Raw genomic sequence first — 144,179 nt, forward strand, 5'->3', positions numbered from 1 at the left:
TCTAGAATTTTCTTTGCCAGATCTAAGGTTTCCTGTCTTAGTTTTCCCTCTCTTTGGTGCCTTTTTTTACACCTCCTATTTCTAGTGCACAATTCAAGATAGATTTTGTAAAGATTTCATTAGCATCATCGACTGAGTTAGTAAGTAAAGCAAAAAGTGGAGAACAAGCTGAAATTAGCAAATCAGGATGATAATCTTCACAATGTTTTTGATATATCATATAATAGACGGATTTGGAGATTGGTAACTGGTACAGATGACATATATGAGTTATTCAGTAAGCAGGTCATCAGGGTGTTTCATACTCAGTGTGAAATGAAATGAAGACAATGAAACGAGAGAATATTTCATAGTGACTGAGAAAGAGTTATATGAGGATGTAAGTAAACTACATGTCAATAAGGCAATAAGGATTGATTACATATCACCACGGTTCTTAAGGGAATGTTCCAAGGAGTTAGCATTAGTCTTGGTTATCTGTTTAATGAAATTCTTGCAACAGCACAAGTCCGAAAACACTGGAAGGAAGTAAAATTCTATTACTTCACAAAGACAGTGTTAAGCTACGGTTGCAAATTATAGACCAATCTGTATATACCTGAGGTTGTAGTTAAGGTAATGGTGAGGTTGGTAAGAGATAGGATATAAAAGTGGGCTGAATACTGTCATATTCTTTGTTCTTGCCAGCATGGCTAGTTCAAGAGAGGTTGTGTTTTATACTGGCTTATGTACTATAACAAGCCAGTTCAAGATAATGAACTGGCTTGTTATAGTACATCACCTTGTCCAATACATTCAAGGTGATGAATGTATTGGACAATGGATATGTACACTGATTGAAAAGAAGTAAACAGACCCCCCCCCAGGCAAGGTGCATCATGCCATATAATGAGCCACTTGTTTATAGCTAGTATAAATTGAAGCAATATGATGCTCCTAGGTCAGTGCAACTATGTCCGGATGAAATGGCTGCGAGAAAAAAAATTACAGAGTTTGAAAGAGGCATTGTGATAGGATGCCATGTTGCAGGCCTAGTAATTCAGCAAACTTTTGACAAATTGGATCATCCCAGGTTAACAATCAGTAATACCATACTGAGATGGAAGCAAAGGGCAAGTGCTATCTGCAGTGGATAACCCACCACACTCACTGAACATGGCTGTAAGGTGCCTCGAAGGATGATATGTAAAAATCAGCATATATCGGCTGATACATTGATTGCAGAGCTCTGGACATTGACTGGAACATGAATCTGCATAAAAACATTCAGATCGAGGCTCACAACATGGGTTTCCATGGTAGAACAACAATATGTAAGCCACACCACAAGTTGGTAACTAAACTAAAGCAGATAGGTTGGGTGATATTACCTGAAGCAACGTGTAGTGGAGACTTCAGTGGTGCAAAGAGCATGTACAATGAGAAATGGAAGCTTGGAAAGCTGTGTTATGGAGTGACAAATTAAGCTACACTCTACCAAGCTGACGTATGGGTGTGGAGAATGCTATGTGAACATCTCTTACCAAAGTGCATAATCTGGACTATGAAATTCAGAGGAGAAGGCAGTGTGATGATGGTATGGTTCTATTTTTCTTGGCTTGGCCTCAGGTCTCTGTTTGTGGTGTGCTGAAAATTGAACTCTGCGAGGTATCTGAACATTCTGGACAATGCAATGCTTCTTATTTTGTGGTGTTTCTACACAAATGACCATTGTCTCTTTCAGCAAGATGATGCACTGTATCATAAGGATACTGCTGTAACTGCATGGTTTGTGGACATGAACCTCACCACATTTGACAGGCCTCCACAGAGCCTTGATCTCAATCCTACTGAACATCTGTGGAATGAACTGGAGCATCAAATGAGATCAAGGGACATCTGCCCCACAACAGCACAGGACCGCATTACATGCCTACAGGAAGAATGGTCCAAAATTCCCATTGATTGCTATCATACACTTGTGGAAATTATGCCCCAAAGGATTGCTGCAGTTATTGCAGCAAAAGGAGATCCTACATCGTATTAAGGTGGGTGCAATGGCTGTTTGTTCCTCACACTATTGTGCTGATTGACTTCTTTCCAGGCAGTATATATACAGGGTATACTTATATCTTGCAAAGCTTTTCAAAGATTGCTGCACTACAAGTTGGTAACTAAACTGAAGCAGATAGAATTGGGTGATAGATTAGTGAGTTGGATAGGCAACTGGTTCTCAAACAGGTATCAGCAAGTTGTGTATGGCAGTGTAGTATTCCAAAAGAAGAAAGCCAATAATGCTGGGACAGATGGGGAATCTGTTTTGGGACCATTGTTATTTTAATTACATCTCAATGATATCTGGATGAGTTTAACAGGTGATATATATAACTGTTTGCAGATGATGAAAAAGTAGAGAGAGTGATGAGAAACCAAGCAGATGTTGTGGTCTTACAGGTGGACGTGAACAGATTGCATGAGTTGGCAACAGTATATGACTGTTAGATCAATGTTGCAAAAAGTAAGGTTCTGAAATTCTACAAGCAACAATGGGATGATAAGTACAGACTTGTTGAAGAGATTTTGGAAGAACTTGAGGAGACAAGAGACCAAGTAGTAATGGTAGACAAGGATCTGAAGTTCAGAGGTCACATTGAGTAAGTTGTGAAGTCATCACATGAGTTAATTACAATGATGCAGAGAATCTTAAAGTGTTGAAATAAAGAGATACTCTTTCCATTGTATAATGCCTTGATCAGGCATTGTATGGATTATTGTGAACAGATTTGGACCCATGGTTTTAAAGGTGATGGTTAATACATATTGGAAAACATCCAGAGAAGACTGACTAAGATGGTAACTGGTCTTTGGTTGTGGAATATGAAGACAGATTGAGGGAATGCAGTTTGCAAAGCTTTAGGAATAGAAGGAAGAGAGGGGATATGATTGAGATATTTAAGGTGGTAAAGGGCTGTTACTAGATTAATGAAGAAGATCTTTTTCATAGAATAATGGGACTACAACATCACTAAAACCTGGCTGATTGAGAATGATAGAGCCATAGAGACAGGATGCAACAGGTAAATTTTCAGTAATGACAGCAGAAGAATTAATCATAAAGAAGAATTAAGAGTTCAGAGGAGGAGAGTGATGCAGAAGACAGTACATATGAGGCTATCTGGTTGTGAAATAGAAGTCTACTGGGTGAAAATAGTCGATGGCTGCTAGAAGCTAGACAGCACAAGAGTGAATGTGGATGGCATGTATCAGCAAATAGCACAATGAATGAGGATAAATTATTATGGGAACATGAACTATGAGACCACTGACTGAAACAAAGAACAAGACAAAGGAAGAGGGGGAAAGGAAAGGTGCTGAATCTAATGATGGCATCAGAATCATCTTCTCTTCTCTTCTTCTTCTTCAACCTTTTGGTTCTGTCCACTGCTGGATGAAGGTCTCCCCATGATTTTCCAGACCACTCAGTTTTCTGCCTCTCCTATCCATCTCACTCCTGCAATTTGTTCCAGTTCATCCCTCCACCTTCTTCTTGGTCTTCCTCTTCGTCTTGCTCCATCCATCGGTCTCCACTCTGTTGTTTTTCTAGTCCATCTCCCGTCACTGCATCTGGCAATATGGCCATCCCATCTCCACTTAGCCTGTTTAACGTATTTTACAATATCCATGACATCTGTTTGAGAACTTATCCAGGTATTGGTCTTCCTATCTCTTAATGTTATTGTTAGCATACTTCTCTCCGTGCGATGTTGTGTTGTTTTTAGCTTTTTGTTTAGGGCTTCTGTTAAAGTCCATGTTTCTCCTCCGTATGTTAGGACAGGAAGTATGCACTGGTCGAAAGCTTTCCTTTTTCCTTTTCCCATAAGCCATCCATCCAAGGTGAATTCTTCATTCAATCTCTTTTCTTTGGCAATCCTCAAAGGATAACAATTGGTCCAAATATACATATGAAGTAACTTGTTCTATTTCATGTTTCAACTTTGACAGTTCTATGGTTTATGTATTTATTCATCATTATTTTTGTTTTTTCTCTATTTATTTTTAATCCAATTACTTTGGAGGCTTCATCTAGCTGATTTAGCCTTTCTTCCAGATCTTCAAGATTATCTGCTATTAGGACAATATCATCTGCAAATTTCAGATGATGTAGCCTTTCTCCATTTATGTTTATTCTTTTTGTTTCCCAATCAAGGCTTCTAAAGACTGTAAATCATTTGGGAGATATGGTGTCACCTTGCTGGATGCCTTTTTGAATTGGGAACTTTTCACTGTTTTTATATAATTTAATTGCAGAAGTTGCATTATTGTAAATATGTTTTAGTGTTTCAATATATGATTTCTCATTTTTTCCCTGGGTTTCAAGAGCTTTTAGTGTTGCAGATGTTTTAACTGAATCAAATGCTTTTTCATAGAATTTTTAATTGAATAAAAGAAGGGTTAATTTTATTCAATTGATTTTTCAATGAGCTGTCTTAATGTGTGAGTATGGTCCAAAGTATTGTAGTTCTTTCTAAATCCAGCTTGTTCACAGGATTGTATTCCCTCTAGTTTAGATTTTATTCTATTATGTATAATTTTTGTGAAGACTTTATATAGTGGGGAGTAGACTTATAGGTATGTAGTTTTTAATTTCTTCCTTATTGCCCTTTTTAAAAATTAATATTAGAAGTGAATTGTTCCAATTTTTTCTCTGTTTTAGATATTTATTAATGAGTTTAGTCAGCTGTATGATGACAGGGCTTCCTCCCAGTTTTAAGACCTCTACCATAATTCCATCTTCTCCTGGGGCCTTTCCATTCTTCATTTCCCGCAGTTCCGTTTCCACTTCACTTTGTAAGATCTCAGGGGCATTGTGTTCTTCCTCACTCGAGTTATTCATAGATGATTTTTGGATGTCTCAGTCTTTGTCTTCATAGAGTTCAGTATAAAATTCCTGAATTCTTTTGATTATTGCATCTCCATTTTTTATAAGTTCACAATTTTTTCCGGTTACAGCAGCTATTTCCTTTGTTCCAACTGATAATGTTCGTCTTAGAACCTTCATATGATTATTGTTTCTTTAATGTTCCTAGTGTTATACGATCTAATTTCATGTTTCATCCTTTTACTATAGTTTTACAAATTTCCACATATTCTATTTTATTGGTGTCATTCAAATCTCTTTTCATATCTCTTCTTTTCTTCGTCAGATCTAAGATTTCCTGTCTTAGTTTTTCCTCTCTTTGGTGTCTTTTTATACCTCCTATTTCTAGTGACAATTCAAGATAGATTTTGTTAAGATTTCATTAGCATCATCGATGGTCATAGCTGTGTTTAACTTTTTTAGTTCATTTTTGAGTGATTCCCTATAACAGTTTTTATTGTGGTAGAGGGTTTTGTAGATTCACTAAATTGGACTTTTTTTCTTATGAGCTTATTCCATTCCCATTATTTGTTGATCCATACTTTTATATCATCAGAATGCATGTCAGCAAAAACTGGGATAACCATATTGCTTCCAACTGAGGAGAATGATCATAACCTGGGAGATTGCCAGACATGGATTGTCATTCAAGAAGGGATATATATATATATATATAAATTACAGAGCAGGTGATAACAGTAAGCTGAGAAGACAGCTTAGAGCTGTGCCATGACATAAGAATGTGGAAGTGGTAACTAGTCAATAAGCTGAGAAGCTTGGAGACAGTTTGGAATTGTACCATGACATAAGAATGTGGAAGAGAAAAATATTAATAATAGTGCATGTGAGATGTCACATGAAGTTTGGAGAAAGGAGTATCAGACTGCATACCAGAATCAGGAGGATAAATCATGTGAGAGTTAGATCAATGAGTAGCATCATTAAGAAATGGTTGTGGCAGATATATAAAGAGAAAGGTGGTCAGTAAGCTTGTGCCAGCATAAAGAATAAGTAAGAAGAGTGATCTGGGTAAGGAATCAAAAAGCAGATTATGAGTTGAAGCTACCTGAGAAGGCCAATGGAAATCCAAAGATTCTTCTGCTGTGTGGCAAGTAAATGGAAGAATGACTTTAACGAGTGATGACAGTAGGATGGTAACAGAAACAAATTTGAGTTAAGCCATTTTGCAAGAGTGTACTGTATAGGTGGAAATATTGCAGTGCCAGATTACCTTGATTGATGTAAGAATAGAGGTACAGATACTTTTTTTTTTTGTTACTGCAGAATACTAAGGCAAAAATACAGCCATGAAAATAGATGGGACGTCAAACTATGTAATATATTACAAGAGCATGCAAAGGAATTGTCAGCTATTCTAACTAAGCTGTTTAATTTAAGTCTTGTTTTTGGGGGATCCCAAGGGTGTGTAAAGGTCCCACAAAACTGTTACATAAACTGGAGCAAACTGGGATGGATAACTTTCAATATAGGATGGATATGATCTGGTGATAATAATAAGAGGATGGCTGATGGATAAACATCAGAGTAGTATATGTGAGTGTTGAATATAGAAGAAGACAGATAACAAGTAACGTACTACAGAGCTCTATATTTCAGACACTGCTATTTAATTGGTACATCTATGATACAGGAAATGATAAGTAAAAATACCTAGATAATTGAGAGATCCTGGATTGACTCAGCTGTTGAGTGGATAAGCAACCATCAGTGAGGCAGTTGAGCGTAAGTTGTGTATAAAATTCCTAACTTAGTACCACTGGTAACAAACCAGAATGCGATAGTTAGTATAAAGCATCAGGATAGCAATGGGCCTAAGGACTTTTGCACTTTATGTACATTAATGCTAGGAGCATTCAGAACAATGGGAGAAATTTTTGGCATTGGTTAGTTTATTCTGGCCAAAGGCTATTGGCATTAGCGAGACATGGCTGACAAAAGATGGTATAGTTAGTGGGATAGAATGTGAAGGGTATAGTGTGTTCAGGGAGGATAGAGAGAAAATAATGGGGGGGGGGGGTATTATTGATGATAGCTGATGATCTGCAACCAAAGAGAGTAGAAAGTTCAAATGCAAATGCAGACCAGTGAAAATAGTACATTTGAGGCTATCTGGTGTGAGATAGAGACCAGCAGAACAAAATATACAGTTGGATGCTACTATAGACCAAGAGATGAAAAAGATGATGAGGATAGTATGTGCATTGGCAAATAGGCTCAATGAGTGGAGGGTGGGTAATAATTATGGGGTATTTCAACAATGGGAACATAGACTAGAAGGAGTAGAGGACACATGGGAGGAAGCAAATGGAGTTTATGCAGTTACTAAGGGATAATTACCTGAGACAGCATGTAATGGAATATACTAGGGGTTTGAGAGTGCTTGATCTAGTAATTACATCTGAGAATTTGTCTATAACCAATATGACCACATAGCCACCAAATGGTGAGAGTAATCACATGGTCCTGACCTGGAGGTCACTAAATGTGTGGAATTTTCAGTTAAGCAGAGGCATATGTAGCATTACAGGACTGGTAAGTATGATAAGCTTAAGAGATTGCTTGGATCAATGGCACTGGTGATGAAGAGGATCCAGAAGCAAGTGACCAAGATGGTAGCAGGTCTATGAAATGAACCTTACAAGAACATGTTGAAGATATGTGGGTTACAAAAGCTAGTTGACAGGCAGAAAAGGGATGATATGATTGAGACATACAAATTACTGAAGGGTTTTTACAAGTTTTACAAGATTAATTCAGAGGATATTTTTTAGAACAAGTCTGGTGATGGGAGAACTAGGGGCCATCACTGGAAACTGAGTAAGAGTGTAATTAGCAAGGGTGTTAGAACTAGGTTTTTTGCTTGGAGAGTAGTGAATGAGTGGAATAGGTTGCCAGAGTCTGTTGTGGATACCATAACTGTGAATGAGTTCAAAGCAAAGTATGATAGATACTGCACAAATGTTGGATAGTTCTTGATATGATATTTAGCACCTCCCTTGATGAGTCTAAGGACCCCATAGAGCACACCGTAATAATAATAATAATAATATTTCAGCAAAGTCAAATTTCCATCATCAGGTTGATGTTATAACAATAACATATATCAACACACACACACACACGTGTGCGTGTGTGTGTGTGTGGGTTAGCGTATCCACTCTCCAGCCAAGAGGCTGCAGGTTTGAATCCCGCATAGGCATGGATGTTTGTGATTGTCTTCCACCTTCATGCATTCATTCACCCAAGTATGGATATACTCTCCCAATATGGACCGGGTAACCATGGGAGTAGTAGACCCAAACTTCCCTCAATGGGAGAGGCCTAAGTTGAATTGGATTGGATGAGGCAGGAGATGAAATGGATGAAATTAAGAAAAATCGGGTAAAAACAATTAAAACAAATCTTGATGGCATGAAAGAGTTAACGAAAGATGAGCGAGTGGCGTTGTATGGCGACTTCATTATTAAAGGTGTTCTGGATGATAGGATGTATAAGGTATGTTTTCCAGGTGATAAAATGAGTAGAGTGATTGAGGCATTGGATATGAAGAGGAAGCAAGCAAAGGAGTTGATGGTTTTATTAGGAACAAATGATTTGACATAGGAAAACAGCATGTCAGAATGGATATCAGGTGGCTGCTTAGAAGGATAAAAGAGAATAGTGTGACAGAAAGGGTAGCGAGCGTGTTTGCTAGGTATGACTGTGGTGAGATGAGGTGGAGAGCAAGGATTATGAATGATATACTGGCTGAAATGTGTGAGGAGATGGGAGTACAGTAGTTTGTTAATGGGTGGAATGAGTTTGAAGGACAAAGTGAACTGTATGGGAGCGATGGACTGCATTTGAGTGGTTATGGTGTGAGTCACTTGGAGAGACTGCTGCTTGAAGGTAGAAAAGTGAGTAGAGAGAATGAATCAGATCAAGCGGGAAGTGATGTAGAAGAGCAGGAGATTCTTTCTTCAGGAAAGTAAGACAGGAGAGATTGAAGAGAAAGGGTGTGCAAGAGGAGCAGGGAAACGGGGAGACTAAGGGTGGATGCTCCAAGAGGAGGTGAGAGCATGTGTAGAGAGGAAAGGAATGGGATGATCTGGGATCAAGAGGAAACAGTTGGAATTGGGGAGGGTTCTAGAATGAATGGGCAGAAAAGGAAATGCCTCCAGTCGAGCATGGAGAGATCACATCAAGTCAGTAGTATCGGTGGAACTAGTTGTAGATCCAGAAATGAGCTGTTGTGTTTGTATACAAATGCTAGAAGTATAAGAAACAAGGCAGATGAAATGGTTGCACTAACTGCATGTGTTCACCCAAAGATTGTTGGAATAAGTTAGACATGGTTGGAAGAGGATAACATCCTGACAGGAATAGAGATGGAAGGGTATGATGGGTATCATATCAAGGGTTTGATGTGATGTGTTTCGTGAGGATAGAAGGGGTAAAAAGGGAGGGAGAATGCTATTGATCATAGAGAAAGAATTATGTCCCTACAAAGTAGAGATGCAAGAGGCAAATAGTGCCAGTGGTTTCGAGGCAGTATAGTGTGAGATAGAGGTGAATGGAATCAAATACTCAGCCAAGTATTTGACTAAGGGGATATTAAATCCCACATTGTTTTAAAACCGAATAAGAAACTCAGAGATCGGAATCAAAGAGTCTCATGCCGAATATAGCAACTATAAAAGTATCGGCGACTACTAGCGTAAGCTAAAGCACGTAGTTCAAGTACGTAGTACAAACTAGGGCAACTCATAGCAAAGGTGGGTAAAGCTCTGAATGCTATTCCTATTATTTCCCATAATGTAAAACACATTTCCTAGGAGATATATGATGTTATACATTATGGTGGGAGGTTACCACCCAGACTGGTTTCGATCTTTATTGAGATCTCATCAGCGAGTAGCTAGACCAAGTATAATACCAAGGGTATAGCGAAAAGAACTTATATACTCTGCTATACGAGTTGTCAAAAAGGTGCACCCATAAATTATTTAAAATAAAGAGCCAATAGGCTTCATTTCGGCGATGTAAACATTATTTAGATTACGGGGATATTAAATCCCACATTGTTTTAAAACCGAATAAGAAACTCAGAGATCGGAATCAAAGAGTTTCATGCCGAATATAGCAACTATAAAAGTATCGCCGACTACTAGCATAAGCTAAAGCATGTAGTTCAAGTACGTAGTACAAACTAGGGAAACTCATAGCAAAGGTGGGTAAAGCTCTGATTGCTATTCCTATTATTTCCCATAATGTAAAACACATCTCCTAGGAGATATATGATGTTATACATTATGTGGGAGTTCACCACCCAGACCAGTTACGATCTTTATTGAATGCAAAAGTGAAACAGGCTCTAAAAATAAGACTATCCCGAAAGATCGCTGAACTCTGCATTGTTCCATTCAATGACAGGCTCACCCTGTCACAGAGAAGAACTTCTCAGTATTGGCTCTACCCACTAACAGGCTCACCCCACCACCAAGCAGCGCCATAATCTCAGCGGTGGTCCCACTCAGAGACAGGCAAAAACCTATCCCGAAGCAGAGCTTCACGGAGCCCCCCCACCGGTTTCGATCTTTGTTGAGACCTCATCAGTGAGAGTAGCTAGACCAAAGTATAATACCAAGGGTATAACGAAAAGAACTTATATACTCTGCTATACGAGTTGTCAAAAAGGTGCACACATAAATAATTTAAAATAAAGAGCCAATAGGCTTCATTTTGGTGATGTAAACATTATTTAGATTAATTGGATATTAAATCCCACATTGTTTTAAAACCGAATAAGAAACTCAGGGATCGGAATCAAAGAGTTTCATGCCGAATATAGCAACTATAAAAGTATCGGCGACTACCAGCGTAAGATAAAGCACTTAGTTCAAGTACGTAGTACAAACTAGGGCAACTCGTAGCAAAGGTGGGTAAAATACTAGGAATAACGATGAGAGCTTTACCCACCTTTGCTACGAGTTGCCCTAGTTTGTACTACGTACTTGAACTACGTGCTTTAGCTTACGCTAGTAGTCGCCGATACTTTTATAATTGCTATATTCGGCATGAAACTCTTTGATTCCAATCTCTGAGTTTCTTATTCGGTTTTAAAACAATGTGGGATTTAATATCCCCTTAATCTAAATAATGTTTATATCGCCGAAATTAAGCTATTGGCTCTTTATTTTAAATAATTTATGGGTGCACCTTTTTGACAACTCGTATAGCAGAGTATATAAGTTCTTTTCGCTATACCCTTGGTATTATACTTGGTCTAGCTACTCACTGATGAGATCTCAATAAAGATCGAAACCGGTCTGGGTGGTGACCTCCCACCATAATGTATAACATCATATATCTCCTAGGAGATGTGTTTTACATTATGGGAAATACTAGAAATAGTGATCAGAGCTTTAATCACCTTTGCTACAAGTTGCCCTGATTGTACTACGTACTTGAACTACGTGCTTTAGCGTAAGCTAAAGTCGCCGATACTTTTATAGTTGCTATATTCGGCATGAGACTCTTTGATTCCGATCTCTGAGTTTCTTATTCGATTTTAAAACAATGTGGGATTTAATATCCCTTAATCTAAATAAAGAAAATGAGTTTCTTGAGTGTATGAGGGATAACCAGCACTTACAATATGTAACAGACGGCACACGATGATTCAGGGTCTTGGATTTGGTCATCTCATCAGAGGATGTAATTATAAATGAGGTGTCAAATCGTCCACCGATTGATGAGAGTGACTATGAGGTGATTACATGGATGGTTGCCAGCAGTGTGAGGACACCCTGTGAGAGAAGGGTATATGTGGAACTAAAAAGGGGGTGATTATGAAGAGCTCAGAAGACAGCTTGCAGGTGTAGCATTGAAAGAGGAGTTAGCTGGAAAAGAGATCAATGCAGCTTGAGGGATTTTCAAAACTATCTAGTAGATGCAATGTCTAAATGTATTCCAAGGGTGAGAAGATTAAATAAGGTAGGTGTGAGATGGATGAATAAAAGATTAAGCATGTGATACAGAGAAAAAGGGCATTGTGGAAGCAGCATAAGAGAAGTGGAAATAACCAATTTCATGAAGTCTACAAAGAAGAGGCAAGGAGAATGACTTGGTTGATGAGGGTAGCTAAAGAGAGGTATGAACAGCAGTTAGCAAATTATGCCAAAAAGAATCCTAAGGAGTTCTTTCGATACGTAGCCAGCAAAAGAAAGAATGATTATGGAAGGATGACATTGATTCTAGAAAATGGTATAAAGAGAGCTGGCGTCTTTATACCATTTTCTAGAATTGAAAGACCTTTATGAGCAGTTAATAAAAGTCTTTCAATCTTGTGAATGTGACTTCATGGAGAGATTGAGAGCAGTTGATGATGGGTAGGATAGATTGACTGTAAGTGAGCAAGAGGTGTATGGGGAGTTGAGTGAACTAGATGTTAATAAGGCTGTAGGACTCACCATGTATTTGGAAGGAATGTGCCAGGGAGTTGACACGTGTCTTGACATATTTTTTTAATACGAGTCTTGCACTCGGTCAAGTTCCTAAGGAGTGGCAGGAAGGCAAGATTGTGCCACTTAATAAAGGAGGTGATCGTACTCAAGCATCAAACTATAGACCTATCTGTGTGTCAGGTGTTGTCGTTAAGTTGTTGGAGAAGCTTGTGAGAACTAGGATCCAGAATTGGGTTGACAACAATGGTATTATCTTTGATGGACAGCATGGATATGTTAAAGGGAGGTCATGTTTTAGTAATCTGCTTACTTATTAAAATAAAGTGACTGCTTCCTTGGACAGAGGAGAAGGATACAGAGTAATATACTTGGATTTCGCAAAGGCTTTTGATAGAGTACCTCATGATAAGTAGACAGTCAAACTAGAGCAGATGGTGTTGGATATTAGACTAGTGCATTGGATTGGAGACTGGCTATCTGACAGGTATAAACAAGTTGTGTATGGGGGAGCGATATCCAGGAAAAGGAAAGTCACTAGTGGAGTGCTTCTGGGGTCTGTTTTAGGGCCATTACTGTTTAACTTGTATATTAATGTTATTGGTGAAGTTTGGATGGAGATATTCAGTTCTTTGTAGATAATGCAAAGTTAGGACGAACCATAAAGAGCAGTGAAGATGTTATGACCTTACAAGAAGGCTTGAATAAATTGAGTAATTGGGCACGGAAATGTGACTTCAATGTTGCAAAATGTAAGGTTTTAAAATTTGGAAAACAAAGATGGAATGCAGAATTTATGCTTGGTGAGGATATATTGTTGGAGGTATAGTAAATAAGAGATCTTAGAGTGATAGTGGATAAGAATCTAAAATTTAGAGGACACATAGCTAAAATTGTGAAGCCAACACAAAGGCTTCTGGGAATGATGCGGAGGACACTGACGTGTAGAAGTAGGGAGATTCTTGTTCCGTTGTATAAGGCTTTGATTAGGCCACACATGGGCTATTGTGACCAGATTTGGTCACCTGGTTTTCAGAAGGATGAAGAGATGTTGGAAAGGGTCCAAAGGCGACTGAATAAGGTAGTTTCTGATCTCTGGAATGTCGAGTATGAGGAAAGATTTAGATGATGTAATTTGCAGTCTGGTGGACAGGAGGAAGAGGAGAGATATGATAGAGACCTACAAGTTGGTAAGGGGTTGTTGTAGGATTAATGCTGGAGAAGTTCTACATAAAATAGTGGGAGATAGTGGGAGAACCATAGGTCATCCCTGGAAACTGTATAAAGAGGGGAGTGAGAGGCAGGTTTTTTCGTGCAGAGTTGTGAATGATTGGAATGCCTTGCCTGAGAGTGTGGTGTCTCTGTAGGGAGTTTGAATGTGTTTAAGACACAGTATGATGAGCTGTGTGTGTGATAAAAGGAACTTCCAGATGAGTCTTTGACTCCATGAGATCTTGGGGTGATAATAATAATAATAATAATAATAATTTTATGTAAATAATGTATCATTAAATTTTGAGTTATTTAATATGCTATTTACATATATACAGAGGTTACAACTCACAAGAAAAACACTGGAAGTATTTACTTATTATTTTTAACAGATTTTGCTAAATTAATTAACTCTTCAGAAATAGGAAAGTCTGTAGCTGATGAATGTTTCAATTTTTCCTTTGTCAAAAGGAGTCCATTCATCAAGGGAATTTGTAGTTGATTTCTTATTTTATTTTTATTTATTGTCACTTCTGAAAATATTCTTTAAGTTGCTGCTGATGAATGAGGGAGGTACATGTACTGCTTCAACTAATGTTACTAAATTAGGAAACATTTTTTCTCCTACCACATTTTTCATTAGTTAAAGCTGTACTGTGTCTCCCTCATTCATCAGCAGCAACTGAAAGAATTTTGAAATTTTTACAGTGATTCTACAGTCTTCAATAGTTGCTATTCTCTATCGAGATCTTCATAACTATTTTCTTCAATAACATTAGGAAAATTTACAGCAAGTGGCATTATACTGTAAAAACAGTCTGATTTGCACATTTCAGGATTCAGCATCACTAAACGTTTTAATACAGAATCTTTGAAATTTATTCGTTTGAAAACTTGGCTACAGAACTCAACATAGAAGGCCAAACATTTCACCTTGAAGTGTCTTATGTCTCTTTCTGGAACTTCACTCTTATCTAAACTCATTGGAAGAGCTTCCACTCTCACCCCTAGTTATACATTTTCCATGTCTAAAAACTGACCATTGTCAGCTGGATTTATCTTTTCAATTGGTGTATTTGTAACATATTGAGATTTCATGATCATTTTCATTTTATCTCCTACTGATGAAATTAGAAGATGAAGATGATATTTAGTGCCTTGGTAATCTAAATTTAGATTTACTACTGTTGGTAGGATGAATGCTAAGAAGAAAAAATATGCCTTAATTAAGGGATTTTGTGGTGCAGTTAAAACTGATTTGGCTTGCTCAATTCCATCTTCTACTTGATCTTTTTTAGAAGAACCTTGTAAACCTGAATCATAACTAGCATTACTTTCTCTTTTATCTGAATTACCTGTGCCAGAAGTGGTTTCTTGTGAGTGGGAAGGGCCGGCATTGAGATCTTCACTTTCAATAGCTCGTTTATGTACTTTCCTAACTGATGCACTGCACATTTTTCCCTGAGATTTAGAATCAAATTTAAATTTAGAAAGTTTTTCTCCACTTGTCCATGTTTAAGGGAAAAATCATAATAATAATACTATTTTTGATGAAGATAAAGTATGAAACCAAAGCATTCCATCGTTCTACTATTCTTTGCACAGCATCATGCATTGAGAGCCAATGAATTTTATCCAACCTCAGCAAATTATGTGGTTTTAAAGTTTGATAGTTCCTGAATTTGTTTAAATTCTGTTAATCTTTTCGGTTTCTTTTGTATGAAATTGTAAATATCTGCACATAGTTCTAATTGAATTTGGTAGTTTCTTACACATGCTTCAGCTGCACATAAATTAAAGCTGTGACATATGCATCTGGTGACATATAAATGTTCATTTAATGATTTAAGGTGAGCCTGAATGTTGTCCCATCATAACTGAAGCATTATCAGCATCAAGGTCTAATAAGTTTGTAAGAGGCATCTTCAGCTTGTTTAATAATTCTATTAGAGCTTCAAACAAAGCTGAACTTGTTTCATCACTAACATCAATGATATTTAAAAATGAATCCTCTGCTGATTTTGTGGAATCATCATAGTAACGAACCACAACTGCTAGAGATTTATTTGCTGTAAAGTCAGTTGACTCATCAATAATTAAAGAAAACTAAGTATTTTGAAGTTTTTTTGAGATTTCATTGAATGAATCTACAGCCAAAACATTTGTTATAAGACAGTTACATTTAGTGCATCCACAGTATTTTCTTAGCAATTTCACTATCAGGGGAAATTGTTTTCAATAGAGTTGGAAGAGTATCCATAAGCCTAAAAGGCAGATTGTGTTCTGCATCATACGCACATAATCTTAATTCTGCCTCTTTAATTTGTATTTCGGACTGGTATTTGAAACTGGATTCAAACAATAACATTATACCTGGTGTGCTTCTTATAGATTCTACATTCTGCTTGTGTTTTGAAGTGTTTACATAATGAATCATTAGACTTTTGCTACCATTAATACTTTTATCACAAAATTTACAATAAGCAGTTTGTCCTTTACTTTTACCTGAACTGATCCATTATTTAAGAATGGGATCCTCCAACCAGTCTTCTTTGAATTTTTGCTTATATGATTTTTGATCTTTTTAGAAGAACCTTGTAAACCTAAATCTGAATCATAACTAGCATCACTTTCTCTTTTATCTGAATTCCTGTGTCAGAAGTGGTTTCTTGTGAGTGGGAAGGGCAGCATTGAGATCTCACTTTCGATGGCTCGTTGATGTACTTTCCTAACTGATGCACTGCACTTTTTTCCCTGAGATTTAGAATCAAATTTAAATTTAGAAACCTTTCTTTTCAGCTTACACGGTGATCCGAATGCATTTTTGAAAATTATGGAGACAACTACCGTGTTTGAATAAAAACTGTAGTTTAATATAATAAAGGAAGCCTGCGAAATCCTGATAAACCACCCAAATATCAACAACAAAGATGGCATGAAAATTCCAAGGAACTAGATGGCACACATTCAGCCTACCTAATATATAAGATCCAGCATAAGTCAGGACTCTAGCCAATCTTCAACTAGTATTAGAAACCATTCCATACCAACTGGCTGGAATGTACATGATGTTAATATATGTATATAGATAGATACTTGTTGTTATGCCCAATGTATTTCTACAACCAACAAATAACACCAATAATAGGACTCTAGCGCTGATGTATAATTTTTATTTATTTATTTTTATTTTATTTTTTTTCACCAGAGGTCAGGCCAACAATTGTTGTAGCAGTTGGTCAGTGTCTTTAACAAACCAGTTTGATTGTAGTGTAGCTTGTTTTCTGTGTATAGTTGTATGCTCCAGAAGATGACCTTGACATAAAGGACGAAACTTCAAATGTAGATTTTAGTTATATTAAACTAAAGTTTTTATTCAAACACGGTAGTTGTCTCCATAATTTTCAAAAATGCATTAAATTTAGAAAGTTTTTCTTGCCGCTTGTCCATGTTTAAAGGGAAAATCTAACTACTAATAATATTTTTGATGAAGAAATTAACAAGTTTTTTTTTAATAAAATTAATAAAAACACTGGATGTCAAAACCCACTGTATACTGAATAGACACCTACGAGTACTTCAAATCAAACTGCGATCGCAAGCAATGAATTGAAATTCATACAACATTGATTGTATCTCATTGGTGAAGTTTGAAATTTTTTAAACATCTGACAGTTTAAATATCCCGACAATTCCATTGTTGTGTGCTATATAATGAAAAAGCAGAAGCTTTCACTGATGCCCTGGAGTTACAATGCAGCTCTAACCACAAGCATGCGGACTTACTATTCATTGAAAAAAATTCACCAGCACGTTTGTAGCACACTTAGCCACTCCAGCAGCTGTGAAAATATATGTCATACTTCCCCTAAGGAAGTATATTCTATTATCAGGAAACTTGATAACAAAAAGGCTCAGGACCTGATGAGATTTCCAAAAAAGTAATAAAAGCACTCCCTCATAAAGCTGTCATGCATGCAGCAGCCATTGTTAATGCAATGCTAAGGTTCAGTTACTTCCCCACTGGTTGGAAACCTGCAGACATAATCCTTGTTCACAAACCTGGGAAAGCACCTCAGCTCCCTCAGAACGAACAGTGAGAGGGGGAGGAAACAAAAGAGAAATCAGGCTTGTGTCACTGAATGTGACATATGGGGAGGTAAAACTGATATTTCTAACTCTCATATTGTTGTTATTATTATTCGGAAGGAAGAATGTACTAGATCTGTTGGTGAACGTACTAGAACACTAAAAATTTATAAAAAGTACTAGATCTAGTACAAAAGTACTAGATGTGGTCACCCTGTACCAAGGTTCTTAAAGTTCTTAAAAGAACTGGGCGATGGACTGAGTCCTTGACTCTTTATCCCGTCATCTGAATGAAGATAATCTGTGTGGATTGAGTGTTGTTGAGCTAAAAAGCTCTAGTCATGGCTGGGTAACGGCAATAGCCGAGCCTCAGTTAAAACTTCATTGGCTATAGCATTGCCATTTGTTACCCTGGAAGTCCTAAAAAGGACTTTTTCTCGTCAATCATGTACCAAGGTTGAAGTAATGCAGAGGGTATATAGATCTCATATATAAGTAGATAAAAGGGGCTTGACCTTCTTAATAAAAATCTCTGGATGAAAGAAAGATGTAGAAAGTTTTTTACCTTGGGTGTAATATACGTTAAAGATACCAAGAAATTTTATATACTTGGTTTTAATCCTTTTTCTTTCTAAAAGATTATGCATTATGCATTGCATTATACACACCTGAAAGGGGATGTGCTTTGCATTATGGGATACATACTAAGGCAAGTGATATGAAGTCATTAGCCTCTATATACAAGTAGCTCAGACATGAATATATTTCACACGCAAAACTTTGTTTTGCTTACTTGGAAAAAAGGATTAAAACCAAGTATATAAAATTTCTTGGTATTTTTAACGTATATTACATCCAAGGTAAAAAAACTTTCTACATGTATATATATATATATTCATTTTTTTAAATTAACTGACTTAAACCCGAGAATTATAACACAATGACATTTATTTGAAAAAAACGCAACATGTTTCGTCAAAAATGACTTCTTCAGGCGATAAGAACATAGAAAGATAATAAAAGACACTTAAATTAACATTGACACACTCTAAAGCTATACAATTATAAAGCCATAACATTCGACTGTAAATTACAGTTATTATGAGCTTGAACTACAGTCCGAGTTAAAGTTCTATTGTTGTACACCTGTGCGTGTGTGGAATCACGCGATCTCCAGTATCTAATAGTAGAGTTGAAAGAGTCTGCCAAATTATAGCTAAGATTATTATTCAAATGAAATTATCTTTCTATGTTCTTATCGCCTGAAGAAGTCATTTTTGACGAAACATGTTGCGTTTTTTTCAAATAAATGTCATTGTGTTATAATTCTCGGGTTTAAGTCAGTTAATTTAAAAAAATGAACATATCCCAACCCCGAGTTAATAGTACGTTTCATATAAAATGATAAGCCTTTTTATGTCACGTTTGTATGTCACGTTTTTTGAAACATCTTCAAACTCAGGGGATACCCTGAGCATCGAGTCATCAGAATTCAAGGAGAACCGGCCTACTAGTCTGGAACTTGGGAGGGGGGTGGGGTCGGGCGGCATAGGTGCTAGAACCCCACTTTCGAGTCTTCAAAATTCAAGGAGAACACAGGGGGGGGGCGTAGGCACCAGGAGGCATAGCCCCCCAGTATATATATATAAACAATGTTAATATTATGTATTATGTCATGATAAATCAATAAAAATGAGAATTATTAATTTCTATATCACAATTAGTCTTTATAGGTTGATTACACTTTGTTAATGAAAGCTAATTGAACCAAATTTATAAATAGTGATTTAAACAATTACAGACAATACAAATAAAAGAACATAACTGAAATCTGTAGTCTGTAGAGCTATAATAATATAAATTTGCATACCGGTTCTCCAGGAAGCCCAACTCTCCCATCAAATCCTGGCAATCCAGTTGGACCAGGTGGTCCTGGAGGACCAGGAGGGCCTTGTTCACCTGGTTCACCCTAAAATATATTATTATTAAGAAACCTCAATATCGGTTTATTAATACTACTATAATTAATAAACATTACTACAAAAATTCTAGTATATTAAAGATAACATGATTTTCAATGGTTATGCTAAGAAAAGTCTTTTTCTAGTATTATTAAACAATTAAAGAATCAGATAAAAAAGAAACTACTTTTATTGATTTCTTGACCAGATTTTCAGATGTTTTTTGCTACACTGTAGAGGATAGTTAATCATTTCACCTGATTTTCTGAATTCTAGCAGCAAGGCTTATATGTTGGTCATACATAACTGGTAATTAGCTTACAGAATTAACAATGCATATAAAGGATATTAATTAAAGGCAACTTTAATGAATAACTTCAATATTTCAGCAACGTCACATTGTCATCTTCAGGAACATAAAAATATGGTATGTGTACGCAGGCACTAACAAAAGCAAATGAAGAAGAAGGCAAATTTGGCAGGCTAATTTGGTTGTCTTGGCCGTTGGGTGAAAGTTCTCATAATGTAAGTCACCCAAATTTGGGGTAGTTTCATGCACCCAAATTTGTTGAGGTTTGGAACGTTTTTTAGAGCTGCTGATGATTCCTTGAATAATCTTTCGTACTTAAACTTGCTGCGGTATATTATTTTAGTTTTCTTCCAACAAATTCTATGGTGGGTATCTTAAGGCATGGTCTGCCAGCCCAGAGTGGCTGTACTGGTGAAACCATATGTAGTCTTTGTGTTCTGAAATCCTGATATTTGCTGTCCTGCCTGTTTGGCCAAAGTAGGACAATTTGCAGCTGCAAGGGACCTGGTATACACCAGGTAGGTCTAGGGGAAGTGGTTGGTCTTTGGTAGAGCGGATAAGGGATGCCAACTTTTTATATGGTCTATAACAAGAAGCCAGGTCATATTTTTTGGGGATATTGGTTATTTTCTCAGAGGTGCCCTGGATGTAGAGGATGGTGATAGAATTGGTGTAATCTTTATTGTGGAGGGGGATGTGGTTTTTGGGGGTTCGGGGGTACTGGTTTTAGTATTTTTGGGGGGTTATGGCCATTGGGTAAGAAAGTGTTGAGGATGTGGTTTAGTTCAGTTGTTCGGGCATCGTCATCTGAGCAGATTAATTTTGCCCTGTCATATAGTGTTTATATAACCCCCTATTGTTGTGAGGAGGGTGGTGGGATTGCTGGTGAATGGCCTGCATGGGTGGGTTTTCTGTAAACAAAGAAAACCAAAGATCCATCAAGCTGGTGAATGATTAAAGTGTCTAGGAAGGGGAGGGTGTTGTTTTCCTCTTTTTCTAAGATGAACTGGACTCTGGGGTGTTGGTCGTTTAAGTGTGTCAGGAAGGAGTGGAGAGTGGAGTGTATCTGAGCCATGTGGTCAAATAGCAAACACATCATCAATGTATCGAAGCCAAATAGTGGGTTTTTTGTGGGGCAGAGTTTAAGGCTTTCTCTTCAAAGGTCCGCATAAAGAAATTGGCCAAGGGTGGGGAAAGTGGTGAACCCATGGATGTCCCCTCTATCTGGAATTTTCCTTGCCAAACGAAATAGCCTGAGTTCATTGTGAACTGAAATAGGGCTGAGATATTGGGAGGAAACTTGGCTTGGATGAGCTTTCAGAACACAAGCTTTGAGTGGGACATTAGTGAATAGGGAGGAGATGTCAAAAGTGACCATTATGTCAGTGTGTTGGAGTGAGAGGTTTTCTATACAGGCTTCAAAGTGGAATGAGTTTTTTATGTGTGATGGTGTGTTGCCAGTATAGTGTGTGAGCGTACTTAAACTTGTTGCGGTGTATTATTTTAGTTTTCTTCCAACGAATTCTATGATGGGTATCTAAGGCATGGTCTGCCAGCCCAGAGCGGCTGTACTGGTGAAACCGGATGTAGTCTTTGTGTTCTGAAATCCTGATATTTGCTGTCCTACCTGTTTGGCCACAGTTGGACAATTTGCAGCTGCAAGCGACCTGGTATACACCAGCTGCAAATTGTACTACTTTGGCCAAACAGGTAGGACAGCAAATATCAGGATTTCAGAACACAAAGACTACATCCGGTTTCACCAGTACAGCCGCTCTGGGCTGGCAGACCATGCCTTAGATACCCATCATAGAATTCGTTGGAAGAAAACTAAAATAATACACCGCAGCAAATTTAAGTATGAAAGATTATTCAAGGAATCATCAGCAGCTCTAAAAAACATTCCAAACCTCAACAAATTTGGGCATGAAACTACCCCAAATTTGGGAGACTTACATTATGAGAACTTCAGCCCAAAGGCCAAGGCAACCAAATTAGTCCACCAGAGGGCACAATTAGGACTTTAGGAACAATATTAGTTTCTTGCCTTCTTCTTCATTTGCTTTTGTTAGTGCCTGCGTTCACATACCATATTTTTATGTTCCTGAAAATGGCAACGTGACGTTGCCAAAATACTGAAGTTATTCATTAAAGTTCCTTTAATTAATATCCTTTATATGTGTTGTTAATTCCGTAAGCTAATTACCAGTAATGTATGACCAACGTATAAGCCTTGCTACTAGAATTACGATCATCCACGGAGATTCCATCGCACGAAAGGCCCGTCAATATGGCAAAATGAGGTTGAAGATATCGAGACAACTGAATCGTCTGACCTTCCTAAAACGCTGCCGGGATAACAAGGTAATCCCTAACTGTGTTAAATTTAAGCACTGTTTTACTTCACATAAAGCTCTGTGTATTTATAATCGCACTAGCTTCGCCCTATTAAGAGAACAAATTATTGCGACGCGTGTTCTCCTTGCCGACGAAAATAAAACCTTATGGGCACTAGAGGAAGAGCTTTCAGATACGCTCAGCCATGATCTTTGGAAGATTCTTTATGACGTCTCATGCACTTCGGCAAGAAAAGAATTCGAAAAAATACGAAAACCTGATAAAGAATTCTACTTCCTTACCACAGCCACCACTCAACACTGTAGTCAACCTCTCGTCCATAGTTTTAAAGCCTAAAGCACTCACCGCACTTTCACATGGCCACAATTTCACCCTAGCTCCTAAAACAATACCTGCTGAGGAAATCATTATCCAAATAGAACGTGGGATTCACAACCTTCCTAACCATATCACCAACAACGTCAGACTGGATGTAGCCGATGTTCTCAACAAAGCAAAACCTCCAAAAACCAATTTATCCAAAGACGAATCCACCCTTTCTATTGTTCCTCCTGGCAAACACTCCTCACGCATCCTATCTTGAACACCATAAAATTAACAACTTCGACGAGGATGGGATTCGAACCCACGCGGGGATAACCCAATGGATAAGCAGTCCATCGCCTTAACCACTCGGCCACCTCGTCTTACATTCCTCTCTTACGTTCCTCTCAATATCTCAGCCCTATTTCAGTTCACAATGAACTCAGGCTATTTCGTTTGGCAAGGAAAATTCTACAAACAGATAGAGGGGACATCCATGGGTTCTCCACTTTCCCCACCCTTGGCCAATTTCTTTATGGGGACCTTTGAAGAGAAAGTCTTAAACTCTGCCCTACGAAAAACCCACTATTTGGCTTCGATACGTGGATGATGTATTTGCTATTTGGCCACATGGCTCAGATACACTCCACTCCTTCCTGACACACTTAAACGACCAACACCCGAGAGTCCAGTTCACCTTAGAAAAAGAGGAAAACAACACCCTCCCCTTCCTAGACACTTTAATCACTCACCAGCTTGATGGATCTTTGGTTTTCTCTGTTTACAGAAAACCCACCCATGCAGACAGATACATTGACCAGCAATCCCACCACCCCCTCACAACAATAGGTGGTTATATAAACACTATATGACAGGGCAAAATTAATCTGCTCAGATGACGATGCCCGAACAACTGAACTAAACCACATCCTCAACACTTTCTTAGCCAATGGCTATAACCCCCAAAAAATACTAAAACCAGTACCCCCCAAACCCCCAAAACCACAACCCCCCCACAATAAAGATTACACCAATTCTATCACCATCCTCTACATCCAGGGCACCTCTGAGAAAATAACCAATATCCTCAAAAAATATGACCTGACTTCTTGTTATAGACCATATAAAAAGTTGGCATCCCTTATCTGCTTTACCAAAGACCAACCACTTCCCCTAGACCTACCTGGTGTATACCAATTCCCTTGCAGCTGCAAATTGTCCTACTTTGGCCAAACAGGCAGGACAGCAAATATCAGGATTTCAGAACACAAAGACTACATCTGGTTTCACCAGTACAGCCACTCTGGGCTGGCAGACCATGCCTTAAGATACCCACCATAGAATTTGTTGGAAGAAAACTAAAATAATATACCATAGCAAGTTTAAGTACGAAAGATTATTCAAGGAATCATCAGCAGCTCTAAAAAACATTCCAAACCTCAACAAATTTGGGTGCACGAAACTACGCCAAATTTGGGTGACTTACATTACGAGAACTTCAGCCCAACGGCCAAGACAACCAAATTAGCCCGCCAGAGGGCACCATTAAGACAATTTAATAACAATATTAGTTTCTTTGCCTTCTTCCTCATTTGCTTTTGTCAGTGCCTGCGTGCACATACCATATTTTTATGTTCCTGAATATGGCAATGTGACGTTGCTGAAATATTGAAGTTATTCATTAAAGTTGCCTTTATTACATATCCTTTATATGCATTGTTAATTCCGTAAGCTAATTACCAGTTATGATTTTCTGAATGCTCTTGAGAAAAATTTGTAATCTAGGGAGATGATTTTGTTTCCTGCCATAGTACTTGATGTATTTTTTCAATTATATGTTCTGCCAGTCCTGATTTGTGTTTCATTTGTTCTCAATGTCCTTGAAGTTATTTGATTGGCCTCCCTCTCCTGTCTGATTTATGTAGTCTAAACTATAACTACAACTGATCTTGTAGATACTTGATTTTTTAAGTGGCAGATGGGGAGGTTTAGGAGGTTTCAGATGAAACCTTTATATTTTGTTTCTAAAAAAGATTTCAATACAATCTATAAGCCGTTGAACATGATTTTTTCTGTGCATGCATCCTTCTAAATAAAACAAATCATCTCCTAGAATACCACAGAGTTTAGAATCTGAACATATGGCTTATTTATAGCAAGTCTGCATGAAGCATGGAGTTTCTATGAGTCACAGAAAACTTTGCAACAAAACAAAAGATCTTCAAGTCAATCCTTACAAATTTGAGACTTTCAAGGATTGCTATAAAGCCTTTCATAATCAACCATGTTTGACTCATAGTAATGGATGAAATATTTCAAAACTCAGGGAATTGGTGGTTCTCAATTGTTAATAATAATCTATTTTTTTTTAATAATCCACTGCACCTCATTATTTATTAGCTATAATTAAACTGCTCCTCACTTTACTAATATTATTTTATTCATGGACTAATAAAAAGAATGCAATTTATTATGTTTGTTTTGATCCTTGTATCTAACTGTTCTATGTTCACTCTGAAGATGCGACTCATCAATGAATAGAAGTGTTTTCATATTAAATATTTTATATTTTCCTGAATAATTTATGTTATACTATACTTAATAAACTTCAGTAGAATCAAGAAACTCACCATGGAAGGACTCACAGGACAACTAATATATCTATCATATTTAACATGAAACTCGTTTACAGTCCAAAAATTCGCAACAAATTTTAGCAATGTATTGAAGTCACTCACCACTCCAGCTAAAAAATCTCCTTCTTACTCCCCTTCATCACACATTTACCAATGTCTAGTGACTGCCTCTCATTTCCCACATTATCTCTGTCTCCTTTATGTATAATCCAGTAAAGTCTACTCTACCAACTTATATTTATGTTATGCTATGAAAGGACCCACAGGACAAGCAACACATCTAACATAGAACTAGAGGCCATCCATTGAAGATATATAAGAAGAGTATGAGCAGGGAAGTGAGAAGCAGGTTCTTTGTATGGAGAGTGACTGGTGAGTAGAATACATTGCCTGAAAGTGTGGCGAGTGTAGACACTGTGAATGGGTTCAGGGCACGGTTTGAGAATTTTTTGGCATGAAAGACTACAGACCTCCTATGATAAGTCCTCTGACTCCATGGAGGTCAGATGATAAGACACAGGCCAGAAGAGTGACTAGTGTGGTAAGGAAAGCGAAACTGGAATATGAGAGGAGATTGGCCCTAAGATCCAAAGAAAATCCTAGGGACGTTTTTAGCTATGTGGCCAGTAGGAGGAGAAATGACTGTGGAAGAATGATATTGTGGGATAAAAATGGGAATAGAGTGACTGATGCAGAGGACATAGTGGAATTGTTCAATGAACACTTTATTGGAGTATTTCATCCTAGAGGAGTCAGTTTTAATGCTAGAGGGATAGGACTGGTTCGAGGTCTGGAGGTACAGGAGGAGAGTGTGTTTCAGATACTGAGTACTCTGGATGTCAGTAAAGCTGTGGGACTGGATGGTATTTCACCACGAGTTTTGAGAGAATGTGCTAGGGAATTGACAGTGCCTTTAACGTGGCTTTTCAATGAAAGTCTGGCTTTGGCAAAGGTGCCCAGGGAATGGAAGGAAGGTAAGATAGTGCCATTGTATAAGGGTGGTAACAGACTGGAAGTGTCTAATTATAGGCCAGTCTGTGTGTCATCAGTAGTTGTTAAGATCTTGGAGAAAGTAGTGAGGGACCATATACAGCATTAGGCAGATGAGGGTAATGTTATCTGTGAGAATCAACATGGATTTGTGAAAGGATGCTCTTGTTTTAGCAATATACTAGCCTTTTATAATAAAGTTACAAGAACATTAGATGAGGGAAAGGCATATACTGCAATTTTCTTAGACTTGGCGAAGGCATTTGACAGGGTGCCACATGATAAGCTGATATTTAAGTTGCAGCACATGGGTCTGTATGTCAGATTGGTCAACTGGATTCAGGATTGGCTGTCTGATAGGTATCAGAGAGTTGTGTATGGTGGAGCAGTTTCCAGGAGGCAGAGGGTTACAAGTGGGGTCCCACAGGGCTCAGTACTAGGACCTATATTGTTTAACCTTTATATCAATGACATAGCCAGTGGATTGCAGGGGGATATTCAGTTGTTTGCGGATGATGCGAAGCCGGGAAGGATTATTAGTAATAGTGCAGATGTGGTAGCCCTGCAAGAGGATTTAAATAAGCTAGATAGATGGGCAAATGAATGGGGGTCAGTTTAATGCAGCAAAATGTAAGGTCTTGAGGTTTGGGAAACATCGATGGGATGCTGCATACTCTATGGGAGGAGTTATACTGGAGAAAGTAGGGGAGACAAGAGATCTGGGGTTGATGATTGATAGAAACCTGAAGTTTAGGGGACATATTGCAAAGGTGGTGAAGGTAACAGAGGATTGCTGCTATTATGAGAAGGACACTGACCTGCAGAGATAAGAGGGTTATCATTCCGTTGTATAAGTCTCTGATCAGACCACACTTGGACTATTGTTCTCAGATTTGGTCCCCAGGATTTGAAGGGGATAAATTAACTGTGGAAAGGATACAAAGACAGATGACAAAGATGGCTTCAGGACTGTACAAGGATAGTTATGAGGAGCGGCTGAGAGAATGTGGACTGCAGAGTTTGGTGGATAGAAGAAGGAGAGGTGATATGATTGAGACTTTTAAACTGTTGAGAGGTGGTTACAGGGTTGACACTGGGGAGTTCTTTCACTTGGTTGAACAGCGGGAAGGAGTGATGACAAGAGGCCATCCCTGGAAGTTACGAAAGGAAACTGTGAGCAAGAGGGTAAGGAGTGGTTTCTTTGTGTGGAGGGTGGTTGAGCCATGGAATGCATTGCCTGATGGAGTGGTGGGAGTGAGAACGGTCAGTGAGTTTAAAGAGTGGTATGATAGACTTTGTGTTTCTCAAGGGGGGACCTCCCCTCGATGAGTCTTGACAGACTTTATGTCTTAGGAAGGACCTCCTTCGATGAGTCTTTTGACTCCTTGGAGGCCTGAATAATAATAATAATAATGATGATGATGATGATCACGATGATAATAATAATAATAATGTATCTATTATATCATCTCTTTTTGTGCCTATCCATTAAACTCTGCAATTTAAATTCATTTCCTTGACTTCTCCATCCCAATAACTAACATTCCAGAGTCTTGATATTGCTTTATTCACTCATCTCTGGATTCTCTTTAGAGTTTCAACATCACAATGAAAACTAGTTTAACATTTTTGGGCCAAGTCCAAATTTGTTAAACATTGTCCTGGACAATGCCTTCTATAGTAGCACAACCATTACCTTTTCTCTACTTGTCAATATATTCCAGATCATAGCAACAATGAACAAGATAGCTTCAGCAACATGTGCAATGTATTCTTTGATCTTTAGGATACTCTCAACTAATATCCACAGATATTGAATTTCAGTGCATTACAGCAAGCCTCATCATTTACATTCCAAAGTACAAAACCTTGGAGTTATTAAAACTGCAACCCCTCCCTCTCATTTATACAAGCTAAAGGTCTATTTAAATCTTTCTGAAGGCAGTTGACATCAGTATCATTTGTAACACATTAAAATATCTTTTCCAATAAATATACTGGAAAATTTTTTTGAGAGCTGTGACAATTTGAAAAAACTCACAGACGAACTGTGTAGCTTAGAAATACTGAAAAAAAATTAAGAAAAAGTTAAGTATGAATGCATAAAACATATGTAGATACTAGTCTATTTTATAATATACTACCATAAAATATACACAAATCTGTTATAAAAAGTTAAAATTTATCAAAACGTATGCACACAAACACTTACAGACTATAAATGGCACCATTCACAGTCAAGAAAAATGTAAACAAACATAAAAATGCAGAATTAATTCATAACTGCATAAAATTAACTGTTAATAATTAGTGAAATTTAATTAATTAGCATAAAATAAAAAAAATTATAACAATTCATTCATTAGTATCTAGGATAGGCTACCATAAAACAATCATATTGCTGCTTCTTCATTATTAATGAATGAATCATTATACCTATAAATAAATATTAATTTATTTTTCACATTATCTTTTCATTTTGATGTCTAGTGTTAGTAATACATATAACATGTGGAGTGTTTTGTATCATATAAGACAATATTGATGTAAGTGCTGATAGACAAACAATTCATCTTGTATACAGATGAAATAAACTTATGGTATTGTTAAATACAGTACAGTACTGTAAATGTATTTTCTCTTCCTTACGATTCTCTTAACATTTTCTTTTCTCTAGCATACTTTATTATAAGAATGCAGTATATAATACATATAACATGCAAAATATGTGTTAATCGACTGTTTATGTTATCGGTAAGGCTTCTGGTCAAGAGTAGGCTATTAGTAGTTAAGTGTTTGAGGAGTGAAAAGTTATACACAGATTTCCAACTGCACAAGGGTTGGTGCTCCTAAACCCAGCATTGTTTAAGTGTCAACTGTAATATTTGTTTCCATCCTCTGCAGCTTGTACACTAACTTATTTGATAATCTATTGAACGCTTTTGCATAGTCAAGAATATCAATATATATAATTCTCCCTTATCTAACACACTTGTTACCATATCATAAAATGCAAGTAAATTGCAAAAACAAAACCTACTGTTTACAAATACATGCTGACCATGACAAAGAATACTATGCCTATCAACTCAATCTTGTATTCTATTTCTAACCAATCTCTTGAACACCTTGACTAAAACTGCAGTTATACATACTGGTCTATAACCTGAAACTTCTGTCCTACAACTGTGCTTGAGGAGTGGTATATTTTTGCCTTCTTTCCACTCCTTAGGAACCTTACCCACTGCAAGACTTTCATTAAATAACCAGGTCAAGGGACTAACTGTAGTGTGCGTTCCTCAAAAACATGTGGTGATATGTCATTTATTCCCACAGCCTTATTAACATCTAACCCAATCAACACACTCTATATACCTCTGATTCTTTTTTTCAAATCCTACTAATATTTGTTTCCCTTCTGCATGTTGCACAACATTATTTATATTAGTATGATATATACTGATAAAGTGGTCATTCAATAATTCCACTGCATCCTCTGCAATGGCTACTCTGCTGCCATAGTCCAAACAGCATGACACCTGTTCATGGTGGAGTAAACCTCCCAGTGATGGTACTGGCCCTTTTCATTCCTTCTCTTTTTCTTTGTTTTTCTTCAATACAGTACACAGCCTTATATTTCTGCATTCCAATATATACCTTGAATATTTAATATTGAAACTAGAACCCCACTTCTTTGTCCAAGTCCAAAGTCTATTTAAACCTTCCTGAAGTGAATTAACGTCAGCAGTGCTACTTATAATTCTCCCAAACTTTGTATCATCAGCAAACAACTGAAGAACTCCAGTCATTCCACATGATATTACAAACAAGTTAAAACAGCAGGGGCCCAAGAACAGAACCCTGGGGAAGGCATACTACTGGTTAACCTCCTTTTTTTAAACTCTGCTCCATGATATATAACTTGCTGGTATCATTCAGTGAGCCAGTCTCCAATCCATCTAACCAATATACTATCTCTTACCAACCTCTGGCTGTACACCAACTTATTCTGTGGTAATCTATCAAACACTTTTGCAAAGTCCAAGAATATACACTTGTTACCTTATCATAAAATGCAAGTAAATTGCTAAAACAAGACCTACACTTTACAAATCCCTGCTGACCATCAACCCAGTCCTGTATTCTATTCCTAACCAATCTCTCCAACACCTTGACTAAAAGTGTAGTTAACTAAAGACTGGCATATTATTGGAGACTTCTGTCCTAGAACCATATTTATGGACTGATACTATTTTGCATTCTTTCCACTCCTAAAGGCATAGATATCTACTGTGCAGATTCCTTAAGAATAAGTGGTGATATGCCATCCTTTCCCAAGCCTTATTAACATCTAACCCAATCAACACCTGATACACCTCTGATTCATTCACGTCTAATGTTCCTAATACTTGCTTCCCTTCTACTGTATATATTGCACAGCATGATTTACATCAGTATGATATATGCTGATAAATTGCTCGTTCAATAATTCCACTATATCCTTTGCAACAGTCACTCTGCTGTCATGACTATCCACCAGTATCCAAGTGTTGTTAAGGCTTAAGAGCTGGGAGGACATCATTTAGAAGATTTAATGGAGTACTGACAACACCAAGAAAGAATTAAGAACTAATTTTAATACTTCCTGTATTTTGTGTCAGTCACTAAGACATCTTCATGTAACACACACAATGCTAAATGAAAATTGTGGATGATGCTAATTCCTATTCAGGTGGTGCGATCTCTATGGTCGTTCTCTATATACATGCGATCTCTATAACTTTAAACCATTCCAACTTTCCTTCAAATTCACTACACAGATTTACAAAGTGAATCCCCTTTGCCTCACACAACTTAGCCATCTTACTATTCATTAATTCTGCTCTCTTTCTCAAGTTGTCATATCTGGGCAACACTATTATCCTTTACCTGGAGCAACACCTTCCTCGAGTGTCTATCAATATTCTTTTTTCAGCAACTAATTCATTTGTGAATTAGTTGCTGAAACAACTACCACTAATTTTGATACCTGCTCTTTACTTGTCAGCAAATCATCAGTTATTTGCAGCAGGAAAGCATGCTCTGTGCACTTTATTAATTATCACTCCTCTAATGACTGAGTCCCCATACAGTGATATATGATTATCTTTTGACTCTTTCTTTGTAATACTAACTTCCTTCTTCTCATTCAAAGAAGCCATTCTCTTCTTTAGATGTTCACTATCATCTTCTAGATGTTGCATTTAACTTTTCATTTTCACTAACTCTTGCCTAAGCAGTTCTAGTAAAGTCATGAGTCTTGCTCCCATTTCTCAGTCTAACCTATCAACATACTTTTCACATACATCAAATGCTTTCCTTCTTTTCATTTACACTGACGGCCCACAAATCTTTCAGATTTTTCATTGAATAAATGAACTATTAAAGAGCAAGTAACTGGGAGTAAGATAATGGTATTGTATGGAGATTCCATGATAAGATATATAATGAGAATGAGAAGAAATCATGTTCTCATATGTGAAGATCAACCATGGATGATTTGAAAGGTGAGAAATATGCTATGAGAGAAGATATAAAACAGTTGCTGAAAGAATTGAAAATAAAGAGTAAGAACTAAGTAAGAGTAAGAGGAAAAAACTATAGACTGTAGGTCATCTGCTTCAGTATGACAGAACAAAACTGAGATAAAAGGCCATTATTTTTAAAGAGGAGTCAGTGAGAAGATTCTGTAGGAGGAATGTTGTGCAGTTTATAAATGTATGGAATGAATTTAATTTGAGAAAAGGACTTGTACGTGTGTGGAGAACTGCACTTGAATTGTTTTGGAGTTAGATGTTTGAAGTAAGCGTTAATCAGTGAGAAGTTTGAAGTGCAAAATCAGGGAAACTACAGGTAATGAAAAGGGGAAGGACAGTCAATGTTGCCTTTTAAATCTGAATGGGTTGGTAATTGCATTACACAAGGGTAACAGTTGGCCCAAGGAGATGTGGAAATGCATATATCTGAATGTTAGAAGCATCAAAAAAACAGGCAAGGAATTTTTGACATTAATAAGCTTGACAAATAGCAGAAGAAAGAAGAAAATGAAACTCAGAGAAGCTATGAAAGGGATAGACAACTGAGTGCAAATGTTCAGAGGTAGGCTTGGAAAGATAAGGAAAAAACATCTAAACAAAAGGTGCAGGGAATTGAAGAAAATAACATTTCTACTTATAATGTTATTTTCTTCAATTCCCTGCACCTTTTGTTTAGAAAGATATATGAAGTTATATGGAAGTTTATTCCTAGATAGTTGTTGCTGTTATGCCATCCAGCTGTTTTCAACTCTTGGTGATCTTGTGAGCAAAAGCTCTTCATCCCACTCAGCCTTTTGTCCTTTCTTTCAGCAATTGTAAGTACAATTAAGTTATTTTATGTTGTCCATCTAACTCTTTTGTGGTCTTTCTCTTATTTTCATTCTCAATCTTCCCCATCATAACTGTCTTTCATCTTAATAATATAGTTTTCACATCCATACATCACTACTAGATTTTTTTTTTTTTTTTATGTTGTGCCCATATATGAGAAGTTGGCTGATCAACCTATAGTATTTTAATACCATATATGGGTAGTAGGTTTGGAAAGGAGAAACTTGTTGACATTCGATTTAAAAGCCTATATATTGTATTCCATGGGAAATACATCAAGGGAAAGACTGTTCCACAGTATAGCAGTAGCAGGGATGAAGGAGGAGGAAAAGAAACTTGTTCTGTGGGTTTCAAGGTGTACCATGAAAGGATGTTGGGTGGTAGTTTATGTGTTCCAATGGGCTTAGTACAGAGTGGGAGAATTATTAATGATGTTTCGGATGAACATTTTCCATGGAAATATTTATAGAATATACAAATTGCAGAGACCAAATGTCTACATTAAAGTGAGGGGAGTGAGTTGGTAAGAGATGGGTCATTTATCAGTCTAATTGATCTCCTCTGTATTAAGTCAAGCATTTTGAGGGAGCTTTTAGGAGCCCCATTCCAAATGTGAGAATAGTATTTGATAGTTTGTGGTTTGTATAAGGTTAACAGCTGTTTAGAAGTGAAGTAACATCTTGAGCGAAAGAGAAATCCCGGTTTATTTGGAAGCTGAGGATGCAATGGTTGCGATGTGTTTATGCCAGGAGAGGCCAGATGTCAAGGTAATTCCAAAGAGAGAAATCTCATCTTGTCTGGGAATTTGAGTGTTATCAAAAATAATACTGGGGAAAAATTGTTCTTTTTTTGTGGGAAATAACACAGAACTGGATTTTAGTAGCGTTGAAGTTGATGAGATCTGAGCCCCCCATTGGAGGATGGCTTGGAGGTACTATTCCTTTGACAATTCTACCTTTTGGGCCTTATTCACACCTGTAAGGTATACAATCTGCCACTGCTGACATCGATTTTTTCTTGAGTATTCTCCCCATGCACTACTGACCTCTCTTCCTTCAAATTCTTTCAACCACTGTACTGCTCCAAGCTGATATCAATGTCTCTGATAGTTGCCTGTTTATAATTCCACATAAATTCCTTTTGCATTGATACTTCTACATGCCCATTCATCCTCCAAGTCAGGACTATGAGGTCACTCGCACCAACTCGGGAGTATGATATCTCAGTGAAAATTAGCTCCTCTGATGCTGAGACCAAGTCCAAAATTCTTCATTCTTATATTCTCTCCATCACATTCTGCCTAAGATAGTCATCCTTCAAGGAAGTCCAAAAATTTATTTCCCTTAATACTGTATGTTGTTTCCTCTATCCAGTTTATACTGTTATATTTGAAGACCCATAAAAATCACTTGCTATGCACTTGAACAACTAATTTTCCTAAACATTTCCTGCTCATCATCACCTATATTCACTGGTCTATAGCAACATCCCACTAAATATCTTGTCCTGTAAACTTCTATCTCACACCATGTACTCTCAAGTCAATTAGCATAATTTATACTATGATGCTCTACTCTGAGTGTGCACAATTCATGTTATCATGAGTAATAGACCACCACCACCACCACCACCACACTTACCTTCCCTATCCCACCAAAATATGATATACCTTTTTTATTTCTATTCCTGTCAGAACATCCCCCTCAGTTAACACATTTCACTGATACCAACAATCTTTCGCAAGATGGAGCCAATCAATGCCCCAGGCTCACTTCCTTTATTCCTATTGCTCCTAGCATTTAAACCAATGCATAACCAATTAAACCATATAGCATAATCATAAAACAAATTTATACCAGTATTCATATAGTTATTAATTCTCCCAGCATATTCCACCAAGCTTTGAAAAACTGTATATAATCTCATTTCTAAAGCCACTATTCCCATTCCCACATGTGGCCATCCCTGCTTCCATTCACCCATGCAACACTAGTTTCCATGCCTTAGCACACTCATTTTCCCAGAAAACAACAGTCTCTCCCAATGTCTACATTGTTCTGTATTCAAATGGTATCCATCTTTTTCACACAGTTCCTTCTATCCTCAAATATACTTCATACATCCACATATTACAGACTTCTCTTCTTACATATTCTTACTATCATTTCATTCATTATCATTGCTCTTCTCTTCCACTCCGCATTATCACACTGAGGCAACACACTTGCTATCCTTCCTCAGACACATTTTCACTGTGTCATCTCCTAGAATCACAAAGTTCTTGCTACACGATTCCCAATACCTCTCACATCATTCATGCCAACCATCATTATCATCTACTCTACATTTTTACCTTGTTTCAGAATTCCCTGTAAAATCCCAGGGCAGAAAGTTTCAAAAACTCCCATGTTACACAAGATGATATAACCTGTAATTTATCAAAAACATCTCTTCATCATTAAAAAAAACTTCAAAAGTTTGCAAAATCAATATACATTGGCACCACTATTTCCTCTCTTAAGAAGTTGCTGCAAGATACTGCTCATTATTCTTGATTAGCAGGATGAATGGCTAACTTGCAGAGAGAGAGATAGATGAGCTGAAAGAGGAGGTGGAATGTCCCAGAAATGAGATGAGATCAGGTGAATCAGAGGAGCAGTGAAAGACTGTTATGAAAAAAGTTTATAATTTTTTTACAATAAAAAAAAAGGAATCCAGTGCATCTTTATACAAAAATATGTTGATGGGATGGAAAGTTTAGTATGAGTATACTGTCTCCCCATCCATTTATCAATAAAGAATTTTTTATGTACACACATTGTTTTTGTTGCAGGCCTAGTTCACTTAAATGTAATTGTTACCATGTTATGAAACTGTATAGATTAAGTGGGTGTCCTGATATAAGCATACAGATATTGCAGGCTTATTGTATATATTGTAATCACATCTTAAAAACAACTTCAGAATTTATCTAACTTCAAATAATACCATTCATCTGAATGGTAATATTATAAAATATAATGTTCTCTTACAGTATTTCAGATATAAAAAACAAAGATAACTCAATAAATATTTTTGTTTCATCATAATAACTTTATGATAGTTACATTACATTATCTGAGATTATCTGATACATTTGTACTACAAAAAGTGCAAATAAATAAATAAATAAAAATAATAAATAAATTAACAAGTTAGCAAACAACAATGCGATATCTAAACCAGAGTAGAATATAACAAAGTTTATGTATGTAAGAGATCACAAGTAGAGCAAGTGAATTTTGAAGACAATCAAATTACTTTATCATTTATTTAATGTACACTTACTTTCAAGAGAACTAAGTCACCAGGAGAAAGAGTTACACCTAAACTTGCAAGACCCTAAACAAGGAATACATTGCTACACAAACATATTAAAACAAAACAAAACATACAAAACACACATGCAAAAAATAATTATAATGAATTAAAATAAAAATAAAAAAAATACTGCAAACAAAGAATGATGAAAGTTTGAATAAAACAAAAACAGGCATAGTTTGTTGATAAAGCATTATAATAAATATTTTGAATCATATTTTTTATTTAATTAAAGTTTATAATTATGTAGATAATATTTATTAAATAATGCAAAATCATTACAGCTGCTATACAAAACTAATTAGCAAAAAAATATTTAGTGGGAAATCAGTAAAATTTTGATAAGGTAAGTACATTCAAACTACCTTAAAATAAGCTATTGATTAATTATAAATCATGTAGTATTTAAAATAAGCTACTGATTAATTATAAATCATGTAGTAGTATTATTATTTATATTAATAATATAAATAATATTTATATTATTAATATAATATATTTATATTATATTATATTATATTATATTAAATCCAAGTCCAAGGACTCATCAAGGGAGGGTACGTACTCTACCACTCATTCCACCAACTACGACTAACCGAACTACGACTATGAAAAAAAGGATTAAATTAAACTTATTATAGTCTAACCAAGTGAAAAATAAACTCTCAACATCTTTCTCTGAATCCGGAGTAATTTAATAATAAGGTTGCACACCCTTTGGCAACTCCTATAGGCTAGGATGACCTCTCATTGCTTCTGCCTTTGTATCTCCACTATTGGGCCTGGCTCCCACTGACGAGACCTCAATTAAGGTCGAAACTGGTATGGGTAGTGGCCCTTGCCTTAATGCATAGCATTACACATATCCGCAAGGAGATGTGCTTTGCATTATGGGAGATACCGAGATAGGAGTAATGAGAGCTTTCTTAACCTTTGCAACGAGTTGCCTGGTGTTGCACTACCTTACCCCAGTCCTGAAGATACTTTCAGGCGCAAACTTTGTTTGCTCACACTTGGATAAAGGATTAAACTAAACTTATTATACGACTAACCACAACAACACTAACGCCATCAATGTCCACGGTGGGATTCGAACCAACAGCCTTTTGGCTGGAGAGCAGATATGCTAGCCACTCGGCCAGCCAATTTAGTAGTTAAGGTAGTATTTAAAATAATTTACTGATTAATTATAAATCATGTAGTATTTAAAACTGTTAAGTACAAAATTTCATAATTACAACTGACATGGTATATTAATAATAAATTTGTTAATACTGTAACATCTAAACTGCAACTAGCCATTAATACCTTATACATATATATATATATATACATATATATATATATATATATATATATATATATATATATATACACGGTTTTTTTTTTTTCTTTTTTTAACAGCCTATTTTTCTACCCACAGCACGGTGAAGGCCTCTCCCATTGCAGGAGGTTTTGGATCTACTACTCCCATAGTGATCCAGTCCATATTAGGAGAGGACAATCATAAACATCCATGCCTACGTGGGATTCGAACCTGCAGCCTCTTTGATTTAGAGAGGATATACTAACCACTCAGCCAATCAGGCTGGCCTTATTTATATAAAGTTCTTATTTAATTTATACAATGTCAAATGGATACAGCAATAATATTTAAGAAAATCTGTAATTTACCCATATTTGATATAAGAAGACACATTTAAATTTGTGTACTATGAAAAATTTAGTACTAGTATTACTTCCCAAGCCTCCAAGGAGTAACAAGACTCGTCATGGGAGGTTGAACACTCACAGACCACAATACCTTGAATTAAATACATTCAGTGTTACAGCAGTCATCGTCCTCTCTGGCAATGCAATCAACTCATTAACAACCCACCAAGCAAAATATTTCCTTTTCACTTCCTTAGTCGCATTTAATCTTAACCTTACTCATTTAATGTGTATGTTGTTGTAATACGAGAATAATAATTTCAAGATATTTGCAAATAAGAGAATAAAATTCATGTTCGTTAAAAATATTTTGAAACTTCTGAAAAAAAAAAAAAAAAGGTGAAAAAGAAAAATCAACTGTTAAAATTCAAGAATGCTTTCACAGTTTCCAGCCATTATTTCTATTTACATTTCATTTTTTTAATTAGATTTTCACTTCATTCCTATTCTTTCAGCTCTATCAACTATAGAGCCATATAAAAATTTAGATTACAATTAATAGCAAATTACTAAAAAAATATTCACCATATTTCTATCATTATTTTGTGCATAATATTCATAAGATGGGTCTTATGAGTCATAAGAGATTGTTGGAGGCCAATCATAAACAACACAAACTCTATCATACATTGCAGGTAAGTTCAGATCACATGCAATTTATTCAAGTCCTCCTGAGAGGCATAACATACACTGGACTCTGCATTGCACTCCCCAATTTTGCATAATCTGCAAAAGAGTGGCATATTAGTTAAGCCCATCCCAATATCATTAACATACAAAATGAACAACAATGGTCCCAAAACTGGCTGTGCACTACATTACTAGTGGCCTTCCTCTTTCGAGATAGTGCAACCCCCCCCCACACACACAACTTTCTCATACCTATATGAGAGTCAGTCACTGATCTAACTCAGAAGTCTGTTATCCAATCCCATGTTTCAATTTATGAGGGTGGTCTGAAAAGTTCTCGGCCTCCAACACTATTGGCATTTTTTTTTCTAAGTTAGTCATCATCATACGTATCAAGGATTTAGGCCTAGTATGGCCTGTCCCGGCCTTAGAAGTCATCGTTGAATCGTTTAAGAGGACGTCCTGGTTTTCTTTTTCCTAATGGCTTGTACTTTAAGGCTTGTTTTGGTAATCTTTTTGTTTTCATTCTTTGAACGTGTTCCATCCATCTATGTTTATATTTTTTAATTTTTTCAATTACTGGTTCTTGGTTTAATTCTTTCATAATATCTTCGTTTCTTTTGTGATCAAATAGGGTATACTTTGCAGTTTTTCTCATAAACTTCATTTCTGCTGTTGTTAATCTTTGTTTGTCTTTTTGTTCTATTGTCCAGATTTCGCTTCCATACATTAAGACCGGTAGGGCTAATGTATTGTATACTTTTAGCCTGGTTTGTTTTTGAACTAGGTTTGGTTTAAATATAGAGTTAATTACTCCTGTTATTTTTAAATATTTTGCAATTTTTATGTTTATATCTTTTTCATTTTCATAAGTGATCATACATTCTAGGTAGTTAAATGAATTCACCTGTTCTAAGATCTTGTTATCTAATACTATTTTAGTTCTTGCTGGATCTTGTCCTTTAAAGGCCATAGTTTTTGATTTTTCCATTGATATTATCATACCATAATCTTTGGATATCTCATTTAGATTTAAAATAGCTTCCTGTAAGTTATCTTCAGCATTTGTAATTATTATTTGGTCATCAGCAAAGAGGAGAGTGTTTAAGTTAACTGTAGGTGAAAGTTTAATTCCTTGATGTAAATTTTTACTCCATTTTATTATTATTTCATTTAAGTAGATATTAAAGAGTTGCTGAGAGGGGACATCCCTGTCGGACCCCTTGGTTTATCTCTCTTGTATATGATAGCTCATGATTTAATCTTATTTGTATTTGATTATTTTCATATATACTTGTGACAGCTTTTAGGATATTATTTGGTATTTTTTTTTCTTTTAATATGTTAAATAATATGTTTCTTTTAACTTTGTCAAATGCTTTTTCAAAGTCAATAAATGCAATATGTGTTTCAAAATTATATTCTCTTCTTTTCTCTATTATTAATTTTAGGCAGAAGGCTGGGTCTATACATGATCGTCCTTTTCTAAATCCATTTTGTACTTCTAGAATAAAGTTTTCGGAATATTTCATTAGTTTGTTATTTAAGATTCTGCTATATATTTTGTAGCATGAATTTAGTATACTGATACCTCTATAGTTTTTAGGGTCATCTCTATTACCTTTCTTAAAGATAGGAATCACAATTGCTTTTTTCCATTCTATTGGGGGGATACCAGTTGAGTAAATTTTATTTAAAAATAATAGGAGTCTTCCTTTGAATCTTGTTCCTGCGAATTTATATAGTTCTGAACCTAGCTTATCTTCTCCAGGTGATTTTCCGTTTCTTGTTTCTTTCAGGCTGATTTCTAATTCTTCTTCAGTTATTTCCTTTTCATTTTCGTTAATTGTTTGCCAGTTGTCTTTTTTAAAATATATGTCTGTCCACATTTCTGTGTAGTAATTTAGAAATTCTTCTAATTTCAATTCAGTGTTTAATTTTATGTTTTCTTTGGTATCTGCATTTAGGTGTTTCAAAATCTTATATACATTGGGTCTTATTTTATATAAATCATGTTCTAAATTAGAAACAAATTTATTCCATTATTCTCTATGTCTTTTTCTGACTTCTCTTTTAGCTATGGCTCTTATTCTTTTATATTCTATTTCATCTTCTAATCTTTTACTTCTTAACCATTTGTGATAGGCTTCTTTTTTCTTTTTGATTATTTCTTTGATTGTATCATCCCAGATCTTCAGTTTTTTTCTTTTATTGAATTTTTTGGTCTTTCCTAAGCTTTCATTTGCTCTTGCATTTGGTATCGTTTTTATATTAAGCCATTCTATTTCTATTTCTTCATTTTGTTTTATTTTATCTAGATACTGGTTAATTCTTTGTTCATATAGCCATTGTACATTTGTGTCATTCAATAGTCTAGTTTTATAAACAAATGTTTCAATTTTTCTTTCTGTTCTTGTTACTTGTAGCCATTTAGGTGGTAATCTTAATTTTATTTTCACAAGGAAGTGGTCACTGCTTATTTCATATCCTCTGTGAACTCTAACATCTAGTGAAAATTTTGATGTCTTTTCATTTAATATGAAGTAATCTAATATTGATTTCCATCCTCTTGCTGCCCAAGTATATTTATGTATGTCTTTATGTTTGTAGAAGGAATTCATTATTTTTAGGTTATTATAAACTACAAAGTCAATCAATTTTTTACCATTTCTGTTTAGAGTATGTTCTCCATGTATTCCTATATTATTATTAATTTTCGTGTTTCCAATTCTTGCATTTAAGTCTCCTGCTAAAATTATGTAATCATTTTTATTTATTTTATTATATATGTTTTGTAGCTGATTATAAAAATCAATATTATCTTGTTCTCTTCCTTCTTCTGGGACATATAAACCAATTATTGTTAAATAGCCTCTATCTATTTTTATTCTAGCTTCTATTATTCTTTCATTCCATAATTTATAATGTTTTAACTGTTTTGAAAGGGAGTTATGAATCCAAATCATGACTCCTACTTGTGCTCTTTGGTCTCTGTCGACTCCACTGTATATCACATTAAAATTTTCAGTTCTCATAGTTCCTTTTAATTTCTTTTTTGTTTCAGTGATTACTGCTATTTTAAAATTTCTTTCATTTAATAACTGGTCTAATTCTATTTCTTTATATGCTATTCCTCTTACATTCCAGTTTGCTATGTGTATTATATTTTGTCGTTTCCATTTTCGTTTTCCCTTTTCCATTCCAGGGTCGTTTCCCATAGATTCAATCCGATTATCTTTTTCTGTCAGCTTACAAGTATGGTTATGTTCTCCATGTCAGGGGACCAGCCTGACGATGGAATAGTTCAGTGGTAGGGCTGCTACCTTAAGGCTTCTGAACTCGCCTTCTTACGAATTTAAACCCATAGGAGGAATAGGGTATATTGAAGGGGAAAGGGTAGTTTATAGAAGAAATATAGTAAGGTTTATAGAAAGAACATAGTTGTAAGGCCAGAAATGAAAAGATCCCATGGCCCTCGAGTACTCTAATAGCACAAGGGTCATAAAGTAAGAAGAGTTGGCTGATAGGGCCTTATAGGAAAGATTAAAGTAAGTGGGTCTTCCTCAAAGTAGAAGGAGAGGATAGATCCAGCTAGGGGTCCATGGGAGTGCCGCTTCCCTTACAATCAAGATGATTGCCCCTTATGGCCCTGTTGGTCCACGAGTCCTTATTCAGTATATTCGGACCACCCCACCATATATATATATACACACACACGCACATGGTGGGCTCCCCTATCCGCCACCCAGGGGACGCGCTCTCTAGGGGTTACAGGGTCCCCTGAGAGTCTAGAGTCTAAGTTAGTACATCTGTCATAATTGTCCATGTGAAATTGCAAGTCATTCTATCAAGTAGTTTGTTTTATACAGCTGTCTGAAGCAAAAGTGTTGTCTGTATCCCTTGAAATGGATAAAATTGAGTATCGTGCGGCTATAAAATTCTTTGTAAAAGAAGGTTTAACACCAAAAGAAATTCATTCGAAGTACATAAAAGTTTATGGGCACTCTTCTCCTTCATTTTCAACAATTAAGAAATGGGCTGCTGAGTTTAAACATGGCCGTACCAGCCTTGAAGATGAACCGCATGAAGGACATCCAAAAAAGTGAAACGAAACCAAAAATCATTGAACAAGTGCACGATATGGTACTGGTTGACCGGTGAGTCAAACTGCATGAAATTGCCGAGACTATAGGCATTTCAAAAGAATGTGTAGGATATATTTTGCATGAAGAATTGCAAATGAAAAAGCTTTGTGCAAGATGGGTGCTGTGCTTGCTCACAGCAGATCAAAAACGCATTAGCATGAAAATCTCTGAACAGTGTTTGGAAAGTTTTAACAAGAATAAAACTGATTTTGTGCATCAATTTATTACTATGGATGAGACTTGGATTCACCATTACACACTAGAATCCAAACAGCAGTGAAAATAGTGGAACAGAAGCATCAAAGAAGACAAAGTTGGTTCCATCAACATTAAAGGTCATGACATCGGTGTATTAGGATGCTAAAGGCATTTTGTTTATTAATTATCTTGAAAAGGGTAAAACAATAACTGGGGAATATTATTCTGATCTTTTAACCATACTAGACAAAAAAATTCATGAGAAAAGACCCGGTTTGCAGAATTAAAAAATCATCTTTCATCAGGACAATGTACCTTCTCCCAAAGGTGTTTTGGCAATGGGAAAATTAAGGGATATGCACTATGAATTGTTGGAACATCCACCCTATTCCCCAGATTTGGCTCCCTCTGACTTCTATCTCTTCCCAAAATCAAAACTCTTCCTTGCTGGTCAGTGTTTTTCTTCGAATGAAGAGGTGATTGCAGCTGTAGAGGGGTATTTTGCAGATCTTACTGAGAACCACTACAGGGACGGGATAATGGTGCTGGAGCATCGCTGGAATAAATGTATTAGTCTTAAGGGAGATTATGTTGAAAATTAAAAATAATTTTTATATTATAAATTATTTTTTTCATTGTTAGGCCAAGAACCTTTCAGACCACTCTCATATATAACAGTTAGTCATGTGGCAGTCTATCAAAAGCTTTTGCAAAATCCAAGTACACCACAATATATGCATCTACCTTGTCTAGGGTATTTGTCACCATGTTATAGTACGTAAGTAAGTTAATGAAACATGATATCTCTTTAACAAATCCATGCTGATAACCACAGAAAATACTGCTGTTACCAAACTCATTTCTGTATCCTACTTATCACCAATCTCTCCAGTACCTTCACCACAACTCCAGTTATACAGATTGGCCTATAATTTATAGCTATAGCCTTATCACTACCTTCATGCAGTGGAACAATTTTATCTTCTTTCCACCACTCCCTTGGAACCTGTGCTCTTGCAAGACTTATTAAACAGGCATGTCAATGCTATTGCCAATTCACCGGAACATTCCGTTAAGATGTGTGGTGATATGTCATCACATTCAATCTTCTTATTGACATCAAGGTTATTTATTCCCTTCAATACCTGTCACAAGCCATTCTCTATTATGTTCTCTACATAAGTTCTTAATGGCTCCATCCTGATCATGAAGAAGAATCCTTATCAATTGTTGGAAGTTTTTTCACTTGATTATACTATAAATTAAAGATACCAAGAAATTATATATACTTGGTTTAATCCTTTATCCAAGTGTAAGCAAACAAAGTTTGCACCTGAAGTATTTTCAGGATGTGGCAACTCGTATATAGAAGCTAATGACTTCACATCACTTGCTTTAGAATCCCATAATGCAAAGCACACATCCTTATGGGTATGTATAATGTTATGCATTATGGGAGGGGTCACTAACCAGACTGGTTTCGACCTTTATTCAGGTATCTTCAGTGGGAGCCAGACCCAGAGGTGATACTAAGGTTGAAGTAATGCAGAAGTCATACTGAAAATACTTCAGGTGAAGTATTTTCAGTATACTGCCTACTATCTGAGATCACTTTACCATAACGACGAACTGCATCTTTCAGGATGACTCTTCCCCTTGTCATTGTGCAAAAAAGTGTAAATAATGCTATTATAACCCTAAAATACTATATTAATTGAGTTTAGTGCTTAAAACAGCTATAGTTTTTGTTGCAGGTTAATAAATGGCTCAATGAATGCTCGATTCAGTGACTACCATGGCCAGGAAACAGCTCTCAACCCCACTGAGAATTTGTGGTACTTAATGGAGACCAAAATACACAAGAAGAAGCCAAAGTAATTGGGAGCTCCAAGAAGCCATTATAAGAGTATAGAACCATGAATTAAAAGTTGCATCCATCAGGAAATTGGTTTTGTCAATGCTCTGCCAATGCAAGCTGTATTAAAGGCAAGAGGATTATCCACTATGTACTAAACAGAAAAAAAAAAGTAAATTTTTAGCTTTGAATGTTAGTAAAACTGTATAGTTGAACTAAAGTTTGATTCTGGTATTTGTTTTTCCAGTGAAAATATCACTGCCCACTCCATTTTTGAAATATTTGTAAATTTTTCAATTTTGTTGTCATTTCCTAATTATGTCACATCTTGTATTAAAAAGAACCAAATGTTAATAAAAAATAAAAATGTTATATTGCCTTTATTATTTGCGACAATTATTGTGTTATTATTCTTTTTCAAATAGGCATTCAAACTTAATTACCAAAACAAAACATGGTTACAGCAGATGATGCAGTTTCTATGAACATGAGTGTATTATATCCTATTAGCTTCTATCTCACAGAATATAGCCTCAAATGAACTGTTCTCCCTCAAACGTATAAACTCTCCTTAACTTCTATTTTTTTGTAGTTCTTCAACTATCATTAGTAATAAACCTTTTCCCATCTTATTCCCTTTACCATAACATTCTAGCCCTGAAACTACATCATTTCTGTAGTTTCAGGGTCTCACTGATACTGATAATTTTTGCACAAGTCGAACCGATCAATAAAAAAAATTCTTCTCTGTATTTTTGATATTTCTTGTCATTTGTATACATGCATTTGAACATCCCATTGGTCCATATTTACCACTGCATAACATCACTACCAACCTATTCAGATTTGAGACCTGGGAAATTGTATCCAAGAAGGATAGAATGGGTAAAAAGGGAGGGGGAGTGCTATTGATGATAGAGAAAGAGTTATGTCCATACAAAGTAGAGATGCAAGACGGAAATAGTGCCAGTGGTTTTGAGGCAGTATGGTATGAGATAGAGGTGAATGGAATCAAATACTTGGTTGGATATTGTTATAGACGAGGAAATGTGGATGATAGTGACTATGAAATGGATAATCAAATTAGCCAAGCAAATAAGAAAAGAGTGATCATTACGATGATTTTAATTATGGAAATATAGACTGGAATAATGAGATAGCAACTGGAAGTAAAGAAAATGAGTTTCATGAGTTTTTAAGGGATAACTACCTCAGACAGTATGTAACAGAGGGCACACAAGGACTGATGGTCTTGGATTTGGTCATCTCATCAGAGGATGTAATTATAAATGAAGTGTCAAATCACCCACCAATTGGTGAGAGTGACCATGAGGTGATTACCTTGGTGGTTGCCAGCAGTGTGAGGAACTCTGTAAGAAAAGGGTATATGTGGAACTACAAGGGGGGGGGGGGGAATTATGAAGAGCTCAGGAGACAGCTTGCAGGTGTCCTTTTGTCCTAATTTTTGGAAGATTGAAGGGCAACTGATCTCTACTCCTATCTATTATGGATAAATGAGTCAAAGGATATCAATAATTTCATAGGTATCAAGAGAGAGAGAGAGAGAGAGAGAACAGCAAGAAACTACAACTATCTTGTGGCCCTAAATACTAATAAGTATGTATTATTAACTGTAATAATGTGAACTCTATGGCTGTTGGTCAATTTTTCTGAGTTATGAGGTTATAAATATGAATTAATTATTATTACTATTATTACATATGAGGCCATATATCACCCACACCAGCTGTCACACCTATGCATAAACTCATTCATGCTAGATGCACTGATGACTTCAACAGGAAAACTGTTACTCACTCACTGCTCTGTGAGAGAAAAATCTAGTTCTTATCCCTTTTTTGACTTCAAACAAAATAAACTTCATAGATGCCCCATGCTCTCTCCACACCTTCATATAATGAAAAATTTTATCAGCTGAAATACTTTGTCTTCTGTTTACAAGAATCTGCAGTCCACATACCCTCAATCTGTCCTCATAATCTACATTTCGTAATCCTGATTATAAACTTTGTAACTATTCTCTGCACCTGTTCCAGTTTCTTTATCTCCCTCTGAATCCACGAGACCGAATATGCATACAGTAGTCCAGGTGCAGTCTTATTAAGGCCTTGTAAAGAAGCAAAATGACTTCCTTATCCTTGCATGTTAATGTTCGTTTCAACATTGCATTTAACCACTGAATTGTATTTGCAGGTTTTACTATGTGCACTTTGAATTTCAAATTCCTATCCACCATAACTCCAACATTCCTAACCTCATCAGTTTCTTGTGGTATAACCCTGCCAACATATACTGCCACTGGAAATCTCATCACACCCAGTAGATACTAAGTGTCAAGTGTATAACTTTGCACTTATTAACGTTAAACAGATAGTCATTATAATTTTCCACACTTCCAGCCTATTCGAATCACCCTGTAAATGATGAATATAGTACCATCGCTGATTGCCCTGCCTATCTTTGAATCATCAGCAAACAACTGAACATCTCCTCCAGTGAGATTCTTTGCAATATCATTCATGTATGGATTGAACAACAATGGTCCAAGGACTGATCCTTGGGGTACACGACTGGTCACCTTAAATCTATATTCAAACTCATTGTATACCACTTTCTGATACCTGGCAATCAGTTGCTCACTCTATATTACAATCCTATATTCTCCAGTTTATGCATCAGCTTTTTGTATGGTAGTCTATCAAATGTCTTAGCAAAGTCCAACAGTATCATAACCTAAAATATGACTTCTCTTTAGTAAATCCATGCTATACCTTGCAGTGTACAGCTTGTCTGTCAGCTCATCTATATTCAAGTTCTTACCAACTTCTCTAAAATCTTCACCACCCATACTGACAGGTTGATTGTTAGACGCACTGTTTTTTGCATCATCCTTGTACAATGGAACTATCATTCATTCTTTCCATTCCTGTGATATTTTTCCTGAGGCTGAGACTTGAGTTATACAAACATGTAAGTGCCTAGCCAATGTGGTTAACACATCTGGTGTGTACACTGACTTTCTATCTATCCCTATTGCTGAATTCTTATCCATGTTAATCAACACCTATTCAACCTCATTTTCATTCACCTCTATCTCTTCAACCAATGTGATAGTACCACTGTGCACCATGTTACATACATGTGGTTGATATATCTTAGAAAAGTGAGCACTCATTAACTGAACAATCTCATCTGCTTCTCACGCAAGAGTACTGTCTGCATTCAGTAAAGTTCTTTTGAATTGTCTTTAGCCTGCACACAGTTTCCAATTTCTTCTTGTACCCTTATTTAGCATTCTACACAATACTTGTAATTTTCCTTCGTTTAATATTATTATTATTATTATTATTATTATTAAACAAGACCTCATGGAGTTAAAGACTCATCTAGGAGGTCCTTTTATCTCACACACATCTCATCATACCGGGTCTTAAACACATTCAAACTCCTTGCAGACACCACGCTCTCAGGCAAGGCATTCCAATCATTCACAACTCTGCACGAAAAAAACCTGCCTCTCACTCCCCTACTCACACCCTCTTTATACAGTTTCCAGGGATGACCTCTGGTTCTCCCCTGATCTCCCACTATTCGCTGTAGAACTTCTCCACCATTGATCCTATAGCAACCCCTTACCAACTTGTAGGTCTCTATCATATCTCCCCTCTTCCTTCTCTCCACTAGTCTCTGCAAATTACATCTTTTCAATCTTTCCTCATACTCGACATTCCAGAGGTCAGAAACTACCTGACCTGAAATACCTGAAATAAAATATATTTAATAGCTTCTCTTACTATTATTCACATGCTATTCCTTCCACATAATCTTCTTCTTATGGATCTGTTGTTTAACTGTTCATGTTCTTCAAACCTGGAACACATTCAGATATGCTTATTTAAATCTCTTTTCAAAGATTTACATGCTCTTCTGATATTTTTACCATTCTGTAATTGATACCATGGAACCAAAGATAGTATTCTTCTGAGTTGGTCATAATTTATAGCTTTGTAGTTCAGCACATAGCCAGTCCTAACTGGAACATTCATATAATTAACTTCTTCACAGCTATTTAAATAATTATAATACTGAAATTAACTCACGTAAAATATTATTTATTAGTATAATTTTCGCCTGAATATCACAGGCATCTTTAGTACAAAGCTGATAAAACAATAACTGACAATTCCAAAAGGCACCACCTAAGCAGCTAATGTAAGATAACTAAAAAAAAATGTCATTAAATTTCCTAACTTATTAAAAAATAATACAATAAAATAAATAAAAAAGTAAAAAACAAAGCAAATCTTTGAACAACGTATTTTTGAACAACGTTATTTCTCCCAGAAATAACATTTCTGGGAGAAATAACATTTCTCCCAGACCTACTCATTGGTTCAGATATGTAGATGACATTTTTGCTATCTGGAATGGCTCTTCTTATGAATTACAACAGTTTCTCTCTAAATTAAATGAACTTCATCCAAGGATCAAATTCACTCTAGAGGAAGAAGTAAATAAACAGTTAGCCTTTTTTGATCTTTTAATTCTTCACCAATCAGATAGTAACCTACATTTCTCTGTTTTTAGGAAGAAGACTGATACAAGCCATTATATCCATGCTGAATCTCATCACCATTCCAGTCAAAAGGCTGGAACTATTAAAACGCTGGTTCATTGGGCCCACTCTTTATGTTCTTCAGATGAGTTATTACAGAAAGAATTGCAACATATTTTTTCAACTTTTTTATCTAATGGTTTATTATTATTATTATTATTATTCAGGCCTCCATGGAGTCAAAAGCCTCATTGTGGGAGGTCCTTCCTAAGAACATAAAGTCTGTCAAGACTCATCGAGGGGAGGTGCCCCCTAAGAAACACAAAGTCTATCATACCACTCTTTAAACTCATTGACCGTTATAAGAATTCGTTCATCAAAAGAACTTTTGGTATCTCTACCTCTTCAAATACAGAAGAAATAACTCATATTCTAGGTATTAGTACTACTCATATTCTAGGTAACTCATTACTAGGTATTAGTAAATGCATTGCAAAAGTTTTAAAACCACTAAATATTTTTGTTGCCTTTCATCCAATCAGAAAAATCTCCACCTTTCTCACTTCTCCAAAGGACAAGCTTCTTTCACATCTCGATCATCCAGTTGGCTACCAGATTCCTTGCTCTTGAGGGTTATCTTATTTTGGACAAACAGGAAAATCTGCTTTTATTTGGCTACAATAACACAAGTCTTATATTGAATATCTTGAACCTGAATAGTCTGGACTTGTAGAGCATGCCATCAACACTAGACATAAAGTTCATTGGAACAAGACAAAAGTCTTTCACAAAAATCGGTTCCTCATGGGCTTTATAAAGAAACATGTGAAACTTTACTTCACTCTCCTAACTTAAACAGATCCAATGGTCTACATCCATCCCCTTTGTGACAAAGTACTTTTTAAGTCAGCTAATCTTTCCTAACTTTTTTATTTATTTATTTTTTAAAATTTTTTATTTATTTTTATTTTATTATTTTTTTAAATGTGTGTGTGTGTGTGTGTGTGTGTATTATTTTATTTAATTATTTATTTTTATTTTATTTTATTATTTTTTAATAAGTTAGGAAATTTAATGAGCTTTTTGTTTAATTATCTTACATTACCTGCTTAGGTGGTGCCTTTTGGAATTGTCAGTTATTGTTCTATCAGCTTTGTACTGAAGATGCCTGTGATACTCAGGCAAAAATTATACTAATAAAAAATATTTTACATGAGTTAATTCTGGTGTTATAATTATTTAAATATACCTACTCATGGTAATTCTTTATTGAAACACATCCCAGCTATGTAAATTGTCTATTTGAGAAATGCTGATCAAGTATCTGAGAAAAAACTATTTTAATACTAACTAGTTTCACCAACTTTAGCTGTTAGCATCTTCAGGATGATGCCAACAGCTAAAGTTGGTGAAACTAGTTGGTATTAAAATGGTTTTTTTTCTCAGATACTTGATCAACATTTTCCAAATAGTCAATTTACATAGCTTCTGTGGTCAAGAAAAAATATCGTTTAATATGAATACATTCCCAGCTATTTATTTGCGGAAAAAAATCCTAGTTGCATTTACCAAAGATGGTCCAAAAAAAGTTAACAATAGCTTGAAACTAAAATTTAACTTATAATGGCATATCAAAATAGCAGGTTTTTTGCATGCAGAGTTGTGAATGAACATGCACAAATTGTCTTCAGACAATTTGAGCATGTTTAAAGCACAGTATGATGAGCTGTGGGTATGAAAAAAGGATCTCCTAGATGAGGACTTGGGGTAATAATAATAATAATAATCTTCAGGTGGTCTACTACTATGGAGGCATTGTTTCAGGCACATAAATGCCATTCACTCTAAAAAAGAAAAAAAATCACTTACATATTAAAGATAAATTACTCATATCATTCTGATATCAAAACAAGTGCTTTTAATTGGGTACATATCATAAATATGTTACTTATTACAATGAAAACTAAAAATATATTATAAAGAAATATGCTAGGCAAATTTTAGAATATAATTTAGGAGTATATCTTTGGGATATAACATAAATACATCTATTTATTTTTGCAACAACAGATGCTATGAAACTAGAAGGAATTGTACTTAAAAATTAAATGCTATTTAAAGAAATTAACTTACTTTCTATTTTTCCCTAAAAAATCTATACATAATAATACACTTGTTAAGCCGGGCCTGGTTGGTCAAGTGGTCAGCATAACTGCTCTCCAACCAGCAGGTTGTGGGTTTGAATCCTGCTATGGGCATGGATGTTTGCGATTGTCTCTAAATAGGAAATGAATTATGTTGTCGAGTGTGAGACCATCGCCCTGCTTTTTGGAGGTTTGAAGTGGCTTGAAAAAGTTCTGTTTGGTCTCTAGAGCAGGGTTTCCGGAATACATAAAAAGTAAATAAAAATTATATAAAATTAATAAAAACAGAATAAAAATTCTTAATCATCCACCTACAGTATGAATGTACTATATGTTTGTAGCAAAATCTGTCATGGGTGGAAGCAATGGTCTGACATGATTAAAGTTTGCAGCCTCCAAATTAATCTGTTATTTGTCAAGATTCCAATATTGTCAAGGTTTTACTTTTCAATGCACTTCTGACTGCATTAATCTAAATCATGTATTTACTTCTGAAAATGCAGATACTGTTTTCTATGTAACTGCCTATTTTGATAATTGTTACTTTTTTTTGTTGCTGATTTTCCTACAAAATAAAGCAGTTATGCATTGAGTTAAGGAGTCCTGAAGACTTCCATTGGATTTATTTAGTGATATAACATCATATTCAAAGGTTTAATGCCACTTTCTTACAAAATGTGATCCATATAGATAATGAATAACTGTGCATAATAGCGTTAAAGATACCAAGCAATTTTAAACTTGGTTTTACTCCATTTTTTCCAAGTGAACAAACAGACAAAATGTCAAGTTTGCGCCTGCAATTGATGCAGGACTAGCTGATCCCACAGGTAGTGCAAGACCAAGGCAACTCGTGGTAAAGGTGGAGCAAGCTCTGATCACTAATCTTAATATTTACCCTTAATGCCAAAACACATCTCCAAGAAGGGGATGTATGATGTTTTGTATTAAAGGGGCTACTACCCAGACCGGTTTCAACCTTTATTAAGGTCTCATCAGTGGGAGCCAGGCTAGAAATACCAAGATTTAGTAATGCAGAGCTTGTAAGTATTTTACCAAAACAAGTTACCATAAGGTGTTTTAACCTTATTGCTCCACATTTACCACGAGTTGCCTTGGTCTTGCACTACCTGTGGGATCAGCTAGTCTTGCATCAATTGCAGGCGCAAACTTGACATTTTGTCTGTTTGCTCACTTGGGAAAAATGGAGTAAAACCAAGTTTAAAATTGCTTGGTATCTTTAACATAATTATACCCAAGTTAAAAATACTTTCTACATTTAGATCTCCTCCTGAGATTTTTATTTAATAAGGTTAAAACACCTTATGGTAACTTGTTTTGGTAAAATACTTACAAGCTCTGCATTACTAAATCTTGGTATTTCTAGCCTGGCTCCCACTGATGAGACCTCAATAAAGGTCGAAACCGGTCTGGGTAGTGGCCCCTTGCCTTTAATACAAAACATCATACATCCCCTTCTTGGAGATGTGTTTTGGCATTAAGGGTAAATAAGGGTAAATATTAAGATTAGTGATCAGAGCTTGCTCCACCTTTACCATGAGTTGCCTTGGTCTTTCACTACCTGTGGGATCAGCTAGTCTTGCATCAATTGCAGGCGCAAACTTGACATTTTGTCTGTTTGCTCACTTGGGAAAAATGGAGTAAAACGAAGTTTAAAATTGCTTGGTATCTTTAACATAATTATACCCAAGTTAAAAATACTTTCTACTGTGCATAACAGCATCTGTCCATCCTGCCTTATACCTAAATTTACATCAAACCAGCATATCTTTCTGTACCTCCTTTAATTTTAACTACTGATTTACAACTTGCAAGTTTTGTGCTGAAAGATTCGTACTGGATTTGCTTAGTAAAATAAACTACATTTAAATTCATAAAGTAAACTAGTAATCTTATAAAGCAAACTAAGATTGTTATAAAGTAAACTAAGAATGTTATAAAATAAAATAAAATAACTAATAGAGTTCATTACCTCTAAAGAAATAAGTTTTCATCCCATTTTTGCATTATTCACATTCAGTTTGAAAGATAAGTTGTCATGCGAAGTTTTACATTAAAGAAAAAAAAAATTCAACCTGTACATCTCAGTTACTTACAAAATGCATTCATGCACTTGGAAAAATTATAAAGAGTTTCATTATTTTTTTTTTTTATTTGTTCCAGGCAGCACAGACACTAATAAAATGTCACAAACAAAACAATGACAAATCACAAAATAGGACATAAAAATAATTCTAACACAATAAAAATAATACAAAACAAGACAACAAACAATTAGGGTCAGTTCTGACAAATCACAGCACAGGTACACAAATGCACCACAGTGATTCTACCATAAAACTGACCTTAATAGCTATGACTTCAGCAAATCCTAGAGTTCCGCCATGAAGCCTAGTGATTGATCTCTTTACTCCCTGAAAATGTTTATTATTATTAAAAATTTGCAATTAATCAAAAAATAGTACTTAACATACAGACATACTTTGTTAGGTAATTTTTATATTAGAAATTTAAATTCCAGTTAATCGATTAAACACTAGAAATTTTAAACTCCTTACACACAAATCCTGATAATCAACTGATTTAACTCACTGCACTGCACATTAAATTATTTCAATATAAGATATCATCCACAGATCATATATCAGTTTTTGAAAATGTTAACCAAGCAGGCTAATTTTTGCATATAATTTACATATAAAATTTGTGTAACCAAGTTTTTTCTCCTGGTGACACAAACTTTTGTTTGTTTGCAGTTGACTGAGGAGAGGATTAAAACAATAACATAATTTTTTGGGTATTATAATTTACTGATTTAGTGTTAGTGGCTAGAAAAAAAAAGTAAATAAAAGAAATAAATAATGGAACATTTCATTATATATTTTGTTGTATCTAAAGCTTATGATGAATAATCAAAATCTTCACATCATTTATTTCCTTAGCCTCTTTAAATCAAGATAAAAATAAAAACAAAATAAAATAAATTATTTAGTCTAATTTTATTTTATTTTTACTCAGAGCATCATCATTAGCTGCACACACATAGAAAATTTAATGAAATCTAACCAGATGGTCAGATGAATACATAACAAGATGCTATGATGAACACAAAAAAAAAAAAAAAAAAAAAAGGGACATAAACACCTAATCTAAGGCTAGAAAAGACCACAGACAAATTTACACTGCTACTTGATACCTACCACTAAACTAACTGTGGTGGCAAGCATAGCATATCTTTGTAAGTGTTACAAATTCATTAATTTTACATTTATTAACAATAAAATATAATTTGAGAGAGAAAAGAAATAACGAGTATATCTAGAATGGGAAGAACAAAATTACAGACTTCATCATAAAGTTCTATCTCTAGACAGTCTGGTGGATTTCTCGTCTGGCATTCTTTATAGGCTGTACTACCTCTGGTTGCTATAAAGAGGGTGTCGAGCTCATCATGAATTTGAACAGGAAAGACATTAATGTTCCTAGATATGTAATTCAACACAGTGCTGTTGTCTTCAAACAGATATTATTATTATTATTATTATGGAAACAAAGACAGGAAGCTGAGTGAGAGGAAGAGTTTGCTTGCAAGATCACCAACAACAAATGGTTGTTGTTATATTATTATCATTATTTTTATTATGTGACACCTCCTGGAAGTCCCAAGATTCATCCAGGGAGAATGTGCCAACAGCATCGAATGACTGATCTCCTTCCAACTACTAACCACGCTCAAACTTGCTTAACTTTTTTTGTGAGTCATGCCATATATAACAACAACATGCTACATAACAACAACCACCACCATGAAGTTTGGAGACTCACTGAGGAAAATTCAAACTATTCACACAATATTTAGCATACTTCGCTCCAATCACAATAACTGACAAAACCATCATAACTATTTCTAGCAATCCTCATACATTACTCTCCAAATAAAACATAAAGTTTTCACATCCTTATTGCATTCTTACTCAATTTCAAGGGATGACCTTGTTCTGTTCCTTGTAGCCCAGTGCTGAAATATTTCTGCTGCATCAATCCTATAAAACCTTTTAGAAACTTTAATGTTTCTATCATATCCCCTCTATTCTACCTAACCCTGAGCATTTCATAGGCCACTTACCATCTTGATTCACTTGACTCTGTATCCTGCACATAATAATCAGATGTGGAAGTATTATCAAGCCTTTATACACAAATAATGATAACTTCCTTCTCTGCTTGTTATAGTATTCTTCAATAACCAAATAATTCTGTGAGCTATCATGGCTACCTTAGTAATATGTCCTCTGATCGTTGAGCTTTATCAATTTCCTGGAGTACAAAATACTGTTCTGTCAATGTGGAATGAACATAGCTTGTGATATACTATGATCTATTATCTTTTGCCAATGCTGTCAGCCGATGTAAATCAAGATGTTGAAAGTTTATTTATCACTGGGTTAGACTATGATAAATTTAATTCAATCCTTTATCCCAGTGAGAGCAAACAAAGTTTGCGCTTGAAAATATCTTCAGGACTGAATATAGTGTTGTACTATCTTACCTGGGTAAGTAGTACAACACCAGGCAACTCGTAGCAAAGGTGTAGCAGGCTACCAACATTCCTACCCCAGTATCTCCCATGATGCAAAACACATCTCCTTGTGGATATGTATACTGTTATGCATTAAGGGATTGGCCACTACCCAGACTAGTTTCGACCTTTATTGAGGTCTCTTCAGTGGGAGCCAGGCCCAGAGTTGGAGATACCAGGCAGAAGCAGTAGCAAGGGTAGCTTGCTCCACCTTTGCTATGAGTTGCCTGGTGTTGTACTACTTACCCAGGTAAGATAGTACAACACTATATTCAGTCCTGAAAATATTTTCAGGTGCAAACTTTGTTTGCTCTCACTGGGATAAAGGATTAAACTAAATTTATCATAGATGTAAATCAACTTGCAAGCTTTCTCCATTGCTTTTGATTAAATATAATGCAATGCAATTTGGATCATAAACAAACATTAATATTTCCCTTCATTTATTATATCATTTTTGTACAAATTAAACAGTAATGATCCTAGGACAGTACCTTGCTGCACACCACTAGGCACCTGCTTTCTGCTGGATTCTGCTCCTTCATATACCACTTTTTGGCATCTGTCCATGAGCCATCCTCATATCTTAGAACTAATGTCATATGCATTCCCATTTGTTCTGATTTTTTTTTTTTATTATTATTATTATCAAGGCCTCCATAAGTTCCATATGTATTCAGAGAAATGCTTTTCCAAAAACTCCAGTAAAATCAATGTGTAGCTATTCCCTTTATCCAACTCAGCTATCACTCTATTATAAAATTATTAAATTTATTAATTGAAAATTCTTAAATTAATTAAATTATTAGAAATATTTAAACCTGCTGTTTAATTATTTCACTTTGTTCTGTAGCTATTCCATTATATTTCAGCCTGAATATTGTAGGCTAACATCAGTGATAATTGGTGCATAGGAATATGATACTTTATAGGGAAAGCATGGTTTTGTAACAAGTAGATCCTGTTTCAGTAATTTATTCACATTTTATAATAAAGTGAAATCAGAATTGGATAAAGGAAATGGCTACACCATGATACTGCTGGACTTTGTAAAGGCATTTGACAGAATACTGCAGGGAAAACTATTACATAAGTTCAGTGGCATAGCTAGAGCTTTTATGGCCGGGCGGTCCCTGAGTTTGCCACCCCTCTTAATACATACTAACAATACTACAAAAAGTCAAAACGACATATAGGGGAAACAAATTAAAATACTATGTTTATTTTTGAAGTAAAACTTTAATTTCAACATTCTAAAATGTTATTTTTCTTGCTTTTCTGTTAGCAAAATCATCGATGACATTGGCGAAGTCTATTTCACAGCAATGTAGGTAATTCTTAATCAATTTTATTTAGAAAAACTCCTCTCACAACTAGCAACACTTACAGCATTTGTGAAGAAAATTTGTAGTAGTATTACAATATTTGGAATTGAGTTCTTGAGACGATATTTTAGAATTAACTGCAAAAGCTTAAAAAGGTTCAAAGTTTTGCCTAGGGTGGACCGCACCCTCTGTCCCCCCAGCTACACCACTGCATAAGTTGGAGCAAATGGGAATGGATATGAGGCTGGTGGCATAGATAGATAGATGGAGGAGGGGAGGAGGGGTTGATAGACAGATATCAGAGGGTAGTGTATGGTAGAGTGAAATCACAGCAAAAGATGGTGACTAGTGGTGTCCCATGATTCTGTACGGACCAATGCCACCGTACGGACCAATCCATGCCACCAACCTCAATGGATATGAGGTTGGTGGCATGGATGGATGGAGGGGGGGGGGGTGATAGATATCAGAGGGCAGTGTATGGAGGAGTGGAATCACGGCAAAAGAGGGTGACTTGTGATGTCCCATGATTCTGTACTAGGACCACTACTCACTAATTTATATACAAATAGTACAGCAGAAGATTTTAAGGAAGACATGTAGTGGTTTGCTGATAATGCAAAATTAGGGAAGGTAAATAGTTGATAAAGTGATGTAGATATTTTACACGATGACTTAAATAAATTGGCATTTTGGGCATAGGATAATGATTATCAATTTAATGTTGCAAAATGTAAAGTTATGCACTCTGGGTTGAAAAGGATGCATACTGTATCATACTGACACTACTTGTTTACAGGAAATTGATGAGGCTAGGGATTTCGGGGTGACAGTGGATAGAGGTTTGAAATTCAGTGGACATATTGCAAAATTGGCAAAACAGCCCCAAGGATTACTTGGATGCTGAAGAAAACACTCACAAGTAAAGACAGGTAGGTTATTATCCCTCTTTATAAGGCTACAATTCAGCCACATGTTGACTACTGTGCACAGATTTGGTTGCCTATGTTTCTTGGTGATCAGGATGTTGTGGAGAGGATTCAGAAATGAGTGACCAAGCTGGTGACAAGTCAGTGGAATGTTCCATATGAGGATAGATTGAGGGGTTGTGGGTTGTAGAGATTAGCTGAAAGGTGGAGGATATGATAGAAATATATAAGTTACTAAAGGGACACTATAAGATTGACACAGCAGAAAATGTTCGATAAATGGGGAGTGGAGCGTGGAAACAAGGGGTCACATACGGAAGCTGTCTAAGAGTGTTATTAGTAAGGATGTGCAGACTATGTTCTTTCTTGGAAAGTGGTGAATGAGTGGAATGGATTGCCAGAGGTGGTTATGAGTGCCCAACAGTGAATAGGTTTCAGGAGATTATTATTATTATTATTATTTTTATTTAGCCCTGCAAGGAGTCAAAAGACTCATTGCAGAAGGTCCTTCCTAGAAAACACAAGTCTATCAAGACTCATCGTGTAAGGTCCCTCCTAGCAAAAACAAAGTCTATCATACCACTCCATAAACTCTTTGACCGTTCTCGCTCTCACCACTCTTTCAGGCAATGCATTCCACGGTTCAACCACCCTACATGCAAAGAAACCACTCCTCACCCAAATGGAGAAGAAATTTCCTTTCATAACTTCCAGGGATGCCCCTTGTCATCACTCCTTCCCACTGTTCAACCAAGTCAACCCTTTAACTACCTCTCAACAGTTTAAAAGTCTCAATCATATTACCAAATCTGCAGTCCACATTCTCTCAGCCGGTCCTCATAACTAACATTGTACAGTCCTGAAACTGTCTTTGTTATCCATCTTTGTACCCTTTCCACAGTTAATTTATCCCCTTCAAATCCTGGAGACCAAATCTGAGAACAATAGTCAAAGTGTGGCCTGATCAGGGTCTTATACAATGGAATGATAACTCTTTTTTCTCTGCAGGTCAGCATCCTTCGCATTATTGCAGCAATCCTCTGTGTTACCTTCACCACCTTTGCAATATGTCCCCTGAATTTCAGGTTTCCATCAATCATCAACCCCAGATCTCTTGTCCCCCTATAGCTCCTCCAATAGAGTATGCAGCATCCCATCGATGTTTCCCAAACCTCAAAACCTTACATTTTGCTGCATTAAACTGACCCCCATTCATTTGCTCATCTATCTAGCTTATTCAAATCCTCTTGCAGGACTACCACATCTGCACTATTACTAATAACCCTTCCAAGCTTCACATCATCCTCAAACAAATGAATATTCCCCTGCAATCCACTGACAATGTCATTGATATAAAGGTTAAACAATATAGGTCCCAGTACTGAATCCTGTGGGACCCAAATTGTAACCCTCTGCCTCCTTGAAACTGCCCCACCATACACAACTGTCTAATATCGGACAGCCAATCATGAATCCAGTTGAAGGACCTGACATCCAAACCCATGTGCTGCAACTTAAATATCAGCTTATCATGTGGTACCCTGTCAAATGCCTTCATTATCTTTGTTATCCCCTTCAAAAAAAAAAAAAAAAAAAAAAACGAGCGCCCCTTCACAAATCCATATTGACTCTCACGGATAACATTACCCTCATCTGCCCAATGCAAATATGGTTCCTCATTAATTTCTCCAAGATCTTTGAAACTACTGATGAAACACAAACTGGCCTATAGTTAGACAGATCCAGTCTGCTACTGCCCTTATGGAATGGCACTATCTTACCTTCTTTCCATTCCCTGGCCACCTTTCTTGTAGCCAGACTTTCATTGAAAAGCCAGGTCAAAGGAGCTGTCAGTTCTTTAGCACATTCTCTCAAAACTCGTGTTGAAATACCATCCAATCCCACAGCTTTACTGACATCCAGAGTACTCTGTATTTGAAACACGCTCTCCTCCTGCACCTCTAAACCTCTAGTATTAAAATTTACTCCTCCAGGATGAAATACACCAGTAAAGTGTTCATTGAACAATTCCACTATGTCCTCTGCATCAGTCACTCTATTCCCATTCTTTATCCCACAATGTAATTCTTCCAAAATCATTTCTCCTCCTACTGGCCACATAGCTAAAAAATTCCCTAGGATTTTCTTTGGATCTTAGGGCCAATCTCTTATCATATTCCAGTTTTGGCTTCCTTACCATACTAGTCACTCTTCTGGCCTGTGTCTTATATTCTTCATGCATTTGCTCTTCACCTGATTCCTTATATCTCTTCCATAGTCTCTTTTTCACATGCAGTTTCTGTTCAATATTGTTTGTCATTAACTTTACACCAAATTGTGTCCTCTTCTTCACTTATGGAATACAGTTTACTATTGCTGCTAACAAATATTCCTTCACAATTTCCCACGCACTAATGATATCCCGGCCTTCCAATTGTGCCCCTCCATTGAACTGCCCCAAGTTGATACCTAAGATCTTATAATCACCTGCCTTATAATTCCACACATATGTTGCCTTTTCTTTGATACTCCTGCATGTCTATTCATCTTCCGAGTCAAAACCACATGGTAACTCTCTCCAACACAAGGGAGAGATGTCATCTCAGTTATCATCAGCTCTTCTGATGCTATGACCAAATCCAAAACTCTTGAACCTTTTGTTCCCTCTATTACATGTTACCTAAGACATCTGTCCCTCAAGAATTCCAGAAATTCCATTCTCTTATTACTATATGGATCTTCTTCCCAACTTATACTGCTGTAGTTAAAATCTCCCATAATAATCATTCTTCTTGCACTTGCCAAGTTTAAATGCCTAAACATCTCCCATGCCTCACCCTGTGCTCCTTGGCTTGTAGCAACACCCCACTACTAAATATCCCATCCTGCCTATCTCTACCTCACAGCATATGCATTTAAATTCATTAGTGTCACTGCCTTCCAAAGACTCCACTCTTAGAGGACATAAGTCGTCACTTATCATGAGCAGTATTCCACCACCATGCTTTCCCTTCCTATCCTGTGTGCTCCTTGGCTTGTAGCAACACCCCACTACTAAATATCCTGTCTTGCCTATCTCTACCTCACACTATATGCATTTAAATTCATTAGTGTCACTGCCTTCCAAAGACTCCACTCTTAGAGGACATAAGTCGTCACTTATTATAAGCAGTATTCCACCACAATGCTTTCCCTTCCTATCCTGCCGAAAAATACTGTACCTGCTACTTCTATTCCTGTTATTATATCCTCTTCTGTCAATGACATCTCAGTAATCTTTGGCCAGGCTAATGCTATCAGCGCCACCAATTCCTCTCCTTTATTCTGGATACTCCTGGCATTAGTATAAAGAATAAAAATCCCACTATTTCTATACCAAGCATTATCCCCTCTAGACTCCACTGGGCTCAGCGTTACCTGATGTCGTCCCCCTCCCAAGTATCCTTTCCCAAAAGAGGCCACCCCTGCTACCATCCACCTTGGACATTCTAGTTTCCCTGCATTGACACACTGACTCATTCAGAACAGCAATCTCTCCAGATGCCTACGTCCTTCCTCATTCAAATGCAGGAAGTCTCTCGCATACAATTCCTCTCTTTCCTCAAACACTCTTCAAGCATCCATATATTCCAATCCTCTCTTCTGACACATCCTGGCTATTATGTTATTCAATATTACTGCTCTTCTGCTAAGATCGTCACAATCATACCTAGGCAACACGCACGCTATCTTTCCTCTCTGCGTCTTCTTTCATACTACCTCAAGCAAGAATCTCATATCTCTCACTGTCCAATTTACATTACCTCTCAAGTCATTTGTTTCTACCATTACAATCATCTCATCCACCCTTTCACCTCTCTTAAATGCCAGAGCCACACTTTCTATCGTTCCTCCAGGCAAATACTCCTCACGCATCCTACCTGTTCCTCGATTGCTCCCATGCATCCCTCACTCTCTCTCCTCTAACACTCACTTCTCTCTGTGTCTACTTACCTGCCTTCCTGACATCTCTGTATCCCTGGTTCCAGTGCTCCCTCGCATTATCCTCATTCTCTCTCTCCTACTGTTTCCATTCTCTCCTCTTCTGTCATTCCCATGATAACTATTGTGTAAACGGATAGAGTGGGTCTCCCATGATGAGTCTTCTGACTTAATGGAGTGCCCTTATAACTAATACCAATAATAAAAAGTGTGTAAATTACCAAGGCACGCTGACCCTTTGCAATGCCATGTTGCCTTTTATACAGTATCATATTGTATGATGCACAGTCTTAAAGCATCTTTCATGTAATGATCTGAAATTGCCTTTCTTACAGTGCTGCAATCCTTTCTTGCCTGTGCTTGTACTACTCATAAACTTGCTGATCACTCTTTCTTATATACACTCAAGAACAACTGTTTAGCCTTAGGAGCTAGTTTACACTCATAACACAATTTAACGGAATAACTACAACACAAAGAGAAATAATTAAAACTGCTGTTTAATTATTTCTCTTTGTGCTGTAGTTATTCCATTATATTTCAGCCTGAATATTACAGGCCATCATCACTGATTTGAAAAAGTAAGAGCTGTAATATGTTATACATAAAACAGTGCAACTGTAGATGATATATGAAGCTTAATAGCTTCTCAGAAAGCACCATTCAACAGCTTTTTAATTTATATAATCCTAGCTCAAATAGCAAGGAAACAGCACATCAAGTTTCGATTCCTTATATTTCTGGCATCTCAGAACCAATTTCCAGAATTCTTAAGAAATACAATTAAGTGGCTATTTTCTTCCTGTCAACAAATTATCAGCATGGTTTCCATCTTCAAAAGATAAAACAGTCTCCTTTAGCTGTCACTGATGTCTACCAAGTTCTTTGTGACTATCATCACTCTTAGTAGGGAAAACTGGATGCTCTACAGAAAAGAGAATACAAGAACACCAATTTTACATTAGTAATCTGAAAAATCTGGCTTGGGGCAGCATAGAATAGATACAGACCACAACATTCTAGGTCTGCAATATGCTTACTTCATTGATATCAGTATACATTTCAATGCCTGCTTAAAAAGTGCTGGGGCCTTACTTCACCAATCAAAATTAAATTAGAACAACTGACTCTCTCTCTATTTAAGATATGGGAAAGTCTTATTTAGTTCACACATCAATAATTTTTTTTCCCAATAGCTAATGAATTATCAATACTGCAATATTCCTCAGTTATACCATTATGCTGTTTTTCATATAATATTATGCAGCTCTTACTCTTTCAAATCAATCCATTGTTTGCTCTACTTTGTAATTACCTACTGTTGCCACTAATGATACCCTGTAATATTCAGGCTGAAATATAGAGCATTAAATAATAGTATTACTTAGCTTCTGTACTGTTGCTGTTGTTACAAGCTGGGGATGCAAGGAATTGGTGCCAACTACATGCAATTAGATGGCAGTTCACTTGCCTTCATTTGGTGTCTTACTGATCTCCAACTGTTTTTAGGTACAGTTTATCTGCTATTATCATCAGTTTCCTCCTCACAAAATATTTTGAGCTCTTTTTTTTTTCTTGAATTATCTTTAATTTTTCCAATGAGATCAGAAGAAAGAGATGAAAGGAAAAATCAGGAGAGTAGAACTGAAGAGAAAGAAGTACTTGGCAGTGGAAATAGTAGTAGTGTGAGAGATGAAGAGAGAACAGGAAAGCAAGAGGAAGGGAAAGGGGGTGGAGAGAGAGATATGGCATAGGGAGAGTGGATATTGAAAGTGGCAGTGAATGTGTGTATGAAAATGGAATATATTGCGATATGAATGGAGAAGTGGAGATTGAGCAGATATATCTCCAGGGAGTCCAAGGACTCATCGAGGGAGGGCACCTGCTCCACGGTTCTGTCTCCGCTACTCAATCCACCAACTGACTGCAACTACATCAATGCCATCTACCTCCGACAACCACAACTAGTATTTTGAAAGACAATCACAAACATCCATGCCCACGGTGGGATTCGAACCCGCAGCGTTTTGGCTGGGCAGGTGTGGTGGGGAAATCACAACTAACACATGGGTTGGAGAGGACTAGCAATAAACCTCAAAATAAACTGTTGTGTTTGTTTACAAATGCCAGAAATATCAGAAATAATGGGGATGAAATGGGTTCAGTGATTGAGTTTATTTGTCCCCAAATCATTGGAATATGTGAAACATGGTTGAATGAAGAAGATATTCTAATGGGAATAGAAATGCAAGGATATAAAGTAATTTTCACTAGAATAGAAAGGACAAGAAAGGTGGGATGGATTGATTCTGGTGATAGTAGGGGAATTATGTCCACATAATGAAAGAGGGAAATAGTAGCAGTGTGGCGCAACGTGGAGGTTGAGAGGAAGGTATATTTAGTTGGATGCTGCTATAGGCCTGGAAATGTTTAGGGTGGTGATGAAGAAATGTATAAAGAACTTGGATTAGTGAACAAAGGAAGGATAATTATTACGGGTGAGTTTAATTATGGTGGTATAGACTAGAATGAAGAGATAACATTTGTGAATCAGGAAAATGAATTTCTCGAGTTCTTGAGAACTAACTATCTCAGGCAGCAAGTACTGTAAAGGAGGACACATGATGATCGAGAGTTGTAGATCTGATCATTTCATCAGAGAATGTAATTGTGAGAGGTTGTTTCACACATTCCTCCAGTTGTGAAAGTGATCATGAAGTAATCACCTGTGTTGTGGCTAGTCTTATAGATTTTTGTGAGGAAAGGATACATGTGAAATTAAAAGGCTGGTTTATGACAAGCTTAGGAGACAGCTTGGAGCTATAACATTGAATGGGGAATTGAGCAGTAAGGAAATAATTGCTACACGGGAAAAAAGCAGCAATGCGTGAATGTATTCCGAAGGTCAAAATGCTGGATAAGGTAGTTGTAAAATGGATGAATACGGAGCTTAAGCATGAAATCCGTAAAAAGAAAGTACTTTGAAGGAAGTACAAGATGAATAATGGTAATAAACAGTCACGTGAATATAAAGAACAAGCCAGGAGGGTGACTCAGTTAGTAAGGAAAATAAAAGTATGAGGGTTGTTTTAAAAGTTTAGTAAAAAAAATAAGTTACACATGCCAATGCTACTACCAGTTTTCCACATGTTTCTGGAAAAAATCACCTTTATTTCTCAACCTAGTCAAGGTCTACACATTTGTTTAGACTACACATTCCAGCGAGTTTCCAATTTCTTCATCCAATCTAAAAAGAAGGATTTGTCAAATTGTGCAAAATAGTTTGACAGCTTTGATGATATCCTCGTTTGAAGAAAATTTTTCCCACTGAGCCAAATTTTTAAATTTGGGAACAAGAATAAGTCACACAGGGCTAAGTCCAGAGAATACAGTGGATGTGGAACCAATTCGAACCTCAATTCGTGCAATTTCGCCATTGTGATGGCCGATGTGTGGGCCAGTGCACTGTCTCGATGAAAGAGCACTTTTTTATGCTAAAATCTTGGCCATATTTTCTTTAGTTCTTCTTTTAAACAGCACAACAATGACACATAATAGATTCCTGTTATTGTCTTATCCTTTACCAAATAGTCTATCATGATAATTTCTTGGGAATACCAAGAAACAGTGGCCATCACTTTCCTAGCTGGCAAAACGGTCTGTGCTTTTTTCAGTGCAGACCGGATTTATTGGATCCAAGTTTTGTCTACAGTCATGATTCGATGCAAAAAATCCTGCAAATTGCAATTAAACATCACCAAACACTGCATTGACATGTTTTTTCACATGCATTTTTGATCAATGGTCAACAATCGCAGCACCCATTGCACAGCTTTTTCATGCAGGATATTATACGCCTGTTCAGTTGAGAAGCCAACAATCTCAGCAATTTCACTCAGTGGTCTCCCATAATGATACCCAGGATTTTGTCAATCATTTCCTTCATAACGACCTCAGTCTGGCATCCAGAGCGTTCTTCATTTTTCATGGACTTATGACCACGTTTGACATCATTTATTCAAAAATAAATAGTCTTTAATGCTGGCGAATAGTTCCCATTAAATGCATCTAACTCGGCTTTGATCTGCATGGCCATCCACTTCTTCAAATAAAAGTGTTTTATACGTAGGCATCTGGAGAGATTGCTGTTCTGAACGAGTCAGTGTGTCCCAGGGAGGATGATAGCAGGGGTGGCCTCTTGTGGGAATGGATACTTGGGAGAAGGGAGACAATGTCAGGTAACACTGAGCCCAGTGGAGTCTAGAAGGGATAATGCTGGGTATAGAAACAATGGCATTTATATGCTTTATACTAATGCCAGGAGTATCGGGAATAAGGGATAGGAATTGGTGGCGCAGATAGCATCAGCCTGGCCAAAAATTATTGCGATCACTGAGACGTGGTTGACAGAAGGGGATATAACAACAGGAATTGAAGTCACTGGGTATAGCATTTTTCGTCAGGATAGGAGGGGAAAGCGTGGTGGTGGGGTGCTGCTTATGATAAGTGATGACCTATGTCCTCTAAGAGTGGAGAATTTGGAAGGAAGTGAGACAAATGATTTTGAGAGCGTATGGTGTGAGCTAGAGGTAGGCAAGACAGGATATTTAGTGGGGTGTTGCTACAGACCCAGGAGCACAGAGGATGGGGACCAGGAGATGTTTAGATAGCTAAGTTTGGCAAGTGCAAGAAGAATGATTGTTATGGGAGATTTTAACTTCAGTAGTATAAATTGGAGAGAGGAAGATGCATGTAGCAATAGGGGAATGGAATTTCTAGAATTCTTGAGGGACAAATGTCTTAGGCAACATGTAACAGAGGGAACAAGAGGCTCAAAAGTTTTGGATTTGGTATAGCATCAGAAGAGTTGATGAGTTGATAATAACTGAGTTGACGTCTCTCCCACCAGTTGGAGAGAGTGACCATATGGTGTTGACTTGGAAAATGAATAGACATGCAGGAGTATCAAAGAGACGGGAACTTATGTGGAATTATAAGGCAGGTGATTATAATAGTCTTAGACGTCAACTTTGGGAAGTTTCATGGAGGGAGGAATTGGAAGGCCGGGATATCACTAATGCGTGGGAAATTGTGAAAGAATATTTGTTATCAGCAATGGTAAGTTGTATACCACGAGTGAAGAAGAGGACGCAATTTGGGGCAAAGTGGATGACAAACAATATTAAACAGGGATTGCATGCGAAAAAGAGGCTATGGAAGAGATATAAGGAGACAGGTGAAGAGATGCATGAGGAATATAAGACACAGGCCAGAAGAGTGACTAGTGTGGTAAGGAAAGCGAAACTGGAATATGAGAGGAGATTGGCCCTAAGATCTAAAGAAAATCCTATGGAATTTTTTAGCTAAGTGGCCAGTAGGAGGAGAAATGACTGTGGAAGAATGATATTGTGGGATAAAAATGGGAAAAGAGTAACTGATGCAGAGGACATAGTGGAATTGTTCAATGAACACTTTATTGGAGTATTTCATCTTAGAGGACTTAGTTTTAATGCTAGAGGGATAGGACTGGTTCGAGGTGTGGAGGTACAGGAGGAGAGTGTGTTTCAGATACTGAGTACTCCGGATGTCAGTAAAGCTGTGGGACTGGATGGTATTTCACCACGAGTTTTGAGAGAATGTGCTAGGGAATTGACAGTGCCTTTAACATGGCTTTTCAATGAAAGTCTGGCTTTGGCAAAGGTGCCCAGGGAATGGAAGGAAGGTAAGATAGTGCCATTGTATAAGGGTGGTAACAGACTGGAAGTGTCTAATTATAGGCCAGTCTGTGTGTCATCAGTAGTTGTTAAGATCTTGGAGAAAGTAGTGAGGGACCATATACAGCATTGGGCAGATGAGGGTAATGTTATCTGTGAGAATCAACATGGATTTGTGATTGTTTTAGCAATATGCTAGCCTTTTATAATAAAGTTACAAGAACATTAGATGAGGGAAAGGCATATACTGCAATTTTCTCAGACTTGCCGAAGGCATTTGACAGGGTGCCACATGATAAGCTGATATTTACGTTGCAGCACATGGGTCTGGATGTCAGATTGGTCAACTGGATTCAGGATTGGCTGTCTGATAGGTATCAGAGAGTTGTGTATGGTGGAGCAGTTTCCAGGAGGCAGAGGGTTACAAGTGGGGTCCCACAGGGCTCAGTACTAGGACCTATATTGTTTAACCTTGATATCAATAACATAGCCAGTGGATTGCAGGGGGATATTCAGTTGTTTGCGGAAGATGCGAAGCTGGGAAGGATTATTAGTAATAGTGCAGATGTGGTAGCCCTGCAAGAGGATTTAAATAAGCTAGATAGATGGGCAAATGAATGGGGGTCAGTGTAATGCAGCAAAATGTAAGGTTTTGAGGTTTGGGAAACATCGATGGGATGCTGCATACTCTATGGGAGGAGTTATACTGGAGGAAGTAGGGGAGACAAGAGATCTGGGGTTGATGATTGATAGAAACCTGAAGTTTAGGGGACATATTGCAAAGGTGGTGAAGGTAACACAGAGGATTGTTGCTATTATGAGAAGGACACTGACCTGCAGAGATAAGAGGGTTATCATTCCGTTGTATAAGTCTCTGATCAGACCACACTTGGACTACTGTTCTCAGATTTGGTCCCCAGGATTTGAAGGGGATAAATTAACTGTGGAAAGGATTCAAAGACGGATGACAAAGATGGTTTCAGGACTGTACAAGGATAGTTATGAGGATCGGCTGAGAGAATGTGGATTGCAGAGTTTGGTGGATAGAAGGAGAGGTGATATGATTGAGACTTTTAAACTGTTGAGAGGTGGTTACAGGGTTGACACTGGGGAGTTCTTTCGCTTGGTTGAACAGCAGGAAGGAGTGATGACAAGAGGCCATCCCTGGAAGTTACGAAAGGAAACTGTGAGCAAGAGGGTAAGGAGTGGTGTCTTTGTGTGGAGGGTGGTTGAGCCATGAATGCATTGCCTGATGGAGTGGTGGGAGCGAGAACAGTCAGTGAGTTTAAAGAGTGGTATGATAGACTTTGTGTTTCTCAAGGGGGGACCTCCCCTCGATGAGTCTTGACAGACTTTATGTCTTAGGAAGGACCTCCCTCGATGAGTCTTTTGACTCCTTGGAGGCCTGAATGATAATAATAATAATAATAATAATAATCACTGCACAAAACTCGTTTTTATCCATTTTTTTGAAAAATGCGAAGACAGTCATTTTAAATGTTTTTCAAACGAGTACTATGCATTGCATGTGTCTAAAATTTTGTCAGGGGTCATGAAAAAGATGATACATGATTACATTCGAATGAATGAATGAATTGTGTTGCCATCTATTGGAAATTTGCTAAACTCTTCAAACAATCCTCAGAAATTGACAAATCAGGGCAAAGAAAAACCCTAGAGAGATTTTTAAAATGTGGTAAGATGATGTGATTGGATGAAAGCAGTAGAATGGTAACTGCTGCAGAAGCCATCGTTGAGATATTCAGTGATCAATATATGAGGGTGTTTCATCCTGAATCATGAGGTGGAATTTTGGGGAACTTAAATGTAGACGACAGAGGATAGGATGGCTTAATTGTGAGTGAGCAGAAGGTATTTAAGAAATAAATAAACTTGATGTCAATAAGGCGATAGGATTTGATGACATATCACCACGCATCCTAAGGGAATATTCCAGAAAACTGGTAGTAGCATTTCGCATGTCTGTTTAATAAGAACCTTGAAACAGCATAAGTTCCAAGGGAGTGGAAGGAGGCTAAAATTGCTCCACTGCATAAAGGTGATCACAAGGCTGTAGCTTAAAATTATAGGTCTATCTGTATATCTGAAGTTGTGGTGAAGGTACTGAAGAGAATGGTGAGAAGTAGAATACAGAAATGGGTTGAAAACAGCAGTATTCTCTGTGGTTATCAGCATGGGTTTGTTAAAGGGAGATCATGTTTCACTAACTTACTTATGTACTATAACAAGGTGACAAATGCCTTGGACAGGGGAGATGTGTATACAGTTATATACTTGGATTTTGCAAAGGCTTTTGATAGACTGCCACATGACAAACTCTTAAATAAACTAAAAGAGATGGGATTGGATAACAGACGTCTGAGTTGGATCAGTGACTGGCTGTCATATAGGTATCAGAAAGTTGTGTATGGGGGTGCGGTATCCTGAAAGAGAAAAGTCACTAGTGGTGGTGTGCTGCAGGGGTCAGTTTTGGGATCATTGTTGTTCAATTTGTATATTAATGATATTAGGATGGGTTTAATTAGTGATATGCAGCTGTTTGTAGATGGTGCAAAACTGGGGAGAGCAATACAGAGTCAAGTGTATGTTAAGGTCTTACAAGAATAAGAAAAGACTGCATGAATTGACAAGTAAGCAGAACTGTCAGTTCAATGTTGCAAAGCGTAAGGTTTTGAGATTTGGTAAGCAATGATGGGATACAAAGTATATACTTGGTGGCAAAACTTTAACGGAGTAGAGGAGATGAGAGACGAGCATTGCAGAAATAGAGAGGTTATGATGCCAATTTATAAGGCCTTGATCAGGCCTCATATGGATTATTGTGCACAGATTTGGTCACCGGATTTTCAAGGTGATGAGGATACATTGGAAAGGACCCAGAGAAGATTCACAAAGGTGGTCAGTGGTCTTTGGAATGTGGAGTACAAGAACAGATTGAGAGAATGTGAGTTGCAGAGCTTGTGAATAGGAGGAAGGGGGGGGGGGAATATGATTGAGACATATAAGCTAGTCAAGGGCTGTTATCGGGTTGACATGGAAGATATTTTTCATAGAATGGGGGGGGGGGGGTAGAACAAGAGGCCATTGCTGGAAACTGTATAAGGAGGGTGTGAGCAGAGCAGTAAGGAGCAGGTTCTTTGTATGGAGAGTAGCTGGTGAGTGGAATGCATTTGCCTGAGTGTGTTGTGGGTAGACACATTGAATCAGTTTAAAGCATAGTTGGATGAACATTGTGTGCAATATTGTTTACCTCCCATGATGAGTCTCCGACTCCATGGAGGTGATCAGATGTTAATAATAATAAAAATAATAATATCTTTGTTGCTGTATCAGAGACTGTTTGTTCCACCACTTTCTTAATTGCAGACACCACTTTGTTGTTTCTCTCCTCCAATTCCTTTTCTGTAATGGATTCAGTTATTCCTCAAGCATTTTCCTATACACTTTCCCTATAGTTTCCTCACTCATTGTCCTTATATTCCTATGATTCTGAAACTGTGCCTTTACCTGTTGCTTGCATTTTAAGTTGATAATGGCAATCACTATGTAAGATCTGATTGCCTGTCTATTCCTGGAAATGTCCTACACTGCTGAACTGATTTGGCCCATCTGTTGTTTATGAGTATCATGGCATGTTCTTAGTTCTTCCATATGGTGACCATCTCATGTCCACTTCCTGCAGTCTTTTTGCTGGAAATGTGTGTTAAAAATTACCATCATGTTTCAAGGCAAATTCAAACATTCTTTCTCCTCATTCATTACTTTCTTCACATACTTGCCCATTATTCTTAGCATTACTGAGCATTATTATTATTATCATTATTATAAATAAAATAAAGCATTCTAGATTTTGGTAAGAAGTTGGTAAGAACTTGCATACAGAAATGAGTAGACAAACAAGCTATACTTTGCAAGGAGCAGCATGGGTTACTAAAGGAAGGTCATGTTTTAGCAATATGCTCATATTTTATATTTTATAACAATGTTACAGAAAAGTTGTATAAAGGGAACGGATACACTATGATAATGTGGGATCTTGCTAAGGCATTTGATAGGATACCACACAAAAGGCTATTGCATAAACTGGAGAATATGGGATTGGAATATAAACTCTTGGCTTCTATCAATGGATAGTTGACAGACAGATATCAAAAAGTGATATATAGTGGGTGTGAATCTGCCAGATTTAAGGTGATCAGTGGTGTACCTCAGGGTTCAGTCCTTGGACCACTGTTGTTCAATCTATACATTAATGAAATTAGGAGGGGTCGAACAGGAAATGTGCAATTGTTTCTCGATGATGTGAAGATAGACAGGGCAATCAGGGATGCTACTGATATCTGTGGAAATTTTATTATTATGTGACACCTTCAGGGAGTCCAAGGACTCATTGTGGGAGGGCACACTACTCTGCTTCACTAAATACATCTCATCCTCTCCACTACTACTCAATTCCCCAAGTACAACACTACCATCAATGCTATCTATCCACCCATCAACACCATCTATCGTTCCATCATCACCAACAACAGTATTTTTTGTCTGTAAATTGTGTGTGTGTGTGTTCTGAAGGCCGATTTGTCTGTATGCGGGGTGAAAAACCCATGTTTCCGGGAGAAAAAAAGCCTGCTACCACCGTATGAGATCAGTTAACTCACCTTCAATTTGTGCAAATGAAAATGGCTATCTGTTTAATGTTAGCAAGCGTACAGTTATGCACTTTGGTGTGATGAGATTTCAGTGGCATATTATATTTGCAGAGTTAAGCGATAAGAAACTGATGAAGTTAGGAATCTTGGTATAATGGTGGATAGGAATTAGTTCAAAAGTCATTCCAACTTTTGAATGGGTATTGTACGATATGGTCTGATGAAACTTTACATTATATGGAAGGTGAAGAGAGAAACAGGGGCATCCACGGAAGTTAAGTTCGTTCAGAGTCGAGAAAGTGGCAAAAGCTAGGTTTTTCTCTCACAGAGTAGTGAGTGAATGGAATAGTTTTTCTTTAATGGTAGTGAGTATATCTAGTGTGAATGAATTTAAGAGAACGTATGACAGCTAGTTTGGGTAATTTATAAACTCCCTGGATGTCTCAGATGATGATAATAATAATAATAATAATAATAATAATAATAATAATAATTCCCTTGATCACCCCCCCCCTCTAGTGACTGCCATATCCACTTCCTGCAGACTTTTTGCTGGAAATGTGCTACAAATTACCATGCCATGTTTCAAGGTAAATTCAAATTCAAATTTGAATTTGAATTTCCAATTTAAATTTCTAATTTGAGGGACTGATTCTTTTGTGGTAATTATTTTATTCATTTGCATCATTGGTGCCTGCACATACACTCACCTGTGCATCCATTTAAATAGCTTTAGTTTTCTAACTTGGAGCTTCCACACTCTAACAGAACAATGCTTTCTTAAATTATATGGAATTTAAGAAAGCATTCAAATTCATTTAAGTGCAATCTGTTTTCTTTATATATGTCTTTCCAGTGCCAAATTCAGTGCAAGATTTGTACTTGTTGAGGATATATATTGTTGGAGGTGGAGGAATTTTTGGAAAATTTGTTTCCCAAATTTTAAAATCTTACTTTTTGCAACATTGAACTCGCATCCCCATTCCCATGCCAATCACTCAATTTATTCAAGTCTTCTTGTAAGGCCACATCTTCTCTACTCTTCATAGTTCATCCCAACTTTGCATCATCTGCAAACAACTGAATATCCCCATCCAATTCTTCGCCAATATCATTAACATACAGATTAAACAGTAATTGCCCTAAAACAGACCCTAAGGCACACCACTAGTGGCTTTCCTCTTTCTGGATATTGCTTCCTAATACACAACTTGCTGATACCTATCAGATAGCCAGTCTCTGATCCAATGCAATAATCTAATATCCAATCCCATCCACTCAAATTTGACTATCAACTTATCATGCAGTAGTCTATCAAAAGCCTTTACAAAATCTAAGTATATTACTTGGAGATTCAGTGGCAAACTCTGAAGGAAACATTGATTGATTCTGCCAGAGAGGCATGTGGTGAGGTTGTGTGCAAAGATAAAAAAATCAGAACTCCCTGGTGGACACAGGAAGTTAAAGAGGCAGTGAAGGACAAGAAGAAAGCATATCAAAAGTTCCTGGCAAATAAGTCAGCTTTTACTCTTACAGAATACAGAGACAAATGTAAGAAAGCTAAACAGTGTGTAAAACTAGCTAAACAAAAGTCATGGGAGGACTTTGGCAAGAATATAGAAAATAAATATCAAGAAGGTGGCAAAATATTCTGGAGGTTGTTGAAGGAGCTTAGGAATGGAGGAAAGAGTGCTGTAAAAGGAATTAGAGATGATAAAGGTGAAATGAAAACAGGAGAAAAAGATATCCTTGAAGTATGGAGTAATTACTTTGAAAAACTGCTAAATGAAACAAGCAGTGATGACAGCACAGTGATAAAAAACACTGACCAGGCATGCAGTCAGGAATACATATCCATACTTGAAGTAGAAAAAGCCATCAAAGGCTTGAAATGTGGAAAGGCAGCAGGAGTAGATGATATTCGACCAGAAATGCTGAAGTATGGTGGTATAAGAGTCTTACAGTGGCTGCACTGCATAGTTCAGAAAGCCTGGACAGAGGGACGAATTCCCGATGATTGGAGTAGAGCTCTCATAGTACCCATATATAAAAAGGGAAATAAAACTGAATGTGAGAATTACAGAGGTATTTCCCTACTGAGTGTTCCTGGCAAGATCTATGCAAGTATACTTGAGAAACGGTTGAGAAGAATTGTGGAAGAAAAGCTTGGTGAAGAACAAGCTGGATTCAGGCCAAATAGAGGCTGTCAGGATCAGATCTTCACTTTACGACAAATAGTCGAGAAAGCATGGGAATATAACAAAGATCTGTATTTAAGTTTTGTCGATTTGGAAAAGGCATATGACAAGGTGCCAAGAGAGAAGCTATTCAATATGCTGCAGTTATATGGTGTCAATGGGGCATTATATCAAGCAATACTTAGTCTTTATTTGAGTTGTGAGTCAGCAGTTAGAATTGAAGGAAGTACAGGAAGATGGTTTAATGTGAAATCTGGTGTGAGACAAGGATGTACATTATCCTCTCTGTTATTCATTATCTATATGGATCACATTATGAAGGAATGTGGTATTAAACCTGATATCAAAATTGGAGATGTTAATGTCAGCTCTTTGCTTTATGCGGATGATGTTATACTTCTAAATAAATCCGCTACAAGTCTGCAAGATTCTCTGACTAAATTGAATAGCTGTTGTAATAGATATGGTATGAAGGTCAGCAATAAAAAGACAAAGACAATGAAAATAGGCAGAATCATTGAAAATGTCAACTGTGTTGTGAATGGAGAACCTGTGGAACAAGTAAAACATTTCAGCTACTTAGGCACAATTTTTACTGAAGATGGTAAACTAAATATAGAAATAGACAACAGAATCAGCAAAGCTGGTATGGTGGGAAGTCAATTGAATAAATTCATATGGAATAAGAAAGAAATTAGTCGGAACACTAAATTAGCTGTATACAAGACTGTGTTCAAACCAATTTTAACTTATGGATCTGAGAGCTGGGTCAGAAGTAAAACACTTGACCAAAGACTAGAGACCGCAGATATGAGAGTCCTGAGAAAGATTAGAGGCGTGAACAGATGGCATCAATGGCAATATCATATTAAAAATGAGGATATTAGGAAAGAACTTGACATTGTCAGCATCCAGGAATGCGTTAGCAGAGCTAATCTCAGATGGTATGGTCACTTAAATAGAATGGGAGAGGAAAGATTAGCAAAACAAGTGTTCTCTGCCAGGTTGGCAGGAAAACGACCCAGAGGAAGACCAAGATATAGGTGGATTGATACGGTACAAAGTGCCTTAGACGATAGAAATATAAGATCTGATAATGTTGGAGTCTTGACAAGTAACAGACTGATTTGGAGGAAAATTGTAGATAGGAAGTTAGTAATGATGTAATTTTTTCATGTAGTACTGTCATATCCTGTACACCCCTTGAGGGTACATGGCAGGAATTTGATGATGATGATGAAGTATATTACTGTGTATCCCTCTCCTCTGTCCAAGGAAGCTGCCTTATTGTAATAAGTAAGTAGATTACTAAAGCATGACCTTCTTTTAGCCAATCCATGCTGTCCATCAAAGATACAATCATTGTCAACCCAATTCTGAATCCTAGTTCTCACCAGCTTCTCCAACAACTTAACCGCAACATCTGAAGCACAGCCTACGCTTATAATTTGATGCTTGAATTCTATCACCTCCCTTATAAAGCAGCACAATCTTGTCTTCCTTCCATTCCTTTGGAACTCAACCCATTGCAAGATTCATATTAAAAAAATGTCAAGGCCAGAATTAACTCCCTGGCACATTCCTTCAGAATACATGGTGATAGATTACCAAGTCCCACAGCCTTATTAATATCAAGTTTGCCCATTTACCCATACACCTCTTGTTCACTTACAGTCAGTCAATTTTCCCCATCATCAACTGCTCTCAATCTCTTCATGATGTCATATTCACTAGACTCTGTAAGAGTCTAGTGCTTCACTATATCTTCCACAGTAGTTGTTCATACACCACACCATTTTCTCCAATCAATGTCATCTTTCCATAATCATTCATTTTTTTTTTTTTTTTGCTGGCTACATATCGAAAGAACTCCCTAGGATTCTTTTTGGCATTATTAGCTAACTGCTGCTCATATTTCACTGACAACGATACCTTGTTTCAAAACTTATTGCTGTTCCGAGGATACCCTATCAGGAGGGATTGTGCTTGGAGAATTGCATATAGTCGCCTTCCAGTCAATACCATCAAATGGAGATACTTTAACATTGGAGAACCAATCTGTAACATCTGTTACTGATTGGAAACAGTAGAACATGCATTCTACAGCTGCGCTCTTGCCCTGCATATTTGGAACAGATTATGTAATGTATTGGGCATTCCATTACTTACAACAGAAACTGCAGAAGATATAGTGGAGATACTTAATGAGCAGTTCATAAATGTCTTTCATTCTTGTGAATGTGACATCATGGAGAAACTGAGAGCAGCTGATGATGGGGGAAGAGAGATTTACTGTAAGTGATCAAGAGGTGTATGGGGAATTGAGCAAACCTGATGTTAATAAGGCTGTGGGACTTGATAATATATCACCACATATTCTGAAGGAATGTGCCAGGCAGTTGACATCTGCTTAGAAGTTGTCAGCAAAGTATATTTCTTTATAACCTTCCATAAATGGTATTTTAATTCATTAATCATAAAAATCAAAATTCTCTTCATTGCTGACATGATGGATGCTGCAAAAAAAAGCTGTCCTGTTGTAAATAATGGAATGTACCCGGAAAGATACACCCAGAAAGCACCTGGGGATTCAAAGAGATATCACACAGATTATATATTTGTCAAGAAAAGATACAGAAACCAAATAAAAAACTGCAAAAGCTATCCAGGTGTCGACATCAGTAGTGACAATAACCTTATCTTAATGAAAACATATATGAAACATACAAAAACATATCAAAAAAGTCAAACCAATAATAGGAAACCTTGAAAAATTAAAGAATGAAGTAAAGAGAAGATACCAAGAGGCAACTGATGACAACATCCCAGAAAACATAAATATTGAAAACCAATGGAATATATGATTAAAGAGTCTATTATAAATGCATCAAATCAAGTATTGAAAAATACAGAAAAATAAAAAATAAAACATTGGATAACAGATGAAATACTTGGCCTTATGGATGAAAGAAGAAAATATAAAAATGCTGTTAAAGAAGATGTGGCCAAATACAAATATCTTAAAAATCAAATTACAAGAAAATATAGACAAGCCAAAAAAAAAATATCTAGAAGAACAATGTAATAACATAGAGGAAGCTCAGTGGATGTGGCGTTTGCACACCACGGCACTTGACCACACGAAGGAAGACTTTGTTTCGAATCTAGTCGTTGACTAGAGGAAATTTTTCTAAGCCTTTTTTTTGACGGATTCCCGAGTTAGTCGATCTATGGCATGGGCAAGCGGGTTTTATCTCCCGAAAACTCAGGTTTTTCGTCCCGTAAACTCAAGAAAATCGACTGTAGAACCCAGATTATTTCAGACATTAAATATATTGGGTTAGGGACCATGAGATGGTGGCACTTGTTGAGCCATCTCTCTTCACTGCATGCCGCTTAATTAGTGATAGCCTTGGGCCAGCTATCTCTGATTGGCTACCAGTGGAGATTGAACTGCCCACTCAGTCTCCAACAGTTAGATAGGGCTAAACGGCCTCACCTACTCCCTATAAGGGAATAAAAAGCCATTAGCTGATTTTTTTTAATTATTTAAAAAAGAAAACATAGAGAGAGAGCCAATAAATAAATTAACAAACTGACTTTCAAATTTAATAAGAATAGCAAAAACAATGTCATCAAAGACAAAAATGGAAAATTACTCATAGAATCTGAGGATATATTAATGGAACGTAAGAATTATCTTGAAAATATCTATAATGGTGATGAATTATATTAGCATAGAAAATCAAAATGAAGTTAATCTAGGAACTCCAATAATGCGAGAAGAATTTGATAAAGCACTATCAGAAATGAGTAAGGGAAAGTCCAGGCATAGACAATATTTCTATTGATCTACTACGAAATCTAGGTGATGAGACAAAAACCTTACTTTATCAATTAATAGCCCAAATCTATGATACAGGAGAAATACCAAAGGAGTTTATGAAATCAACTATAATATCAATACCAAAATAGAATAATGCTAATAAATGCAGCCAATTAGTCCCACATGCCAGCTAAACTCTGCTAAAAATGATTCAAAATAGCATTTATTCAAAAATAGATTGCCTACTGAATGAAGACAAATTTGAATTCAGAAAGAATAAAGGAACAAGAGAGGCAATACTATTTAAGAAGAATAACAGAGAGAAGAACAGACCTAAGAACAGAGAAAAATCACTTATATTTGCTTCCTTAACTTAAAGAAAGCATTTCATAAAGTAAACCATAAAAATACTCCTAAATTGCCTAACTAATAATGGTATAGATTTGAGAAAGAGAAAAATAATTTATCAAATATATAAAAATCAAAATCGGCAGATTAAAATCAATGATAAGGAGAAAATAATAAATATAAGGAGTGGGGTAAGACAAGGAAGTATACTTTCACCTTTTATTTAATTTATATATTGAAAATGTCATTCAGGAAACTAAAGATAAAATAAATAGCAGCATAGAGATAAATGGTGAGCAAGTCATGTGTTTGAAATTTGCCGATGACATAGCCCTTATAGCAGAAAACAGAAGAACATTAAAAGCAATACTAGAATTATTAAATAATAATCTTGAAAAATATAAAATGAAAATCAACACAGATAAGACTAAAATTCTTGTAACAGGAAAAACCCCTATCAATATACAGCATAGAGACATCAATAGAAAAAGAGGAAACAGTTGGAATTGAAAAGGGTTTTAAAATGAATATGCAGAAATGAGCTGTTGTGTTTATATACAAATGCTAGAAGTATAATAAACAAGGCAGATGAAATGGTTGCATTAATTGAGTCTGTTCACCCAAAAATTGTCGGAATAAGTGAGACATGGTTGGAAGAGGATGACATCCTGACAGGAACAGAGATGGAAGGGTATGATATGTTTCATAAGGATAGAACAGGTAAAAAGGGATTGGGAGTGCTATTGATGATAGAGAAAGAGTTATGTCCATACAAAGTAGAGATGCAAGACGGAAATAGTGCCAGTGGTTTTGAGGCAGTATTGTATGAGATAGAGGTGAATGGAATCAAATACTTGGTTGGATGTTGTTAGAGACCAGGTAATGTGGATGGCAGTGATAATGAAATGTATAATCAAATTAGCCCAGCAAATAAGAAAAGGGTGATCATTATGGGTGATTTTAATTATGGCAATATAGACTGGAATGATGAGATAGCAACTGGAAGTAAAGAAAATAAGATTCTTGAGATTTTGAGGGATAACTAACTCATACAGTATGTAACTAAGGGCATGCGAGGATTGAAGGTCTTGGATTTGGTCATCTCATCAGAGGATGTAATTATAAATGAGGTATCAAATCATCCACCAATTGGTAAGAGTGACCATGAAGTGATTACCTGGGTGGTTGCCAGCAGTGTGAGGACTTCTGTGAGAAAAGGTTATATGTGGAACAACAAGGGGGGGGGGGGGGAATGATTATGAAGAGTTCAGGAGACAGCTTGCAGGTGTAGCATGGAATGAAGAATTAACTGGAAAAGAGATCAATGCAGCTCGGGGTTTTTTCAATAACTGAGGATGTGAAATTTAGGGGACACATAGCCAAAATTGTGAAGACAACACAAAGGCTTCTGGGAATGATGTGGAGGACACTGACGTGTAGAAGTAAGGAGATTCTTGTTCCGTTGTATAAGGCTTGGATTAGGCCACACATGGCGTATTGTGCCCAGATTTGGTCACCTGGTTTTCAGAAGGATGAAGAGATGTTGGAAAGGGTCCAAAGGCGATTGACTAAGGAATGTCGAGTATGAGGAAAGATTGAGAAGATGTAATTTTCAGAGTCTGGTGGACAGGAGGAAGAGTGGGAGATATAATAGAGACCTACAAGTTGGTAAGGGGTTGTTATAGGATCATGCTGTGAAGTTCTACAGAAAATAGTGGGAGATTGGGGGAGAACCAGAGGTCATCCCTGTAAACTGTATAAAGAGGGTGTGAGTAGGGGAGTGAGAGGCAGGTTTTTTCGTGCAGAGTTGTAAATGATTGGAATGCCTTGCTTGAGAGTGTGGTGTCTGCAAGGAGTTTGAATGTGTTCAAGGCACGATATGATGAGCTGTGTGTGTGATAAAAGGACCTCCCAGATGAATCTTTGACTCCATGAGGGCTTGGGGTAATAATAATAATAATAGTAATAATAATAATAATAATAATAATAATAATAATAATAAATAATCAAAAAGCATTAAGTTCTTAGGAAGCCTAGTAACAGAAGATGGTAGAGCAAGAGAAGATATAAGGTGAAGAATAAACAATGCAAAATCCCAATTCTTTAAGATGAAAAGCATTTTAACAGGAAACTTCAACCTACAATTGAAAAAAAAAATTAATAAAGACACTGATATGGAGTATTGCACTGTATGGATGTGAAACCTGGATTCTAGGCATTCTAGGCAGAAAAAATGTAAGTAGATTGGAGGATTTTAAAATGTGGTGCTGGAGCTGCACCACATTTCAAAAGCAAAATAAGAAGTCTAATTAGATCAATCAAAATTAGAAGAGATAAGTGGTATGGGCATATACTTTGGCATGATGGACTTGTGAAAAAGAATAACTGAGCGCAAAATAGAGGGGAAAAGAATAAGGGGCAGACCAAGGTAAAGCTTTGTTGATCAAGTCAAAGAAAGCACAGGACTGGTTACCAGGATATTAAGAAGAAAGTCAATGATAGAGTGGAATGCAGGAAATTGCTGCTGAGCTACCAGTCCCAAGACTGATGCAATTGATGATGATATCTTAACTGCTTCTTTTAGTTTGTCCAATCTAAATGGTTCTATATCAGTACTGATTTCATTATTATTTTCTGTTAATAAATTTGGGTCAAAGCATAAATTTTATAATGCTCTATCCATTGTTTCTCTTATATTTTTCCTTGTTTAATTTCCTTAATAATTTGTAGGCTATGTCTTGTCTTCCATTTATATCTTCTTCTATTTAATTAATAAATCCGTCCAAAGAGCTTGCTCCACCTTTGCAACGAGTTTCCCTGGTGTTGTACCACCTTACCCCAGTCCTGAAGATACTTTCAGGCGCAAACTTTGTTTGCTCACACTTGGAAAAAGGATTAAACTAATTTTATTATACTCTAACCAAGTGAAAAATAAACTTTCAACATATTTCTCTACTATAGTTTCAGCTATAATTCTTCTGTATCCTTTGTATGTTTTTGAAGGAATGATTTGAATGCCACTTGTTTTTCTTTTATTGAATTTTCTATATCTGTGTTCCAAATTTTTAATGTTTTTTTTTTTTAATATTTTTTTTTTCTCTTTCCAAGTATTTCAGAGTCTGCTTTGTGAATTATCTTCATTAAAGTTTTCCATTCTTCTTCTAGATCATCATTCATTTTGGCTTCTTTTAGATAATCTGTTAATTATGATTGATATAGTAATCGAATGCTTTCTTCTTGTAAAAGATATACTTTCTATTTCTTGTTCTTTTTTTCTTATTTACTTCTTTTTTTCCATTTTCTTAGTATTTCTACTTTAGAAACTACTAAACAGTAATCTGCCAAAATCGTGTTTCCTCTGTAAACATGTACATCTCTCACACATGGAGTTAATTTCTGATAGTTTTTGACCATTATTATATATGCAAATTTCTCCATACTTCCTTAAAATATTTGGGATTCAAATGTTTCTAACTCTAGCATTAAGATATCCTGCTATTAATATATCGTCACTTTTATTATATTTATTTAACAGTTATTGTAGTTCCTCATAAAATTGTTCAGAATCCTGTTTTATACTATTTATAGTGTTTGATTTTTTATGGGGGCGCGTTGATAGTAGGACTACATTTAAAGAGCTGTGAAAGATAGGCAATTTAATTCTCATAGACAGGCTTATACGTTGGTTATACATTATTAAATCACTTAAGGAATTGAACAATGTAGATATCAATATAAATTAACGAATTTAAATCCAACAAGGAATATAATGCTCTGCAGGAAATGAGGAATAATAAAGAATTAGTTATCACCAAAGCAGATAAGGGAAATGCAACTGTAGTACTTAACCAAAAGGACTACACAGGTAAGTTTAATGCTCTTCTATTAGATTGGGCTACTTACCTCCCTATCAAATACAATCCCACCAACTCACAAATTAGAAAACTTCACAGGCTCCTTAAGAAAGTCACTTTTGGCCTGTAGAAGTTACCAACAGATTAAAGTCGTTTAACTCTATAACCCCCCCCCCCTGTATTTACGGACTCCCAAAAATACATAAAGAAAATGTGCCATTACGTCCCATAGTGGATGACACTGATTCCCCCACATAAAATTAGCTAAACATTTGGCCAAAGAGCTCACACACTATACTGGCAACACACTATCACACATAAAAAACTCAGCCCACTTCAAAGCCAGCATAGAAAACCTTACACTCCAACATACTGACATAATGGTCAGCTTTGACGTCTCCTCCTTATTCACAAATGTCCCACTCAAGGAAACTTTAGAGCTAATCCAAGCTAAATTTTCTCCCAATATCTCAGCCTATTTCGAACTCGGGCTATTTCGTTTGGCAGGGAAAATTCTACAAACAAATAGAGGGGACAGCCATGGGTTCACCACTCTCCCCACCCTTGGCCAACTTCTTTATGGAGACCTTTGAAGAAAAAGCCTTAGCCTCTGCCCCACAAAAACCAACCATATGGCTTCGCTACGTTGATGATGTGTTCACTATTTGGCCACGTGGCTCTGAAACACTCCTCTCCTTCTTAACACACTTTAACAACCAACACCTCAGAATCAAGTTCACCCTGGAAAAAGAGGAAAACAACAGCCTCCCTTTCCTAGACACACTAGTTACCCGCCAGCCTGATGGAATCTTGGTTTTCTCAATTTATAGAAAACCCACCCATACAGGCAGATACATTCACCAACAATCCCCCCCCCCACTCCTTCACAACAATATTGAGTGGTGAAAACACTATACAACAGGGCTAAACTAATCTGTTCTAATGACATGGCCCTAAACACTGAACTAAATCACATCCTCAACACTTTCTCAGCCAATGGCTATGCCCCCAAAAAAATCCAAAATATATTAAAACCTACAAACCACAGCTCCCCCCCTCCACAACAAGGATCACTCTAAATCCATCCCCATTCCCTACATCCGAGGCACCTCGGAAAAAATTACCAAAATCTTAAAAAAACATAACCTGACCTCCTGTTACAGGCCACACAGAAAATTGGCATCCCTTATCCGCTCCACTAAAGACCAGCCACTTCCCCTAGACCTACCTGGTGTATACCAGGTCCCTTGCAGCTGTAAACTGTCTTACTTTGGCCAAACAGGCAGGCCAGCGAATATCAGAATTTCTGAACATAAGGACTACATCTGTTTTCACAACTACAGCCATTCTGGTCTTGCAGACCATGCTCTGGATACACGCCACAGAATACGGTGGAAGAAAGCTATAGTAATACACTGAAGCAAATACAAATTCGAAAGACTATTTATGTAATCAGCCTCAGCCCTAAGAAACTCTCCAAACCTCAACAAATTTGGATGTATGCGACTGCCCCAAATTTGGGAGGCTTACATCAGCAGACCTTCAGCCCAACGGCCAAGAACACCTACTTAGCCTTCTAGAGGGCACCTTCAGGACTTTTAGGAGAACAACAGCTTCATCTCTTCATTCTCAGTTACTGTGTTGTAGTGCCTACGTGCACGTGCCTTTTTTTTGTAAGTTCTTTTGAAGATGGCAACGTGACGTTGCCGAAATATCGGAAATATTTATTAAAGTGTAATTTAATTTATATTCGTATCTACAGATAGGTGATTTAGTTTTAAAAAAAATAGCGTTATCAGTAAATAATTGTGCTAGGATTATAGTTTATTGCGGAGTTAATCTGTTTAGCATAAAAAGTTTATTTTAATTGGTGTTAAATTTATATTTTGATAAGATACATATGTAGAGTAGCACATGGCACCAATGAGAAGAAAGGCAATGGCGTCCAAATCATCGCCATCTTTGTTAAATAAATTTAACCCAAGGGAGTCCGTTCAGTGTAATGTCTGTGGGATATATGCTTTTCCAAAAGCAGCTGGAGTTTGGTTCGATAATGATAGTGGTGGGAAAGTATGCCGAAAGTGTCAGGAATGAGAGGATTTGAAGTGTGTCTCAGGTTGCGAGATTGATATAATAGATGAAAGCCATAATGTGATCGAAAATAGTGATATGATAGAAATTTGCGATGTAGTGCCAGATAGCATTGAGAGCAGTGTTGAGGGTGAGAGAAAGTAAAAGTACAGAGCGTGAGAATGGTTTGAGTGATAAAAGAAATAAAGAGTTAGTTGCAATGATCGCATGGCTGCGTGGAGTGATACATAGGGCGAAGCGGCAGCTGGAGCAATTATAAAATTGTTTACCGAGTGCATCAGCTAACGGAAAGAAGCGAATGTGTGATAAGAAAATGAGTGCATGATCAGGAATGAAAGGAAAATGAAGGAGCGAGTGTTGTACGGTGATTTATTAGTAAGAGGTGTAATAGATGAGAGTTCGATAAAATCTTACTTACCAGGTGCGAAGATTAAGGATGAGGCTATTAGAGCGCAAAAGCAGAGGGTGAAAGATATGATAGTAGTGGAAGGAACAAATGATTTAAAAGATGATAAATTTGCTATGAGAGAGGACATGAAGGAGTTACTAGAGGTAGCAAAAGAAAAGAGTGAGAGAGTTAAGATAGTGAGTCTGTTGCCATGGTATGACAGAGAAGAATTGAGAAGGAGGGCCATAATTGCAAATGAGCTTATGCGCAGGTTATGCAGGAGGAGGAGTGGTGTGGAGTTTGTGGGCGTGTGGAGTGAGTTTGATGGGTTAAAGGACTTATACAAGATGGATGGTTTGCATCTGAATGGATTTGGTGTGCGGAGACTGGAAAAAGTGTTGCTGAATGAAGCGAAAGTGGATGTGCAGAATCAGAGAAACTAGAACTATTGGGGGGGGGTGGACCTGCATCCCTCTCTCTCTACTCAAACACTTTATTTCTTTGTTCTCCTACTTACCTGTTGTGCTGTCATCTCTCCATTCCTTGTTCCAGCACTCTCTTGCATTTTTCTCATTCCCTCTCTTTTACTGGCTCTCATATTCAATCACTGTCCATTATTCCCATAACTTTTTCTCACTCCTACTCTAATTTGCTTTGCATTCATGGTTTCCAGTAGTTTAATTTCATCCTTCACACTTCTCTGCTTGTTCCGATGACATTGCACTTCTTCTTTCAGTGCATCTATCTCTTTCTCTGTAGGCTCGTATGCTTGCTTGCCATTCATCCTCCCAATTAACACCATCTTAGAAAACTTCATGATTCTTTAAGAAGAGATGTTTGACAGGAATGAAGCTTATCTCGAACTCTTTTGAGATAAGCAAAAAGAATAATTTTAAGGCATGGTTGGATGAACATTATGTGTGATAGTGTGTACCTCCCACGATGAGGTCAGATGTTAATAATGATAACAATAATAAATTGAAGGAATACAATGTTCTCAAGTCAGTGCAACTGTATCTAGGTGAAATCACTGTGAGAAGGGAACTGTCAGAGTTTGAAAGTGGTGTTGTGATAGGCTGTCCAGCATCTGTGTGCAAAACTTTAGCTGGCACTCCACGCCCCCCCCCCCAATAAAAAAACACTTTATAAAAACGTTATTTGTAATATTTGATGCTTATAAAGTGAGTATTTCATTTTGAATTTTATCTCCTAAATAGGAGGGCATATTTTTAAAGTCAGGATCATTAGCTACACGTTGCATGTGTTGCGATATAAAAGGATCAAACTTTTCTAACATCTCAATCCATTTTAAAAAATTGCCATTGTTGCGATCTTCTTCTTCTTCTTCTGCAGCTTCTCCCACTTAAGTGGGGTCACTGTTTGTTATGAGTCTCCTCCACACCTTCCTGTCTTGGGCTGTCACCACATCCAAGTTCTTCATCTTCAAGTCCTCTTCTACCAGCTCCCTCCATCTCTTCTTTGGCCGCCCACGCTTCCGCCTTCCTTGCACATCCATCTGCATGACCCTTCTTCCCACATATTCGTCCTCCCTCCTCATCACATGACCAAACCATCTCAACCTTGCCTCCTGTATTTTCGCTCCTAAGTTCGTAACTTTCACTGTTCCCCTGACATAGTCATTTCTCAGATGATCCTTTCTGGTCACACCGCACATCCACCTAAGCATTCTCATCTCTTCTACTTCCATCCTGCTGATGTTATGTTTCCTCAGGGCCACAGTTTCTATAGCATATGTCATAGCTGGCCTCACTACTGTCCTATAAATTTTGCCTTTCAGATTGATCGGCACCCTCTTATCGCATAACACTCCAGCCATCTCCCTCCAGTTCCTCCAACCTGCTTGTATCCTGCATCCCACTTCCTTCTCACCTCCTCCATCTTCTTCCACTGTCGAACCTAAGTATCTAAAGTCTCTCACCTTCCTGATGACATTTCCTTCCAGCTCCAGGTCTGTCTCCTGGCCACCACCCACTGCGCAACACATATACTCTGTCTTACTTCTGCTCAGTCTCATACCTCTCTCTTCCAGTACTTTTCTCCATCTTTTCAGTTTAGTTTCCGCTTCTTCTCTTGAATCTACACACAGCAAGATGTCATCTGCATACAACATTGTCCAAGGTGCATCTTCTCTCACCTCCTCTGTTACCACCTCCATCACAATATTAAACAGAAACGGACTTAATGCTGATCCTTGATGCAAGCCAACTGTTACTTGAAAACTTTCTGTCTGTCCCAAACAGGTCCGAACACTTGTCTTCACATTTCTGTACATTTCCTGCACCAACCTGACATATTTCTCTGGTACCTTCTTCTCCCTCAGACACCTCCAGACTTCTTGCCTTGGCACTCTATCGTATGCTTTCTCTAGATCAATAAATACCAGATGCAGCTCCCTTTGTTTCTCTCGATATTTTTCCATCATCTGTCGTAACCCAAAGATAGCATCTGTTGTTGATCTACCAGGCATGAAGCCAAATTGTTCCTTTGCAATCTCCACCTCCTCCCTCAATCTACCATCAAGAACCCTTTCTAGGATCTTCATTGTGTGGGACATCAACTTTATTCCTCTGTAATTTTTACATTCTTGTGCATCCCCTTTACCCTTGTAGATGGGAACAAGAGTACTCTCCCTCCATTCCTCGGGTATATTTTCCTGTTGGCAAACTTTCATGAACAGGTCCCACAGCAGGTCAATTCCCTCTTCCCCCAGTGCCTTCCATGCCTCCACTGGAATTCTGTCGGGGCCCACCGCTTTTCCATTCCTCATCCTCTTCATGGCCTCCGTCACTTCCATTCTACTGATGTTCTGCACCATCCCCTCAGAAGGCTGCCCATCTCCTCTGTGAGTCCTTGCATTTTCCTCATTCAGAAGTCCCTCAAAGTATATTTTCCATCTGTTTCTTATGTCCACATCCCTCCATAATACTCTTCCTTCAGCATCTTTGATCTGCCTCACATGTAAGATGTCCTTAGCTGCTTTATTTCTACACTTCGCTAGTTGGTAAATTTTTCTCTGTCCTTCCTTTGTTTCTAATTGATCATACAGATCTTGATATGCCATGGCCTTCGCCTGTGCCACAACTCTCTTGGCTTCTTGCTTTCTCTGTTTGTACACCTCTCTGTCCTCTTCCACTCTTGACTCATCCCACTTCTGCTTTGCCTTCCTCTTAGCTGTCACTGCCACTTGTACATCATTATTCCACCACCAACCCTCCTTCTGCGCTCTAATCTTTCCAGATGTCTCACCAAGCACCTCGATTGCACAGCTCAGGATTACTTTTGAATTATGTTTCCACCAATCTTGTACACTTTCCAGTCCATCCGAAATCCTCTCTAACACTCTCTCCCTAAAACGATTCCTCACACTCTCTTCTTTTAAGCGAAACCACTTAATTGTCTTCATCCCATGGCAACCAGAAGTTCTTATCTTCGATCTTATTTTAAAGTCTGCGCACAGCAGTCGGTGTTGTTGTGCTACTTGATCTGTTGGAATTACCTTACAATTTGTCACAACCTTAAGATGTTTTCTTCTAGTCAAAATGTAGTCAATTTGTGAGCTGTTGTTACCACTTCTAAATGTTATCAAATGTTCTTTCCTCTTGAAGAAAAATGAGTTCACAATTGCCAGATCAAATGCTACTGCAAAGTCCACAACCCTCTCTCCTTCCTGGTTCATCATTCCCACTCCGTGGCCACCATGCACCCTTTTCACAGTCTCTATTCTGTCTTCCTATGTGCCCGTTCAAGTCTCCTCCGACAATCACCATCTCATTTTCTTCCAATTCCCTCATTTCTTCATCTAACACGTTCCAGAACTCATCTTTTTCCTCTGCTGTACAGCCAACTTGCGGGGCATATACACATAATACGACCACCCGCTCTTCTCCAAGACCCAATTTCATTCGCATGATCCTGTCGTTCCTTCTACCCACGTCCAGTACTTCACCCTTCATTCTGCCACACACCACAATTCCTACACCATTTCTTCCCTCGTTATTCGCTCCAGAGTAGAACAATTTATATCCATCTCCCAGTTCCTTTGCCTTTCCCCCTTTCCACCTTGTCTCCTGCACACATAAAATGTCCAACTTCCTCTTCCTCATCATGTCTGCCACCTCTCTTCCCCTTCCAGTCATGCTTCCAACATTCAGTGTTCCCACTCGCAACATCCTCTCCACCTGCATGCATTTTAAAAAATTGCCATTGTTGCGATCATAAAGTTTATTACTTTTACCACGAACAGCTAGATTTTGTTTGCCTAAAAACTGTAATACCAAAATTATTCTTTTTATAACTTCATACCAATGTTTCCTTTCATTATCTAAAACTGTTTGTTGCAAAGGATCAATACAAGTTTTAATTTCTAAGGATGTAATTAATTCTGTCCATTTTTTGTAATTGTTCAAATGATTTAAATTTTTCTCATGATGATTCAGGTACACTGCAAGATGTTGCCTATATTCTGCTGATAACAGCAGAATATAGAATAAAGTTAAAAACTGCAGCAGATTTTCTTATATATGTTTAGAGCAAATGCGAGTGTGAACAAGATTAAACAAATTCAAACGCGCGTCATCCTGTAAACAGTAAACTCACGCAAGGTCAGTTTTTACTTGTTTACACTAAACTACTTGTTAGAACTAGGATCAGAATAAAATAAGATCTTAAGGGATACTAACAAATAAGTGATTATAAATAATTTGTTTAAGACAAATCCATAAAATATAATTAAAATTTAAACAAAAATGTAATTTATTTTGATATAATTATGATTAAAAATATTTTTTTTTTAGTATTTCCTCCTAGCCTGAAATCTTTAGCACCTTTACTATCCTGGTGCCTGTGTGCGTCGCACACATTGCCGGCACACCCCTGGCAATATGTGATAGGACTGCTATCGGATGCCATATAGCAGTCCTATCTTTTCAGCAAATTGGACCATCCCAGGTCAATAATCAGTGATACCATATTGAGGTGGAAGAACAGGGAGTCAACTGCAAGTACTACCTGCAGTGTACAATCCACCACACTCAGCAAACATGACCTTAGGTTGTTACAAAGGATAATATGTAAAAAAAACCATTTTTCAGCCAACATATTGAATGGAGAGTTCAGGACATTGACTGGAATATGAATCTGCACAAAAACATTCAGAACATGCTCACAACATAGATTTCTATGGTAGAATGGCAGTATACAAGCTTCACATTACTTGAACCACCATGCAGCATCGTCTTCAATTTTGAAAAGAGTGTATACAGTGGGATTTGGAGGTTCTATGAAAATTCATCGAAAAAACAGTTAATCGAAAGACAATTCATCGAAAAAGCAATTCATTGAACGACAATTTGTCGAAAATGCAATTCATCGAAAAAACAATTCGCCGAAAATTTTAACTAAAATTTCATTAAATTGATCTAGCCAAAACAGAATTGCTAATATCATTTCGAAACTTTTTTTCTAAAATGTTATGATAAAAGTGATCCATTTAGAAAAAAAAACTGAACTATGCAGACAGCTTCTTGTACCGATAACTTCTACTAATTCTTCTAAGTCAGAGAGTTATTGTAATACATAATTTGGACACGTTATTTCTTTGTTGCCCCGAATATAGCTGAACTGAAAACTGGAACGGTTCAACATTTTCTTGAAAAAGTTTCAAATAGCGAATTGAAACCTTTTGAAACTTTTATTCATCCCATAATAGCTGCTGTATTGAAGTCGCATATTACTACTAGTAACAATAATAATAATAATGTAATGGAGCCTCAATAGGCTGGGCGTTTCCACCTAGAAACAGTCAAATAAGTCCCATGAACAGACATAAAACAGTTATCGGACAAGAAAGACAATAAGAAACCATATTGTTCTATAATTATTCCCTATTAAAGTAGCATTGCCTTCTTACTCTGCATGGTACATTATTTGTTCTAAATAGATCACTTTTATCATAACATTTTTGAAAAGTTAAAATTTTTGGTGAATTGTTTTTTCTATGAATTGCATTTTCAACGAATTGTCGTTCAATGAATTGTTCATTCGATTAATTGCCTTTTCAATGAACTCTCTGGATACCGATTTGGAAGCTTGGAAAGCTGTGTTATGGAGCAACAAATCAAGCTATATCTTCTACCAAGCAGATGGACATGTGTGGAGCCTTAACTATGAAATTTGGAGATGCATTGTGATGGCGTGGTCCTGTTTTTGGTTTAGTCTTGGACCTCTGTTTGTGCTGAGATATTTGAACATTCTGGACTATGCAATGCTTGCTATTTTGTGGTGTTTCTATGGAACTGACCATTGTCTCTTTCAGCAAGACAGTGAACCATGTTATAAGGCTCTTGCTATAAATGTGTGGTTTGTGGACTTGAATGTTACCACACTTGAACATCTGTGGGATGAACTGGAGCATCAGGTGAGGTAAATTTACATCCTTCCCACAACAGTCCATTACCTTATTACAGGAAGAATCGTCTAAAATTCCCATTGATCACTATTGTACATTTGTGGAAAGTATGTGAAAAGTATGATTGCTGCAGTCATCATAGCAAAAGGAGGTCATACATCTTATTAAGGTGGGTGCCATGGCTGTTTGTTTCTCACACTATGATGTCCACTGACGTGTTTCCAAGGAGTGTAAAAGGTGTGCCGGAAAAATTCCAAACCTTTGTGCCAGAATAATTAAATTGACTCTTACACTCTTCTAAGTTTTTTGCTCTCTCTCTCTCTCCTGCCTCCTATCCAGGAGTTTACAGAATTCCTTGCTCATATGCATTGACAGGTTGATCTGTTCAAATACATCTAAAAGATCATAAAGATTACATCCCACTCCATAATTTTGATGTCAGTCAGTTATATTCATTAATATAAAGTAAGATTATGCTTTTACACAGCAGCTGATTTTATTAGAAATTTATTTAAGACAGTTGTGAAGCCCATTCAATATCTTAACCTAAACAGAAATGACCTTCTTAACTCTTCCCAGTTTTAAAAAGTTATCTTATGAATACTCCTCATGATTATGTTAACAAATTTATTATTTGATAATAATTTCAATGTCCTTTCATTGAATCCTAATAATTACAGTCTCCTCTTGCATTAAATATTACACCACATGCTATAGGTGAATTTCTGTAATTTATTTATTTAGATTATCATCAGATCCTCGTATGTATCCTCATGGGGTGTAGAATACTTCAAGCCTCCAACTAGCAACTTTCTTCTAAATTATTCTGTTATTTTTCAGATCCCCAATGTTGTCAGTTGTTATATTTTGGCATTCTAAGGTGCTACTAAATATATCACCACCTGGATATTTGTCTTTCTCTGGATCTCCCCCCCCCCCCCATCTTGCCAGCAAACATGTTTTGCTAAACATTCCTCTCTCATTCTGTTTAAAAGGCCATAGATTAGCTGTATTCAAACCTTTCTTCTTTGATAATAATGTCAACATTCCTCTAATATTTTAATTCTTAATGTGATTCTGCCATGATGCTATTATTCACTTCCCTAATATTTCTTAAAACTATCACATCTTGGGTGTGTATTTAATTTTTAACTCAAGTAAGGATCTTTGCCTTCAAGCAAGAAGGTGCAGATCGTGAATCTTTTACCATGCTATGATGGAAGTAACCTGAGGTGGAGAAGGGCATTGATAGCATACGAATTAATATGCAGATTATTATTATTATTATGGGCAACTCTACGGAGTCATTAGACTCATTGAGGGAGGCCCCAAATCATATTCATCACAACTATTCGACATTCATACAGTATCTATCATACCTCACCTTAAACTCATTCACTGTCACAGACTCTGGCAGCCCATTCTACTCATTCACCACACTAAAAGTAAAGAACCCAGCTCTAACTCCTTTACTAACCACACCTTTGCCCAGTTTCCATGAATGTCCCCTAGTCCTCCCACAACCAGCCCTGTTCTCAAAAATATCTTCTGAATTAATTTTATAGAAACCCTTCAGTAATTTGAATGTCTCAATCATATCTCCCCTCCTCCACCTATCAACCAATTTTTGCAACCCACAAATCCTCAATCTGTTCTCATAAGGTTCATTCCACAGATCTGCTATCATCTTGGTCACTCACCTCTGGATCCTCTCAACCTCCTTCCCATCAAGAAGAAACCTAGGTGACAAAGTAGTCGAGATGGGATCTTATTAAGGCTCGATACAGAGGAACAATAACCTGCTTGTCAAAGTATTCTTCAGCAACAAAGTGAACTGATTTGGCCACTTTTGCAATGTGTCCCCTAAACTTCAACTCCTTATCCACCAACATTCCTAAATCTCGTGCCTCATCAATTTCCTGGAGTACAGTTCCGCCAATCTAGTAAACTGCTGCTAATCTTTTCACCCCAAAATGTATAACCTTATATTTTGCCACATTAAACTGATGTCCATTCTTCTTAGCCCAGACCTCCAATCTATCCAAATCATCTTGCAAAATTTTGATATCATCTGCATTCACTATTGCCCTACCCAACTTTGCATCATACGCAAACAAATGAACTGTTCTTCTCAGATCCTTTCCTATATCATTAATGAACAAATTAAACAGCAGTGGTCCAAGAACAGATCCTTGTGGCACACCACTAGTCACAGGCCATCTTGTGGACTCTACTCCTGAATAAACCACTCTCTGATATCTCTCCGTCAACCATCCTCCTATCCATCTCACCCACCCTATATCCATCCCCATATGCTGCAATTTACTGATTAGAATTCCATGTGTCAAAGGCCTTAGCAAAGTCCAGTAGAATCACTGTAAACCCATTACCCTTATCCAGTTCAGCCATCACTGTGTTATATACATGAGCAAGTTACTGAGGCATGACCTATCCTTCACAAAACCATGCTATCCCCGATACAGTATCCCAGTTTCATCTATCCAATCTTGTATTTTCCTCTTGACTATTTTCTCCAAGACCTTGATAATGATTCCTGTTATGCTGATTGGCTGGTAATTTTCAACAGAACAGCCTTGGAACCACCTTTATGCAGCGTAACTATTTTCCCCTCTTTCCACCCCCTTGGGACTGACCCAGACCTGAGGCTCAAATTAAACAAAATGGTCAAGGGCACTGACAATTCTTTAGCTGTTTCACGTACGATACGAGCTGGTATACCATCCAATCCCACAGATGTATTGACATTGAGGTTCTGTAATAGACTAGTTACCTCTACTTCATTCATCACAATTCCAGTATAAGCTGTTGGTTCTTCCATTCCTGCAATGTCACCACCTGGATGATATACTCTTTTATTATGCAGAAGAAATGATTTAGGGTTTGTGAACTTGTCTGAGATTGACAGAAAGAAGGATTTGTATAAAGATGATGGACTTTACCTACATGGTTTTGGTGTTAGGTGTCTAGAGAGAGAGAGAGCTTTGTTCACAAAGAGTGCTACAATGCAAATTCAGAAAAACTTGAGCACTTAGGATGGATGCAGGTGTGTGTGTGTGTGGGTGGGTGTGTGGGTACTCATTAGGCAAGTGAGTATTAGAATGACATGCAAGTGCATAATTTATTCTCTGAAGCAAAATATTAAATATGATAGTCAAGTCAGGAAGTAAAGGTGAGTGGGAGGCCTAAAGAGATGCTACAGTTTATTTATACTAATGGCAGAAATATCAAGAATGAGAGAGAGAGAGAGAGGAGTTTGGGGCATTGGCAAGTTCACCAAAAGCTGTAAGCATTAGTGAAACTAATAGTGGATGATGCAAGGGCTGCTTAGTATTATTTTCAAGGAGGACAGAAGATAGGATGGGGGGAGGGGTACTGCTGATAACAGCAAGTGAATTGTAGCCAAAAAGAATAGGAGATAGGCTATAGGGTGGTTGCTCTTGTGAAGCAGTTTGGTGTGAGATTGAGGCCAATAAGACAAAATATATGGTTGGATCTGCTATAAACCAGAGGGTTCCAGGGATGATCTGGAAGCCATGTATCAGCAAATTAGTACAATGGATGCAGGTCAAGTGATTATTATGGGGGACTTCAACTATGGAGATATAGATTGGAGGGAAGAGAGATCACACAGCAGGAGGGAAATGGAATTTATGCACCTACTGATAGTGATAATTACTTGAGGTAGCATGTGACGGAGGAGACTGGGGATGCAAGAGTATTGGACCTGGTCATAGGATCAGAAGACCTATCTATAACCAAAGTGACCATATTGCCTCCAATTGTGGAAAGGGACTATGTGGTCTTGACTTGGGAGATTGAAAACATAAGGAATATTCTGTCAAGAAGGAGGTATATGGGGAACTACAAGACAGCTGATTATGACTAGCTTAGGAAGAAGCTTGAAGCAGTGCCATAGAATAAAAATCTGCAAGGGAAGGATGTTATCAGTACAGGAGAAGTAAGTTAAAATATTAGATTATATATCCAAGGTCAGGAGGGTTAATCAGGTAGGAGTTAGATGGATGTGTAGTATCATTAAGCATGAGCTGCAAAAAAGAAAATGTTGTGGAGGATATATAAGGAGAAAAATGACCAGAAAACTTATGAACAGTACAGGGGTGACAAAAAAGGACCTGCATGGTAAGGAATTTTGCTTACCTGCATGGTAAGCAAAATTGATTATGGGAAGAAATTAGCCAAGCATTTCGAAGGAAATCTCAAAGAGTTCTTTTTCTATGTGGCAAGTAAGAAGAAGAATGAATGATAACCATGGAAGGATAATATTAATAAGTGCTGATGGTGGCAAGGTGAGAGAAGCAAATAAAATAGTTAAGTTACTGAGGGACCACTTTGCAAGGGTATATCATCCAAGTAAGGTTACTGCTGTGACAGGGACTGATGTGGAAACAGATGTGGATCCTCTGATAAAGTTGTTCAATCTAAGTCTCGGCTCTGCAAGATTCCAAATGAGTGGAAAGAGGGTAAGATAGTTCCATTATATAAAGATGGTTCCAAGACAGAAGTAGAAAACTACAGACCAGTTAATATATCTGGATTGGTTGTCAAGGTATTGGAAAACTGAGTTATAGGCAAAAATTAAACAGCAGGTGGATAGGGATCTGATATTCTACAGCTGACAGCATGGTTTTGTAAAAGGTAGGTCCAGTGCTATCTTAGAACTTTACTCTCATTTTATAATAACGTGACAGGAATTAGTTAAAGGAAATTGGGCTTTCCAAAAGCATTTGACAGAATATCACATGGTAAACTATTACAAAAGTTGTAGCAAATGGAAATTGATATGAAGCTTATAGCATAGATAAGGGTGTGGCTGACAGACAGACACCAGAGAGTGCTATATGACGAAGTGGAATTGATTAAAATGAGGATTACTAGCAGAGTACCTGAGGGTTCTGTACTAGGGTCACTACTCTTTAATTTGTATATCAATAATGATATACGAAATATTTAAGGGAAATATTTATTATTATTCAGTTTATCAACTACTGCCTCTCCAAAACTGGAGAGGGCAGTAGTTGATAAAGTTGATTTAAATAAACTGGCATTGTGAGAATAGGATAATGATTATCAATTAATGTTGCAATTAGGGTTGAAACACTTTGGGTTGAAAAGGATGCATATTGATGCATTGAAAAGGATGTATCATATTGACGGTACTGGATTTCAGGGAATTGATGAGGCTAGGGACTTGGGATAATGATGGACAGAGAGTTAAAGTTCAGAGTGCAGTGTATTGCAGAAGGTGGTAAAATAGCTCAAAGTATTACTTGGATGTTGAAAAACACACTAAAATGTAAAGAAATGGGAAGTTATTATACCTCTTTAGAAGGCTATGATTTGGCCACATGTTTGTACCTTGTCATCTGAGCACAGATTTGGTCACCTGGGTGTTTTGGTGATTAGGACAGGCAGTAGAGAGGATTCAGAGATGATTGACCAAGCTGGTAACAGGTCTGAGGAATGTTCCATATGAGGATAGGTTGAAGTTGTCTGGGGTACAAAGTTTACTTGATAGGCAAAAAAAGAGGAAACATGATGATAGTTATTTATAGAATAATAAAGGAGTTTCATAAAATTAATGCAAAGGAAATTTTTCAATATATGACAAATAGTCATAGAAGTAATGGTCACCTATGATAGTTGTGCAAGCATGTGTAGAACAGATTTTTTGCATAGAGAGTTATAAGCAAGTCGAATGGATTACCAAAACAGTTGAATGCCCTGATGATGAGTCTCCAGACTCCATGGAAATACCATATAATAATAATAATAATAATAAATGCTCCTGAAGAAGGTATTATTATTATTATTACGGGCAACTCTAAGGAGTCCTTAGACTCATCGAGGGAGGACGTAAACATCATTTCAAGAACAACTATTAAATTCCACACAGTATGTATCATACTTTGCCTTGAACTCATTCACAGTCATGGCACCCACAACAGACTCTGGCAGCTTATTCCACTCATTCACCACTCTCCAAGTAAAAAAACCTAGTACCCTTGCCCAGTTTCCATGGATGGCCCCTAGTCCTCCCACCAACAGTCCTGTTCTGAAAAATATCCTCTGAATTAATCTTATAGAAACCCTTCAGTAATTTGAATGTCTTGATCATATCACCCCTTTTCTGCCTATGAATCAATTTCTGCAACCCACAAATCTTCAACCTGTTCTCATAAGGTTCATTCCATAGACCTGCTATCATCTTGGTCACTCGCCTCTGGATCCTCTCCACCTCCTCCTCATCAAGAAGAAAGCCTGGTGCCCAGATCTGGGCACAGTAGTCAAGTTGGGGTCTTATCAAGGCTCGATACAGAGGAACAATAACTTGCTTGTCTCTGCTCATCAAAGTGTTCTTCAGTAAAAAAGTGATTTGATGAGCTGATTTAGCCACTTTTGCAATGTACCCCCTAAACTTCAAATCCCTATCCACCAACACTCCCAAATCCTTGGCCTCGTCAATCTCCTGGAGTACAGTTCCACGAATGTGGTATACTGCTGCTAATCTTTTCACTCCAATATGCATAACCTTACACTTTGCCACATTAAATTGACATCCATTCTCCTTAGAACAGTCCTCCAATCTATCCAAATCATCCAGCAAAATTTTGACATCTTGTGCATTCACTATCATTCTACCCAACTTTGCATCATCAGAAAACAAATGAACAGTTCCTCTCAGATCCTGTCCTATATCGTCATTGAACAAATTAAATAGAAGTGGTCCAAGAACAGAATCCTGTTGCACACCACTAGTCACAAGTTGTCTTTTGGACTCTACCCCTGAATAAACTACTCTCTGATATCTCTCCATCAACCACCCTCCTATCCATCCCCATATGCTGCAGTTTACTGATTAGAATTCAATGTGGTGTCCTGTCAAAGGCCTTAGCAAGGTCCAGCAGTATCACTGTATACCCATAACCCTTATCCAGTTCAGCCTTCACTGTGTTATAAAACGTAAGCAAGTTAATGATTCATGATCTGCCCTTCACAAAACCATGCTGTCCCCATACTGTATCCCATTTTCATCTATCCATTCCTGTATTTTTCTTGGAACAGTCTTGCAGTCTTTGAACAGTCTTGCAAGAGTATATCATTCAGGTGGTGATATTGTAGAAATGAAGGAACCAATAGCTTATATGGGAATTGAGGTGAAGGAAATAGAGGTGAATAGCATATTACAAAATCTTAATGTGAATACATCTGCGGGAATGGATGGTATAGCAGCTCGGGTCTTACGTGAAGCGGCTGAAGAATTGTCAGTGCCCTTGACCATTTTGTTTAATTTGAGTCTCGGGTCTGGGTTAGTCCCAAGGGGGGTGGAAGGAGGGGAAAATAGTTCCACTACATAAAGGAGGTTCCAAGTTCTGTAACTAATTATCAAGGTGGATGGTAGCAGAAGTGGCTTGTGGGAATAGGAGCATGGAAGATGGGGAAATACATCAGGTAATGCTGAATCCAGCAGAGTATGGAGGGGATAATGATAGGTATAGACAGAGTGATAATGCCTTGATTCATTACACTAATGGCAGGAGTATCCGGAATAAAGGAGATGAAATTGGTGATGTGATAGCATCAGCCAGTCCAAAGATTATTGGGATATCTGAAACATACCAGATGTAAGATAATATACTGACAGGAATAGAAGTAGCAGAGTATAGCATTTTTCGATAGGATCATAAAGGAAAACGTAGTGGTGGAATGCGACGTATGTTCTCTCAGAGCAGAGGATTTGGAGGGATATAGTACTAATGGTTTTGAAAGCATATGATATGAGGTAGAGGTGGACAGGACAGGATATGCTTAGGAGATGTTTAGGCAGTTGAAGAAACAATTCCCGGGTTATTGTTTTACCCTTTTCAAGATAATTAATAAACAAAATGCCTTTAGCATCCCAAAACACCGATGCCATGACCTTTCCTGCTGATGGAACTAACTTTGTCTTCTTTGGCGCTGAACAACCGTCTTCTGTCCACTGCTTTGAACTGCTGTTTTGGATTCTGGTGTGTAATGGTGAATCCAAGTCTCATTCATAGTATCCCTTGAAATGGATACAGACAATACTTTTGCTTCAGACAGCTGTATAAAACAAACTACTTGATAGAATGACTTGCAATTTCACATGGATGCTTATGACAGATGTATCAACTTAGAAAAAAAAAATCTCACCAATAGTGTTGCCATCTATGGTCGAGGCCGAGAACGCTTCATACAACCTCGTAAATTGGGAAGAGGACACTACATTTAGTAATAAGGGAATGCAATTTCTGGAATTCTTGAGGGACAAATGTCTTAGACAACATGTAGTAGAAAGAACATGAGGTTCAAGAGTTTTAGATTTGGTTATCACATCAAAAGAGCTGATTATAACTGAGATGGCATTTCTGCCCCCAGTTGGAGAGACCATGTGTGTTTGACTTAAAAGATGAACAGACATGCAGAAGTATCAAAGAGAAAGGAATATATGTGATTTATAAGGCAGATGATTATGGTAGTCTTCGAAATCAATTTGGGGCAGTTCCATGGAGGGAGGAATTGGAAAGCCGAGATATTAGTTCTTGGGAACTTATGAAAGGATATTTATTAGCAGCAATAGCAAGCTATATACTGCGAGTGAACAAGAGAACACAATTTAATGTAAACTGGATGACAAACAATATCAAATGGGAGCTGCATATAAAAAAGAGGTTATGGAAGAGATATAAGGAGAGACGTGGAGAGCAGATACAAGAATATAAAACTGAGATCAGAAGAATGACTAGTATGATACGAAAGGCAAAATTTCAATACGAGAAGAGATTGGTCCTGAGTTGCAAAGAAAATCCTAGGGAATTTTTTTTGCTACGTAGCCAGTAGGATCAGAAATCACTGTAGAAGAATGACATTATGGATAAAAATGGGAATAGAGTGGCTGATGCAAAGGACATAGTGGAGTTGTTCAACAAACGCTTTATTGGGGTATTTCATCATGGAGAAGTAGGTTTTAATACTAGAGGTATAATGCAGGTTCGAGGTTTGGAAGAAGAAAGTGTGTTTCAAATACTGAGTACTTCGAATGTCAATAAAACAAGGGACTGGATGGGAATTAACTACAGGTTTCGAGAGAATGTGCTAGAGACCAGACAGCTCTGTTGACCTGGTTTTTCAATGAGAGCCTGGCCATGGGAAAGGTACCCAAGGAGTGGAAGAAGGGTAAGATAGTGCCATTGCACAAAGGGATGTCAGTTTAATTCAGCTAAATGTCAAGTCTTGAAGTTTGGGATACATTGATGGGAGGCTACATACTCTATTGGAGGAAATGTACTGGAGAAGTGGGAGGGTCAAGGGATCTGGGGGCAATGATTGATAGAAAACTGAAATTCAGGGAACATATTACAAAGATTGTGAAGGTAACCCACAGGATTGCTGCAATACTGAGAAGGATGTTGACCTGTAGAGATAAAAGATTGTCGTTCCATTGTATAAAGCCCTGATCAGACCACACCTGGACTATTTTGCTCACATTTTCTTCCTGGGATTTCAAGGGGATAAATTAACCATGGGAAGAGTGCAGAGGTGTATATCAATGATAGCATCAGGACTCTACAATGTTAGTTATGAAGACAGTGAGAGGGAATGTGGCTGCAGAGTTTGGAGATAGAAGAAGAAGAGATGTTATGACGGAGACTTTTAAACTGTTGAGAGGTAGTTACAGGGTTAAAGTTAGATAGTTCTTTTGCTTGGTAGAACAGGGGGAAGTAGCGAGTACAATGGACCATCCTTGGAAGTTATGAAAGGAAGTGAGCAAGAGCGTAAGGAGTGGTGTTTTTATGTGGAGGATGGTTGCTGTGGAATGCATTGCCTGATAGAGTGGTGAGAGTACAAACAGTCAATGAATTAAAGGAGTGGTATGACAGACTTTGTTTTCTAGGGTGGGCCTCCCACAATAAGTCTTTGGACTCCATAGAGGCCTGAATAATAATAACAATATCTAATCAAAAGCTTTCTCATAATCTAAAGGCCAGATGAGTCTCTAAATCAAATTCTTTTCTTTTTTCAATACTTTGTTTTAACACATAAATATTATCAATATATTATCTTTCGTGTTTAAAACTATTTTGTTCTTCTACTGTACATTGTTTGCAATATTTTTAAGTATTTTATTCAGGATTTTACTGTAAATTTTGTAACCTGTATTTAGTAGACTGATTTCTCTGTAATTTCCAATCATCTCTGTCCCCTTTCTTAAATACAGATAAAACCTTTTGACCAATCTGATGGAACCTCACATTTCCTGCAACAATTATTTATTAATTTTAAGAATCTGTGATGTAAATATTCTCCATCATATTTCCAAAGCTCTGTATTTATGCCATCATCTAATCCAGCTGATTTTCTATTTGATATCTTTATTGCTTCTTTTAGTTCTTATAATCTTATTGGGGTCTATATTCGTACTGACTTCCTATATATATAAATTCTTTAATATTAATTTAATTAATTAATATTAAATAAAACCTGAAGAAATCCTGTGCAATTGGGAGGAAATGTCATGTTACTTATTTTGGTCTTCCGATTGAATATACATACATATATATATATATATATATATATATATTCAATTATTATTATTATTACTACTCCAGGTGTGCATAGTTGCTTGTACACTGCTTGCACATTCATAACACTGTCAAGCAATGAAATCACTGGTCAAACCACCCTCCATGCAAAAAAAGCCACTTCTCACTTTCCTACTCACCACCTCCATTCACAACTTCCAGCAATAGCCACTTGTCCTTGTACTCTTCCTTTGTTTTATGTATAAAAAATCTCCCTGTAAATACCTCTCAACAGTTTAAATGTCACAATCATGCCACCCATTGATTTTCTTTCTCTTTCATAAAAGGAACTCGATAACACAAGTCAAGGAGTAAATAATATTTATTCAAAGACCATATATTTCGACCTGAAAAAGTACAGGTCAGCATCAGTGGCAATAGGCAGTTGAATATAATGTAGAACTTGAACAATGGATTAATTTAAAACAGTGAGAGCCACATGATATTATACATAAACAGCACAAAGGAATAACTCAGGAAGTATTGTATTATTAATTAATTAAAAACTTATAATGATGTGTGATTAGAATAAGACTCTCCCATATGGAACATATGGGAGAGTCTTATTCTAAGTGAGAGGCAGTCATTTTGATTCAACATCATGTGGCACACCATGCCTTTGTAAAATCCAATAAAAAAAAATCAGTATATGCCTTTCTGTCATCAACTGCTCTTGTCTCTTTATTATAAAAGGAAAGCAAATTGCTGAAACAAGAGTGTCCCTTAACAAATCCATGCTGACCTTCACAGATAATAATACCATGATCGGCATAATTCTCCAAAACTTAACAACTATAGAAATAATACGAACTGGTCTCTATAGTTCAATCCTCACATTCTACCATCATGTATGTACAATGGGATTCAGAAAATACACTGAAAACAATTCATCAAATGACAATTTACTGAAAGGCAGTTTAGCAAAAAAAAAAAAAAACATTAAATCAAATAAACAATTAATCAAAAAGCAGTTCATCGAACCACAGTTAATCGAAAAATCAATTAACTGAAAGGCAGTTCCTCAAAAAAAGCAACTCATTGAATAGCAATTAATTGAAAACAAAATTTATGGAAACTATAAATCATCGAATAAACAGTTTGCTGAAAAATTAATTATAACACATGTGAAATGAAGTGTATTTATCAAAAAGAATTGCAGTTTTTGATGGATTAACTTTTGATGTAGTTGAAGCATAGCATGATATCCCCTTTATATTTGTTAAGAAGACGTGTGTGGCAATTTTTTTTCAGCAATATTATTTTCAGTCAGTATATGTATTTCATGTATTTTAGGTGTGTTTCACATAATCTTTTCCAGATTATGTAAAAAATCTTAATTATTGTTATAATTATTATTTCCCTTATCCTCCACTCTCCTCTTACAATTTACAAAGGCAGTGTAGCAAAAAAAAAAAAAAAAAAAAAAAAAAAAAAAAACATTAATCAAATAAACAATTAATCAAAAACCAGTTTATTGAACAACAGTTAATCGAAAGATCAATTAATTGAAAGGCAGTTCCTCAAAAAAGCAACTCATTTAACAGCAATTAATTGAAAACAAAATTTATTGAAAAATCACAATTCATCGAAACAACGATCATCGAATGAACAGTTTACAGTTTGCTGAAAAACTAATTAAGTTTATTATTATAGTATTGTTATTATTAATTATAGTATTGTTACTCCAATTATAATTAATTAATTAATTATAATTGGAGACTGGAAAAAGTGTCGTTGAATGAAGTGAAAGTGCAGAATCAGGGAAACAAGAGCTATAGGGGGTGGGGTATGCAGACATCAGGGAGGCAGTGGAGTGTAAGAAAGTGTATTAATATGCCTGAGCTAGTATAAACGACAACAAATCAGAATGGGATAGTTAGCATAAGGCATCAACATAGGGGTGGGACTAACAGGCTTCTACATTTCATGTATACTAATGCCAGGAGTATTAGGAACAAGAAGGAAGAATTCTTTGCCTTGGTTGGCACTTCCTGGCCACAGGTTATTGGCATTAGTGAAATATGGCTGACAAAAGATGATATAACTAGTGGGATATAATATGAAGGGTATAGTGTGTTTAGGCGGAACAGAGAGAATAAAATGGGGGGGGGGGTTATTGATGATAGCTGATGAACTGCAGCCAAGGAGAATAGAAGTTGAACTGCAAGATAGAGAAAAGAGCACATTTGAGGCTACTTGGTGTGAGATTGAGAGACTAGCAGAACAAAATATACAGTTGGGTGCTGCTATAGACCAGGTGATGGAATAGATGGTGGAGATAGTATGCATAAGCAAATAGACGCAATGAGTGGAAGGAGGGTAATTATTATGGGCGATTTCAACAATGGTAACATTGATTGGAAGGAGGAGAGGACACATGGGAGGAAGGAATTGGATTTTATGAAGTTATTAAGGGATAACTATCTGAGACAGCATTTAATGGAAAACACTAGGGGTTCGAGAGTGCTTGACCTAGTGATTGCATCTGAGAATTTGACTGTAATGAGTATGACCACGTTGCCACCAAATGGTGAGAGTAATCACATGGTCCTGACATGGAGGTCGCTAAATGTGTGGAATTTTCAATTAAGACAGGATACATGTGGAATTACAGGGCTGGTAAGTATGACACGCTTAGGAGATTACTTCAGTGTCATGGCATGTAAAACTGCAAAGACTGGATGTTGATAGTTCATGGGAGGTGGTTAAGGAGCGTTTGCAGGAGGTAATAGCTGACTGTATACCTAGAGTCCAAATAGTAAATCAAGTAGGGGTTAAATGGATGAATAACACCATTAAGCTTGAGAAAAAGAAACAACTGTGGAGGGAATTTAAGGAGAAAGGTGACCTGCAGGCACACGAACGGTACAAAGCGTAGCCCAGAAGGATAACAAGTGTGGTAAGAAAAGCAAAAGCAGATTATGAAAGGGAATTAGCCATGCATGCTAAAGAAAATACCAAACAGTTTTTTCGATATACTGCAAGTAAAAGAAAAAATGTATGCAGTAGAATGATTTTAAGGAATGCCGATGGTAGGGAGGTAACCGAATCAGTTGATATAGTGGAATTACTGAGCGAGCACTTTGCAAGAGTATATCATCCAGATGTGATATTGCAGGAATGAAGGAACCAATAACTTATACAGGAATTGCGGTAAATGAAGTGGAGGTGAATAGTCTATTACAAAACCTCAATGTGAATACATCTGTGGGATTGGTAACTGAATCAGTTGATACAGTGGAATTACTGAGCGAGCACTTTGCAAGAGTATATCATCCAGGTGCTGATATTGCAGGAATGAAGGAACCGATAGCTTATACGGGAATTGTGGTGAATGATGTGGAGGTGAATAGTTATTACAAAATCTTAATGTGAATACATCTGTGGGATTGGATGGTATACAAGCTCGGGTCATACGTGAAGCGAGTAAAGAATTGTCAGTGCCCTTGACCATTTTGTTTAATTTGAGTCTCGGGTCTGGGTTAGTTGCGAGGGGAAAACAGTTACACTACATAAAGGAAGTTCCAAGACTGCTGTTGAAAATTACCGACCAATCAGCATATCAGGAGTTGTTGTCCAGGTCTTGGAGAAAGTGAAGAAAAGTGAAGAGAAAGTGAGTTATTGTCAAGGTCTTGAAGAAAGGTCATACGTGAAGTGGCTAAAGAATTGTTAGTACCCTTGACCATTTTGTTTAATTTAAGTCTCGGGTCTGGGTTAGTCTTCAGAGGGTGGAAAGAGGGGAAAATAGTTCCACTGTAAAGGAGGTTCCAAGACTGCTGTTGAAAATTACCGACTGATCAGCATATCAGGAGTTGTCATCAAGGTCTTGGAGAAAGTGGTCAGGAGAAAAATGCAGGAATGGATAGATGAAAATGGGATACTGTATGGGGGACAGCATGGTTTTGTGAAGGGTAGATCATGCCTCAGTAACTTGCTCACGTTTTATAACACAGTGAGCTGAACTGGAAAAGAGTAATAGGCTTACAGTGATACTGCTGGAACTTGCTAAGCCCTTCGACAGGATACCACAGGGAATTGTAATAAGTAAACTGCAGCATATGGGGATGGATATAGGGTTGGTGAGATGGATAGGAGGGTGGTTGATGGAGAGATATCAGAAAGTAGTTTATTCAGGAGTAGAGTACAAAAGAAGGCTCTGACTAGTGGTGTGGCGCAGGGTTCTGTTCTTGGATCACTATTGTTTAATTTGCTCATTAACAATATAGGAAAGGATCTGAGAGGAAATGTACATTTGTTTGCTGATGGTGCAAAGTTGGGTAGAGCAACAGAGAATAGGCAGAAAAGGGGTGATATGATTGAGACATTCAAATTACTGAAGGGTTTCTATAAGATTAATTCAGAGGATATTTTTGAGAACAGGACTAGGGACCATTAATGTTAACTGGGCAAGAGTGTGGTTAGCAGGAGTGTTAGAGCTAGGTTTTTTTACTTGGAGAGTGGTAAATGAGTGAAATAAGCTGCCAGAGTCTGCTGTGGGTGCCATGACTGTGAATGAGATTAAGGCAAGGTATGATAGATACTGTGTGAATGTTGAATAGTTGTTCTTGACATGATGTTAGAGAATCCCTCAATGAGTCTGAGGACTCCTTGGAATTGCCTGTAATAATAATAATAACACATGTGAAGTGAAGTATAATTATGAAAAAGAACTGCAGTTTTTGATGGATTAACTTGTGATGTAGTTGAAGCATAGCATGATATCTCCTTTATATTTGTTAAGAAGTGTGTGGCAATTTTTTTTCAGCAATATTATTTTCAGTCAGTATATGAATTTCATGTATTTTATGTGTGTTCTACATAATCTGGAAAAGATTATGTAAAAAATCATAATTATTGTTATAATAATTATATCCCTTATCTTCCTCTCTCCTCCACTGAATGGATGGTGGGGTAGTAATGCTATTTTACTAGGGAATAATTAGAGAACAAGAGGGATTCCCATTATCTTTCTTATCAAGTAAGTGTTTTATCTTACATTTGAATGAGGAAGGAAGTAGGCATCTGGATAGAATGGTGTTCTAAACGAGTCAGTGTGTCCCAGGGAGGATGCCAGCAGGGGTGGCCTCTTGTGGGAATGGCTATTTGGGAGAAGGGGGACGACATCAAGTAACATTGCACCCAGTGGAGATTAGAAGGAATAATGCTGGATATAGGAATAACGGCATTTATATGCTTTATACTAATGCCATGAGTATCCTGAATAAGGGAGAGGAATTGGTGGCGCAGATAGCCAAAAATTATTGGGATCACTGAGACGTCATTGACAGCAGAGGATACAATAACAGGAATAGAATTCGCTGGGTAGAGCATTTTTCAGCAGGATAGGAAGGGAAAGCGTGGTGGTAGAGTACTGCATATGATAAGTGACGACCTATGTCCTCTAAGAGTGGAGACTATGGAAGGCAGTGGTACTAATGATTTTGAAAGCATATGGTATGAGGTAGAGGTGGGCAAGACAGGATATTTAGTGGGGTGTTGCTACAGACCCAGGATCAAAGAGGGTGGGGACCAGGAGATGTTTAGACAGTTAAGTTTGGCAAGTGCAAGACAAATGATTGTTATGGGAGATTTTAACTACAGAAGTATAAATTGGGGAGAGGAAGATGCATGTAGCAATAAGGGAATGGAATTTCTAGAATACTTGAGGTACAAATGTCTTAGGCAACATGTAATAGAGGGAACAAGAGGTTCAAGAGTTTTGGATTTGGTTATAGCATCAGAATAGTTGATAATAACTAAGATGACATCTCTCCCACCAGTTGGAGAGAGTGACAATATGGTTTTGACTTGGAAAATGAATAGACATGCAGGAGTATCAAAGAGAAATGAACGTATGTGGAATTATAAGGCAGGTGATTATAATAGTCTAAGACGTCAACTTGGGGAAGTTTCATGGAGGGAGGAATTGGAAGGCCAGGATATCATTATTGTATGGGAAATTATGAAAGAATATTTGTTAGCAGTAATGATAAGTTGTATACCACGAGTGAACAAGAGGACACAATTTGGAGTAAAGTGGATGAAAAACAATATTAATTGCATGCGAAAAAGAGGCTATGGAAGAGTATAAGACACAGGCCAGAAGAGTGACTAGTATGGTAAGGAAGACAAAACTGGAATATGAGAGGAGATTGGCCCTAAGATCCAAAGAAAATCCTAGGGAATTTTTTAGATATGTCTCCAGTAGGAGGAGAAATGACTGTGAAAGAATGATATTGTGCGATAAAAATGGCAATAGAGTGACTGATGCAGAGGACATAGTGGAATTGTTCAATGAACACTTTACTGGTGTATTTCATCCTGGAGGAGTCAGTTTTAATGCTAGAGGGATTGGGCAGGTTTGAGGTTTAGAGGTACAGGAGGATAGTGTGTTTCATATACTGAGTACTCTGGATGTCAGTAAAGCTGCGGAACTGGATGGTATTTCACCATGAGTTTTGAGAGAATGTGCTAGGGAACTGACAGTGGCTTTGACCTGGCTTTTCAATGAAAGTCTGGCTGCGGGAAGGGGCCCATGGAATGGAAGGAAGGTTAGATGGTGCCAGTGCATAAGGGCAGTAGAAGACTGGAAGGGTCTAATTATAGTACAGTTTGTGTGTTATCAGTAATTGTTAAGATCTAAGAGAAAGTAGTGAGGGACCATATACAACCATATACAAGATGAGGGTAATGTTATCTTGACGTCATTGACAGCAGAGGATACAATAACAGGAATAGAATTCGCTGGGTAGAGCATTTTTCAGCAGGATAGGAAGGGAAAGCGTGGTGGTAGAGTACTGCATATGATAAGTGACGACCTATGTCCTCTAAGAGTGGAGACTATGGAAGGCAGTGGTACTAATGATTTTGAAAGCATATGGTATGAGGTAGAGGTGGGCAAGACAGGATATTTAGTGGGGTGTTGCTACAGACCCAGGATCAAAGAGGGTGGGGACCAGGAGATGTTTAGACAGTTAAGTTTGGCAAGTGCAAGACAAATGATTGTTATGGGAGATTTTAACTACAGAAGTATAAATTGGGGAGAGGAAGATGCATGTAGCAATAAGGGAATGGAATTTCTAGAATACTTGAGGTACAAATGTCTTAGGCAACATGTAATAGAGGGAACAAGAGGTTCAAGAGTTTTGGATTTGGTTATAGCATCAGAATAGTTGATAATAACTAAGATGACATCTCTCCCACCAGTTGGAGAGAGTGACAATATGGTTTTGACTTGGAAAATGAATAGACATGCAGGAGTATCAAAGAGAAATGAACGTATGTGGAATTATAAGGCAGGTGATTATAATAGTCTAAGACGTCAACTTGGGGAAGTTTCATGGAGGGAGGAATTGGAAGGCCAGGATATCATTATTGTATGGGAAATTATGAAAGAATATTTGTTAGCAGTAATGATAAGTTGTATACCACGAGTGAACAAGAGGACACAATTTGGAGTAAAGTGGATGAAAAACAATATTAATTGCATGCGAAAAAGAGGCTATGGAAGAGTATAAGACACAGGCCAGAAGAGTGACTAGTATGGTAAGGAAGACAAAACTGGAATATGAGAGGAGATTGGCCCTAAGATCCAAAGAAAATCCTAGGGAATTTTTTAGATATGTCTCCAGTAGGAGGAGAAATGACTGTGAAAGAATGATATTGTGCGATAAAAATGGCAATAGAGTGACTGATGCAGAGGACATAGTGGAATTGTTCAATGAACACTTTACTGGTGTATTTCATCCTGGAGGAGTCAGTTTTAATGCTAGAGGGATTGGGCAGGTTTGAGGTTTAGAGGTACAGGAGGATAGTGTGTTTCATATACTGAGTACTCTGGATGTCAGTAAAGCTGCGGAACTGGATGGTATTTCACCATGAGTTTTGAGAGAATGTGCTAGGGAACTGACAGTGGCTTTGACCTGGCTTTTCAATGAAAGTCTGGCTGCGGGAAGGGGCCCATGGAATGGAAGGAAGGTTAGATGGTGCCAGTGCATAAGGGCAGTAGAAGACTGGAAGGGTCTAATTATAGTACAGTTTGTGTGTCATCAGTAATTGTTAAGATCTAAGAGAAAGTAGTGAGGGACCATATACAACCATATACAAGATGAGGGTAATGTTATCTGTAAGAGTCAACATGGATTTGTGAAGGGGTGCTCTTGTTTTAGCAATATGCTAGCCTTTTATAATAAAGTTACAAGAGCATCAGATGAGGGAAAGGCATATACTGCCATTTTCTTAGACTCAGCGAAGGCATTTGACAGGGTGCCACATGATCAGCTGATATTTAAGTTGCAGCACATGGTTCTCGATGTCAGATTGGTCAACTGGATTCAGGATTGGCTGTCCGATAGGTATCAGAGAGTTGTGCATGGTAAGGCAGTTTCAAGGAAGCAGAGGGTTACAAGTGGGCTGCCACAGGGCTCAGTACTGGAACATATATTGTTTAATCTTTATATCAGTGACATTGTCAGTGGATTGCAAGGGGATATTCAGTTGTTTGCAGATGATGCGAAGCTGGGAAGGAGTATTAGTAATAGTGCAGATGCGGCAGCCCTGCAAGAGAATTTGAATAAGCTAGAGAGATGGGCAAATGAATGGGGGTGTCGGTTTAATACAGCAAAATGTAAGGTCATGAGGTTTGGGAAAAATCGATGGGACACTGCATATTGTATGGGAGGAGTTATACTGGAGGAAGTAGGGGAGACAAGAGATCTGGGGTTGATGATTGATAGAAACCTGAAATTTAGGGGACATATTGCAAAGGTGGTGAAGGTAACACAGAGGATTGCTACAATTATGAGAAGGACACTGATCTGCAGAGATAAAAGGGTTATCATTCCATTGTATAAGTCTCTGATCAGACCACACTTAGACTATTGTTCTCAGATTTGGTCCCCAGGATTTGAAGGGGATAAATTAACTGTGGAAAGTGTACAAAGACGGATGACAAAGATGCTTTCAGGACTGTACAATGTTAGTTATGAGGATGAGGACTGCATCCTCATGTCAGTTATGAGGACTGCAGAGTTTAGTGGAGAGAAGAAGGAGAGGTGATATGATTGAGACTTTTAAACTGTTGAAAGGTGGTTACAGGGTTGACACTGGAGAGTTCTTTCACTTGGTTGAACAGAGAGAAGGAGTGATGACAAGAGGCCATTCCTGGAAGTTACGAAAGGAAACCATGAGCAAGCGGGTGAGGAGTGGTTTCTTTGCATGGAGGGTGGTTGAACCATGGAATGCATTGACTGGTGGAGTGGTGAGAGTGAGAACGGTCAATGAGTTTAAGGAGTGGTATGATAGACTTTGTGTTTCTTAGGGGGACCTCCCCTTCATGATTCTTGATAGACTTTGTGTTTCTTAGGGGGACCTCCCCTTCATGATTCTTGATAGACTTTGTGTTTCTTAGGAAGGACCTCCCACGATGAGTCTTTTGACTCCATGGAGGCCTGGATAATAATAATAATAATGTTCGTAGATGTTTGTGTGTGTTCATGGGGTTCGGTTTACAAGGTGAAACGCCCAAGTTAGAGGAAGTCAAAATCCTGCCATCTTTATATATGACCATATAACTCGCCATCGGTTGAAGAGGCTTGATAAAAATTCTGCACATCATGCACAAGATTCAAACTCAGATTTTTCTAACTAAACGGTTTCATTTACACTGACTGAACTATGGACACATCATTATTATTATTTGTAATAGTAGTAGTCATGTGTAGAGGTTTTAAGTGCTGTGAGGACATAATGTTGGAGGCTTAATGGATTTTTTACAACACTCAGAAAGGATTAAAAAAGAATTTAATACTTCCTATATTTCGTCCTAGTCACTAGGACATCTATGAGGATTACAAAAATAACTAATGTAACATAACACAAATATCATACAATACTAAGCCCAACCACGTGGGTGACACTAAAGCCCTATCTAGGTGGAGCGTCCTCTAAGGGCAGTTGTAGGTGGTCTGGAATGTAAGGTGGGATCTCTGGTGATGAGTGTTTCCCAAATCTTCGGAAGCTTAATGCAACCGTATTTATTAAGATTTGGTTGATTTCTAAGAGGTGCTGCTGCTTCTAAGAATAGTCTCTCTTTCTTGAATTTGCTGTGGTGGAGCATGGTGGTTTTCTTCCATGATACTCTGTGGGTGGTGTCCAAGACATGGTTCAGCCAAGCCTGAATGACCATAGTTGTGTTTACAGATGTAAGACTTGTGTTCCTCTAGGCAGATGGATGCTGATCTGCCTGTCTGTCCAAAGTACGCCAGCTTACAGGAACAGGGTACTTTGTAAACTCCAGGCTGAGAGAGAGGAGGGAGCTTATCTTTCGTAGAACAGATAAGGGTAGCAAGTTTGCGGTGTGGGGCTTATATGCTGTGTGTAGGTTGTACTCGTGTGTAGGATCGGTCGCTTACCGTCAGAGATAGCCAACAACATCGGACTTGACGTAGCCAACATCCTTGCTCATTCTTCACCTCCAAAAAGTAATTTATCGTATGCCCAATGCACGGCTCTCCTAAAATTATGGAAAAAAAAAAAGTATCGTCATCACCAGAGCGGATAAGGGTAATGCCACAGTTGTTCTTAATACCAGTGAATACAATCGCAAAATGAATATTATCCTCCGTAATCATGCTACCTACATCCCACTAGAACACGACCCCACAAAAACACAAGTTAAGAAATTAAAAATCTTACTTAAAAAAGTATCTTCCTGGCCCCCCCCGACATCACGAAAAAACTTAAACCTTTTCGCCCCCCCCCCCCCACCCCCCCCGCCCCAGAATTTACGATCTACCAAAAATCCACAAACCCAATTCCCCGCTTAGACCTATAGTAGATGCCACCAATGCACCTTGCTACAGACTATCTAAACAGCTGGCCAACTCTCTGACCCCCCCCCCCCTCACTGGAAGGTCCACTTCCTATATAAAAAACTCGACCCACTTTAAAGCCCTCATAGAAAATTTAACCTTGAATAAAGCAGACATATTGGTAAGCTTTGATATCTCCTCTTTGTTTACCAATATTCCCTTAACTGACACCTTATCTCTCTTAGAAAAAGTTTTCCCTTCTGACATCTTAGATCTCTTTTCCTTTGCCATTAACTCTGGGTATTTTTCTTGGAAGAACAAAATCTACAAGCAGATAGAGGGAACCGCCATGGGTTCCCCCCCTTGCCAATTTCTATATGGAAGATTTCGAAAAACGAGCCATAGACTCAGCCCCATTCAAACCTTCTATCTGGCTAAGATATGTAGATGATGTGTTCTCTATTTGGCCTCATGGCCCAGACACATTAGACTCCTTCCTCAGTCATCTCAATAGCCTACATCCAAGAATCCAGTTTACTATGGAAAAGGAAAAGAACAATTGTTTACCCTTCCTGGACACCTTAGTTACATGCCTGCCTAATGATACACTTGCCTTCACTGTATACAGAAAACCCACACACAGGCAGATGCATTCACAAACTCTTCCACCACCACCCCTCTCAACAATATGGCATTATTAAAACTCTTACCAAGAGAGCACACAATCTTTGTTCCAGTGGAACCGCCCTCACTACTGAGCTTAACTACATACACAACACTTTCCTCTCCAATGGCTACAGCGATCACAGTATCAAAAAAATAATCAGTTCCTCCCCCATTCCCCGTCCTTCTCGTCAACAAGAATTTAAAAATGCCATCACCATACCCTACATCCGTGGCACATCCGAAAAAATAGCCAAGATTCTAAAAAAGTACAACCTACACACAGCATATAAGCCCCTCTGAAAACTTGCTACCATTATCTGTTCTACGAAAGATCAGCTCCCTCCTCTCTCTCTCTGCCTGGAGTTTACAAAGTACCCTGTTCCTGTAAGCTGGCGTACTTTGGACAGACAGGCAGATCAGCATCCATCTGCCTAGAGGAACACAAGTCTTACATCTGTAAACACAACTATGGTCATTCAGGCTTGGCTGACCATGTCTTGGACACCACCCACAGAGTATCATGGAAGAAAACCACCATGCTCCATCACAGCAAATTCAAGAAAGAGAGACTATTCTTAGAAGCGGCAGCAGCTCTTAGAAATCAACCAAATCTTAATAAATACGGTTGCATTAAGCTTCCGAAGATTTGGGAAACACTCATCACCAGAGATCCCACCTTACGTTCCAGGCCACCTACAACTGCCCTTAGAGGGCGCTCCACCTAGATAGGACTTTAGTGTCACCCACGTGGTGGCTTAGTATTGTATGATATTTGTGTTATGTTACATTGGTTATTTTTGTAATCCCCGTAGATGTCCTAGTGACTAGGACGAAATATAGGAAGTATTAAATTCTTTTTTAATCCTTTCTGTGTTGTAAAAAATCCATTAAGCCTCCAACATTATTAAATAGTAGTAGTAGTATGCGATGTCTGCACGCATGCCAGTTAACTATATGGGATGAATTTTACTCTGATTTGGTATTTGAATGTTTTACAAAAATTTGTCAAACCGTTCCAGTTTTCAGTTCAGCTATATTCTGAGCTACAAAGGGACAACATGATGGAATTCCAACATTACAATGTTGGAATTTGTAAAATGCACTACAAGTCTGTGTGGTTCAGTTGTTTTAGTTCTAACAGGATCACTTTTATTAGAAATTTTGGTAGAGAAGTTTGGAAATGATATTAATAATTCCGCACTGGCTGATGAAATTTAATGCAATTTTATAATTCTGATATATATTAAATTTTTTTTTTCAGTTGTTGTTTCAATCTGATCATTACTGCTGAGAGCATTCTTACCGAATACTTTAAAACAATAGTTTTCAAGAAAATTCATCATTTGATGAATTTTGAAAGAATTTATTGAAATATTATTGGTGAAATGTTTATTTGACAATTTGCTTTTTCGATGAATTGCCATTCAGTAAACTGTCTTTTGATGAATTTTCATGCAACTATGTGCAATGGCACTATCTTATCCTTCCTCCCAATTTCATTAAACAGCAAGGTCAATGGAGCTTTCAGTTCTTTACTTAGCACATTCTCTTAAAATGTAGTGAATCTCTTCAGTGGGAGGCAGACCCAAACATAGAGCTACTAAGGCAGAAGCAATAGGAGAGGTCATATTTACCTATAGGAGTTGCCAACAGGTGTACCATCTTATTATTGAATTACTCTGGATTTAGAGAAAGATGTTGGAAGTTTATTTTGCACATATTTTGGATAAAGGATTAGACTAAATTTATTATAGTCTGACCAAGTGCAAAATAAACTTCCAACATCTTTCTCTAAATCCAGAGTAATTCAATAATAAGATGGTATGGCAACTCCTATAGGTAAATATGACCTCTCCTATTGCTTCTGCCTTAGTATCTCCACGTTCGGGTCTGCCTCCCACTGATGACACCTCAATAAAGGTCGAAACCAGTCTGAGTATTGGCCCTTCTTTTAATGCATAGCAGTATACATGTCTGCAAGGAGATGTGCTTTGCATTATGGGAGATACTGAGACAAGGAGTGATGAGAGCTTGGTCCACCTTTGCTTGGAATTGCCTGGTGTTGCACTACTTTACCTCAGTCCTGAAGATATTTTCAGGGGCAAACTTTGTTTGCTTACACTTGGATAAAGGATTAAACTAAATTTATTATTGTGGTGAATCTCATCCAGTCCCACTTCCTTATTGCCTTTTAGAGCAGTTAGTATTTGAAAAACATTCTTCTTATGCACTTTTCAATTTCATCCTCCCTTTTTTTTTCATGGAAAAGTAGGTTTCATTGCTTGTGACTGATGAAATGTCACAATAAAGTTATCATCACACAAATCCACAGTATCAAATGCAGTGGACACTCAACCCTTTTTCCATCTAACAAGGTTATTTATGCAATATCATTTCCCCAACTACTGGCCACATAACAAAATAATCCTTAGAATTTTCTTTGAATTGAGATGCTAACCTCTTCTTGTATTCCATTTTTTGTCTTCCCTATTATAGTAGTCACTTTCCTGGTTGAGTCTTATATTTCTTATGCACCTGTTCTCTGCCCCCCCCTCACTCATTTTATACTTTTTCCATAATTTCTTTTTCATCTACAGTATCTGCTTAATTTCATTTGTTATCCACTTTGCATTAAATTGTTTAATGTTTTTCATTTAAGGATTGCAATTTGCCATCATCCTTGATATTTCTTCACTATGCCCATACACTGCTAATACCTCTCTTTTATGCAGTTCTTCCAACCACAGACCTGCCACAAGCTGACTTCTAAGATTATTATAGTCACCTGCCTTATAATTCTACACAAATTCCTTTTTTCTTGATATTTCTACATATCTATTCAGCCTTCCCATGGTTCTAGGATAGAAGTTTCCAATTACAGACCAGTGTATAACTGCACAGTAGTCAAGGTGTTGGAAAGATTGTTTAGGAATAGAATATAAGATTGGATTGATGAACATAGCTTTCTTTATGATGGTCAGCATGGATATGTAAAGGGCAGTAATACACTGGTCTGTATTTTATAAGGTAACAAGTGCGGTAGATAAGAGATAATCATATACAGTGATATTCTCAGACTTTGCAAAAGTGTTTAATAGATTACCACATGATAAGTTGATGTACAAGCTGCAGAGGATGGGAATAGATAGTATATTGGTTAGATGGATCAGAGATTGGCTCTCTGAATGATACCAGCAGGTTGTGTATGATGGAGCATTGTCTCAAAAAAGAAGGGTAACCAGTGGCATGCCCCAGGGTTCTGTTCTTGGGCCCCTGCTGTTTAACTTGTTTGTAAACGATATGTAATGTGGACTGACTGGGGATCTTCAGTTATTTGCTGATGATGCAAAGTTGGGAAGAATTATAAGTAGTACTGCTGATGTTGAATCCCCTTCAGGAAGATTTGAATAGACTTTTTACTTGGACAAAAGAGCGGGGGTTGTAGTTTTAATATCAATAAGTGCAAGGTGTTGCATTTTGGAGTGCAGAAATATAAGGCTGTGTATTATATCGATGGTGCTGTGCTGCAGGAAGTGGATGAGATTAGAGATTTGGGAGTGATGGTTGACAGTAGACTGAAGTTTAGAGGGCATATTGGAAGTGTGGCAAAGACTGCACATCATAGTGTTGCTATGATAAGAAGTACTCTAACATGTAGGGATGAGGAAGTGGTTGTACCACTGTATAAAGCACTGGTCAGACTTGGATTATTCTGCTCAAATTTAGTCACCTGGTTTTTGGTATGATGTATAAACTTGGAGAGGGTCTACAGGCAATATCAAGACTTTGGATTGCTGATAAAGAGAGGTTGAAGAAATGTGGATTGCAGAGTTTGGTGGATACGAGGAAAAGAGGTGATATGATAGAGACATTTAAGTTAGTAAGAGGGTTTTATCAGATTAATCCAGATGAAATTATAAAAAGAGTAGAAGGCGAGAGGGAAAATCCAAAGGAAATCCCTGGAAGTTATGTAAGAGCATGATGAACAGGAGTGTGAGTAGTAGATTTTTTACATGGAGAATTGTCAGTGAATGGAAAGCATTACCAGAATATGTTGTTGATGCAAGGAGTGTTAAGGATTTTAAGATTCAATATGATAAATATGTTGTCAGTTGAATGAACCTGCTACTATGAGCTTGTGCGACTCCATGGAGGGTGCAATAATAATAATAATAATAATAATAATAATAATGTGAAGCACACACCCTGAGAATGTGTGTGCTTTGCATTATGTCAGGGCATCATCTTCTGTCGATGATTTTTCAATAATTCCAATAATCTCATCTATGGCTATCAATGTCACAAATTCCCTCCTTTATTTTGATATGCCTGGTATTTTCATAAACATCAATGCACTCTCACCATTTCTATACCCAATTTTCATTTCCACCTGACTCTGTTTGACTCTGCAATACATCATATATTCTGTCATCTCAATGTGACTGTGCTTTGCATTATGTCAGGGCATTATCTTCTGTCGATGATTTTTCAATAATTCCAATAATCTCATCTATGGCTATCAATGTCACAAATTCCCTCCTTTATTTTGATATGCCTGGTATTTTCATAAACATCAATGCACTCTCACCATTTCTATACCCAATTTTCATTTCCACCTGACTCTGTTTGACTCTGCAATACATCATATATTCTGTCATCTCAATGTGACTGTTCCCTGCAAGATACCATCCCTACTACTAACCACCCTGGCAAATCTAGTTTCTTTATTCTAACACACACACACACACACACACTTGCTCAGTGAACAATTCTCCTATGCCTTTCCATAAGCAGTTCATCTCTTGCATACAGCTTTCTTTTACCCTCAAATGTACCTACAGTACCTGCATATTCCAGACCTCTCTTTTGACACATTCTTGTAGTCACACCTTTGATAATGCCATTCATTATCATATGTGGGCAATATACTGTCATTGCTTTCACATTTATTCTCTGCTGACAGCTCCTAACATTAACCTCAAATCGCTCTCCACCCAATTCATATCACCTCTCAGATTATTTGTAGCAACTATCAATATCATCTCATCCATATTCTCACCTCAGCTTATTGTCATAGACTCACTAACATTCCCTCCAGGCAAGCAAACATCTAACCTTTGATGAATCATTGAATCATTTCCATGAATCATTGAATCACCATACATCACTGCTTAACAGACCCAATCATTCCTTGCTCACTTACATCCTTTGTCCCCCCCCCCCAAAAAACCTCTCTCTACTTGCTCTCTCACTTATCACCTGCTGGCTTCTCATATCTTTTCCACTTATTTCTGTACTTTCTCTCAGGCCCTCAGTTTCCCTTTCCTTTACCCATTCTCTCTACTTCTCTCATTCCCATAACTTTCACTAACAATTCTTATTCATCTCATATAAGTCAACCTTTCAAGTTTTTTTTTAATTTCTCTCTTCACACAAGCCAGCTCATTTTTAATACCTTTCACTTCTTCTCTTAGTACCTATATTTCCTTCTCCTAGCATCCTCTCCTCAGTCAAAATTCTCTGATATGGTCAACACCATCTGTCAGATATTCAAGTCTCCAGTCACACCTTTGTTCACTCTACTCATAACTCTTTCCTGGCAAACACTCATTTCTGTAGCACCACAGATGTCACCAATGAACCCTATTTTGAAGAAATATTTGTGACATATACATATACACTTTATTTTTCATATAAACCCATGTCAAAATTACCCTATCACAAATAATCTACATTATGAGTGTTTTTTCACTCTTAACATAAATGACTCATTTAACATAGATATATCTGATGTTTCTCAGCTATTTTTATTATAAAAGATATTAGTGCTGTGAGAATAAGATTATGCAGCATTTTTTAACATCTTGATTAACCAATATGTATATGAATATCTTTAAATGGCATTTTCTTTCTATTATTGAGTATTAGTGTAAAATTATATTAGAACATAAAAAAAAAATTTTTAATAAAATTAAGTGACCAAGATTGATTTTCTAAAATATAAATTATGATATTTACCTTTGTAGCTGTAAAGAGATCAAATCCACTTTCTCCCTGTAAAGAGAGTTGTGAAAATATATATTTAAAGGATCATAATGACACATACTATGAAAAAAGCTTTATAATTCATTTAACTGTAAAGTTATTTCAATCACTACTGTGATTTATGGCATGCCAAAATGGGTGTTGTTTTCTCATATAACTTTGCATTAAAAAAAATCATGTGGGAGGTACAAATACCATAAAAGAGAAAAATGAAATAATAATAACACAATAGTTCCACTCCACAAACACAGTTCCAAGAAAGAAATTTCCAATTATAGACTGATCATTACAATGTAGTTGTACTCACGGTTTTGTAGAGATTCGATATTCTTGAATTATGTAAAGATTTAAAAGCATGAAAAAAGTTGGCATACAAGTTCTGGAAGGTTATTATTAATATTATTAACACCAGATCTCCATGAAGTCAAAAGATTCATTGCGGAGGTACACGCTGTTACACCAAAGGACCATCAAACGTGCTTTAAACCTATCAATGTTTCCAAAATTGTGTGGACAACACAACAAATTCTGGCAATCGTGAAGAGGATACTGATTTGTAGAAGTAAGGAGATTCTGGTTCTATTATATAAGGCTCTGATTAGTCCACATATGGACTACTATGCAGAGATTTGGTCACCTGGTTTTCAAAAGGATGAAGAGATGTTGGAGAGGGTCCAGAAGTAATTGACAAAAATAGTTTCTGATCTCTGAAATGTAGAATATAAAGAAAGGCTGAGATGGTGCAATTTACAGAGTCTGGTGGATAGGAGGAAGAGGGGTGATATGATAGAGATGTACAGTTGGTAAGGGGTTATTATAGCATTAATGTTAAAAGGAGGTTTTCCATAAAATGATGGGAGATTGGGGTAGAACAAGATGTCTTCCCTGGAAGCTGTATAAGGAAGGTGTGATCATGGGAGTGATCAGCAGGTTTTTTGCATGGAGAGTTGTGAATGATTTGAATGCTTTGCCTGAAAGTGTGGTGTCAGCACAGCATTTAAACGTGTTTAAGGCATGGTATGATGAGCTGTGCATATGACTAAAGGGACCTCCTAAATGAATCTATGACTCCATGGAGTGTTAGGATAACAATAATAATGATAATAATAATGTATCAGCATTCACCACAATTCAGTCAATGCATTCCACTCACTAACCACTCTCCATGAAAAGATCTGCTCCTTATACCTCTGTTCACACCCTCCATATACAGCTTTGTGATGTCCTGTTATTCTATTCCCCCCTTCTCCTATTCTATGAAAAATTTCTTCCACATTAACCTGGTAACAATTCTTTACCAACTTAAATGACTCAATCACATCCTCCCTGTTCCTCCTATCGCATTCCCTCGATCTGCCTCTTCCTATCCCGTATGCCAAAGAACAGCTGCCACCTTTATCAGTCTTCTCTTTACCCTTTCCAATATATCCTCATTACTGTGAAAACCAGGGGAACAAATCTGTGCACAATAATCCATCCAAGGCCTGATCAAGACCTCATACAATGGAACCAAAACCTCTTTATTTCTGAAGGTTAAGGTTCCTCCACATCAATGCCATAATCTGATGACTTCACAACTTGTGCAATGTGACCTGTGAACTTCAAATTCTTGTCCACCACTGCTTCAAGGTCTCCAGTCTCCTCAACTTCCTCCAAAATTTTCCCACAAAGTGTATAATTTGCATCCTATTTTTGCCTACCAAATTTCAGAACTGACCACTTTGCAACATTGAACTAACAGTTCTATACTGTTGCCAACTCATACAATCTATTGAAGTCTTCCGGTAAGGTCACAACATCCACTTGAGTTCTCATCACTCTCTCCCCAGTTTTGCATCATCTGCAGTTGTATATCACCAGTTAAACCCATCCCAGTATGATTTGTATACTAAATAACAATGATCCCAAAACAGAACCATGTAGCACACCACTAATGACTTTCCTCTTCTGAGATATTGCACCACCATACACAACTTGCTGTTATCTATCTGAGAGTCAGTTGCTTATCCAACTGACTATTCTAGCATCTAATCCAATCTGTTTCAATTTTACCAACTTGTGGTATGGCAATCTATCATTAAAAGCCTTTGCAAAATCGAAGTATATCATGTTGAAAGTTTATTTTTCACTTGGTTAGAGTAATAAAATTAGTTTAATCCTTTATCCAAGCGTGCGCAAACAAAGTTTGCGCCTGAAAGTATCTTCAGGACTGGGGTAAGGTGGTACAGCACCAGAGCAACTCGTTGCAAAGGTGGAGCAAGCTACCAACACTCCTATCTCGGTATCTCCTATAATGCAAAACACATCTCTTTGCGGATATGTCTAATGTTATGCATTAAGGGAAGGGCCACTACCCAGACTAGTTTCGACCTTTATTGAGGTCTCTTCAGTGGGAGACAGGCCCAAGTGACACTTGGGCCTGCGGATGTCTAATGCATAACATTAGACATATCCGCAAGGAGATGTGTTTTGCATTATAGGAGATACCAAGATAGGAGTTTTGGTAGCTTGCTCCACCTTTGCAACGAGTTGCCCTGGTGTTGTACCACCTTACCCCAGTCCTGAAGATACTTTCAGGCACAAACTTTGTTTGCTCACACTTGGATAAAGGATTAAACTAATTTTATTATACAAAGTATATCACTGTATATGCACCTCCCTTGTCCAATACATTCGAAACTTTGTTCAAGAACGTAAGCAAGTTGGTAACACACAACTGCTGTTTGTGCTTGTCAGAATGGGTTTGTTAAAGGGAGGTCATGTTTTTCTAACTTGCTTATGTAAGTTGACAAAACACTTATCAACTTACCTTGCCTACACCTTAAAAGATAAAAATGGATAACAGATTGGCTCACTGAATGATAAAAAGAGTCATGTATAATGGACAATATCTCTACACACGGAAGGAAATCAGTCAGGGGCGAGAACACTCTTAACCAACTGTTTAACTAATTTGTTAACAATATTTCATGTGGATTGATTTTGGATCATAAGCTGTTTGCTGATGATGCAAAGTTGGAGAGAATTATAAGGAATGTTGCTGATATTCAGAAGCATTCGAATATACTTTTTACTGGAATAAATAAATGGGGTTATAGATTTTTATAATAATATGTGCAAGGTGTTTCACTTGGAGCATTGATATATAAAGATGCATACTATATTAGTGAAATTGTGATTCAGGAAGTCAGTGAGATTCAAGATCCAGGGTGATAGTTGATAGTGAACTAAAGTTTAAATGGTATTCTGCACACATTTTAAATACTACATTGCTGCTATGATAAGGATTATAGTGGCAAGTAGGGATAAAGAGGTGATTGTGCCACTATACAAAGTATAAATTAAACATCATTATAATTATTCCAGTTTTGCGACCACATTTTTATTAAAGAAAACTGTTTTTAAAACTAAATAAGTACTAAGAAACAACACCCAACAAGTTTCATTAGTCGTCAGACTAACATCTTCAGAGGTAAAGAGAACTAAAAGTTTAAAGCACAAAATACTAGAAATTATGAAAATTAGTTCATTTTCCAGTTTTGTGAACATCAAAACAGTTAATTAAAAAAACCGAATAACATATCTATACAACCGTTAATGCGTGTTAGCTGGAGACAATGTTGTTTGCTGTTGTGTTCCGTGGTTCACACTCACTCTGTCTGAGGTCTGAAATTGGCAAATTTTTTAATAAATGATGACCAAACTTGATTTAAAATCAAAAATTTGGTTTTTGTTGCATTGCATAGGAATCTTAATCATATTTTGCTGCCTCTCTGAATTTTCTTGTGAAACAATTCTTATCTATATAGGACATGTTTATTCTATCCCAGAGTACATCATGACCGGTAGAGGTTGTGTGAAATGCCAATCCCGATTTATGTTCTCTCTTATTTCATACGTCCTTTAGATGTTCGCTCATGCAGATTTCTCCCGATCTCCCCATCTGGCTCACATAGCAGATGCCACAGGAACAGTGATATCATAAACCCCCGGTTTTTTCAATGGGTGATGTGGAAGTTTCGGGGGATGAAGAGATCTTGATATTTTTTCAATTGGCAGGAAAGTCACTTTTATGTTGTATTTGTAGAGAAGTTTGGCTACGTTATCTGTTACATTCTTGATATAAGGAAGGGTGACTGCATTCTTGAAATCTTGTTTATTTAAGTTTCTTGTAGGTGTTGTATTGAGAATTTTCTTAATTAACTTAGTATTGAAACCATTTAGTTGAAACCGTTTTTCTTCTGTACTGGGGATGTTGTATGCTTCATCCCTTAAGGTTTTTATTAGCCTATTTTTTGCTTGGGGTGGTGATGTGAATTAGCATGCAGAAATCTTCCTGTGTTTGTTGGTTTTATAGATGGAGAATGATAATCTGTTTTTTCTTTCATTTATTTCTATAAGGATGTCTAGGAGAGGAAGTTTTTTTTATTTTCTTCTAGTTCCAGAGTGAATTTTATGTTAGCCTGTAAGTTATTAAGATAATCTTGAAATGTAGTCAGTTCTAGTGCTGTTCCTGGCCAAAGGATGAAGATATCGTCCACACAGCAGAGCCATATTTTACAGCCAAAGAGAATAGAAGTTGAATTGCAGGATAGAGAAAAGAGCACATTTGAGGCCATTTGGTGTGAGATTGTGGCTGGCAGAACTAAATATACAATTGGGTACTGCTATAGACCAGGTGATGGAAAAGATGGTGGTGACAGTATGCACAAGTAAATAGAAGAAATGAGTGGAAGGAGGGTAATTATTATGGAAGATTTCAACTATGATCGCACTGAATGGAGTGAGGAGAGGACACACGGGAGGAAGGAATTGGATTTTATGCGGTTATTAAGGGATAACTATCTGCGACAGCATGTAATGGAAAATACTAGGGGTCAGAGAGTGCTTGACCTAGTAATTACATCTGAGAATTTGGCTGTAACAAATATGACCACATTGCCACCAATCGGTGAGAGTGATCATAGGGTCATGACTTGGGAGGTGGCTAAAGGTGTGGAATTTTCAATTAAGACAGGGTACATGTGGAATTATCGGGCTAGAAAGTATGACAAGCTTAGGAATTGGATTGGTTCAGTGCCATGGCATGTACAACTGCAAGGACTTGAAATTGATAGTGCATGGGAGGCAGTTAAGAAGTGTTTGTATGAAGCAATGGCTGACTGTATACCTAGAGTCCGAATAATAAATCAAGTAGGGGTTAAATGGATGAATAACACCATTAAGCTTGAGCTGCAAAAAAAGAAACAGCTATGGAGGGAATTTAAGGTGACCGGCAGGCACATGAATGGTATAAAGCGCAGGGCCAGAAGGGTAACGAGTGTGGTAAGAAAAGGAAAAAAGGATTACGAAACAACATTGGCCATGCAGGCTAAAGAGAATCCTAAACAGTTTTTTATATGTAGCAAGTAAAAGGAAAAAATGTACATGGCAGAATGATTTTAAAGAATGCCGATGGTAGGGAGGTAACTGAATCAGTTGATATAGTTGAGTTACTGAGTGAGCACTTTGCAAGTATATATCAACCAGGTGGTGACATTGCAGAAACAAATAAACCAGTAGATTATACGGGAAATGTGGTGAATGAAGTGGAGGTGAGTAATCTATTGCATAACCTCAATGTCAATACATCCATGGGATTGGATGGTATACCAGCTCGTGTCGTACGAGAAGCAGCTAAAGAATTGTCAGTACCCTTAACCATTTTGTTTAATTTGAGTCTCGGGTCTGGGTTAGTCCCGAGGGGGTGGAAAGAGGGGAAAATAGTTCCACTGCATAAAAGAGGCTGCAAGACTGCTGTTGTAAATTACCGACCAACTAGCATATCAGGAATCATTGTCAAGGTCTTAGAGAAATTAGTCAAAAAAAGAATACAGGATTGGATAGATGAAAATGGGATATTGTATGGGGGACAACATGGTTTTGTGAAGGGTAGATCATGCCTCAGTAACTTGCTCACGTTTTATAACACAGTGACGGCTGAACTGGATAGGGGTAATGGGTTTACAGTGATACTACTGGATCTTGCCAAGGCCTTTGAGAGGATACCACATGGAAACCTAATCAGTAAACTGGAGCAGATGGAGATAGATATAGGGTTGGTGAGATGGATAGGAGGGTGGTTGAAGGAGAGATACCAGAGAGTGGTTTATTCAGGAGTGGAGTCTAAAAGACGGCTTGTGACTAGTGGTGTGCTGCAGGGCTCTGTTCTTGGACCACTGCTTTTCAATTTGTTCATCAATGATATAGGAAAGGATTTGAGAGGAAGTGTTCATTTGTTTGCTGATGATGCAAAGTTGGGTAGAGCAATTGTGAGTGCACAGATGTCAAAATTTTACAGGATGATTTGGATAGTTTGGAAGACTGGGCTTGGAAAAATGGATGTCAATTTAATGTAGCAAAGTGTAAAGTTATGCACTTTGGGGTGAAAAGAATAGCAGCAGTATATCGCATTGGTGGAACCATACTCCAGGAGATTGATAAGGCCAGGGATTTGGGAGTGTTGGTGGATAGGGAATTGAAGTTTAGGGGGCACATTGCAAAAGTGACTAAATCAGCTCATCAAATCACTTGGCTTCTGAAAAATACTTTAACATGCAGAGACAAACAAGTTGTTGTTCATCTGTATCGAGCCTTGATAAGACCCCATCTGGACTTCTGTGCCCAGTTATAGGCACCAGGGTTTCTTCGTGATGGGGAGGAAGTGGAGAGGATCCAGAGACGAGTGACCAAGATGATAGCGGGTCTGTGGAATGAACCTTATGAGAATAGGTTGAAGATTTGTGGGTTGCAGAGATTGGACGATAGGTGAAGGAGGGGTGATATGATTGAGACATTCAAATTAATGAAGGGTTTCTATAAGATTGATCCAGAAGATATTTTTGAAAATATGACTGGTGGTGGGAGGACTAGGGGACATGCATGGAAGCTGGGAAAGAGCGTGGTTGACAAGGGTGTTAGAGCTAGTTTTTTTACTTGGAGAGTGGTGAATGAGTGGAATAAGCTTCCAGAGTCTGTTGTGGGTGCTATGACCGTGAATGAGTTCAAGGCAAGGTATGATAGATACTGTGTCAATGTCGAATAGTTGTTCTTGACATGATGTTAGGGCCTCCCTCGATGAGTCTGTAGAGTCCTTGGAGTTGCCCGTAATAATAATAATAATAAATAATAATATTTTTGGTTTTTTGTGCCAGCTTTGTAAAGCCTTATTTTCAAAATTTTCCATGTAGAGGTTTGCTAGAGCTGGTGAGATAGTAAACGCATTGCTAGTCCTTCTTTTTGTTCCCAGCGTTTGTCTTGGTAAAGGAAGAACATGTTTTTTATGCAACGTTTGTAGAGCTGTATAATGTCCGGTGGAAAGAGACTTTCTAGGATGTTTACTGTTTCATTTGTTGAAATCTTTGTGAAAAGGCTGACTACATCTAAACTTGCTAATATGTCTATCTATGTGTATATCTTTAACTTTTTCTATGAAGTCTTTGCTATTCTTAATGAACGATGGTGTTTTTCCTATATGTAGTAAAATCAAGTTCGTAATGTGTTTTGCCAGATTTGAGGTAGGAGAGTCCATTCCGTCCACTATTGGTCTTAGTGGTATATCTTTTTTATGAATTTTAGGAACTCCATATATTCTAGGCACTAGTGGGTGTTTGGATTGTAGATTTCTTTTGAGTTCCTCAGACCAATTTGGTATATTCTTGATAAGTTTCATTGGTTTTGTTGTGAGTTCGCTAAGTGGGGTCTCTGTCTAATGCTGTGTAGGTATCAGAATCTTCAAGAAGGCTTTTCATTTTGTTGTTATAATCTTCTGAATTTAAAATCACTGTTGCATTGCCTTTGTCTGCTTTTATTATGACTATGTTTTTGTCTGTTTTGAGTTTATTAAGGGCTGTGAATTCTTCTGTTTTTTTGTAGGTTTTATGGTGGTAATTTGCAATTTAATAGTAATGCTGCACTTTGAATGTGGATTAGATCTGCTATATCTCCTGGTACATTTCTTATTCCTTTTTCAATTTGGGCTATGATATCAATTTTCGGGACTTGTCGTGGCATTACAACAAAATTAAAGCCTTTCATAAGGAGGTTTGTTTTCATCTCTCGTTAGAACTCTTGAGGAGAGGTTATTTACTACTTTGGAGTGATCTAGTTCTCTACAAATACAACATAAAAGTGACTTTCCTGCCAATTGAAAAAATATCGAGATCTCTTTATCCTCCGAAACCTCCACATCACCCAATGAAAAAACCAGGGGTTTATATTATTCACTATTCCTGTGGCATCTGCTATGGGGGCCAGATGGGGAGATCGGGAGAAATCCGCATGAGTGAACATCAAAAGGACATACAAAATAAGAGAGAACATGAATTGGGATTGGCATTTCACACAACCTCTACCGGTCATGATGTACTCTGGGATAGAACAAACATGTCCTATATAGATATAGGACATGTTTATATAGAATTGTTTAACAAGAAAATTCAAAGAGGCAGCAAATATGATTAAAATTCCTACGCAATACAACAAAAACCAAGGTTTGATTTTAAATTAAGTTTGGTCATCGTTTATTAAAAATTTACCAATTTCAGACCTCGGACAGAGTGAGCGTGAACCACAGAATGCAACAACAAACAGCATTGTCTCCAGCTAACACGCACTAACGCTTGTATAGATCTGTTATTCAGTTTTTTTAAAGAACTGTTTTGATATTCACATTACCAACAAATGAACTAATTTTTGTAATTTCTAGTATTTTGTGCTTTAAACTTTTAGTTCTCTTTACCCCTGAAGATGTTAGTCTGATGACTAACGAAACTTGTTGGGTGTTGTTTTTAGTACTTGTTTAGTTTTAAAAACAGTTTTCTTTAATAAAAATGTGGTCACAAAACCAGAATAATTATAATAAACTTCTTAACCACAGAAACCTCTGCAGGAATAAATTAAAGATGCCAAGACTTTATTTTCTTGGTTAAACTCTTTATCCAAGTGAAGCAAACAAAGTTTGCACCTGAACTATTTTCAGGACTGGACAACTTGTATAGAGAGATAGAGAGACTAATGACTTCACATCACTTGCTTAGCATCCCATAATGCTAAGCAAGTGATTATCCATTATCCATATCCTTATGGACATGCATAATGGTATGCATTATGGGAAGGGTTACTACCCAGATTGGTTTCGACCTTTATTGAAGTCTCATCAGGAACCAGATTAAGAAATTACGATTCTTATTGGTTAATACACCTTTGTTGTTATATTCTTTATGATATGGTGGCGTGTTTATTATTATAAACTTTAGTTATATATCTCTTAACCGTCATAATCATCATATCAAATAGGATGTAGGATAAAGGATTAAATCAAGAATATAAATTCTTGGCATCTTTCATTTATAGTATAACGAAGTGGAAAAACTTCTAACACTACACAAAGAAATAATCAGGCCACACATGGGCTATTGTGCTCAAATTTAGTTGTTTAGTGATGTAGAAACACCATAGAAGGGAAAAGAGAAAAGACCAAAGAAAAGTGACAACATTAGTTATATATATATATATATATATAGAGAGAGAAAATTTATTTATCACTAGGTTAGACTATAATGGATTTAGTTTAATCCTTTATCCCAGTGAGAGCAAACAAAGTTTGCGCCTGAAAATATCTTCAGGACTAAATATATAGTGTTGTACTATCTTATCCAGTAAGTAGTGCAACACCAAGGCAACTCGTGGCAAAGGTGGAGCAAGCTACCAGGCACTTCTAACCCAGTATCTCCCATAATGCAAAACACATTTCCTATGTGGATATGTATACTGTTATGCATTAAAGGGATTGGCCATCTACCCAGACTAGTTTCGACCTTTATTGAGGTCTCTTCAGTGGGAGCCAGGCCCAGAGCTGGAGATACCAAGCAGAAGCAGTAGCAAGTCATCTGTGCCTATGGGAGTTGCCAAAAGGTTTATCACCTTTTTTTTAAAAATTACTCTGGATTTAGAGAAAGATGTTGAAAATTTATTTATCACTAGGTTAGACTATAATGGATTTAGTTTAATCCTTTATCCCAGTGAGAGCAAACAAAGTTTGCGCCTGAAAATATCTTCAGGACTAAATATATAGTGTTGTACTATCTTATCCAGTAAGTAGTGCAACACCAAGGCAACTCGTGGCAAAGGTGGAGCAAGCTACCAGGCACTTCTAACCCAGTATCTCCCATAATGCAAAACACATTTCCTATGTGGATATGTATACTGTTATGCATTAAAGGGATTGGCCATCTACCCAGACTAGTTTCGACCTTTATTGAGGTCTCTTCAGTGGGAGCCAGGCCCAGAGCTGGAGATACCAGGCAGAAGCAGTAGCAAGTCATCTGTGCCTTGCTACTGCTTTTGGCCAATCCCTTTAATGCATAACAGTATACATATCCACATAGGAAATGTGTTTTGCATTATGGGAGATACTGGGTTAGAAGTGCCTGGTAGCTTGCTCCACCTTTGCCACGAGTTGCCTTGGTGTTGCACTACTTACTGGATAAGATAGTACAACACTATATATTTAGTCCTGAAGATATTTTCAGGCGCAAACTTTGTTTGCTCTCACTGGGATAAAGGATTAAACTAAATCCATTATAGTCTAACCTAGTGATAAATAAATTTTCAACATCTTTCTCTAAATCCAGAGTAATTTTTAAAAAAAAGGTGATAAACCTTTTGGCAACTCCCATAGGCACAGATGACTTGCTACTGCTTCTGCCTGGTATCTCCAGCTCTGGGCCTGGCTCCCACTGAAGAGACCTCAATAAAGGTCGAAACTAGTCTGGGTAGATGGCCAATCCCTTTAATGCATAACAGTATATATACATATCCACATAGGAAATGTGTTTTGCATTATGGGAGATACTGGGTTAGAAGTGCCTGGTAGCTTGCTCCACCTTTGCCACGAGTTGCCTTGGTGTTGCACTACTTACTGGATAAGATAGTACAACACTATATATTTAGTCCTGAAGATATTTTCAGGCGCAAACTTTGTTTGCTCTCACTGGGATAAAGGATTAAACTAAATCCATTATATAGAGAGAGAGAGAGAGAGACTATATAAATTGCAGAGTTTGATAGATATGCAAGAAAAAAGTGTATGATAGATATGTCTAAGTTAGTGAGGGCAAGCTGCCAAGATCACAGAGAGAAATTACATAATTACATGGAAGGTGAGAGAGGGAGAATGAGAAGCAATCCCTGGAAGTAGTGCAGTGAGGAATGTGAGAAATAGATTTTTTACATGAGAGCGGTGGATAATCAGAACACACTGCCAAAATGAAAGACCGTCATTTTAAGATCGAAAACTAGTAAACCTCTCTTTATAGAACAATGCATAGCGCAAATCAAGATGTCAGTTTTTTGTACTGTATATTAGAATTTTAAACTGTTCTCATTATTAACTAATTGTTGCTATTTGAGTACGCTTACAAACTGTTAATGCTCTGAAATGCTGATTATAAAACTGACGATATATTAGCAATTAAGGTACATCTGTCATAAGCATCCATGCAAGTCATTCTATCAAATAGTTTGTTTTATACAGCTGTCTGAAGCAAAAGTGTTGTCTGTATCCCTTAAAATGGATAAAATTGAGCATCGTGCGGTTATAAAATTCTTTGCAAAAAAAGATTCAATGCCAAAAGAAATTGATTCAAAGTTCATAAAAGTTTATGAGCACTCTTCTCCTTCATTTTTGACAAATAAGATATTGCTGGAAGGTCATGTGTACTCCAAGGAATATCTGAATATAGTTGCCCAAGTCCATCCTTCAATGTTGTTATCCATAAGGTGGTGGTTGTTTCATGGACAACAATGCTAATGTCCATTTCACAAGTATTGTTCAGCAGTAGTTCAGTGAGCATGACAGCGACTTCTAACATCATCCCTGGCCACCACAAAGCCTGGATATGAACATTATTGAGAATGTATGGAACATATTAGAAAAACAGATCTGGGAGCAAAGTCCTCGTCTGTCAAATATGAGTCAGTTAAAGGACTGTTTGGTGAATTCCTGGTATGTTGTAAACAAAAAGAGGTACCATACAGTATTAAATAAAAGCTTCTAATTCAGTGGCAGGTATGATATCAGAGTGTCATATACACACTCTGATATCTATCAGAAAGTCCTTTACCAAACTAGTCCACTTATATGATATCCAAATTATCCACACCCACATGTTGAAACTTAAAAAACAATTTCCTATGTGCAAAAACAAAACAAAAAAATCAGTGTATGCCTTCATCCACAGCTCTTGTTACTCTGTTGTAATAAGTAACCAGATTACTAAAACAAGAATGCCTCTTAACAAATTCATGTTGGTCTGCATAAATAATATGGCCCTAATCTTCCTAATTCTAAATAAAGGTTATGACTAATTTCTCCAAAATCTTAACAATTACAGAAAAATACATTTATTTACCCTCCTATCACTCTCCACAAAGTGCCATAGCAAGACTTCCATTAATCAGTCAAGTTAATGGCACATTCAGTTCCACAGTAAATTCCCTTAAAAAATTCATGTTGGTCTGCATAAATAATATGGCCCTAATCTTCCTAAAAGGACCTCCCAGATGAGTCTTTGAATCCATGAGGTCTTGTTTAATAATAATAATAATAATGTGATGAAATTTCATCTATTCCGCCTGTCTTACTGACAGCACACTCAGTATTCTGAATACATCCTCTTCATTCAAATCTACACTTCACCACTCATTATCCCTCTAGGAAACATGCTGTACCGAAATGTAACACTCTAATAAAAATAATCATTAAATAGCTCAGCTATGTCATCTGAATCTGACTATTCAGATGACATAGCTGATTCTGGAGTCCCATCTCCATTCAGTAAGGTAATCTGTCCACAATCATTTTTCCTCCTACTCATCACATAGTGAAAAAACTGCATGTGATTCTACTTGGATTGCATCACTAGTCGCCTCTTGTATTCTAATTTTTCTCTCCTTAACATATTACTAACTTTCTTAGCCTGATCCTTATATTCCTCAGGCAACTATTCTCCACCTTTCTCTTTATGTCTTCCATAATTTTTTTTCATTGGTAATTCATCTTTAATTTCTTTTGTCATCCAATTGACTGCAAATTGCTTTATCTTCATTGCTCCAGGTATAGTCTGCCATTGCTGTCAACAATTTGTTTTTAAGTATCTCCCAGGCACTACTGACCTCTCTCTTTGTTCACATTCTTTCATCTATTGTACTGCTGTAAGCTGGTTTTTTCTAAGCCTATGATAGTTGTCTGTATTATAATTCCACATAAATTCCTTCTGCCTGCTTATTTCTACATGCTTATTCCCCCTCCAATTCAGGACTACCTGGTGACTTCCATCAACTAGGGCAAGTATGACATCTCAGCCACAATCATATTCTCTGATGCTATGACCAAATCCAAAACTCTTGATAATGGTGTTCCCTCCACCACATGCTGCTTAAAATACTTCTCCTTCAAGAAATCAAAAAAATCCAGTTCCCTTAGTACTGCATGCTATCCCTCTGTCCAATTTATATTGCTATAGTTGAAGTCACCCATAGTGATCACAAGTTTTTAGTAAACTTGTCTAATAAGTGTCAAATAAACTTCACATAAATGTCAGTCTCACATCATACTCTCAAAGACATTAGTATTAGGTTAGGTTATCTGCCCTGAGAGGGCACAATTCATCACTTATCATGACTAACATTCTGGCACCAAATTTACCTTTCAGTTTATTGAAGAAATATGCTATAGCCTTCAATTTCTTGTTAGAACATCCTACTCAGTTAATGATGTTTCAATGATATCAACAATCTTTGAAGTGACAAGAGTTATTTAATGCTTCAAACCAATTTCCTTTATTACTAATGCTTCTTACATCTGTATACAGAAAAACCAGCACACTGCTAGAATTTATATTATTATTTTTTTTTTAAGCACCACACCTCCATGGAATCAAAAAACTCATTGCAGAAGGCACACACTGTTACACGCAAAACCATACTTTAAATTCATTCAGTGTATCTGGACTCACCACAATGGCAGGTGATGTATTCTGCTCAACAATCATTCTCCATGCAAAAGTGCCTGCTTCTTATGTCACTGTTTACACCCTCCTTATACAGCTTCCAGAAAGCTGTATAAGGAGGGTGTATACAGCTTTCCTTATACAGCTTTCTGTATAAGGAAGGCTGGTTTCAGCTTTCCATTTTTCTATGAAAAATGTTTTCCACATTAACCCAGTACCAACTTAAATGTCCAAGTCATATCCCTATCTTCCTCTTATTCATAAGGCTTTGCAAAGTGCATTCTCTCAATCTGTTTTTCTATCTCACATCCCAAAGAACAGATGCCACCTTAGTCAGTTTTTTCTGGACCCTTTCCAATATACAATATACAAGGTAACTCTTATTATATGCAATTTCATTATCCATGTTTTGCACATATACAGTTTTAGAATCGTGATACATAAGAACTATTGCTGTTTCCTCTACAAGATGAGAGGCTTCCATGCACACTCCTTGTCTATCTCCATCTGCTGTGTTCAGTGGCTCTGTGTTTATTTTGTGTCCCTACCAATGGCAGCAGGTGAAAATTTTAAGTGGGGGTGCTGCATATACAAAATAAAAAATAAAATAATGAATTATTTTTTTCCTAATCAGTAACCAATTTATTAATAAATAAATTTACATATCAAAAAATTGCTTTATTAAAAATATTTCACCCTCACCACAAACAAACCCAATAATAAAAATTTCGTATCTCACAGAAATAACACACGCAAACATACGATACATTGCCCAAAGGAGCAGTGTCAGATTCACTAGTTATGTACAATGAGAAGCGCAAATGAATATTGATGAGTCTGGCTGCAATTGGTTGAACATGATAATTTGGCACTGTGTTAGATCGCAGTGTATTTGTTTCATAATCTAAAGCGTTAATCGAACAATTCCAATTATTAACTATTCAATCACTGTCGAAACATAAACTGTAGCCTTTAACATGTTGTATTGCATTTATATAATGTTGTAAGCATTGTTATTATTTATAAACACAAACAAAATTTAAATTTTTCATTTTTTCCTTGGGAGTGCTGCAGTGTCGCAGTGCTCATGTATGGGCTGCCACTGGTCCCTACTTTCTTATTGGCCTATTTGGTATTTGCCTTCATCTGTAAATATCTTCTGCACAAGAAGTTATTTACAAATATTTATCTATTTACTTCCTTTGAGCAAGATGTATGTCAAGAGACAAACAAAGGAAACTAAGAGTGAAAAGAAGAATGTGAGTAAAGACGAAGTGAAGAAAAGGCCTAGGAAATCCAACTCTACAGACCTGAAATTGGAAGTTCTGAATCAGTTTGATAGAGACACACATAGCACTGACATTCAAAGGACCATTCTATGGTGATAATGGCATTATACAATGCACAAAGTGCTCAAAATGAATAATCAGTAATGATTAGCAAGGAAATCTCGATGTCATGCAATTAAGATAATGAAAAGTAGTATGCTTGCTGGCTATATGGATTGAGCATCAGAGCCAGCAGAATAAGCCTTTGTCTGGGGTAGCCATATGAGAGAAGGTGAAAAATTTGTATGAAGATCTCACAAAAGATGAAAAGTAACCAATACTTTTGCTGTTGGTTGTTTTGCTGTCTCAACATGACTTGATAGGTTGCAGCTCACATTCCTACTGAAAAAATTTCATAAAGCTCTCATCAAAGAAAAGAGAGAAGACGAAGATTACAATCAGAAGTAGAAAATTTCAGGTCAGGTTTCCCTTCAGCCTCTTATGAGTGTTCAACTTCAGGCCAGAAAAAGAAAATTTGTTTAAGACATAGTTACAATGTATTAATCGTGAAAATAAAGAACTATTTCAATAGTCATTTGTTTTATACATACTGAATTTTTTATGTACTACTCATATGCCTGAATATGTATTATTTTCAATTAAATTAATCTTGAAAGTTGTAATCTTGCTTGCCTGGGAATGCAACCTCTATTATCCCATGTTATAAGCCTCCTGTTTTATGTGTTTTTGATATACACTGTGATTCTCGAGAATGCAATCCCTGTATAATGAGAGTCACCTGAATCCTCATCACTGTGAAAACTAGGGGACTAAATCTGCACACAATATGCCATACAAGGCCCAATCAAGACCTCATACAATGGAACCAGACCTCTTTATTTCTGCAAGTTAAGATCCTCTACATCATTTCCATAATCTGATTTGATAAATTCACAACTTGTGCCAAAACCAACTTCCTCTGAAATTTCTCCACCAAGTGTACAGTATATATGCATCCCATTATTGCTTGCAAAATTTCAAAACCTTACACTTTGCAACACTGAACCGACAGTTCCATACTGTTGCCCACTCGTGGAATCTATTCAAGTTCTCCTGTAAGGTTCACAACATGTGCTTGATTTTACAACACTCTGCCCAGTTTTTCACCATCTGTAAACAATTGCATATCACTCGTTAAGCCAATCCCAATATCGTTAATATACAAATAAATAAACAGACCTCTGTGGATCACCACTAGGGACTTTTCTCTTTCAGGATACTGCACCCCTTACACAACTTGTCATAATTGCAAGCTTGTTATAATCATCAGCCTTGTACTTCCACATATATCCTCACAGATATATGTGGAAGTCTTTATACTACTAGCTACAACCCAGGTGATCACTCTAACCCACTGGAGGGAAGGGCAAAAGCCCAGTCACAATTTCATCTTCTGATGAAATGATCAGATCTAAAACTCTCAATCCTTGCATGCCCTCTCCTTTATATACTGCCTAAGATAGTTGTCTCTCAGGAACTGAAGAAATTCATTTTCCTTATTCCCAAATACTATCTCTTCATTCCAATCTATTCTGCCATAACTAACATCACCAATAACGATCATCCTATCCTTGTTTGCTAACTTATAACATTCCTCCACATTCCCTGGCATAGAGCATCATCTAATGAAATATTTCTTTCTATCAACCTCCACCTCACACCACATCGCTTCAAAACCATTGCCACTATTTCCCTCTTCATATTCACCTTATGTGGATATAATTCCCCATGCTATCATGAGTAGTACCTCACCCTCCCTTTTTGTCCTTTCTATCCTCACATAAAACACTGTACCCTTCCATTTTTATTCCTGTCAGGATATCATGTTCATTCAACCATGTCTCACTTATTCCAAAGTTTCTGGGTGAATAAACTCAATCAGAAAAACAGTTTCATCTCCATTTCTGATACTCATGGCATTTGTAAATAAACACAGTAATTCATTTCTATAACCAGCCCTACCCAAGCCACTTGTTGGTTATGATTTCTCTACCATACCTTCTCTTCTCCAGTCTTCTCCTTTATCACTGCTTATCCCATATATCTGCTCAGTCTCAGTCACTACCCCGCTCACATCCTGATCCATTCCATCCCAATGCTGATCATCTCTATACATACAACATCCACGCTTCCTATGCCATGTCTCCCTGCCCACCTGTGCTTCTCCAGTTTCCCTGTTCCTCTTGTATTCCAATTCTCTCTCTCTCATATTAAAATCGGTTTGAAAGCACCAAAGTTGGTCCTTGAATGCTGAACTGTGAAGAAGTGTTTTCTTGTGCTCCCCATTGTTAGAGTCTACTGCTTTGTTAAGAGATTAAGTGGGGCAAAAGTTGATTACCAGTACTGTTGCCTGAGGTTTTAGCAATAGTTAGCCTTTTATGATAAAGTTACAAGAGCATTAGATGAAGGTAAGGCATATACTGCCGTTTTCCTAGACTTAGCACAGGCATATGACAGGGTGCCACATGATAAGCTGATATTCAAGTTGCAGCACATGGATCAACTGGATTCAGGATTGGCTGTCCAAAAGGTATCAGAGAGTTGTGTATGGTGGAGCAATATCAAAGAGGCAGAAGGTTACAAGTGGGGTGTTCCACAGGGCTCAGTACTGGGACCTATATTGTTTAACCTTTATATCAATGACATTGTCCATGGATTGCAAGGGGATATTCAGTTGTTTGCGGATGATGCGAAACTGGGAAGGGTTATTAGTAATAGTGCAGATGTGGTAGTCCTGTAAGAGGATTTGAATAAGCCAGATAGATGGGCAAATGAATGGGGGTTTCGGTTTAATGCAGCAAAATGTAAGGTCTTGAGGTTTGGGATACATTGATGGGACGCTGCATACGCTATAAAAGTAGTTAAACTGGAGGAAGTAGGAGAGACAAGAGATCTGGGTTTGATGATTGATAAAAACCTGAAATTTATGGGACATGTTGCAAAGGTAGTGAAGGTAACACAAAGGATTGCTGCAATAATGAGAAGGACACTGCCCTGCAGAGATAAAATGGTTATCATTCTATTGTATAAGACTCTGATCAGACCACACTTAGACTATTATTCTCAGATCTGGTCCCCAGGATTTGAAGGGAATAAATTAACTGTGGAAAGGGTACAAAGGCGGATAACAAAGATGGTTTCAGGACTGTACAATGATAGTTATGAGGATCGGCTGAGGGAATGTGGACTGCAGAGTTTGGTGCATAGAAGAAGGAGAGGTGATATGATTGAGACTTTTAAACTGTTGAGAGGTGGTTATAGGATTGACACTGGGGAGTTCTTTCGCTTGGTTGAACAGTGGGAAGGAGTCATGACAAGGGGCCATCCCTAGAAGTTATGAAAGGAAATTGTAAGAAAGAGGGTGAGGAGTGGTTTCTTTGCATGGAGGGTGGTTGAACCATGGAATGCATTGCCTAATGGAGTGGTGAGAGCGAGAATGGTCAATGCATTTAAGGAGTGGTATGATAGACTTTGTGTTTCCTAGGAGGGACCTCCCTTGATGAGTCTTGATAGACTTGTATTTCTTAGAAAGGACCTGCCACGATGAGTCTTTTGACTCCATGAATGCCTGAATAATAATAATAACTACTACCATTTGTATTGCCAAGTACTTCAGTCTCTTCTATTCCACTCTCCTGATCTTTCAATTCACCTCCTGCTTGTATTACACACTGCATTTCCAACTAGGAATAGTTTCAGCAGTTTGCTTCCTCCCAAGCCATTGAAATGCAATCCATCACTTCTGTATAATTCCATTCTTCCCTTAAATATGTCAAATATCTACAAACTGCACTCTCTTCACCAGCATATGAGATTCTAGCTCTCCATTTCAACTCATTAATGTCATATCTTGGCAACACACCGACAATATTTCCCACAATACTATTATCTTTCACTGTCATCAACAGCCTCCTGATAGCTACCCTTACATTCTACTAAATCTTTTGTTCCCACAACCATCACTTATTCTCTTGATCGTTTCTTCCTCATATCCTAAGCATGAATTATATTGCTTATTTTCCCTCCTATATGGCATACCTTATGGACTTTCTCATTAACCAATTTTCTAATAATAAAATCTCCATACACTGCTCTTCTTAAGTCATTTGTAATCTCTTTTTTCTTTCATTCCATTCTTTTGCACTCTTTCATTTGTTTCCACTATATATCTAATATCACTCTGCATATTGTCGATCTCGTTTTTCATTCTGAAGAACTCTTTCTTCAAATCTTGCATTCCAGCAATTTCACTCTCTGTTGTTCCTATAGTCTTGCTACCTCTTGTTTTGCTGTATACCTTTCTTCCATTTCCTCATTCCTACTTCCTTTCACTTCCATATCACTTTACTTTTGTCTCTTCAATCTTGTGTTTCACTCCCTCAGTCTGACTAGCTTTCATTTTTTTTACATTTCTTTCACTTATGCTAACTTTCATTCCTTTGGTCTGTTTTGCATTCTTTGATAACTTGTAGTCTAAAAAAAATATTGCGCTTTCTAAAATCCATACTTTCTATCATCTTCTGTTCAGTTTCTCCATAAACACATTTTTCACATGTTTGCAGAGAGGCTGAACATATAGCTATTATTACTCCCTGCATGTTTTATTTGGCTCTTCAATATACAGGGAGGCAATCCTATGTTTTGCTATATTTTGTAATTCTAATCTTGCTATGTTTTGTAATTCTAGTTTCTCTGTCCTCACACACTCACTTGTCCAGAAAACAAGTATTTTCAAATGCTTAAGTCCTTCTGCATTCAAATGTAATCCATCTCTTGCATACTTCTCTCTTCAAATGTACTCCACACATCTACATATTCTGGAACTCTCTTCCTACACATTCTCATTCATCTCATTCATTATTACTGCTCTTCTTCTCCACTCTACATAAGTAATAACAGCTATATGTTCAGCCTCTCCGCAAACATGTGAAAAATGTGTTTATGGAGAAACTGAACAGAAGATGACAGAAAGTATGGATTTTAGAAATTTTATTATACCAGAGTGACATTCACAATATCTTCCCTCTGATTTATTTCTACTATACTATCCCTAACATCAATCTCAAATCTCACACTACACGATTCACACTTCCTCTCAAGTTATGTGTGCCAATCATTATCATGATCTCCTCCACATTTTCTACTCTCTTAACTCTCATTGCTATAGTCTCTATCATTCCATCAAGCACTCCTCTGACACTCTAATCTGCATAGCCTGAATCATCAAATCTCCATACATGATACTCCAAACAGATTCATTCATTTCTCACTGGCAACCTGACTATCTCTCTCTCTCTCTCTCTGCTTTCCTTCTCTCATCTGTTCTACTCATACTAACCATCCTCTCCAGCCTCTGAATCCCTTCATTCACTCTGGTTTAGTAAGCCATTTTTAAAACTCTTCATTTGAATTTGAAGAATTCAAAATTTGAACTATAACAGATAGAACTTCATTAACTTTTTTAAGTCATTCCCCTCCTGCATTAAAAAAAAAAAAAATCACACTCAGCAAAGATGATATAGTTTTGATGTTTCTGCCCTTTTCACAAATGTCCCAATCAACTTGCAAGACAAATCATCACTTAATATTACAATCATTGTCACCCAAGTACTACATTCTGGTTACATCATGTGGAAAAACAAAAATTTTTAGTTACAAAAAGAAAGTATAGTTATCGGCTCACCACTCCTATTACCAAGTTTTATGTGGAAGCTTTTGGGCAATATGCTCTAGATTTCTCTATTTTAAAATTTACAAGTTTGGGTTGGATATATTTGCAATGTTTTTATTATCTGGCCACATGACCACCAAACTTTAAACATCTTCCTCAGCCACCTGAACAAAGAACACCAATTTATCACTGAAACCGAAACCCAGAACTCACTTCCCTTCCTGGATAAACCTGTCAAACATCTTCACTCAAACATTCTATTCTACACTTTCAACTGCAAACCTACATATACCAGCCAATACATATAATGTAAACTCTTACCAACACCTTTCACAAACCCTTGGAGTCCTAAACAACCTCAAAAAGAGAACAATAACAATTTGCTGTAATGAGTAAGCTCTTAAGCATGAATTAAAAATTATTATTATTACATGACACCCCCAGGAAGTACAAGGAATCACTGTAGGAAGGCACTCTACTCTACTTCACTAAATACATTTCACCCTCTCCAGTACCACTTAATTCTCCTTCTACGGCACTATTATCATCAACAGTAATAGTGTCGTAGTAGGGGATGATGGGCATCTACTGCCCATCATCATCAAAAACAGTATTTTTTGTCGGTAAATTGTTTATATTAGCAATACTTTTATAAACAATGGCTAGTGAATGTATAATCAACAGAATTATTCACAAAACTACTTTCACCTAAAAATGAAAATAATATATAGATTACAGTAAAACTATAACCATTCTATGCACTGAAGTGATATCAGAAAAAATAAGTAGAATGTTGCAAAATTACTATCGTAATGCAACCTTTAAATCCCTTACAAAATTGAACATATTTAATGCTTCTAAGAATCCACTCAATCCCCTCCCCACTACAGCTCAACCTTGGGTGTAATGAATCCAGTACACCTCTAACTTACCCTATATTGATTAAACAGGATACGTAATTACAGTCTGGAAACAAGAACACAAACAAAACATAAAAATAATTTTAGTAAACCGAACCTCTCTGATCATTCTGTTAGCACTTTAAACTGAACTGATTAAGAAGTAGCTTGTTCCTTACATCATAGTAAAATTGGTATGAATGCAAATTTAAGGAAACCTGTGAAATTATGATTAACTGTCCTTATTTAAATAATAACAGTAGCCTAAAAATCTCAAGAACATGGAAGGCACACATCCAATTCATATAAACTCTTTCAAGTTCTCCAGTAAACCTTGATTCTAGACAAAAATTTCAACCATTATTTCATATATTGGCCATTACTAATATTGTTTGTGGATTAATTATCTGTTCAAAATTTCAAACCAGATAAATAACAGAACTCAAGCTTTGATGTAGTATTTTTTTAACCGGAAGTCAGGCCAGTTGTGTTAACAGTTGAGTAGTCAGTGATGCTGCAGCATATCATGTGCATTGTAATGTAGCTTGAGACACTTTGATCAAAGTGTCTCAAGGTACATATAAGTGCTAGAAGAGGAGAGAATAGAAACAATAGGAGAGACAGAATAAGAGAGAGGTATGGGAGTGCTAGAAGAGGAGAAAATGGAAACAATAGGAGAGAGGTCTGGGAATGAAAGAAGAGAAGAAAATGGAAACAATAGGAGAGAGGGAATGGTAAGAGGTATAATGTATGAGGACTCAATGATCCATGGTGTTCAAGATAGGATGCATGAGGAGTGTTTGCCATGAGGAACGATAGAAAGTGTGGCTTTGGCAGTTAAGAGAGGTGAAAGGGTGGATAAGATGACTGTGATGGTAGGAACAAATGACTTGAGTGGTGGTGTAAACAGGGCAGCGAGAGATATGAGATTCTTGCTTGAGGTGGTACGAAAGAAGACACAGAGAGGAAAGATAGTGTGTGTTGCCTAGGAATGATAATGACGAGCTGAGCAGAAGAGCAGTAATATTAAATGACATAATAGCTAGAATGTGTGACAAGAGATGACTAGAATATGTGGGTGCGTGGAGTGTGTTTGAGGACAGAGAGGAATTGTATGCAAGAGACAGCTTACATTTGAATAGGAAGGACGTGGGCATCTGGAGAGATTGCTGTTCTGAACAAGTCAGTGTGTCCCAGGGAGGATGGTAGCAGGGGTGGCCTCTTCTGAGAATGGGTACTTGGAGTCTAGAGGGGATAATGCTGGGTATAGAAACAACGGCATTTATATGCTTTATACTAATGCAGGAGTATCTGGAATAAAGGAGAGGAATTGGTGGTGCAGATAGCATCAGCCTGGCCAAAAATTATTGGGATCACTGAGACGTGGTTGACAGAAGAGGATATAATGACAGGAATAGAAGTCACTGGGTACAGCATTTTTCGGTAGGATAGGAAGGGAAAGCGTGGTGGTGGAGTACTGCATATGATAAGTGACGACCTATGTCCTCTAAGAGTGGAGACTTTGGAAGGCAGTGGCACTAATGATTTTGAAAGCTTGCCCACCTCTACCTCATGGTGTGAGGTAGAGGTGGGCAAGACAGGATATTTAGTGGGGTGTTGCTACAGACCCAGGAACACAGAGGGTGGGGACCAGGAAATGTTTAGACAGTTGAGTTTGGCAAGTACAAGAAAAATGATTGTTATGGGAGATTTTAACTACAGTAGTATAAACTGGGCAGAGGAAGATGCATGTAGTAATAAAGGAATAGAATTTCTAGAATTCTTGAGGGACAAATGTCTTGGCAACGTGTAATAGATGGAACAAGAGGTTCAAGAGTTTTGGATTTGGGTATAGCATCAGAAGAGTTGATAATAACTAAGATGACATCTCTCCCACCAGTTGGAGAGAGTGACAATATGGTTTTGACTTGGAAAATGAATAGACATGCAGGAGTATCAAAGAGAAATGAACGTATGTGGAATTATAAGGCAGGTGATTATAATAGTCTAAGACGTCAACTTGGGGAAGTTTCATGGAGGGAGGAATTGGAAGGCCAGGATATCATTATTGTATGGGAAATTATGAAAGAATATTTGTTAGCAGCAATGGAAAGCTGTATTCCACGAGTGAAGAAGAGGACACAATTTGGAGTCAAGTGGATGACAATTAATTGCATGTGAAAAAGAGGCTATGGAAGAGATATAGGGAGACAGGTGAAGAGAAGATGCATGAAGAGTATAAGACACAGGCCAGAACAGTGCTAGTATGGTAAGGAAGACGAGCTGGAATATGAGAGGAGATTGACCCTAAGATCCAAAGAAAATCTTAGTGATTTTTTTAGCTGTGTGGCCAGTAGGAGGAGAAATGACCGTGGAAGAATGATATTGTGGGATAAAAATGGGAATAGAGTGACTGATGCAGAGGACACAGCGGAATTGCTCAATGAACACTTTATTCGAGTATTTC

The 144,179-nt window shown here is 37.2% G+C and overlaps 1 long non-coding RNA gene and 1 other non-coding gene across 2 annotated transcripts; both read right to left on the bottom strand.

Annotated features, from left to right (window-relative positions):
- Window positions 1-19,531: 19,531 nt before the first annotated feature.
- Window positions 19,532-119,765, bottom strand: LOC150095899 (uncharacterized). The gene is made up of 3 exons (XR_016549974.1): window positions 119,737-119,765; window positions 53,614-53,682; window positions 19,532-19,630 (listed from the first exon to the last, which is right to left on the bottom strand). It is a non-coding gene; the product is annotated as an uncharacterized LOC150095899 (long non-coding RNA).
- Window positions 22,895-22,976, bottom strand: TRNAS-GCU (transfer RNA serine (anticodon GCU)). The gene has a single exon. It is a non-coding gene; the product is annotated as a tRNA-Ser (tRNA).
- Window positions 119,766-144,179: the final 24,414 nt, after the last annotated feature.

This window comes from Typopeltis vanoorti, chromosome 19 (assembly GCF_054136105.1).
Source record: "Typopeltis vanoorti isolate ZY-2024b chromosome 19, IOZ_Tvanoo_1.0, whole genome shotgun sequence".
Taxonomy (NCBI): Eukaryota; Metazoa; Arthropoda; class Arachnida; order Uropygi; family Thelyphonidae; genus Typopeltis; species Typopeltis vanoorti.